Genomic DNA, 144,179 nt, shown 5'->3' with positions numbered 1-144,179 from the left:
TATACAGAAAATTGAAAGACCTGAATCCATTTTTACATAAGCATTTTGAAATTGCATCATTTTCATGAAAATAAAGATGTGACTAACTCTTTTCAGGAAACTGGGTTTGAGGACAAACCTATCTGGCCTATTTTTATATATTGTCTGCGTTTGCCATTTTTTTTTACTTCAGCTGTTGCTTGGTTGTAGAGAATAAGGTGGATCTAATGTATGCTGTTCTAGTGGAGTTGGTAAAAATACATCAATACTTATTTATTGAAATGCTCAGAGCCATACTATGATTTAACATACAGCTGTATTGATTCTTGAGAAGGTTTCCAAGGAATAATTTGGATCCTCACTCACTAACAACAAAGTTTAAACAATCAGAGAAAAGCACCAAGAGGTATACTGTAGAGTGTTAAATATCCTATCTCTGTAAAGGAATGAACTCCATGGCTTCTTGGGTTCTAAATATCTGGGTGATGATGTATGAAGTTTTTGTAATGGAATAACTAAATTATTGTTGGCTAGGATATCAAGTGATTGTCCATTCTTTTTTTAAAAATCCTTAGTGTTTTTTTAAACATAAAGTAGAATATATTTTACTCTTTTACATGTGTAACAAGCATAAGTTTTAAACATTTAAATAAATGCAATTTACTCTGCCAGTATTGTTGAGAATTTTCCATTTCTGAGCAGATGATCTTATTTGAAAGAATGTTTTTCTCCTAGGCATAATTTCTTTTCTCTCCTGAATTCTACCAGTCTGCCAATGATTCTTTGTTTAAAACGTCACAGCTCATGACTATAGCCATGGCTGTCACAGATAGAGGTCTGTGACCAATTAGATTTCACTAAACCATGCCTTTAGATATATGACTCAATTCTGTTTTTTGAGGCAATGGTTCTTTTGACTATATTGATAATGTCATCTTCATCTTTGAATTGTAAAGCCAGAGATGTTATGCAAGTTAATTTTCCTCCTCCTGCTCTTAGGCAGGTAAAATTCTAAGTGCTTCATCTGGAAAATGTTCTATTCTCCTTTTAAATATTTTAAAGAAACAGGCCTCACAACTTTAACTTATATGTGATTTAAGTATTTTTCACTAGTGGTGATCAATAGATTCTTTCATATATCTTACCAAAATCTCTTCCATGACTGTTTCTTTTTTTTGACATTTTGGAAATAAAACATAATAAAAAGGTTTTGCTTCAAGTGACCATTCAGAACTTTATATTTTAGGTGAAATTATGTTTCTTGTTTTCATTTTCTGGGTATAAAGCTATATTTTCTAATGCTTATAAATGTGTCATATTGATTTTATAAAAGTTTAACATAAAAAAAAAAGTTTAACATAGACGTGTCAGCGGAAAATAAGTTTGAGTATTTGGTTTCTGTCTATAAGGAATACAATTATTATCATAAATAAGACTCTATCACTTTTATTGTAGTGCCTCAAAGTCTAAAATGGGATTTCTTTTCAAATGAGCTCACCTTGATCTTTCCTACTATTCTCTCACAGTTATTATTATTACATTTTTTAATAAGGAAAGGATAGTGAGGAATATAATAGCAGAAGTAATAGCTGAATTAAGAAAGATTTTATATCCTTAGGAGTAAATTTAAGATTTAATCCAATCTAACCATTCATTCATCCAAGGGATTAGTAGAGAAGGGGCAAAAGTAAACATTTATTTTAATCTGATCAAAAGAAAATGGATAGTTAAAAGGGGGTTGGGCTGAATAGAGACATCTTGCTTTATTTTAATTTTAAACATTTAAAATTGAGAGAGAGCCATCTTCCCATTAATGACTGGAGTTGATGAAGTAGGTCTGATTGCAGAGGTCTTTTTTTCCCTACCTTTGTTTGCCTCAGTTACATTTGCCTCTTTCTAGAACCTGTGAACAGATGAAGGAAGGGAAGATGACTCTACAGAGAGAATAGAATCCTTTAAAGCTTTCAAGATTAATTTATGGAAGTACACAAATTTAATATTTTGCTGAGTAATGTTTAACAGAAAATGCAATAAGGAGCTTTTTTCAATTGAATAATATAAATTCTGTTCCAGTATTTGCTCTTACAACTTATGCATTTATTTTGTAGCCAGTGTGTCTTCTCTTTCTTCCATAGTTTCTCCCAGTTGCTATATTTGGCAAGATTTTCCTTATCTCTTTTAAAACTTACTTACTTACTTTCTTTCTTTCTTTCTTTCTTTCTTTCTTTCTTTCTCTCCTTTCTTTCTCTTTCTCCCTTTCATTCTTTGTAATTCAGAAGGTTACTGCCTTCAACTTTCCTGTTTAAATCTCAATCTGTTTTGTTTTCCAGTTTGTCAGGACTATCTAGTGCTAGGTGTGTGACATAATAGATCAAGAGGTGAACCTTAGGAGAAAAAAGAACTAGAAGACTCTTGCTAGGAGACTAGACTTAGTCCATTCAGGCTACTATGACAAAAATATCAGAGACTTGGTGGCTTAAATAATGAACATTTATTTCTCCCAGTCCTGGAGTCTAGGAAGTCCAAGATCAAAATGCCAGTAAATTCAATGTCTAGGGAGGACCACTTTCCTGGTTCATAAATGGCTGTCTTCTTGTTGTGACTTCACATGGTGGAAAGGGAAAGGGAGTTCTCTGGAGTCCCTTAATAAAGGCACTAATCCCATATATGAGGGCTCCATTCTCATGACCTAATTGGCTTCCAAAGGCCCTACCTCCAAATACCATCACATTGATGGTTGGATTTCAAAATATAAATTTTGGGGTAAACAAACATTCAACCTACTGCATAAGGATAGAAATTTATCCTAGTAGGACAAACCCAGAAATATACTTTGTACTGACAGTTTTAGCACGAAAAAAGCCATCATTATTATTATTGTTGTTGTTGTTGTTGTTGTCATTGGCATTGCTGTGATCATGGTATTTATTATTTTAATGGACAAAAATTACTTACATAATGTTGCTCATTGAATTTTAACAACTCAGGACAGTCAAGGGGAAGGAGGCCATAATTATTTTCCTACAGCTGAGAAAACCATAGTTCAGAGGGTTTAAAAAATGGTCATTTCAGAAATGAATGTTATGTAGATACAAATAAGTCAGATCCAGGAAGTATACTATATGTAGGCACATCTTAGGAATCTGGAGAAAGCCAGCCTCTTTTAAGGTATATCATTAAGCATGGGGTACAAAAATCTCCCAGAAAAAAGATAAGATTTTGAATCAGGGACAAAGCAGAGAGTAAAGGGGAATAAGGTTATGGCCCTGAAAGCAAAATTCTAAGATAGATGTATATTTAGGACAAAGGTCAATTCTAGCTAGTCCAGGATTTTAGCATAGAGTTGGTGCTATATATTTATTTCAGGCATTTAGTTAAGTATCCTGTAACTCCATAGAAGGGAGTAATGTGGGTAAGGAATTTGGGTAGATCCTAACTATGTCCTTGAAAGCAGATCTTTATCCATCTAACTTCTGTGGAGTAATTATCTTATTTTCCTGTGTTGCTGATGTGACTGTAATTTGAAAAAGTACCTTCCTGAAATTGAGATGGATTACAACTCTCACTGTTTTCTGTCTGTCATTAATTTATTTTCTCATAAGATGTCAACATGAATTACTGCTCTTCAGCTGAGTCAACACTGTTGACTTTACAGAGTGTTGTCAAATTTTCCTGTACCTCTTAATCACCTTGAGGGGGGGCTGTAAAAATACATTATGAGAGGCCCGTCTCCAAGAGTTTTAGATTTAGCAAATGGAGGCTAAAACTTGCATTTCTAACAGTTCCAGAGTGACACTGATGCTGCTGATCTTAGGCTACATTTTGAGAACTACCACTCAAAGAAACTAGCGTCAAGTCAGTTGCATTTATATTATATGAAATTAGTACTTCAATGCAAAAGTAATGGTATTTCTAGTCATTCTGTGGCTTTGAATACAGTAGTATGCAAGGCAAGTGGAAAATTTCTGTACTTTTTTCCGAAACTAGCTTTACTAGAAAGGATCTTCTAGATAGGTACTAAATATATTCACTTGGAAATATATGAAAAAAATTAAGCTTTAATGAATGAAAACTACATTTTTCCAAGCATTTCGTGGCTCAGCTGTTGACAACTTATTTGTTAATGCTTAATAATTCAATCTCTGAAATATTCATGAGATCCATAGTTTCCTAAAGAGATATGGTGATTATTATTCAAAGGCATCATAGTAATGAATAATATCTTGTAAAAGCCAATTACATAATAAGTCAAAGAATGTTGGCCATTTATATTAGGGCATATATTTCATGTCCCTTAAACTATCTTAATTATCATTTTTCTCAGCTGGACATTTGATAAGAACTGAGGAGTACATAATTGGAGATTAAATTCTATCTGGTATCCGAAGAACAGATTTTCTGTTACCGCTGATTAAAGATGAAACACTCTATCTTAAAAACTGGTAGCAGAGTTGATAGTCTGTTGTTAAACCCTACAAAGCATATCTAGTATTCTTACTATACTAACATAATTCAGAAATATTATGTGATAATATAATTTTAAAAATTGATCTGTGTTTTGTTGTGTCTTAAAGATGGGGCAGAGGAATAATATTATTTGCTAGACTGGTAGCAACTTGCATCTGTAATTCTTTTTTTTTTTAAACTTTTTTTTTTTAAGAATCAATTTTATTTATTTATGGTTTAATGGGTTATTGGTTCATTACATCTCTGAGTTTGTACTGCCACCAAGGCGATCCATTACCATACGGCAGTCATATCACTTTGTAGTCATCCACATTGATGTCTCAGTCAGATTCCTCAGTCCTGACTCTGCAGAGCTTTTCCTATGAAAATACATTGGTTAGGGACTTCCCTGGTGGCGCAGTGGTTAAGAATCCACCTGCCAATTCAGGGGACATGGGTTCCAGCCCTGGTCCAGGAAGATCCCACGTGCCGCGGAGCAACTAAGCCCATGAGCCACAACTACTCTGAGCCTGCATACCGCAACTACTGAAGGCCACACACCTAGAGCCGGTGCTCCACAACAAGAGAAGCCACCGCAATGAGAAACCCGCGCACTGCAACGAAGAGTAGCCCCCGCTCTCCGCAACTAGGGAAAAGCCCTCGCGCAACAATGAGGACCCAACGCAGCCAAAAAATAAATAAATAAATAGATAGATAGATAGATAAATAAATAAATAAAATACATTGGTTAAATACAGCCTTTCATCCAGACTAGGTGTATGATTTCAGGTTATATGACAAATTTGGAAAGCATTAATTATACTTTTCTAATCGCTGAGGATTAATATCTAGGTAGTTCACTTTAGACACAGAGTGCTGAATGAGGGGCAACCGCCTGAAATAAGAATGTGTAGCTCTCAGTGGGGACTGCCTGACACGTCTCACAGCAACAACATCACCAGCCATAATCACATCACCCAGATCATTTTAATGATACCAAACTTTAAGTCAGGAAAAGGAGCCATGCACAGCATGATTCTGGAAATTGCTGTCTTTTTAATCAAAAGAAATTATAACTCCATAGAGACTTTTATCTCTAGAATTAAATGTGCTGCTGAAGTTTTATGTCTCTGTAATACTACAAAGGAATATTCTTGCCATCTTACTGATGGATTTGCAGTAGCTAAGTCAGATTCACAAGTAGCTGTCATTAACTCCAAGAAGACGATTTGGCCTCAAATATATGTGTATCCTCTTTAATTTATATAGCTTAAACCCTCACTAGTCCAACCCCTCATAAAAGGCCAAAGTAATTCGCATGAAAGATATCTGCTTATCTTACCAAAGAGGTTTTTTTATTAATCTTCTTCTTGATTATGTTTCTAAAGCCACACTGGCCTTCCCTTTTCTATAAGGAACTATCTCTAGTGCTTCCTTAGTGCCTTGGTGCTTTCTGTAGCTTATGCCTGGACAGATCCCAAATGCCTTCATGGCTGACACCTTTTTGTCATTTTTTCTCAGTTCAAATGTCCCTTTGATGTCCCTTCTTTGGTTTATGTATCTAACATCCATATTCTCTCCCAGTCATTTCCATCTGTATCAGTTATCTATTGATGTGTGATAGACCACTTTAAAATTTAGAAAATTAAACCAGCAGCTATTCATTATTTCCCACAAATCTATGGACAAGTCTATGGATTTGGGGATGAGTAAATCTAATCTAAGGCCAGGCAGATTCAGCTGATCTCAGCTAGGTTCTTTCCTGCATCAAGTGGTGAATTGGTTGGGGACTGACTATTCTAGGATGACTTCACTCACATATCTGGTGGTTCGCTGGCTGATGCATGGGTTAATGCTGGTGTCAGGCTCATATATTCCTCAATTATCCAGCAGGCTATTCCAGGCTTGTTTTAAAAGAGCTAGTGGAAGCACATGAGAGGTTCTGAGACCCATTCACAGAAGTGGCACACTGTCACTTCCACCACAGTCTCCTGCCAAAACAAGTCACAAAGCCAACCCAGAGTCAAAAGGTGACAAAACGACCATACTTGTTGATGGGAGGAACTATAAAGTCATATCACAAAGAGCGTTGATATATGGAGAGCTAGAGAATTGGGACAATTTTGTATAAAATCTATCACATTACCTTGTGGTATTTTCCTCATAACTTTTGACATCTCTGAAGTTATGGCTTTTGTCTTTTAATTTGTTAATTATTTTCTTCTTCACATGAATTTGAGCTCCATGAGGAGATGAACTTTAATTGACTTTTTTATTATCCTTGTATATACAGGGTCTAAAATATTGTTTACTAAGTGATTATTCAAATTTGTAATGATAAAATAGATGAATGAGCTCACTGGCATTATATATCTCAAATTCTTCTCAATGTCTATTGTTCTGTGATCAATAAGTTAAAGGATACTCATCCTTGCCTCAAAAAAAGAAATTCTCCACACACTAGATTTTTATAGAAACTGATGAAATATACTCAGAAAGGAAATGCAAATATATATGTTTCTCATTACCTTCCTAAGAAGATTGCCGTTGGCATCTTACCTTATTTTCATTATGTGTCTGAGCAAAAGTTTCTTTTTTGCCTCATATAACTGCCACCTTTCAGAATTCAAGAAAACTAGGGGAAAATCTCAGCGGATGAAGAGGTCCCCAGGTCATGAACAGCAATATGTAACCTAGACATGGCAGCCAGGAAAAAGTTTCAAAGCTTTGTCTGCCAAGGAGGCAGCAGTTCAGGATGAGCCAGCAATGTGAGAAACTTAGACATTTTCTTTCTTTTTCTGCATCTGTGTGGGAAAAGAGAAAAGGCACTGCCATATTTGAGAGCCAACCGTGTGCAAAGTATTTTTTTTTAGGTGCTTTACATAGTTCATTTCCCCCTCACAATAAAAATCTGTTCCTATACCAACTTTGAAGATATGGCACTAAGAAAAGCTAAGTAATTTGCCAAATCCTATTTAGCTTGAAAGGAGTCGAAGGGGAATTGAATCCCAAGACCTCCCCTTCCACCATGTTCCAGGAACTATTAAAAAATAGAAATAGCAAGCTATATAAATATTAATTTGTTTCTTGTCAGATAAGAATAATCTTTTAATGGAATTAACTAAAAAGGCTATACACAGATAGATAACAGCCTGTCCTAAGAGACACAGAGTCAAATGATTTTTGAAAGTATAGATATCTGAAACAATAGGATCAAGATGAAACATTATTGTTACTGAAAGTGGGGTCCAGCTTCTCACCACTCAAAAGCCAATAAAGAAGCAAGTTGGGGCTTCCCTGGTGGCGCAGCGGTTGAGAATCTGCCTGCCAATGCAGGGGACACGGGTTCGAGCCCTGGTCTGGGAAGATCCCACATACCGTGGAGCAACTAGGCCCGTGAGCCACAACTACTGAGCCTGCGTATCTGGAGCTTGTGCTCCGCAACAAGAGAGGCCACGACAGTGAGAGGCCCGCGCACCGCGATGAAGAGTGGCCCCCGCTTGCGGCAACTAGAGAAAGCCCTTGCACAGAAACGAAGACCCAACACAGCCAAAAATAAATATAAATAAATAAAAATTAAAAAAAAAAAAAAGAGGCAAGTTGGTGGAAAGGAAAGTTTGCTTTATTTTGGAGTCCGGCATCCTGGGGATGGGCGGCAGATGGCAGACTCCTGTCCAAAGGCCGACTTCCTGCAACTGACAGTCAGTGGGCAAGAGCTTTTATAGGTGGCAGGAGGAGGTTACATGTAGAAACAGCACAGTCAGCTCTGATAGTCATCTTGAAATTGGTCATTGGTGGTTTGATCAGCATCATCTTGATTGTTTTAATTACAGTGAATCTTCATTTCCAGGGTCGGTTTGTTCCCATTTACTTGAGGCCAATTCTCGGAATTGTGGCAGCTTATGTCATGGCTATAGTCTGGTCATCATGTAGTTAACTTCTTCCACCTGGTGGGGCTTTCAGTATCTATGAGACAGCTCACAGGATATGGCTCAGAATATTATCTGTAGCCCTTGAGGAGGAACTAAAAGTCCCCGACTTAGTTTAATGACTAAACTATTATTATTTAGTCTTTCCTTTTCTTTGCTTCTGCATTTTCTCACTTCTCTGATTCAACTTATTCTTTTGCTAAAGATTTTCCACAGACAAAAGGCAGGATGAGAACATGGGAGGGAGGGGGACAAGAGCCATAGGGTCCTGCTCTGTTTCGTGATTAGTGATAGAATTAACCAAAATACCTGGTAATCATAATACAGGGTATTCAAAATCTGAAACCCCATGTTATAAGGTAAAGTGTCCAAGAAATAATACTGTTTTTGACAGTGATAATGAAAACAAGATAAATAAGGAATAAAGGGGTCACTGAGAACTTAGGCATCACAGTCTAAAGGAAACACAGACATGACAATATATTATGATGTTGTTCAAAATGAAAGAGAAAGATAATGAAAACAATGAGTATCACCCAGGATAGAGTAGTAGGAACAATGCTCCACAACTGTACTTCTCAAAATGTAATGTGCACACAAATTACCTGCTGAGGATCAGGTTAAAATGCAGATTCTCATTCCATTCATTTGGGTTAGACACCAAAATCCTACATTTCTAACAAGTTCCTTATGAAGTGAAGGCTGCTGGTCTAAGAACCACACTTTGAGAATCAAAGGTCTGCTTGTTTAACAAAAGCATTTCAGTACAATTATAGGGTACCTAATAAATGAAAAAGAAATATTTATGGCTGAAAATCTCTCACACTCACACTCTCATACACACTTTCTCACTTTTTCTTTCATACATACATCTACATGTATGTACTCCATCAAAATATATGACAAAATATGCAATAGGATTAGGAAAATAACTAAAATACTGTTTCCAACCACTCAGAGAATTTAAATTGGTAATTTAAATCAAAATAAAAACTGAACTGTTTGGAAAACCTACAAGTTAAACGGTTAATTTCATGGTTGGTAAGCAGAATGTATTGCTGTTTACTTACATGTTTTGGTCATTCATATAAATACACCTATGTTTCTGGAATTCTTTAATTTGGATGGTAGATTCACTATACTGGGCTTTGGTCAGAGGTGAACACACACTTATTGACCTGTTACATAAATGCCTTCCTGACTAAGGGCTTTTATATATATAGTTCCAGACCAAGCATGGGTTGCATGGCTGATGCCTACAGAGAATTCTGCCTTCTTTACCAGTTAGAAATAAATATTTAAAACTTAAGTTTCCTCCTGTGTTTTAAGATCTAAAAGAAAAAGAATCAGGCTGAGAGTAATGGAGAAATTAAAGGTGGTTTAAAGAAACTAAGGTAATCTAAAAGGTTGGAAAATGAGTTATACAAAACTAAAAGAACACCTTCTGATTGAGCCTTGAGACAAAAAGCATTAGTAGTTAAAAAAAAAAAAAAAGCATTAGTAGTTCTATTAAAGTACTTAAAGAATTGTGTTAAAAAGCACCAAAGGTGCATTTTCTACCTCTACGCAAAGTGCAAAAGTAAGTGACGTAAGTTTGATAGTTAGATTTCACTTAGCATTGAAGAGCTGCCTACTTATGCATGGGCGTTCTTCAGTGGAGAAACAGGCTATGCCAAGGAGACTATGCAGGTTAGTTGGGTTCTTTCAGGTTGTAAAGAATTAAACATTCTCAGGTTATCTCAGGCAGAGGATTTTACTGTCAAGTTTCATGGGAACAGAAGGAAAGGAAAGTTGAAAAGCTAGGATTCCTGGAAGAAAAGTTCCTACAATCCAGTCATAGATTATGACTGGGAAGTACCTCTAACAGTCAAATAGCAGGGACCCTAGAAGCTGCCATCGCAGAAGAAAGACTCCATGGAAACTTATTGTCCCTTGTAACATTATAGCAATTTAACTATTCTGTACCCCTGATACTGTTTTTGCTGCAGCCTTTGATAATCTGAACCATCATATGCATATTATATTTCAAAAGGTTTTGAGCTGAGGGGAGTTGTGGTGTATCTCATAGGTTTAGATGGTCACTGATACCATTTTGGTCAAGCATAGCTCTCCTGCCTGGTTACCAATGGGCCGCTGGCCAGCCTATAAATCACTAGTCCTTGAGACAGATACCAGCATTAGTCAAACAAGCCAAGTCAAGTTAAGAAGCCCACATGGTCAACTTTCCTCAGAAGGAATGTAGACACAAAAGACATTCAAAGCATAATAGGCTGCTCTACAGTACACTTTTAGAAGACTATCCTTTGAGACCTTCAAAAATAGGACTTCCAACAAATTTCCTGGGGTAAATTAGATGGATTTCAAAGGAATAAAAACCCAAGTGTATCACTGTTTAAATCCCTCTCAACTCCAACTCAATTATTATGAGAATGAAGTAGAAGAAAATCTGTCAAAAGGATCCCACTGAAAGTTGTCTTTTCAATATCGATATGCATTTATTTCTGTGTTGTAAAGAGATACATGCTCTGCAGGGAGTAGAATCAAGCATTTTATAACTGAAAATAACTTTTGAAGTTATTGAAGATAATCTGTTACTTTTTAGATTAACAAGTTAAAGCCCAGGACGTCTACTAAATTTGCCTATTGATAAATAAGAATTCATGGTAAAATCAAGTGTTTTTTATTTATTCTTGAAAAAAAAAGACTCTTCAGAACTTACTGTATAAAAGGGACTATGGGTAATATGCAACCTCTATTTTCAGGGAGGCACATAAAAATATGGGTTTTGTAGATATATGTGGGTTAGAATCTTGCCTCTTCCACTCATTAGCACTGTCCTGGGAAAGTTATTTGTCCTCTCTAATTCTTGCTTTCTTCATCCATACAATAAAGACAATGGTATATACTTCATGGTTATTGAAAAGTTAAGTTAAACATCAGTGAAAGGGCTTAGTACAGAGCCTGTGATAGAGTAGGTGTTCAGTCAATGGAAGTTATCATTACTCTAGTTCACTGTGTATTCTCCTATACTTGCCTTCCATGTTAAAAGTTTATCTAAAAAAACTAACAAAATCAGCAGAGGTAATAATAATGATAATAGTATTAATAATAACAATAATGGTGATAAAGTATATATGTTGATCCCTTAGTGAAAAGAAGAGGTAGGGAGATTGAATAAAAACTACTTTCTGGGGTTTTGGTGATATAAATGATATACACAGTTCTCAAAATGTAGAGCTTATAAAGCAAACTACCTGAAGAGACTTAAGGATTATGAGGTACAGTCAGACAGGTCTCACTCACACACAAAGAGTGGGAAATGCCTAATACAGTAAGGGAAAGGAAGTTATCTACATTCATAAGAAACATAATTTGTTTGTAAAGCAAAGAACAGTCCTTGAGCTGACAGGCAGTCCATAGTCCTGGGTTAAAATCACACTTATTAGCTCTTTGAATCTCTGCAAGTTATTTAACTCTTTAAGCCTTGGCTGCCTTATCTATAAAATGAGACTACTAAAAGTAAGTAACCTTTTTAGATTTCTTGATAACTTAAAAAAATGCATGTTAAAATGCCTGGTACAATATCTATCACAAAAGAGGTATTCAACATATATTAATCAACTAAGCCCTGCGCTGCCCTAGGGATGGAAGACACATAGCTTATGAGGAATGTTCCTCTGAGTTCATGACAGCTGTGGCCAGCTGGGTCAAGTGTTAAAGATCTGGCTGTGCCTTTATCTACAGACAATACAAAGATGTCCTGACTGGGCCAGATGACACGTCCTCCCTCTTGGCTGGACTTTCTTACATAAGAAAGTGTGCACGATTTAACCAGCTAGAAAAAGCATTTCCCCCCAACAGGAAAATGAGTTATCCTCATTGTCTGCTTGGCTTCTTGCATGACAACTTTCAATGACAATTTTTATCCTCTTAAGTGTCAGTAAAATCATAGAAAGAAAAACATAAAACCTGGGGAAAGCCTAAAATCTTAAAGGAAGAATTCTGGTCAAACGAAATTGCTACAAATTTAAAGAGGACAATTATAAATGTGGAGAGTATACTGAGGTAAAAGCCATATTAATTGTGCCATTCTGTCTGAGGGTTTTCAAAAATGCCAAGTACTGTCTTAGGTTTATCACCTACTGAAGGGATGTTAACTAGTATATCCTATCCTGAGTGGAGGTTTTAAACTACTCTTATAAGGTGACTTTTTTAAAAAACTTCACATTCTCAATCAAAAAAATAAAAATTAGATAATTATTAAGGTTCAAGGGTTTACTTCAATTTATAAATATAAGATTTTTAAGAATTTTTAGCTTCCCAGATTCTCTATTAAAACCATTCATTGTTTCCTCCCAAGTGATTATCAATAAAACCTTTGAAATTAGTAAATAAATAAATTAGAAAAAAGCATACTGTGCTTACTTTAGAGATAGCAAGAAATGGGAATTAAGTAATCCATCCTGATTCCTGAGATGTTAAAATGTAGGTAAAACATTAGAATTAGTGAAATAGGGCATATGAAAATCACCAGACTCCTTGTTTGGTGCACAGTACACTCTGTATTCCTTGATAAAACTGAATTATACTTCATAGGTTTTTGGAGGAAGTAGAAGTCTTCAGCTGCAGTTTTCAAGGAGAAAAATGAAAGCAGACTGAGTTACTAGCATTAGAATCAAGGAAACTGACACCTTGACTCTAGGAGTATACCTAAAGCTTGACTGCTTAACTACAGAGAGAGCAGAGTAATACAATTTCTCTCAACCTGTTACCAATCCCTCACAAACATCTATGAAAAAAAATATACGTGTGTGTGTGTATACATATATTCTCTTTCACATATATATATGTATACACACAAACACATATACACATATTTCAAGGGCAGACTCACTACAATTCCAAAGACCTAGTATAAGGCTCAATAAGGATTCATTGTTTGAAAGCATAAGGGTCACATTCAAAGATAGAGTTAGGACTAGATTTTGGGTGGAGCTTGATAGAGATTTTGGTAGGCCATGACAAGTTTTAAAGCAATGAAACCTTGGTGGCATGCATGATTTTATTTTACTTAGTTTTGCTTTGATAGGGTAGCTATGGACGTGACTTACCTGGAAAACCCTAAGAGTGGACAGCTGAGGATAGTAGCTCTAGATTAGATCTCACTCTATTTCTTAAGGCTGAGATCAATACAAGAAGAGTCTTTGAGATTCATCACATGTCTTGAGTAGGAATGTAAGTTCCACTTGAACAACAAGTGAAAGCAGCCTGCATTAAAAGAGACACACTGTTGTTTTATCCTCCCAGGAGCTCATTTTTAACTGATAGAAAGACTGCTGCCATCAGAAATTTACTGAAATATACAAAATGTTTAATATAAAATTTAGAAAACCCAGGGATTCCTGGAAGCATATGTTAATTGCTAATGCAAGAGGAGAAAGATATATTGCATTATCTGGAAAAAGAATGTACAGTACACTCAAGTATCAAAAATTGTCTTGTATTGGCAAAAGTCCTCAAATGTTTTACATATACCGCCAGACAAGGGAGAGAGAGAGAGAGAGAGAGAGAGAGAGAGAGATCGATCCTTGGTGCTGAACAATTAGGCAGGAAGATGAATGAGTGCCGGACATCAACACATTTCTGTCCTGACACTTGAGACTTGTACAATGTACTAGGACTTTATTTTAAAAATGTGTTGATACAATTCCTGTTGTCTTAAATCTTGGTTAAGCTGGATACTTACGAATATCTTCTGGAAGAAATTTAAGCAGAGGAGATAGGTTTCACTTCTATGTTTTTACAGAAGAGGGAAAGAAAATAACCATGCATTAGTGGTTGAGATTTAACCAGAACAAGAACTCTAAACAACAACATGAACATGGAAGTATAAGCTTCTTGAAATTTTGGAAATCTTGCCGAGAGATTTTCACTTTCCACCAGAATTGAGATAGGCAATTCAGATGATTTATATAAATTACAAAACACAAGATGATACCAGTACCATCTAGATTTACACAGGATGAATTTTTGGCTCTCTTTCTACAAATAACTAAAGATAGATGACAGATAGATAGCTAGCTAACTAGCTAGATAGCTAGATAGATATAGATAGATGATAGATAACTGTTGCTTTACAGCTACACTGGATCTTAGATACAGGGTTCTTAAATACTGATAAAGTTTTAATGATAATACTTGGATGGCTTCAATTTTCTTTTATAAATATGTAGCCTTCCTCATGTAATTTAGAGACAGAAGGGCTAGATAGTCGACTTTTACATTCTACCAGTTTTGATATAGCTAAATAAGAGAAATCATCAATAATGTAAATTAAATCATTCAACATGAAGGAAACAAACACATATTAAACCCCTACATTATGCCAGGCCATTTACTAATCCTAGACATAGCATGGTGAACCAAACAAACAGTGTTCTTGACTTCATGGAGCTTGCAGTGTAGTGAGGAAGAAATAATTAACTACATTCATCTTTTTTTAAGTTGTAAGAAAAAAAAATGCAGTGTATATTTATACAGTGTATATTTAGCTTATATGATATTGAAATCTAATCTGGGATGGGCTGATGTGTATTTTGCCTAAGGAATGCTGAGATAAGTAGAAAAAATTGAGGTATGGTGGGTGCCCAGCAGCCCTGCCCAGATTCCCCTTAAAAATGAAGAACTTATTTCCCAAGCTGTTGGAAGTGCTGCCAGAAGTCAGATCTCATGTCTCATCCTTCTCTGGAAATTATATCAGCTGAAGAACACTGCTTCACTCAAGTTCACATCTCCTCCCAGGGGCAGCCCACTCTGATGAATGATCAGCTCAGGACTATAAAGACCCAGCAGCTCACCCCAACATGGCACAAATCTGAAGGGCCATTCCAGCTCCAAATATTCCCTTGGGGTTGGCTGAGGCCTTTTCCTATCTATAAAAGGTGGAACCAATGGTAACATTTACATATATTATTCATAAAATTATTGGTATTGCAACTAAGGACGGAAGTGTCCAGCTTCTATAATGAAGAAAAAACTAAAATTATATTATCATAACTCTTGCTATTAATCTATCTAAATCTTCTAAAACTTATTTACATACGTTGAGTTTCCCTGCCCTAATATGACAGCCACATCTGAACACTTGATTGTGATTAGTCCAAATTGAAATGAACTTGTCCACTAGGTTTCTCAAGGGAAATAGCTCAATAATTTTTATATTGTTTATATGTTGAAATTATAATATTTTTGAAAAACTTAGTTAAATATATAACTAATTTCATCCTTTTTCTTTTAATTTTTAAAATAATGAATACTAGAAAATTTAAAATTATGTATGTTTTAGCATTATATTTCTATTGGAGAGCACAGGTCTATACAAAGACTCGATTTTAATGTCTTGAACTCAGCAAGTCTAGAGAATTTGAGGAACAACAATCAAAAGTAGGTGGTAAGCTGTTTGAAATTGAGTTTTATAAGAGGTTTGTGAGATAAAACTTGTGAACATTAGAGTAAGTTTTTGAGATAGATTAAGAAAAATGATAATTCTATATAAGGCGGTCCGTGAACGAGGATGTTGGATGATTTAACTATTTAAAATCTGAAGTCTTGAAAAATTATGATTTACATAGAAAAGAAATGTCAGGTTGTAAAATGTGTCATTAATATGGAGAGAGAGACAACATCAGCAAATGACAGCAACAAATAGGACTTGTGGGTTGTCACATGCACACACACACACACACACACACACACACACACACACACCCCATGTCTATAAGGAGCGAGAGGGATGTCCTTCTTCAGTTTTGGAATAGACTCTAGAGGTGAAGTTTTTATACGAGGGGGAATAACGTTTTGAAAGTGACACAAACCCAATCTTCTATCTCTGAGGTACAGAGTTGAAGAAATACAAACAAGCCTCATCTTGAGGGAGAATAGGAAAAGGAGTGTCTTTACAGACCAGCCATATTTCAGTAAAGAACAAGGAGTAAAAGGCACAAATTCTCTGAAACTATTAACACAATTGCTATCCTGAGTAGATGATCACAAAGTCCTGGTAGAAAGATTTGAGATGGTAGGGAATTGGATCTGAGTAGGAGACGTATAGAGTAGCATGAGGATAAGCAACTGAGTTTGATAATGGAGAGACTCTGGCTTCTGACAATGACTGATATAAACAAGAATGTGAGAATGGAATTGATCCAGGGAGTCTCTAAGTAGAAAGTGAGCCACAAGACCTCATGCTGTGGTTCAATCAACTTTCCTTAGTGGTATGATATACTGTGAGACAGTATATCTCAAATTGTAGGTTTTAAGAAGGCAGCTCCTGGGGTTTTAGTATCATATAAGAACACTAACTGACATGTAGTACAGCTATACATTTACTAGTCAGCATTTTGATTTCTCAGGAGGAAATAACTCTTAGTGCTTATAAGTTTAAGGTGTAGACTCAGACATAATTGGTTTCAGATCATGATTTCTTGTACTATTTCTGTTTTAGTTACCAGCTATGTGGCCTTGAGCAAGTTGCTTGAACTCTCCAAGTCTTGTTTTTTCCTTAATAAAATGGTGATACGAATAGTATGTCTTTCATCAATTCTTGTGAAGATTAAATAAGCTAATTTATAAAAAGCAGCACTTAACAAAGTGTCTGGCACAGTGCAAGAAAACAATAGTACTAGGACTATTATAACTGTCTCTTTAAACTCAAAAGAGCAAATTCTAACTTATCTTATCCATTTTCGACCTTGTCATTCCAGACTTGAAAAATGCATTTTTTTTTTTTTCCTATTAGGAAGGAATGTTATGGAGAAAGTAATTTAGTCTCTCCATTGGCCCCCAGGAGGCCTAACCTTAATATAAGTATTTGTGCAACAGAAAAATTATTCATTCTGAACCTATCTCTTATCATCTTTCCCACAGTTTCCCTGACTACATCTTCCTATTACTTTCAAAACTGTATGAAGACTTGTGAATTTTTCATTATCACATGTTTTAGCTAAATGTAAATTCTGGATAATCTGTATACCAGAAATGACTTAAGAGTTTTATAAATGAACAAAATCCATTGGACTCAATCATAAGTCAGATATTTAGAAAGAGAAAAATATGTTTAATGGGACCCAATGGTCTGTTGTTTTAAATGGACAGACATTGAAAATAGTTGATCAGTTATAAGTTTCTCTGTAAAAAAATCAGTGACTCCAAGTCAATTTCCCATAAATTTGATATTACTGCACATGGTGAATATTATTTAAATAGGTGATTTCTCTCTAGATTATGATTGACTTTATTTTAATGTAGAATATTGTAGTAAGACACCTTTCATTACAGCTCGGGTTTTTATTGTTTTTACAATTTGAATTCAAGTTTGAGTGATTTAACACTATCATTAACACTAGTCTTTACTTTTTGTTTTGCTGTGTGGTTTTCTTTCTTAACATGCCCTATTCCCACATCACAAAATACTTAAAACTTTTACTCTGGCTTTTATGTCCCTTAAAAACCTGATAACAATGTTAGCAGTCTATTGTATATTAATTATTGTGTACTTGCTTAAATATAAAGCAACATCTTTTTTAAGTTTCAAGCAGTGAACCTTCTAATACCAAAATGCAAAATGTATTTGAATAGCAATTTTAGATCCAAAATTATTCCTGAAAACACTGATAGAAGTGAAGCACAGGCACATCTCATTTTATTGCACTTTGCAGATACTGTGAGGGTTTTTTTTTTTTTTTTTGCAGAATGAAGGTGTATGGCAACCCTACATTAAGCAAATCTATCAGGGCCATTTTTCCACTAGCATTTGCTCTCTTCTTATTTCTGTGCCACATTTTGGTAATTCTCACAATAGTTCAAAATTTTTCATTATTATTATATTTGTTATGGTGATCTGTGATCAGTGATCTTTTTTTTTTTTTTTTTAGACTTACTTTTAACTTTTTTTTTTTAATTTATTTATTTATAATTTATTTATTTTTGGCTGTGTTGGGTCTTCGTTTCTGTGCGAGGGCTTTCTCTAGTTGCGGCGAGTGGGGGCCACTCTTCATCGCGGTGCGCGGGCCTCTCACGGTCACGGCCTCTCTTGTTGCGGAGCACAGGCTCCAGACGCTCAGGCTCAGTAGTTGTGGCTCACAGGCCCAGTTGCCCCGCAGCATGTGGGATCTTCCCAGACCAGGGCTCAAACCCGTGTCCCCTGCATTGGCAGGCAGATTCTCAACCACTGCACCACCAGGGAAGCCCGATCAGTGATCTTTGACGCTACTATTGTAATTGTTTTGGGGCATCACAAACCTGGCCCATACAAGATGGCAAAGTTAACCAATAAATGTGTGTATTCTGACTGCTACACTGGCTGGCCATTCCCCCATCTCTCTCCTTCTCCTCAGGCCTCCCTATTCCCTGAGACACAACAATATTGAAATCACGCCAATTAATAACTCTACAATAGCCTCTAAGTTTTCCAGGGAAAGGACGAGCCACACATCTGTCACTTTAAACCAAAAGCTAGAAATAATTGAACTTAGTGAGGAAGTCATGTCAAAAGCCAAGATAGCTGAAAGCTGGGCCTCTTGCACCAAACAGTTAGCCAAGTAGTGAATGCAGAGGAAACATTCTCAAATGAAATGGAAAGTGCTACTCCAGTGACCACATGAATGATAAGAAAGGGAAACAGCCTTATTGCTGATATGGAGAAAGTTTTAGTGGTCTGGATAGAAGATCAAACCAGCCACAATATTTGCTTAAGCCAAAGACTAGTCCAGAGCTAAGGCCCTAACCCTCTTAAATTCTATGAAAGCTGAAAGAGGTGAAGAAGCTGCAGAAGAAAAGTTTCAAGCTAGCAGAGATTGGTTTACATGAGGTTGAAGGAAAGAAGCCATCTCCGTAACATAAAAGTGCAAGGTGCAGCAGCAAGTGCTGATGCAGAAGCTGTAGCAAGTTATCCAGAAGACCTAGCTCAGATAATTCATGGAAGTGGCTACACTGAACAACAGATTTTCAATGTTGATGAAATCACTTTCTATTGGAAGAAGATGCCATCGGGGCTTTCATAGCTGGAGAGAAGTCAATGCTTGATTTCAAACTTTCAAAGGTCAGATAGGCTGACTCCTATTACAGGCTCATGGAGCTGGTGACTTGAAGTTGAAGCCAATACTCATTTACCATTCCCAAAATCCTAAGGCCTTAAGAATTATACTAAATCTACTCTACCTGTGTTCTATAAATTGAACATCAAAGCCTAGAAGACAACACATTTGTTTACAACATTGTTTACTGAATATTTTAAGCCCATTGTTGAGACATACTGCTCAGAAGAAAAGATTCAAAGTATTACTGCTCATTGTCACTGCACCTGGTCAGTCAAGAGCTCTGATGGAGATGTACAATGAGATTAATATTGTTTTCATGCCTGCTAACACAACATCCATTCTGCAGCCCGTCAATCGAGGAGGAATTTCAATTTTCAAGTCTTATTATTTAAGAAATACATTTCAGAAGGCTTTAGCTGCCATAGATAGAGATTCCTCTGATGGATCTGGGCAAAGTAAATTGAAAACCTTCAAATAATGACTTATTATTCCAGATGCCTTTAAGAACACTAGTGATTCACAGGAAGATATCCAAATTTCAACATTAACAGGAATTTGGACGAAATGGATTCCAACCTTTATAAATGACTCTAAGGGGTTCAAAACTTCAGTGGGAAGTCACTGCAGATATAGTGGAAATAACAAGAGAACTGGAACCCGAAGATGTGTCTGAATTGCTGCACTCTCATGATAAAACTTTAATGAATGTGGACTTGTTTCTATGGATGAGCGTTTCTTGAGATAGCGTTTACTCCTGGTAAAGAGGCCGTGAAGATTTGAAATGACAACAAAGAATTTAGAATATTACATAAACTTAGTTGATAAAGTAGCCACAAGGTTTGAGAGCATTAACTTTAATTTTTAAAGAAGTCCTATCGTGGGTAAAATGCTATCAAACAGCATTGCAAGTGCCAGAGAAATCGTCCATGAAAGGAAGAGTCAATCAATGTGGCAAACTTCATTTTTTTGTCTATTTTAAGAAATTCCCACAGCCACCCCACCCTTCAGCAACCACCACCTTGATCAGTCAGCAGCCATCAACACCGAGACAAGACTCTCCACCAGCAAAGGATTATGACTTGTTGAAGGGTCAGAAGACGGTTAGCATTTTTTAGCACTAAACTGTTTTTTAAATTAAGGTGTGTACATTGTTTTTTTGGATATTATGCTACTGCACACTTAATAGACTACAGTACAGTGTAAACACAATTTTATATACACTGGGAAACTGGCTTTATTGCAATATTTGCTTTATTGTAGTGGTCTGGAAACCAAACCTGCAATGTCTCCAAGATATGCTTGTAAATGGTCTAAAACTACAATGGTTCAGTTCTAGTTTAAATTTTTATTTCAGTTTCAGATGATACTCTTTTTGTCATTCTGTTGGAGGTTAAGAGCCTTTGAATTCTTTGAATTTCTTTATTCTCAAAAGTATAGTGTTTTCCATAAAGCTATTCACTGAATTAATTCAAATAACTTAATAGATATAAGCTTGGCAGCTAAGATAGTGCGATAAGTATAGGATCTACAGCTGAAAACACATTGTTTTCTGCTTTTTAGCAGCAAGGTAATCTTGAGTAATGTACATAACTTAATTTGAGTCCAGATTTTTGTCCATTTGTTTATTAATATACCAGGTGGGGTAATGGATCCTACTTCAAAGAGTTCTTGTGAGAGAAAAAAAAGTCAAATATGAAACTGGTTAGAAATAGATGTCCAATAAACGGCACTACCTTTTTCTTTACCTCCTTTGACCTATAAAGTGCCTATTTTAGATTCTGTCTCTTTGACCTATGGAGTACCTATTGTAAATTTTGTTGTTTTGATACATGTAATAGTACTAAATCATATTGATTACAATGATCACATTTTTTAACATCTACTGTGAGCTGTTGAAAACAATCCAACAGATTCATTTTGTCACCATACTAGAGAACTACGTGAGATCACCTGGTCTTTGAAAATTTTAATACTAATTTGTCTGGAGTGGCTCAGGAAGTGTTTTTGCCTAAAATCTAGCTGTGGATTTTGGGAGATAAATCTGGGGTTTCTGAACATTTTCTGAACAAAGGGCACTGATCAGTCATAGTGTTTACATCTGGGTCAGAGAGCACATTATTTTATTCCATAATGGTAAAGTCCCCTTCCTTTCTCTAGAGGGGATTTGCTTACATTCCAGGGTAATGAAGGTAATGTCTTCCTCCCAGACACAAGTAAGGCAGGTTTGCTAGTAGCCTTTTCCAAGCTCAGTGCTCCTCACCCGTGAAGCAGATACACCTCGAGAGCAGCATCCACCTGCGTCATCTATCACCTCTCAGTGGAAGTTGGGAGGAAAGGGAAAACAATGAAGCTTTTGCTCTGTGTTGTGCTGTGAGCAATAAGTTGTCAAAATCAACTTCGGCTTATTGTATCTTTACCAGCCAAATTTATGGAAGCATGACACACCAGTATGGTGACTTACAGATTACGTGACTACTTGATTTCACACGGGTTATATGACTTAGCTGCTTTTTGAATATTCTCAGCTATTCACATTTCCTCTGAAGGTTGGGGCTGAACATCAAATTCTATTTTTAGAATTTGTGTTCCAAACAACCCTTGGTGTAATGCTTTCAATTTATTGGAACCCTGGAACTATGGGTAGTTTACCCTAAAGACAAAATTCACAAAAGTATAGGGAAAATGTTACAGTCCAATGGGGGAGAGCAAGGAAACAGTTTAAATGACAGTTCCAGTGCTAAGGTTTATAAATTATTTCATCCTGGCCTGGTTTACATCATAAAATTTGGAGACTTATATAAGATTAAAGTTTTCAAAGTGCTTTATAAATAAAATCCCATTGGAATAAAAAGTAGTTTTGTTGTTGTCATTACTATTATTACATTATCATCATTATTATTACATAGGTTCATGAATTTGGGGTGGTACTGAGACTTTAGTAAAGTTAGCAAAATTTAAAGTTGGAGATAATGGGCTTGCAAAATCAGGTATTTCTTATTAAGCCAATAACATTATTTGTTTAAATAAAAGTAGAATTTATGATGCATGATAACCATAATCAAGGACCTGTACTGATACCCCAAATATTTAGTGATTGCCTAGTCTGTATTGGGTATTACTTATCATTCTCATACACTTTAATAGATAAAATCCAACCAGATTAATAATTATTGAGCATTAACCACCAGTAATCTCCTGGGTTAGACTATGTGAGGGAATTGGCGATAAGTAACTCATAGCTCCTCAAGGAGCTTATTGTATAAGCACCAAATGTATCAAGCACAAAACATATATATCACCAAAAATATCAATCACCAAAAGATAAGATAGTGTAAGAAAATAAAAACACTGAAGAGCAGTGGAGCTTTTGTAAAGTTTTATTTGCTAATAAAAACTGAGCACCTGGGCTTCCCTGGTGGCGCAGTGGTTGTGAGTCTGCCTGCCAATGCAGGGGACACGGGTTCGAGCCCTGGTCTGGGAGGATCCCACATGCCGCGGAGCAACTAAGCCCATGAGCCACAACTACTGAGCCTGCGTGTCTGGAGCCTGTGCTCCGCGACAGTGAGAGGCCCGCGCACCACGATGAAGAGTGGCCCCTGCTCTCCACAACTGGAGAAAGCCCTCGCACAGAAACGAAGACCCAACACAGCCATAAATAAATTAATTAATTAATTAAAAAAAAAAAAAACAACTGAGCACCTACTGTAAACCAGATTCTGTGGTAAGTTCTTTTAACATATTAATTCTAATTTTTACATCATTAATAAAACATAATTATTACTATCTATATTTCATAAATAAGGAAACTGAGATTCAGACAGGTAAGTCAACAAGAAGTAGTCTGCATTTTAATGCATGTTCATCTGGTTCAGATCCACTCTAGTGTATATCTGCACTGCAATCTATTTAGAGTTGTGAGTAGGTTCATGAGAAATGTTGGTTCTGCATGGATGAACTATGGCGATTAAGCATGCCTGTGCAAGAAATCCTAAAAGAGTTGAGTATACAATAACATTTTAGGTATGAACCAGCAAAGAAAATAAAACTGATATGTAAAAAGCCATAAAACCAAAGGTAGCAGCTTTCCTTGTTCACCATCGAAGCCCTGGAGAGAGTATATCTATATCTATAGCTACATCTATATGTACATCTACATCTACAACTATAACTGTATCTATATCTATCTATATCTACATCTGCAACTATATCTACAACTATATCTACATGTACACCTATGTCTAATTTATGAAAAATTCAATTAAAAAGGCCAACATCAGGTGATGATAGTTTTACTAGAAAAACTTTGTTTTTATTTATGTTTGTCAATGTTTGTTTCTTTTGTCTCTTCATGTTAGATAAGCACATAGCTTTCATTTCACTCACTGTTTTTGTATACCCATAGAATTTTAGTGATCATTTTGTAATGCTAAAATATTGATAGATGTTGAATAAAAACGTATAGTCTTAAAACTAATCATTAGAATTTATTTTGAAAATGAACAAAATAAGCAAATGACTAAATATTATCAAAAGTTGCATGTTGATAAAAGCTACTTTATTTTCCTTCTTTTAGTAAACGTATAAGTAGAACTATTCTTATTAAAAGCAAGAGAGACATTGTTTCCTTCTTTTATTTCTTGTTCTGAGTGATGATAAAGAAATCATTTAATATCTTTTATCTCCACCATTCTTATCTATAAAATGACCTGTGCTATTTCACTAGATAATTACATGAGTCAGTTTGGAGAGTAGATGAACGTACTTTGTAAATCATAAAGCACTAAAAAAAAGTATGGATTCTTACTGTTTTTTCTTTTAAGTCCAATTTATGGCTGTAAGGTTACATTTATAGGTATGTAGTAGCTCTAAGCAAGATTAAATTATGATTTCTGATAATTAAATGTAACTGCTCCAGAATAGAATGAGATGAAAGAAATCTATCAGAACAATCAAGAGAGGTCTGTCTTTCTAAATATGTCATGCTTGATTTTATATGATGATTATTTTACAAACTTCAAAAAATATCATTGACAGTATGTCCCAAGGCCAACTTAACAAAGAAAATATGAACATAAATCAGGTAGTAGGAAAAGTAATTTCTGTTGCAGAGCATAGAATTGGTCAATATAAGACAGGAAATAGGAACTTGTCCAGATCCGGTATAGTTTTGACAAGATATAAAATTTTATATCTTCTTAAATTAATGTCAATATTATCTCTGGAAAGTATAAGCCCTGGAAGCAACTTATATCTTGTAATGTATGTACTCAGTGGAGTACTGTGTATAGTGAGGAGAGTCCAAAAATTGTGTGTAATTCAATATAGTATGTGATATAATCAAATTTATATCTATACGAGATTTTTTGTTGCTGTTGCTAAGCATTTGCCAGACTTTTTACTAGCAAAAAACAGTCCTGTGGATAAAAGAAATTCAAAATTTTATTTTTTCTGCTAACCATGGTTTTCTCTTTATTTGGGGAATCTTTAGTTGTTTTGCTGCGCTCTTCTAGTACAGCTTATATTTTCTCTAGATTTAATCTAATTGCATTAAAAAAAAGATTCAGTCAGCATTCCCATCATGTCAAATTTGAAATGTGTTTCATCGATACGTTCCATCTTTAGAGAGATCCAGAAAAATCTCATACATAATCTCTGAATTGTTCCAAAGGATGTCAACATTACTGGCACATTTGATGTTCTGTCTCCAGTAAAATATTCAAGTTGCGGGCGATTCATAACCAAAGAGTTCTTTTGGATTTTAGCCAAAAGTCTTCCTTGTATACCTTTTTCATTACCAATCATGTTATCACCATTATCATATGTTTGCCCCCAATAATCTGTTAAATTATTTAAAGAAGACTGAAATGTTTTTATTTTTGAAAGTGTAATTAAATAATGTTAAATATTTTTATACCAAATAATGACAATGCTAGTGTTCAGTGACCAGCTAGCTGCTGATGTAGAGAAAGAACTAGAATCACACTTCTCCCATGTTATGTCTAGACATACTTACACACACACAGACTTTTAAGGGCAGTATGAATTGTTTAATATGGCAAAATATTCTTCAGGCACCATGTGAAGATGGTGTTAATTGTTATGTAACTTCATAACCATGAGTTAGAACCCAAATAGAAGCAACAGTATGGGTGCTCAGCCATGTTAGGAAATGTTACATTATTGGAAATAACCTGTTGTATCCATCGATCTGTGCTGACAGGTTAATCAATTTGGTTTTGACTTAAAAGCTTCTGCTTTTCAAATCCTCACCACATTCTGAAGCATCGCTTTTGGACGTGAATAATCTGTAATTTGTGAGACTTTTGAAAGCACAGGGCTTTCCTGTTCAATATCTGTTTCAATATCTACCATGTTCAAAACCCTAAGTGAGATGGACAGATGAAAAATGTGGATCTGTGTATGACTAGTAGTTTTTCTGCAGAGTGACGATTGAACTGAGATTCAGGCTGTATCCAACTTCATTAGTGGTCACACAGCAAATGGTTAGAACATTCCAGCCAGACTAGGATTCCATCTGGTTTTCAATTTCAAGCCTTTTACTACTTAGCCTTTTACTACTTAGCCAAGATGATAACATTAATGTTACTTCAATGTAGTATCACACAATTACTCCACTTGTTCCTCACAACAATTCTTTAAATTGGCTAGAGTAGAAATTAACATTCACGTTAAACAGAAGGGGAAAGTGTGGTTTAGAAAATTAAGAAATTTGTTCAAGGCAACATAACTAGTAAGTGGCAAAACTGGAATTAAAACTGAGGACATTTAAAATTGAGGCATAGCAGCACTATTTACAGTAGCCAAGACATAGAAGCAACATAAAGGTCCATCGACAGATAAATGGATAAAGATGTGGTATATATATACACAATGGAATATTACTCAGCCATAAAAAAAGAATGAGATAATGTCATTTGCAGTAACATAGATGGACTTAGAGATTATCATACTAAGTGAAGTCAGACAGAGAAAGACAAATATCTTATGATATCACTTATATGTGGAATCTAAAAAGAGGATACAAATGAACTTACTTACAAAAAGAAATAGACTCACAGATATAGAAAACAAACTTATGGTTACCAAAGGGGAAAGGGGGGTATAAATTAGGAGTTGGAATTAAAATATACAGACTACTATATATAAAATAGATAAACAACAAGGATCTACTATATAGCACAGGGAACTATACTCAATATCTTGTAATAACCTATAATGGTTATTACAAGAAGATATATATATATATATATATATATATATATATAACTGAATCACTTTGCTGTAAACCTGAAATTAACACATTGTAAATCAACTATATTTCAATAAAAATAAGTAAATAAATAAAATTTTAAAATAAAAATAGATAAAATGGAAGCATAGCAACATTTACTACATAATGTTGTATCCATAACTTACGGCAAAAAAAAACTCAGTTGGGGAAATCAGGAAATGATGAAGACATCTAGGATTTATTTTGAGTCTTGAAAAATAGATAGTATTTCTTCAATGGAGATATACTTGAGATATATGTTAAAAATACAACAAATAATGCAAGCAAAGCCACTCTAAAAGTAAGTAGGACCTGTGGCAGGCAGGGAGAAGTCTATGTGTGTAGGGAGAAAAAGGTAGAATATGAGGGTTTATGAGATAAGCTGGGGTAAATTAAAATAGAAAATAAATTCTAAAAATCAAAATAATTGACAAAACTCTCAACTAGAATATTTCACTCTGCAAGAGTGAAAAAAGGCCAAATGGCTCAGAAATTCCTTGTGGACGTGTGGGTTGATAAGAAGTCTGTTGTGGTAGTTAACATTTGTGTAAATTTATGAAAATTTCAATACTATGTGAAGCTTACTCAGTATCATTCTTATAAATATGATTTTAAAAACTCAGTAATTTAAGTGTAGCAAAGTCAAATATATACTCTGACTGAAGACCATGAGCCTTTATGCCCTCATTAGGTGCATAGCTAGTGTCCATCAACAGCTTCACAGAAGTATTCTGATCTGGTAAAAAGAACATTAACTTCGGTTTTTAAGTCACAGCTTTTATAATTATCACATGGAATCGTGAATAAAATATTTAACCTTCTTTGGCCTCAATTGCTTCTTCTGTAAAACAGGGATTAATATGCCTTCACTGCAAGGTCGGTGGTCAGGATAGAATGAAGTAATATACTTTGCTTGGCCAGTCCTTACTTGTGATGCATGATCTTCAGATGTATACCATGCTTACCTGTGGTTTGTTTCCATATTACACATTCTCTTAGGTGCTGTAGCATGCAACTGAGGATGAATCGACAAAGCTCACAGTATGAATTCCTATTAATAGATGACATTATTTCTTTGATTTTTATTTTCAGACTTCTAAAATGGAAAGATTGTATACATTAAAGTGAGAAAAATGTAGTCTTTCCAGACAAGAAAGCTTAAGAATTTGAGAAAATCTTCATACTTTCCACTAAGAAACAAGGTATTCATGTAGATCATCTTTCATAAGATTTAACTTCCAAGAAATAGTGATGAATAGCTGTACCTTGGAGAATATAGCCATAAGATAGAATATATGTATATATATTCACTAGAGAACTACTCAAATATTTATGCACCAAGAGTATAAAATCTTCAAAGAATCTGTCTCTCTTGTAGGCAATCTTGTCTACTGTCTTTTTCTTCATTTTTTATTCCTTACTACAATGATACCTATCTTAATACTGCAAATTTGTTTAATGTTGAAAGTCTATTTTTTCCCTGTTAATATGGCAAGCTAATGGATTTTGTGAGAAAGATACATATAAAATGTCAACAATAGATAAATATTGTACATATTCAAAGAGACTGTCTCACCAGAGTTCTGATATATATCTGTTAATATCGTACTTTAAATATGAAAAACTGTTTCTTTTAGAAAATCAGGTTATATGTGAGTTCAGATGACAATGTCACTAGCAGTTTTGTGTTGCTATGCATGGAAGTCAATGTTTTCTATTACAATAGTAAAATGTGCATCTATATTATGAATAAAATACATTTAGCTCCAGGCAGGGCTAATATAACTGGAACAATTTCCATCCATTGGCATATGAAATTCCTTTCTTCAAAGCAAATATAAATTAACTCAGTCATTCAGTAGGCATATATTTGGTGTCTGTTCTATCCTAGGCACTGAAATGGCAATATGAAGGAAACAATCTCTGTCAGTCTTTGAAATGATTCTACCTGTTGCACAGGTATTATGATAATGTACTTGCATGATTAATCCAAGTATATGTTTCATAGCCTGTCAATTTCTAGAAAAAAATGTGAGCACAGCCAACCTGGATATTATGAGCATGGATTCCTACTTCTAAAACTAACACCATCTTGTAAAGAGCAGGGTTGGGAGAGGAAACAGTTTCCTTGTTTAGTCCACTCTTTCTGAAATTCCTGAGGCTTCCTAATATTTTCAGTTATCTGAGTTCTTGGAGAGACTAGTTTTATGCCCCCATCTTGTTTCCTTTTCCTTGTTTTTACTGCACAGTAATAAAGGCTCCTAGAGAAGATGACAGTATGCATTTTAGCATCTCTCTTCCCACTCCAGAACCTATGCTCCAGAGAAGAGCTCAAGAATTGGGATTTTAGCCATGGAGAGAATTGGATTTGCTACCCATTGAAGGCACTGCCTCAGTTGACCTCTGTTATAACAGATCTCACTGTCTTTCTCCTCTGCATCATCCCTGCTTGTTGCCAATCTACCTCAAAGCTATTATATTTATATTAATCTATCAAAAATGTTGAGGCCATTGTTAAGATTTAACCTATTTTGAGAAGGATACAAGATAACCAATATTTTATCTTGTAGAAGCACAAAATACTGTAAAGACTTATTTATTGATGTCCAGGAAATCTTCATTAAAAAAGTGACCTTGGGCTTTAAGTCAATAGGTGTGTCTCAATAACTAGGCCTTATATCCCATTAGGCATTGATCTAAAAAGAGCGCGTTTTGACATTGCTGTGTAATTTTGGCCAAGGTAAGCATAAAGAACTCTGAAGCTGTCAGTCAAGCTAACGAGATAGCTTGCCATAGTTTCATGGATATGGGTAGAAGACTCTTGATTCCTGAGTTGAAGATTATTAGCAATTTATTGCTCACAGCAATACTGAGCACAGGATGATTATTTTCACATTAGTTCCCTGAAGCCCATTTCCAACAGAACTGCATTAGAGAAGGGGATCCTGAATTGAGGGAGCCTGAATCCTTTATAACAGATAGTGAGCATGTTTGATTTTGCCTGCAGAAGAATATTATCTTTCTTATACTGGACAGTTGAGCATGTCTGCCCATTTCTCTGGAGGAAAATATTAACTTTACTTCTTAAAGATGTGTTGCTATGCAAATATATTTGAAAAGATAGTCTCAAACAAAGGAGAAGAGTACCTTTTTTGCAAGACATACAGAAATGCAAAAGATTGTAGGGTTCAGAACCACTCCAAAATGTGCCACTTTTGCATGAGAAATAGTTTGAGCTAAAGACAATCGAGACCCTGTTGGTTCAAGAGAAACTCACCTTAACTACCTAGAAGAATTTAAATTGGGGATTTTTCTTCTCAAAAAAGTTATTACTAAGATAACTTTTATCTAAGTAGCCCCATCAATATAGCATGGCAAATATCTAATTACTTAACATCTTCTCTTCTCCCTTTCATCCTGTGTATGACCTTCCTGTCCTTGGAAGCCCCAAGCCCCTATTCCATTCCTTAGCTCAGGGTAGCATATGTATCTCATTTTACCTCCTTATCTCTGACCCTCTCACATTTGTGGGGTTCCCGTACACACAAAATTAAATTTTTATTTCTCCTGTTAATCTGTCTCATGTCAATTTAATTCTTAGACCAGCAAGAAGAATTTAGAAGGATAGAGGAAAGTTTTCTTTCTCCCCAACAAGACCAAACAGTAGTATATCAAATCTTAAAATATTAGAATAAAACTACTTTAAAAATTAAAACAAGATTTCTTCATGTATTATTCCTATAAGATTAACATAAAGTATCCTCTAGAATTCTTTAGGGGGAGGTGACTCATTATTTCATGAGATAGATGATTGCATTGTTGCAGTATTTATCAAAATCTAGTTTGCAAAGATTCAATCTTCTGTTGATAACAACAATTACATTTTTTTTTTTTTTTTAAGAGAATGGTACTTTTTTTTTTTTTTTAAATTTATTTATTTTTGCTGTGTTGGGTCTTCGTTTCTGTGCGAGGGCTTTCTCTAGTTGTGGCAAGCGGGGGCCTCTCTTCATCGCGGTGCGCGGGCCTCTCACTATCGCGGCCTCTCTTGCTGTGGAGCACATGCTCCAGACGCGCAGGCTCAGTAATCGTGGCTCACGGGCCCAGTTGCTCCGTGGCATGTGGGATCTTCCCAGACCAGGGCTCGAATCCGTGTCCCCTGCATTGGCAGGCAGATTCTCAACCGCTGCGCCACCAGGGAAGCCCCAACAATTACATTTTTAAAGCAGTTATGCTATCATTTTGATTCATATTAAGTTTATAGTCCCCTATATTCTTAAATGATTTTTTTCTTAACATCCACTGCAATTAAACAGCATCTCCTCCATTCTTTTTATATGAAATTTATTTTTTGAGTCGAAGCACAGAATTTGATATTAATTCTTGTTTATTTCATCTCAGAAGGTTAATTTGCTGATCACTAACTTTAGTTCTATGAAGGAAAAAAAGTGTCTTTCCTCCTGGATTCAAGAGATTTTGCTAGTTACTGCAATAATGAAAATTTCACCAAGTGTTCATGGGAAGTCATAGGTAGAATTTTCCAGTTCATTTCATTGTCAAAGATGATTCTTGGCTACAACAAAAATTTTTTTAAACTAAAAAGACCTTTCTTTGATGGGAGGTATTATCTTACTTGATAAAAATGAAAACTTGACTTGGAAAATATCTGCTTTATTTTAAAACTCTGTAGTCAAATAATTGCATTTAGAATATGTTAATATCAGCCATGTCCCATTTACATTCACAAGAATTGTTTCATGCAGAAAAAAATGTTATGTCCTAAATAAAATTCAAGTTGGACAAGACAATCCTTGCTTAAACTAAAAAAACAAAAAAAAAAACAAAGGGACTATTTGAAACTTTCCCACCAGATTTACAGTTAAATTATTTTATTTGGACAAATTTTGGTTAAGTAGTTTTCAGAATATGTCACTGAAAATCGTTCGCTTCATTTTTTGTTTTTAATCTGAGTGATGATATTTAAATCCTTATTAATAACTTGGAAATATTTTTCCTCCTCTCTTCCTGCTTTACTGGTTAGCAATTAGAGACTGAGAAGAAAGATAATTATGATTTTAATTTTCAAAATTGTTTTAGAATTCAAACATTTTTATTTTGATATTTACCTCACATGATCATGATGATCATGATGATGATGATGAAGATTTGCTATGAATCCACACTTAAAACATGAAAGAGGATCGAATCCACACTATCTTCAGAAAGTCAATGATACTAGGATATGTATATGTGCAAAGCAAAGTCATTCTTTAGTGTTCTTGATGGCTAATTTTATGTGTCAACTTGACTAAGCCACAGGGTGTCCAGATGGTCAAACATTATTCTGAGTGTTCTATGAGGGTATTTTTACATAAGATTAACATTTGAATTGGCAGAATGAATAAAGCAAATTGCCCTCCCTAATGTGTGTGTCCCTCAACCAACCAGCTGAAGGTCTGAATTTTGACTACCTTCAGTAGGACATTGGCTTTTTCTTGTCTTCATACTCTCTGAAACCTTGGCTCTTCCTGGCTCTAGTGCCTGCAGTTTTCAGACTAGAGCTATAGTATAGTTCTCCTGGGTCTACAGTTCACTGCTTCACTCTGCAGATCTTGGGACTGTCATCCTCCTCCTTATGAGCCAATTTCTTAAAATAAATATCCTCTCTGGAAAACCCTAATACCATGTTTTTTTAGATTCCCAGATAAAATGTTATTGAATGTTATCTATAAATATATTCTAGAATTTTATTTAAGGATCTATCTGGTCTTATTTCTTTTTCTCCTTCCTACGAGTCCTTAAATTACATGTGAATATACTATAATAGAGTATCATAATACTGATTGTATAAGTGATACATAGAATAGAATAGAAAGCATTATAGCATCAATTGATTGTAATAAATAATTTCTATAAATTCCTAAAACACGTTTAGCCAGTCCCCCAAAATGTTCCTTTCCTCCTGAGCATACAAACAGATTACATTTCCTACCTCTCTTGGAGTTACGTGTAGCCATATAATTGAGTTCTAATCAAGGAATTATGAATGGAGAAAAGATTTCCCACTTTCAGGCCCAGCTCATACAAACTTCCCACTTGAGCTCCACATTGTTTTCATTGAAGTACAGTTGGTTTACAATGTTAGTTTCTGGTGTACAGCAAAGTGATTCAGTTATACATATGTATATTCTTTTTCATATTCTTTTCCATTATGGTTTATCACAGTATATTGAATATAGTTTCCTGTGCTATACAATAGGACCTTGTTGTTTATCCATTCTATATGTAACAGTTTGCATCTGCTAGTCCCAAACTCCCCCTCCATCCCTCCCTCAGCCCCCTCCCCTTGGCAACCACAAGTCTGTTCTCTATGCCTGTGAGTCTGTTTCTGTTCCATAGATAGATAAGTTCATTTGTGTCAAATTTTAAATTCCACAGATAAGTGATACCATATGGTATTCATCTTTCTCTTTCTGACTTGCTTCACTTAGTATGATAATCTCTAGGTCCATCCATGTAGCTGCAAATGGCATGATTTCATTCTTTTTTATGGCTGAGAATGCCACAATTTTTTCTCCCCTTCTAGCTAACTAAGACAGAGCCTACCACTAAGGTAGGCGTGTGATGAAATGACAGACCCTCAATCAGACTAAGTCCCTAGATGTACACATGGAGGAGCAACGTTCATACTACCCCTTATCCTGTACTCCTGCTGACCAGGAATATCTAACCTGGAATGTTACATGAGTGCAGAATAAACTTTAATTGAGTTTGAACTATAATATATTTGGAGTTTGTTATTGTTGTTGCCTTCACAGCATAGCATCCCATAGTATGTTGGTTAGGAATAGATTAAAATTGGCCTGTGTGTGAACTTGTAGAATCCATTATGCAATGTCAGTTTGCAAGATTTAACACATTCTAATTTCAATATAGAATATACATACAATGAAAAGGAAAAATAGGGCTCTTAAATTTTAACATAATAAACATTTGCTGTTTAATGTGAACACGGTTTTGTGCTAAATACTACATCAAGTATCTACTATATAAAACAATTACTACCATCAAGATACTGCCCTCAAGAATAAAAGCACGGTTCATACATGTTCCACTTATATATTAAAAGAACCTGTCACTTATGGGAGTTAAATTACTGTTATTATTTTTGAACCATTGAATAAAGGCCTCTAGGCAGGAATCAATAGAAAACCAACAATAAATGCTATGGTAGTTCAGAGAGAAGAGATTACCTTCAAGTGGGCAGTAAAAAAGGATTCAAAGAGGAGATGAGATTTTATTGAGTATATCAGTTAGTTGATAGATAGATAGATAGATAGATAGATAGATAGATAGATAGATGATAGATAGATAGATAGATAGATCGGGATAGGAGATAGATACATAGATGTCACAAAAGCCCACACATTTAGAGAGGTATAGAGAAATACCAGTTTGGATAGTAGGAGAGAAATAGAAATAAGAATAAACTTAGTAAGGCAGCAAAAACACCATCCTGACCAGACTTGTGGGTTCACACAGATAAGCCACCAGAAACTGGGATGAACTGATGCTTAGTGCTAGTCAGATGCTGGTGAAGTTGCTTATGCAGTTTGCTATGGATTTTTGCATTTATTTTGTAGGTAATAAGGAAGGCATTAAGATAATCCAAATATATTTAAAAATCGAGGTAAATTATTCCGAAGTGCCTATTTTGAATTAAAAGTTTAGAAATAAATTGAGATTTTCTTCCTTGAGTCTTCTGAATTTTCAGTGGCTATTGTGTTTTGGTAAATCATCATCAAAGGGTATTCCATAGACAATCTTTGAGATTTAATAGAATAAAAACCTCAGAATCAAATGTTCAAGTGCTTTCATAAAGAAGTAGAATAAGGCCCTAATCATTTCCAAACTCTTGGAAGCACACTCTACCGATGGTTTCCTTTTATGCTTTCTGAAAAGTGCACAACAATTTTGCTTTCCTTTAAAAGAGGCGTTAAGAAGAGCATTAAGTTTCTTTGTATCTGTCAGTCATGTCCTTTTGTTTAGGTGACTGCTTTCAGACTGCCCAGCGGAAATCTGTTCACAATAGTGACAAATTGATAAGAGCTTTGTTTTGGTTTTCCCCCTCGTTACATTTCTCCTGTATGTGTTCATCCATCAGAATGTCTAATCTCATTCAAAAACTACCAGCTTCACTATCCCTTAATAATTAGTACCACCACCCCTATAATAATGACAATAATATCATTAATAATAATATTAATAATGGCAGCTTAATTTTCTTTCATAAGTATTTTCAAGCGAATATTATTTTACAAAGCTAATTTTCAACTTGAATTCTGGGGGCAAAAAAATGGCAATCTATGAAAAGTAGAGTGAAATACTGATAGAATGACAACTGAAATCATGTTAGGTAACATACAATGGTCATGACAGTGATGGAAGAAAAGGAGATAGTAATATCTGAGGTTTCTGATTATAGTAAAAAAATTCCCTCTGTCCTTCTCTTAGAAAAAGAATCAAGGTACTACAAAAATTTTCTTACTTCCAAACTGAGTTATGAGAACAGGCTCAAAATGACTTTGCAAGGATATCAAGCATAAGTGAACTCGACAAGAAAAGAGTAATGTCTCAGGCATGTTTCAAAGTTCACTTACAAAGTGAGCAGGCACTTTAAAAAACACTCACCATTTTTGTGAACAGGATTTTTGTGCCACTGTCAAAAGAAGAAAAAAGGAAATCAAGCAAGATCTACTTTAAAAAGATATACAACAGTTTCTATGGATGTGAAACCTTATGGAGGTTTTTCAACTGTGTTATACTTGTCATTATTAAGTGAGAGTTTGAAAAACAGCCACATAAATATGGCCCATGAAGAATGGCATAAGCAAAGCACACTTTGGTTAACAAAATTCTAGCCTTGTTAAGCTTGTGGAATATTGGGAAGGTCAGACTACAGGCACAGTGAAAGATTCAGACAGGTTGTAGCAAGTAGAAGCAGAGATTCAATAGATGGCACTCTTCCCCTGCTTTGAGTTCATTTGCTCAGATTTCCGGATCTCCAGGCCAGGTAAGCTTGATCCTTTTCCTTCCCTCTTCAGCTTCTATCTCCAATCACTCAACTGTATTTGACTTGGTGACTCAGCCACAGAAAACTAACAAACTTAAGAATGCCTTAATATGCCATTCTCTCTGTGATTTCTACTCCTTTTTAAAATGTGTTGTCTCAGACTGGGAAATGCCCTCCCTTCTCTGTCTAACCATTTTCTCATCACCTGGAGCAGCATCTCTACTGCTGAGCCTTCTTCTACACTCCCCCCACATCATCAAGTGCCCTGCCTTTGCATTTTCTCACCACTCCCATAATATCATGCATGTACCAGAGCTCTCACCTGTGAATATTATGCATACTATTCATTGTGTCTTTCTCCTCCATGGGAAGAGGAACTCCTTAAGGAGGGACCATTGCCACATAATAAACATTTTAAATATTTGCTGAATGAATGAATGAACCTAAACATTAGTATCTTTTCTAACTTCTTTTTATATATTAATCATACTATATAAGAAAACAGTTCTTGATGCTTTATCTGCATGTCCAATACCCAGCTCTATTTTACTTTCTGGTTTGTTACCTTTAAGGTTTATTTTTACTGCCCCCTTAATTTTGTTTTGTGGAGATTTTTTGTTCCTTCTGCTTGTTCTTTTGTTGCCATTTTAATTTGAAATTTTTGTAAGTCTGAGTATGTATGATGTTTGTTAGAAATTGTTTTTTTTAACCATTCTTTTAGATTAATTTTTACTCTTAAGGTCAAAATAGAAAGTATAATAAATATTTAGATGTTATACTAAGTTTTACAGGCTATAAAGTTTAACTTTTAGACTCAAACACCTAAGGTTGAATTCTGGCTCCATTCAAACCCTATTATATGACTTGAACATGTGTTATTCAATTCAATTCAACTCAATTCAACAAACATTTATTGAATGATTATGTTATCACAGGGCCCAACAGTAAGGCCAAGTAAGAAACACGGGATTGGCAATAGCATAGCAGATATTAAATTTACACTTGGTTTATTGCACACAATTAGCACACCCCGCAGATTAAAGTAGGGAAAATAGAAAAGGAGCTAACCAACCAACCACCCCAAAGAGATGTCCGAGAAGAGGTGTCTCAGCACAAGCGCAATCTCTCGGCTGGCAATGGGTCTGTGATGAGTGTATGGTGGGAAGTCGCCTTCTGTTCTAAGAGGGCCTCTGGCATCATCCATCTGGAATAGCTCTCAGCTGCGGAAAGTCAGGTCCTCCAGCAAAGAGCCTTCAAGCTTCTTGACTAAGTTGTCTCACTTTAAGGAGTGCATCAGTAGGGCATAACGCTAATCCCCGGGGGGTGTCTAGTTCCTATCATTTGCTCCTTCTGTTCCAGTGAAGTCTTTCTACAAATGTTGCCAAACAAATTTCTTATCTAAAGTAACACTCCTAATTTATCACTCTAAAACACTCCCAATTCTATATCAGACACTTCAAAACAACTAATGTGTATGTTAGTATTGGCCACTGTCACTCCATTTTGAAATATTTAACATAGCTGAAGTCCTATGAGTTTCGCACAAGATGAGTAGGACTCAAAACCCCAAAGAATCACATCATAACAGATTATTGTGAACAAAACTGTTTGCTGAGTAAGTGGGGTAAAACTCTGAACAGACGCAGGCTTTGTCCTCATAGCAATAACAACCTTGCAGGAAACATTCTTTAACCACATACTGCAGGGGATCTATTCTCTCATCTAAAAGAATGGGGGCCACAAAACTTACCTTACTGAAAAAGATAAGTAGGATGATGTGTATGAAATTTCTCCTCATAGTGCGTGGCAAACTCAAGGTGTTTCGTGAATGATAGGTTCTTTGTCTGATTTCAACTAAAGATAATATAAGGTAGTAGGGTAACCCTATCCTGTGAAGTTGCACCAAACCAGTTTGGTTCTTCAGTGATGCTTTAGAAAATATGTGTACATAAATCAACTAAAATTTAAGTGAAAGTCCTCTGGGCAAATAATTCAAAGCCTGATTTCAGAATCTAATTTTTTTGTTCGATTTCTGGTCACCTTAGATACCTTAGCTATCCTATTTATTATTCAAGTTTTTATACTAATATTTCAGAGGAAGAAGTTTTTCCCTACTCTTCTTCTAAGTTCTGGCTGGTCTAAGAATTAAATTGACATGAGGCAGATTAGTAGGAGAAAATCAAACAAAAGTTTAATAACATGTATACATGAGAGCGACCCAGGAAAACTGAGTAGCTCACCCAAATGGCCAAAGCCCTGACCCTGTATACCACCTTCAGCTAAAGACAAAGGAGGATGTTGCTGCAGGTAGTGTTGTGGGACTTCAAAGGTAAGGAAGGTAATTCACATGGAGATGGAAAAACAAATGTTTGCTAAACAGTGTTTGCTGGGACACTGGTCTCTAGGGACAATGGGACACTGATCTCTAAGCCCTGTTGAGTTTCCTCCACCCCTCCTAGCCCATATTCTTTGCAGATATCTCTGGTGACAACTCGAAATCTTTATCTAAATTCCTTAGGCAGCTATGGGGGAGATAAAAAGAAAGATTTCCTGAGTCTTCTATTTCTTAAAAATAATCAGCTTTAATTAATCCTCATGTCAAAGAGACACATTTTGGGGTGACAAATTTCACTCTGTGACAGTCCTGACTTTGAAACTTCTCCAACAAGTTTTACTATCAGAAGCTGAATTCCTAATCTAGAAAAATGGTACAGATGAACCAGTTTGCAGGGCAGAAATAGAGACACAGATGTAGAGAACAAACATATGGACACTAAGGAGGGAAAGCTGGGGGTGGTGGTGGTGGTGTGATGAACTGGGAGATTGGGATTGACATGTGTACACTAATATGTATAACATAGATAACGAATAAGAACCTGCTGTATAAAAAATAAGTAAAATAAAATTCAAAAAAGGAAGCTGAATTCCTAGATTGTTCCATCTCATTGAACTAGTCTCTTAGTCCTGACAATACAGCAGTCCAGCTAAATTCATTTTAGGAGGTAGTGATACAGGGTTCTCGAAGTTAGGCTTATAAGGTGCAAGCAATCAGGTGATTAATAAGAGGCATTTCTATGGAGACAAAATAAAAACAAAGGTTAAAGTTTAGAACAAATTATAAACTCAGTATCTGAGTCCTGAGAGCCACTATTAGAGACGATTTCTAGATATCAGGCTCGAAACATTTTCAGATAGAGTGAGGACGGGCAGTGACAATCTGACAGATTTTCCTGGTTTGTAGTTTGAATGACTCTGATGATGTCTTTGGGTATTCAGGTAAACTTTCTGAGTGGCTTACACAGCAGCGGGCATGAAGTTTGTCTAAATACGAGCTGTTTGTGATGATCTGTCTTAAGTTTATAACAAGTTGTTCAGATACGTTCCATAAGTTTTCCTGAACCATTTTTTTTAATTACGGCAGTTCTTAAAGTTAGTCATTGTATTTCTTTGCATCTACCTTTTAATTTTGTCTTTCCATAGGTACCAATAAATCAGCTGTTTGTTTATGATGAGAGTTCTTTAAAAATTTACCAATTTAGAAGTTTTTCCAATTCAAAGGATCCATCCTCTTGGCCATTGACAAGTAGAGTCTTAATAGTGACTCAAACCAATAAGCTCTTTTATGGCTTAACCATGGACAAAAGAGGCATCCCACAAAAGACTGCAAAGGATGTAGCCCTCACAAGATCCAGAAAGTTTACTCCAAAAATGGTCTCAGAAAGCAAAGACCTTTGTTGCACGGGCAGTAAGGATGGCATAGTTCCAGCACTAACAAAGCAATGAGGATTGAGATGACAAAAGCCCCTTTTGGACTGAGACCCCTTAGGACAAACTCCCCTAAGAGCTGGCACAGCTGGACCAAGAGATGCCAGTCACAAGTGCAGGTTGTTCTGTATGCTTCTGACCAACCAGCTACAGCTGCTTGGAATCCTAGTCTATTTGACTAGCTGCCAAATGCACACCAGTAGGTACACCTTCAGGATGGCAGAGCCCAGAGAGAATTTTCTCACTGGTTAAGAAACCAAGCTCTCAGGACATATAAAAATATAGAAGGAAAAACCTCATCTTTTTTTTTTTTTTTTTTCTTATATGCTGTTGGGCTACACCCCACAGGCCTATAAGGCCTGTGCTTGCCCAGCTTCAAGGCCAAAGAAAGAGCCTGAAGTCAGCAACAGAGACGTCAATGGTTTAATGACCAGTTGAAGGGCACTGCCCTCACCACCCCTTTGATAAGAACAATCATTAGCTGGGGCCTGGGGCAAGTATGTAGGAAGGTCAGTCATGTGTGTAAGATACAGGTGAATCAGGCAGGGGATGTACAGAGAGCAAGAGAACAACCATCTTGAGTGGCCTGACCATACATATGCACTTTAACAGATTTAGCCAAAGTAAATTTTCTTGCAGCCAAATTAATTCCTAAGAGGGATGTGCTGCAGGGCTGGAGACTGTATGATGTTTTACAGAGTACCTCATTGCATGAAAATTTTCTTGAGGTTGGTGGGTGACCTAGTGTCAATCTAACCCATTCCGTGACTAACTTATCCTTTCATGGGTGCCGCCTTGAGGTGGCAATCACCCTAATGTCTTAAATGCTTGAGAGGTGCCCACCAATTTTGCGGCTTTGGCTTCCAAGACATCTCGTAACAATAGTTTTACTTGTGGGTATTAAACCACAGAAAAGTTGGTCTAAACAGATGTCAATGTGATGAGACCTGCAAACTCACCAGTCTGCAGAGCTGGCCCAGACAATAGGAATATAGGACCCATGCCTGTGTCTGACCCAATGAAATTTCCTTCTTGTGACAAAAAATACAATAAATAGAGACAAAGAAAAACAGCAACCTTCTCTGGGAAGAAATGGATCAATTGCCAAGAGGACACTAGCAAATTTCCCAAGAGTGGCTAAGTCCAAGGAACTAGCTCTGAAGCTGAGCAAGACCCTGTGGGGCTCCAGGGCATGGAAGTCTTTCTGTGTCTCCTGGTTCCTGTTTGTAGGAAATAGGCTTCAGCCTGCATGACCTTCCTTGAATTCCAAAGGGCAGGTTCAAACAATTGCTAATCAGGAAAGGGAGGGGTTGTGGAGATGAGGGAGGAACAGTCAAGAAACAATAGTGCAGCCTTGGGACAGGGTCCTGGTTCCACCTCAAGGGATACACAAAACAATATCTTTGAGCTCTTCTGCAGAACTAAACCCCCCAACAAATGGAAGATGTTAACTACTTGATGAGGCATTCTTCATTCCAGAGAGAAGGTCACAGTTTGATAACCTCAGGAACCACAAAAGCTCATCAGGAGATCACCTGAGGCCAGATTAGAGGAGTGCAGGCCCTGCACACACGCTGATCCTTATCAGCAACCTCACCCTTGAACCATTGCTATAAAACTCCTCACCAAATACCCCCGGGTTGGGACACAATGTTTTTGAGGGCACAAGCCCACTGTGTCCCCCTTTGCCTGGCAAAGCAATAAAGCTATTCTTTTCCACTTCACCCAAAACTCTGTCTCGAGATTCGATTCAGCACTGGTGAACAGAGGCCAAGTTTTCTGCATCAGCTTTACAAATATTTCTTGCTACTTGAATTTTTAAAAAGAGAAAAAGGACTGTTGTTTCCAACAGACCCTGCAGGCAGAAATCGAAGAGACTGACTAACATGGTACAAATTCTTACCTTCTGCCTGCTTTTGTCAGTTGTCCCAGGATCACTTAAGCTGCAGCAGCCTTGGGGTGAATAGTATCCAGCCAGTAAATTTGAATCCTGTCAGCTACACCAACTGTCAGGGAGGGAGACATTTTCCTCTACCCTCTTAAGTTCTTCTGGTTGACCTAAGAATTAAATTGACATGAGATAGATCAAAATCAAACAAAAATTTAATAGCGTATATATATATATATATATATATATATATATATATATATATATATATGGGAGAGACTCAGGAAAACTAAGTAACTCACCAAAATCGCCAAAGCCCTCACCTTAAATACCATCTTCAGTTTAAGACAAAAAAAGATGTTGGGGGTAGTGGTGTGGGACTTTAAAGGGGGGGAAGGTAATTCACATGGAGATAGAAAAGCGAATGCTTGGTATACAAGTGTTTGCTGGGCCATGCAGAGACAATGGAACACAGAGTAGACTCTGACCTGTAGGCCCTGCTGAGTTTCCCTCACCAACTTAATTCATATTCTTTTCAGATATCTCTGTTGATAGCTCCATTATGGAAATAGGCCTTCTTATTTAGGTAGCCAATGGAGAAGTTAAAAAAAAAAATTCCCTTGGTCTTCTAGTTCTTAAAAGATAATCAAACTAAATTAATACTCATTTCAAAGAGACACATTTTGGGATGGAAAATTTTGCTCCCCTACACTGTCTACAAGTCAGATAATTAATTACACGCAATGGCATTAAAGTGAGAGACTTGAGTAGATTACATGATTCTTCCATGGACTCTTAAATGACTTTGGTTAAAATATTTTCTCATCTTTGATTTCTTTATCTGTAAAATAGAAATAGCAATACTTACCTAATAGTGTTGGTAAGTATGCATAGTATATGAATAATGTTTCCACATACACAGTGTTTAAGAATAAGTGCTCTTATTATTATTAATACTCTTATTCTTCCCTGTCGTCATAACAATAAATGTGAATTCACATTGAAATATCTAAATTTAAAAAAACAAAATACAGGAGGGTTGATTTCAAACATGAGAGCGTAAGGAGATCCTTGGACCCTCTGTCCAGCAGAACTGGTAAAACATGAATATACATATTTATCTCACTGTCTATAAATGGTCCCAAGGGCATACAGGAAATGAATAAGCATTTGCTCAAGAAAATCTGCTAAATCTTCATAAGGACTGTGAGAATATGTGGTGTTTGAACAAACACCCAAACCCTCACTCCTCCCTCCCAGTTCAATGAGGTAAAGTCTCCAATCCAGACTGGTATAACCATGAACAAAGAATTCCCTCTTTCAGGGGGAGGACTGTCCTACATGGAGGGGCAGGATATCAACCTTTCTTACCCTGCCTCTAACTACCTGTTTCTGAGGCTAAGCTCCAGGTAAATGCAACCAACAAGGATGCTTCACAGCATGTCTGTGGAGATAAGTGGACGGCAGATTGCACCAAAATAATCCATCCAGTCACTAAACATTTAACAAGCAAATACTATTAATAAGCACTTGAAGGTGGGAGGAGAATCAGAGTTGCTAAAATATATGTTCTAAAATGTCCAGTTTCCAATAATCAAATGGGCCAAAGAAGAAATAAAAAGAAAAATTATAAAATAGTTTGAAATAAATAAAAATAAAATCATGACATACCAAACTTATGGGACACAGCTAAGGCAGGGCTTAGAGAGAAATTTATAGCTAAATGTCTATGTTTTTTGGGGTTTTTAAAATAATTTTATTTTATTTATTTATTTTTGGCTGCGTTGGGTCTTCGTTGCTGCATGCGGGCTTTCTCTGGTTATGGGGAGCAGGGGCTACTCTTCGTTGCGGTGCGTGGGCTTCTCATTGCAGTGGCTTCTCTTGTTGTGGAGCATGGGCTCTAGGCACGCAGGCTTCAGTAATCGTGGCTTGTGGGCTCTAGAGTGCAGGCTCAGTAGTTGTAGCGCACAAGATTAGTTGCTCCACGGCATGTGGGATCTTCCCGGACCATGGCTCGAACCCATGTCCCCTACATTGGCAGGCGGATTCTTAACCACTGTGCCACCAGGGAAGCCCCCAGCATCTTAAGAAAAGAATAATAAATCCTTGGAGAAGTGAGAAGACAAAGGAAAAGGGATTTAAGCTTTCAAGAGTAGCAAACTGTGGGAAGGTAAATATACACGGAAACTAATGGAGTAATGTTGGTTTGTGCAGGTCCACCTCGGCCCAGAGCTTCCATCTTCTTTGTGGCCTTAAAGCTCTCCTGGGAGAGGGGATACACGGCAGTACCCATTTTTCAGACGTTTCTGCTTTAAGTCAGGTGAGGGAGGTTCCAGGAAGGCATCCTTTTGCATTTGTTGATTCTCATCTGCCTCCAGCTCAAAATCTTCCTTATGCCAAAGTGGCATAGTTTGGTCCCATATATAAGTCAGAGGGAAGTTGGAGATGGCCTAATGCCTGCTGAACAGGGCTGCGTTCCTCTCTGCAGGATCTGGGGGTGAATCTGATTCCAGGTTCATTCAGGTTGTTGGTGGAATTGGCTTCCTTGCAGTTATGGACTGAATCTCTGCTTTCTTGCTGGCTGTCAGCTGGGGCTGCCCTGAGCAACCTGAGGGCTCCCCGTCCTTACGCAGGGAGCCTCCATCAGAGCCAACTGCAGTGCGTCAAGTCCTTCTCACGCTTGGAATCTCTGTCACATTTCCTGCCTCCAGTCAAAGAAAGTACTCAGCTATTTTTTTTTTTTGAAATTTTTTAAAAAATTTATTTATTTTACTTATTTATTTTTTTAATTTAATTTTATTTTTTTTTATACAGAAGATTCTTATTAGACATCCATTTTATACACATCAGTGTATACATGTCAATCCCAATCTCCCAATTCATCCCACCACCACCACCACCCCCACCACTTTCCCCCCTTACTGTCCATACATTTTTTTCTCTACTTCTGTGTCTCAGTTTCCGCTCTGCAAACTGGTTCATCTGTACCATTTTCTAGGTTCCACATATATACGTTAATATACGATATTTGTTTTTCTCTTTCTGACTTACTTCACTCTGTATGATAGTCTCTAGATGCATCCACATCTCTACAAATGACCCAATTTCCTTCCTATTTATGGCTGAGTAATATTCCATTGTGTATATGTACCACATCTTCTTTATCTATTTGTCTGTAGATGGACATTTAGGTTGCCTCCATGACCTGGCTATTGTAAATAGTGCTGCAATGAACATTGGGGTGCATGTGTCTTTTTGAATTATGGTTTCCTTTGGGTATATGCCCAGTAGTGGGATTGCTGGATCATATGGAAATTCTATTTTTAGTTTTTTAAGGAACCTCCATACTGTTCTCCAGAGTGGCTGTATCAATTTATATTTCCACCAACAGTGCAAAAGGGTTCCCTTTTCTCCACACCCTCTCCAGCATTAGTTGTTTGTACATTTTCTGGTGATGCCCATCTAACTGGTGAGAGGTGATCCTTCATTGCAGTTTTGATTTGCGTTTATCTAATAATTAGTGATGTTGAGCAGCTTTTCATGTACTTCTTGGCCATCTGTATGTCTTCTTTGGAGAAATGTCTATTTAGGTCTTCTGCCCATTTTTTGATTGGGTTGTTTGTTTTTTTGATATTGAGCTGCATGTGCCATTTATATATTTTGGAGATTAATCCTTTGTCCGATGATTCCTTTGCAAATATTTTCTCCCATTCTGAGGGTTGTCTTTTCGTCTTGTTTATGGTTTCCTTTGCTGTGCAAAGGCTTTTAAGTTTCATTAGGTCCCATTTGTTTATTTTTGTTTTTATTTCCATTACTCTAGGAGGTGGATCAAAAAAATCTTCCTGTGATTTATGCCAAAGAGTGTTCTTCCCATATTTTCCTCTAAGAGTTTTATAGTGCCCGGTCTTAATTTAGGTCTCTAATCCATTTTGAGTTTCTGTTTGTATATGGTGTTAGGGAGTGTTCTAATTTCATTCTTTTTTATGTAGCTGTCCAGTTTTCCCAGCACCACTTATTGAAGAGACTGTCTTTTCTCCATTGTACATCCTTGCCTCCTTTGTCATAGATTACTTGACCATAGGTGCTTGGGTTTATCTCTGGGCTTTCTATCCTGTTCCATTGATCTATGTTTCTGTTTTTGTGCCAGTACCATATTGTCTTGATTACTGTAGCTTTGTAGTATAGTATGAAGTCAGGGAGTCTGATTCCTCCAGCTCCATTTTTTTCCCTCAAGACTGCTTTGGTTATTTGGGTCTTTTGTATTTCCATAAATATTTTAAGATTTTTTGTTCTAGTTCTTTAAAAAATGCCATTGGTAAATTGATAGGGATTGCATTGAATCTGTAGATTGCTTTGGGTAGTATACTCATTTTCACAATATTGATTCTTCCAATCCAAGAACATGGTATATCTCTCCATCTGTCAGTATCATCTTTAATTTCTTTCATCAGTGTCTTATAGTTTTCTGAATACAGGTCTTTTGTCTCCCTAGGTAGGTTTATTCCTAGGTACTTTATTCTTTTTATTACAATGGTAAATGGGTGTTTCTTTAATTTCCGTTTCAGATTTTTCATCATTAGTGTATAGGAATGCAAGAGATTTCTGTGCATTAGTTTTGTATCCTGCAACTTTACCAAATTCATTCATTAGCTCTAGTAATTTTCTGGTGGCATCTTTAGGATTCTCTATGTATACTATCATGTCATCTGCCAACAGTGACAGTTTTACTTCTTCTTTTCCAATTTGTATTCCTTTTATTTCTTTTTCTTCTCTGATTGCCATGGCTAGGACTTCCAAAATTATATTGAATAATAGTGGCAAGAGTGGGCATCCTTGCCTTGTTCCTGATCTTAGAGGAAATGCTTTCAGTTTTCACCATTGAAAATGATGTTTGCTGTGGGTTTGTCATATATGGCCTTTATTATGTTGAGGTAGGTTCCCGCTATGCTCACTTTCTGGAGAGTTTTTATCATAAATGGGTGTTGAATTTTATCAAAAGCTTTTTCTGCATCTACTGAGATGATCATATGGTTTTTATTCTTCAGTTTGTTAATATGGTTTATCACATTGATTGATTTACGTATATTGAAGAATCCTTGCATCCCTGGGATAAATCCCACTTGATCGTGGTGTATGATCCTTTAAATGTGTTGTGGGATTCTGTTTGCTAGTACTTTGTTGAAGGTTTTTCTATCTATATTCATCAGTGATATTGGTCTGTAATTTTCTTTTTTCGTAGTATCTTTGTCTACTTTTGGTATCAGAGTAACTAACGGTTGCCTCATAGAATGAGTTTGGGAGTGTTCCTTCCTCCGCAATTTTTTGGAAGAGTTTGAGAAGGATGGGTGTTAGCTCTTCTCTAAATGTTTGATAGAATACACCTGTGAAGCCATCTGGTCCTGGACTTTTGTTTGTTGGAAGATTTTTAATCACAGTTTCAATTTCATTACTTGTGATTGGTCTGTTCATATTTTCTGTTTCTTCCTGGTTCAGTCTTGGAAGGTTATACCTTTCTAAGAATTTGTCCATTTCTTCCAGGTTGTCCATTTTATTGGCATAGAATTGCTTGTAGTAGTCTCTTAGGCTGCTTTGTATTTCAGTGGTGTCTGTTGTAACGTCTCCTTCTTCATTTCTAATTTTATTGATTTGAGTCCTCTCCCTCCTTTTCTTGATGAGTCTGGCTAATGGTTTATCAATTTTGTTTATCTTCTCAAAGAACCAGCTTTTAGTTTTATTGATCTTTGCTATTGTTTTCTTTGTTTCTATTCCATTTATTTCTGCTCTGATCTTTATGTTTTCATTCCTTCTGCTAACTTTGAGTTTTGTTTGTTCTTTTTTCTCTAGTTACTTTAGGTGTAAGGTTAGATTTTTTATTTGAGATTTTTCTTGTTTCTTGAGGTAGGTTTGTATAGCTATAAACTTCCCTCTTAGAACTGCTTTTGCTGCATCCCATGGGTTTTGGATCATCGTGTTTTCTTTGTCATTTGTCTCTAGGTATTTTTTGATTTCCTCTTTGACTTATTCGGTGAGCTCTTCGTTATTTAGTAACGTATTGTTTAGCCTCCATGTGTTTGAGTTTTTTACATTTTTTTCCCTGTAATTGATGTCTAATCTCATAGCGTTGTGGTCAGAAAAGACGCATGATATGATTTCAATTTTCTTAAATTTACTGTGGCTTGATTTGTGACCCAAGATGTGATCTATCCTGTAGAATGTTCCATGCACAGTTGAGAAGAAAGTGTAATTGTTGTTTTTGGATGGATTGTCCTATAAATATCAATTAAATCTATCTGGTCTCTTGTGTCATTTAAAGCTACTGTTTCCTTATTTATTTTCATTTTGGATGATCTGTCCATTGGTGTAAGTGAGGTTTTAAAGTCCTCCACTATTGTGTTACTGTCGATTTCCTCTTTTATAGCTGTTAGCTGTTGCCTTATATATTGAGGTGCTCCTATGTTGGGTACATATCTATTTATAATTGTTATATCTTCTTCTTGGATTGATCCCTGGATCATTATGTAGTGTCCTTCCTTGTCTCTTGTAACATTCTTTATTTTAAAGTCTATTTTATCTGATATGAGTATTGCTACTCCAGCTTTCTTTTGATTTCCATTTGCATGGAATATCTTTTTCCATCCCCTCACTTTCAGTCTGTATGTGTTCCTAGGTCTAAGTGGGTCTCTTGTAGATAGCATATAGATGGGTCTTGTTTTTTTATACTTTCAGCAAGCCTGTGTATTTTGGTTGGAGCATTTAATCAATTCACGTTTAATGTAGTTATCGATATATATGTTCCTATGACCATTTTCTTAATTGTTTTGTAGGTCCTTTTCTTCTCTTGTGTTTCCCACTTAGAGAAGTTCCTTTAGCATTTGTTTTAGAACTGGTTTGGTGGTGCTGAATTCTCTTAGCTTTTGCTTGTCTGTAAAGCTTTTGATTTCTCCATCGAATCTGAATGAGATCCTTGCTGGGTAGAGTAACCTTGGTTGTAGGTTCTTCCCTTTCATCACTTTAAGTATATCATGCCTCTCCCTTCTGGCTTGTAGAGTTTCTGCTGAGAAATCAGCTGTTAACCTTATGGAGTTCCCTTGTATGTTATTTGTCATTTTTCCCTTGCTGCTTTCAATAATTTTTCTTTGTCTTTAATTTTTGCCAGTTTGATTACTGTGTGTCTTGGCGTGTTTCTCCTTGGTTTTATCCTGTATGGCACTCTCTGTGCTTCCTGGACTTGGGTGGCTATTTCCTTTCCCATGTTAGGGAAGTTTTCGACTATAGTCTCTTCAAATATTTTCTCAGGTCGTTTCTCTCTCTCTTCTCCTTCTGGGACCCCTATAATGTGAATGTTGTTGCGTTTAATGTTGTCCCAGAGGTGTCTTAGGCTGTCTTCATTTCTTTTCATTTTTTTTTCTTTTCTGTTCCACAGCAGTGAATGCCACCATTCTGTCTTCCAGTTCACTTATCCGTTCTTCTGCCTCAGTTATGCTGCTATTGATTCCTTCTAGTGTAGTTTTCATTTCAGTTAGTGTATTGTTCACCTCTCTTTGTTTGTTCTTTAATTCTTGTAGGTCTTTGTTAAACATTTCTTGCATCTTCTTGATCTTTGCCTTCATTCTTTTTCTGAGGTCCTGGATCATCTTCACTATCATTATTCTGAAGTCTTTTTTGGAAGGTTGTCTATCTCCACTTCATTTAGTTGGTTTTCTGGGGTTTTATCTTGTTCCTTTTTCTGGTACATAGTCCCCTGTCTTTTCATCTTTTCTATTTTTCTGTGAATGTGGTTTTCGTTCCACAGGCTGCAGGATTTTAGTTCTTCTTGCTTCTGGTCTCTGCCCTCTGGTGGATGAGGCTATCTAAGAGGCTTGTGCAAGTTTCCTGATGGGAGGGACTGGTGGTGGGTAGAGCTGACTGTTGCTCTGGTGGGCAGAGCTCAGTAAAACTTTAATCTGCTTGACTGCTGATCGGTGGGGCTGGGTTCCCTCCCTGTTGGTTGTTTGTCCTGAAGCCACCCAACACTGGAGGCTACCCGGGCTCTTTGGTGGGGCTAATGGCGGACTCTGGGATGGCTCATGCCAAGGAATACTTCCCAGAACTTCTGCTGCCAGTGTCCTTGTCCCCAAGGTGAGCCACAGCCACCACGCCCCTCTGCAGGAGACCCTCCAACACTAACAGGTAGGTCTGGTTCAGTCTCCCCTGGGGTAACTGCTCCTTCCCCTGGGTCCCGATGCACACACTACTTTGTGTGTGCCCTCCAAGAGTGGAGTCTCTGTTTCCCCTAGTCCTGTAGAAGTCCTGAAATCAAATCCCACTAGCCTTCAAAGTCTGATTCTCTAGGAATTCCTCCCCCGTTGCCAGACCTGTAGGTTGGGACCCTGACTTGGGGCTCATAACCTTCACTCCAGTAGGTTGACTTCTGTGGTATAAGTGTTCTCCAGTCTGTGAGTCACCCACCCAGCAGTTATGGGATTTTATTTTACTGTGATTGCACCCCTCCTACCGTCTCATTGTGGCTTCTCCTTTGTCTTTGGATATGGGGTATCATTTTTGGTGAGTCCCAGTGTCTTCCTGTTGATGATTGTCCAGCAGCTAGTTGTGATTCTGGTGTTCTTGCAAGAGGGAATGAGAGCACGTCCTTTTACTCCACCATCTTGGTTCCTCAATGTCTCTTTTAATAAAGAAGAAATATCTCAATCTAACCTTCCACCTTAGGAAAAAGGAGAGAAAACTAAAATTAAAGAACCTGAAAGGAGGAAATAATAAAGATTAGAGCAGAAATTGATGGAATAGATATTATAAAAACAATAAAGAGCATCAATAAAACCAAAAGCTTGTTCTTTGTAAGTTCAATACAACTGAAAAAACTTTATCTAGAGTGTCCAAGAAAAAAGAAAGACAACTCAAACTACTGGAACCAGAAATGAAAGAGGAGACTTACTATCAACATTACAGAAATACAAAGGATTAAAAGAATATTATGAAAGATTGTATATCAAGATATTAGACAACCTAGATGACAAGAGTTCCTGGAAAGCACAAATTATCAAAACTAATACAATAAGAAATAAACAACCTGAATACACCTATAACAAGTTAAGGGACTGAATTACGAACCAAAAGCTATCCAAAAAGTAAAGTCCAGGCCCAGATTGTTTCACAGTTGAATTTCATCAGTTTCAAAAATGATTAATGTCATTTCTTCTCAAATGGAATAAGAGGGAGCACTGCCCATATCGTCTTATGAGGTCAGTATTACCCTGATAAAAATTTGAATAAAAACATCACAAGAAAAGAAAACTACAGGGACTTCCCTGGTGGTCCAGTGCTTAAGACTTCACCTTCCAGTGAAGGGAGTATGGGATCGATCCCTGGTGGGGAACTAGGATCCCACATACCTCACAGCCAAAAAAAAGCCAGAAACATAAAACAAAAAGCAATATTATAACAAATTTAACAAAGACTTTAAAAAAATATTTTAAAAAAGCCCTACAAACTAATAATTATTATTAATATGGACACCAAATCCTAAACAAAATACTAGCTAACTGAATCCAGCAATGTATTAAAAATATTATACACCATGACCAAGTGGCCTATCCCAGGAGTGCAAGGTTTGCCTAATATCAGAAAATCAATTAGTGTAATATACTTTATCAACAGAAAATACACACAAACACACCACATAATCAACTCTATAAATGCAGAAGAAAAAAAAATAAAAAATCAGTACCATCTCTTGATTAGAACTCAAAAAAATATGTATACAAAGGAACTTCAATTTGATAAGGGACATCTATGAAAAACGCACAACTAACATCACACACAATGGTGAAAGACTGGAAAGATCAAAAGAAACACAAAAGAATAGAATCTCACCAATTCTATTCCTCATTATACTGGAGCCTTCATGTAGGGCAATTAGACAAGAAAAAGAAATAAAAGGAATCCAGATTGGAAAGAATATGACTATATTTGGATATAGGGCCTTTAAAGAGTGGTTAAGTAAACATGAGGCCTTTAGGATGGGCCCTAACCCAATCTGACTGCCTGGTGTCCTTAGAAGAGAAAATTTGGACACACAAAGAGACACTGTAGACACATGTAGAATTATCACCATGACATAAACAACCAGAAGTCTCCCCTACCCCACCTTATAAATGTAGATGGTCTTGATGAAATTGGGGTGGGGAGAGGCAGTTTTTTGTGAAACAACCATGTCTCTTTTTCAGTTATCTAGTATGATTGGCAAACCTGGCTTTGAATAGGATTTTGTGCAAAGTGAATTCAGCTGCTGCTCAAAATTGATTTCATCTGTATCTTTCCAGTGTAGTGCAGCTCTTTTTTTTAAAAGAAGCTTGCTTTATATTTTTCTCTCTCTTTATTATGATTGCTGTCTGCCCCAGTTCCTTTTTTTAAAGTAAGAGTGTAGCTGGCCAAAGCTTTAGAGCCAAACGCTCTCTCATTTCTTCCTCTGATGTCCCCATTCTGTGTTTGCTGCAGTGGAGTTTCTTATAAAAGGAAAGAGCAATGGGAAGCAGATGCAATGCCATCCTGTGCCTCCCATGTTTAAATGGCTGTTTTATATTCCTTTGAAAACAAATTTCACTTTATGCATTATTTCTTAGTAGTGCAGATGAATCCTTCTCTCATTTCCCTGGACAGTCAATGTCTTGGTTGAACCTAAACCCTAAAAAGTGATATTTACATAGTTGAACATGTATATTTATCTCTTTGAATAACTTTAGGCAAATGGTACTTAACCTGGTCGATTATCAGAAGCTTTTGAGAAAAACAAATTGAGTAGATGCATGACATAATTTCTGAACAAAACTCAAAGAACAAGAAAATTCTCTGATAAATCCAGTATGTCTTCATGATTTCATATTGCATTTATTACAGCATTTATACACAAATTAAAACATATATGTAACACATAATCTCTACCCTATTTGTAGACTAGTGCGCACAGGAATTCACAATATTCTCAAACCAATTCTGCCACTCTTATTTCCACTGTTTAGGAACCACTGCTCTGGGCCATTTGATAATGGGGCATAGCTAAGATGAGGTCAGTGCCCTCTAATGGATATATTTCCCTGGGTTTTTGTTTTTGTTTTCTTCCTGGATTAGAGATCTATATGCTCTATGCTATGCTGAGTTTCTAAAGACTTTTATTTGCTTAAGGTACAAAAAATCTGTGAAATTTGGACTGACTCATTCTATTCATCCTTTGGTCCACTTAGGTGTAATTATGGGGGCACAGAAGGAGAGCTAAGTTTCTTGGGATCAAATCTAAGTTGATATTCATATTTGTTAGTGTTGAATCTCCCATAACACCAAGTTCCATATAGGTAGAGTTGTCAGATTTAGCTAACAAAGAGGGTATCCGGCTAAATTTGAATTTCTTGATAAATAATAAAACATTACTTTTTTATTTTTTTAGTATAGGTAATGTGTCATACAGTATTTGGAATACATTTATATCTAACTTAAGAATCCTTTCTAGGATTGGCAACAGAGGTTGCTGAGAACTTAGGGACATAAGTCACAGTCCAAAGATAAAGGGGAAATTCACATACCAAGTAGATCAGTTTCCAAAACACCATGTTCAAAAGGAACAGGTTCAAAGTCAAAGTTGAAGGTCAATTAGTCTAGAATTGAATATAGATATAGATCAGAATGAGGACAGGAAGAAAATAAAAGTATAGAATTGCTAGATTTCCCTCTTTTTCCTTTTATTTATTTATTTATATTTTGATGTGATCATATTGGGTTCCTGTGTGAATCAAGCTGCAAAAATGGCCAGATGTAGGTTTATTATTAGGGGAGAATTTTATATTATAATAAATTTAGTACAAAGCCAGAGAGTAAAGTATTTCTCATTTTCTGACTCCAAGTACCAGCAGAAATTGGAATAATAGTAAAAATTCTTGGCCATACAATCTTTAATTTGTTTATAAGCATCCCATTAGATTGATATATTAATCTAACAGTTCCTAGGTGTTCCAACTGATGTCAGAAAAAGTTAAGTACTTTTCAAAGGGGCACCCTGAAAGAGAGTGTGGGAGCATGGACCAAGGTAAAGAAATCTGCCATCTGTTTAGTTCTCCAACTACTGCTATGGTGGATATCATATAGAACACATCTTAGTTGAAGGGAAATTTGAGGTGACACAAAGCAGAGGAGAAATGTGAATCTAAACTTCAAGCTCATAGGTTCCAGAACTTTGTTGCAGCTGCCATATCTTGGAAATGACATCTTATCCTTTTTGCTGTATTCTATTCTTTGGAAGCAAGACACCAAGTCCAGTCTACACTGAAGGTGAGGGATTACACAAGGGCATGAAACTCAAGGTGATGGAGATCACTGGGAATTATCTTAGAGGCTGCCAACCATGATAGGGCACTGCACAACAGCTTTCAAAAACATCTGAATTATTTTACACTCTAACCAACAGCGTATGAGGGTTCTAGTTGCTCCGCATATTTGTCAATACAGGTCTTTGCTAATATTCGGTAACAATTTTTTTTTAATGTTAGTCATTCCAGTAATTGTGAAATGTCATCTTATTATGGTTTTCCTTTTCATTTTGCTAATGATCTTGAGGACTTTTTTTTTGGGTGCTTAATGGCAATTTATATCTCTTGTTTTGGAAAGTTTTTTTTAATTTAATTTGCCCCTTTAAAAGCAATGTTATTCATTTTTTACATTGATTTCTAAAAGTATTAGAGTATTTATATATTCTGGACACAAGTCTTTTGTCAGAAATATATATCATGATTGATTCACTTCTCTCAGGCTCTGCCTTTTTCATATTCTTAGTGGTTTCCTAGAAGGAATAAATGTTTTATTTTAATGAAAGGTATTTTAAAAGATGTTTTTCTTTTATTACTAGTTTAGTGATTTTTGTATCATAGGAATTATTTGCCTCACCCAAGTTTGCAAGGTCCCCTTTATTTTATTCTAGAAACTTTGCAGTTTTAGCTTTTATGTGTACATCCCATCTGCTTCAAACAAATTTCTATATATGATATGAATAGTGGATCCAAATTTATTTTATGAATAAATTTATCTAATTGATTCAGCAGCATTTGTTGAAAACCCTTTCTTTTTCCCTTTGTAACTTCATCAAAAATCATTTGTCTTTGTAAGTGTGGTTTTATTTCTGGAGTTTCTATTCTGTTCCATTGACCTATATATCTATATTTAATGACAATACCACATGGTCTTAATTAGTGAAACGATATCAGGAAGTGTAAATCCTCAACTTTGCTCTGCTCTTTAAAAATTGCATTTAGTATTTTAGGCCCTTTGATTTTGCAATACCAATTTAGAATCAGCTTTACAATTTCTACCAAAAACAAGTTGAGATATTGATTAGTATTGCATAGATTCCATTCATCAATTCAGTAATGATTAATATCTGGAAAATATTGAATTTTCCAATCAATAAACATTCTATATCTCTCCATTTACTTAGATGTTCTTTAATTCTTATCAACAATATTTTGTAGTTTCTAGTGTGCAGGTCTTACACAATTTTTTGTTAAAATTATTCCTAAGATTTTATGATTTTTGATGATATTTTACATGTCACTTTTAGAAATATTATTTTCTAATTGATAGCATATAAATACACAATAGATCTTTGTATATTGACTGTATTCTGACTGTAAATTGACAGATATTTTGCTGAATTTTTTATTAGTTCTAATAATTCTTGGATAGGTTATTTTTTTATCTCCACAATTATATCAACTGAAAATAAAACAAATTTGTTTCTTCTTTTCCAACTAGTATATTTATTTCCTGCTTTATTGAACTGGATAAGACATACTATATAGTGTTAACTGGAAGTGTTCAGAGCTGACATGCTTACTTTGCTCCAAATCTTAATAGGAAATTTTTTAATATTTCACCATTAAGTATGATGTTAACTGTAGATTTTTCTGTAGATGCCCTTTGTCAAAAAGAGGATATTTCCTTTTATTTTTAGTTTGTTGACTTTTTATCATTAATGTTGAATTTTGTCAAATGCTTTTTTTTTAACCTATTGACATGATCATGTGGATATTTTCTTTTATTCTGTTAGTGTGGTGAATTGCATTGGTTGGTTTTCAAATGTTAAGGATATTGGGATTCTGTCTTAATAAAATAAGTTTTGAATATTTCCTCCTTTCTATTTTCTGAAAAAATTTATCTGTGACTAGTATTATTTATTCCATAAACGTGTGATAGAATTCACTAGTTAAATCATGCAGGTCTACAACTTTTATCATGGGAGTGTTTTTAATTATACATTCAATTTCTTCAGCCACTATGGGATACTTAGTTTTTCTATGTTTTCTTGCTTAATTTTCAGTAATTTTGTTTTCAAGAAATTTTCCAATTTTTTAATAACTTGAATTTATTGCCATAAAATATTTTACATTGTTTGTTATTTTTGTAACATCCATAGGATTTCTAGGAATATACTCTTTTATTACCATTGTTTTAAGAGCACAGCTAGAGCTCTAAATAAACCTAACCTAAGTTCAAATACTGACTTTACTGGCTGCTAACTGAGTAAATATAACACTGAAGCTCTGTGTCCTCATCTGTTAAATGAGATAGTAATACCTAGATATCAGGGTAATTGAGATTATTAAATAGGTTGGATATGAAACTATATTGTAATAGTCCACTTATCTTTATAAACGTCTATGGATCTTATACTCTGGTGGCCAAATTCCAAAATGCTCCTCAACTTTTTACATCTCCTGGTATTTCCACCTTGTATAATCCTCCCCTGTTGAGTGTGGGCAAGACTTGTGGCTCGCTTCTTCCCAACAGAACATGGCAACAGTGATTGGTGTCACTTTCGTGATTAGGCTATATAAAATTGTGACTTTTGTCTTGCCAGTAGTATCTCTCTCTCACTGGATTTGAGGAAATAAGCAGCTATATTGTGAGTTTCCTTATGAAGAGATCTTTGTGACAATGAACTGTGTGTTGTCACTGTCAACAACCAACAAGAAACTGAAACCCTCAGTTCCACAGTCTGTGAGGAAGTGAATTTTGTCAATAGCCAAGTCATCTTTTAAGTGGATCCTTTGCCACTGAAGCTTTGAGGGGAGACTCACCACACCTTGGCATCAGCTTTCAGATCAGACCCTGAAGCAGAGCACCAAGAAATGCCATGTCTAGACTCCTTACCCACACCAACTAAAATAATAAAACTGTGTTATTTTAGGGAGCTAAGTTTGTAGAATTAATGTGACATAAATAATAGAGAAGTAATACCTACATTAGGAGATTAGATATCTCGATGTATTGCTCATTGTTATATCTCTTATGTACAGTTCAATCTTGGATAAATGTTGATTCTCAATATTTATTGAATGAATGGAGGAACCAGGTACACAATTTCTTCCCTCCTATCTATGTGAAGAACATTTGAGAATCACGTGAAGAGATGCCTGTATAAAGAAAACATACTTAAAGAGCCCCATGCTTTTCAACTTCCTGAATAAGCAGATGGATTCATTACTCCAAATGAGTAATATAAAATGTCAAGTTCATGGGGTCAAGTGATATGTTAAAGGATATGTCAGGATTTCATTCTACTGTTTAAAAAGAAAATTGTTAGCAAGCGAATAGCAATGGCATAAAGGAGAGGACATGATGCTGTTATTGGGAGTTGGCATTTTGTGGTAATCAGAGCAAAGTCTTTGGGAAGCTTATACTCCAGTGCTTTGCAAAACTGATAAATATTAATTTAAGAAGAGCTGAAAATGGCATCAGAGAATTATCATGGCCAGGAGAGGTCAGAAATTAGTCAGTTCTTACACCTTGAGCAACAGAGAGAGAAATTTAAGTTTTAAAATTAAACTTGTTATAGGCATGTGGGTAATTAGCAGTCAGCTAGAGGGCAAGCAAAGAGAGAAAAGGTGACAATTAAAATCACCCTTATGGTAGCTTCCTAATAGGTTTTTTATGGTAACAGATTTAAAATATTATTTTCTTTGGATTTTAATAAGAATATTATCAATACCTATAACTTCTATTCACTGAGTGCCAACCAGGTGCCAGCCCTTTGCATAACTCACTAATCCTCACAAGTTTATGAGTTAAATACTACATTTCTATATATTAAATAAGGAAACTAAGAATTAAAGAAGTTTATTGATTTGCCAAAGATTAGAGTGCCTACATGGCACAGCTGGGGTTTACACTATTCACTCCCAGTGTAGTGCCCCTGTCTCTTTACTTTGTGCCCTTCAAAAACTAAACATTTATTGAAATTGAGTTTATGCAGAACTTCAGTGTATACCATCCTATCCTTCTTGACTCTATCTGTTCTTTGGAGACACATATCAAAGCCATATGTTTTCAATCTCGGGAAATTTTACTGTTCAATCTGCTAATGCTCTTCTACCATGACACAACTGTTGTTTCATATTTTTCTACATAGATTAGTTGTGTCAAAGGAAACCATTTACACATCATGGTTCTAGTTTATTCCTGACCTACTGGATATTTCCAAGAAAAATTAAGAAAGAGTAAGGGGAAAATTATCACTTAGTCACAATCAGGAATGTTTCTCTGATTAGAATATTCATGTTTCAAAGAATTAGCTTATTTTATGTTTCCTCTTTTAAAGAGGGGTTTACTAACATCCTTTGCAATTTTTAAATGTGGAGGCACCTGTTCAAAACAGCTTATAATACTCTGACTCTATTGAAAGCAATCTATTCTTATTTCTTAACTGTATCTGTATGCAAGCAATTTTAGACTTTGATAGGTTAAAAAAATCATCTAGAAGATTCATAATTTTCCACTTTACACGTCTATGATATGAATTAAATTTGTATTAAGTGTGAAGTTTAGGTCAAGGTCGTGTGTGTGTGTGTGTGTGTGAATGGATGTCTAATTGCTCTAGCACCATTTATTGAAAAGGCTATCCTTATCCCTTGTCCATTAAAATGCCTTTGCATCTTTGTCAAAAATTAATTGATCATATTTGTGTGGATCTATCTCTGGGTTCTCTATTCTGTTCTATTAATCTCTGTATCTATCCAACCACCAGTACCCACCATCTTGATTACTACAGCTATATTGTAAATCTTAACATTGGGAAGAATGATTCTTAACACCTGGCTCTTCTTTTTCAAAAATTTTTGGCTATTCTTAGACTTTTCACTTTCCATATAAATTTTAGAATAATAGTTCCTAAGTTTTTATATGTTGACCCTCATGTCATCTGCAAATAGAGGCAATTTTATTTTCTCCTTTCTAAATTGTATTCATTTTTTTCTTTTTCTTGACTTATTGCAGTGGCTAGAACTTCTAGTACTATATTGAACAAGAGTTGCATGAGCAGAATCCTTCTCTTTTCCCTGATCTTAGAGAGAAAACATTTAGTCTTTCACCATTACATAGGATGTTATCAGTAGGTATCCCTTGGATACTCCTTATGAGGTTGAGGAATATGGAGAAAATCTCCAGAGTTTTTGCCTAGACAAAGAATTATTATACTCAACATCAAAGCATAATCCATAATCCATAAAGTAAATATTGATAAATTTGAACTCATCAAAAATAAAAATTTTTCATCTGTGAATCACCTTATATTAAAAGGATAAAAAAACAAGCTACAGACTTGGAGAAATATATTGCAAAGAAAATATTCAACAAAAGTCTTGTATTTAGTATATATAAAGAACTCTCAAAACTCACCAGTAAAAGAACAACAATCGAATTATAATATGGGCAAAAGACATGCATAGACATTTCATCAAAGAGGACAGACAGATGGAAAATAAACACAGGAAAAGATGTTTAACATCATTATTCATTAGGAAAATATAAATTAAAGCCACAATTAGATATCATTATACACATATCAGAATGGATAGAATGAAAAATTGTGATAACACCAAATGTTGTGTCATTCATATATTGCTGGTGAAAATGTAAAATGATATAGCCACTTGGAAATAGTTTGGAAGTTAGTTTTAGAACTAAAAATAATGTTACAGTATGACACAGAAATTTCACTTTTAGGCACATATTCCAGAGAAATGAAGATTATTATTTTCATACGGGTACACATGGATGTATTAGCAGCTTTATTCATAATACCCCCAAACTGGAAAATACTCAGAGGTACTTCAATGGATGAATGGTTAAACAAATTTTTGTACATCTATACCATGGAATACTACTCAACTATATTTAGGACCAAATTATTGATATAACAACTTATACAATCCTAAGAAAATTATGCTGAATAAAAAAGCATATTTCAAAATGATACATACTACATGATTCCAATTTCATAAAACTCATAAATAACAATTATAATGATGGAGAAGATATTATTGGTTGCTAGGAATTAGGCATAGGGGCTAAGGATGAGTGTGACTGAAAGGGGTAACAAGAGGGAATTCTGTGATGACAGTACCGTTGAATATCTTGATTGTGGTGGTGGTTATACAAGGCTACTCCCATGTTAAAATTTCAAAGAGTTATACAAATACATAAACAAACACAAACGAGTACATGTAAATATGATGGATCTTGAGCAAAGTCTGGATCTTATCAATGTCAATTTTTTGTTTTTAATATTGTACTATAGTGGTGTGAGATGTTAGCATTGGGGAAGGCTGGGAGAAAGGCACACCAGTCTTCCTTGTATATGTTTTTGCAACCTCCCATGAATCTATAATTTTTTTTTTTAAAGTTGGAAAAAAAGTAATTCTTTTCTCTTTCATCTTCACCAGGGGGAAAATTTAAAAAAAGAAAAAAACCTAAAATGAAGAGTTTGTAAGTTTTTTAAAGGAAATACATTCTAAGAGTAAATACGAATTCCGGGCAACTGTCTTGGCTCCTTATTAGTGTCTGTTCTCCTGCCCAGTGGAGGCAGAAATGTGACTTTCAACCCCATGATCGGCCTTGTAAGAAGCGAGGTTGAGACCATGATCTTGCGAGACTTGGTCCAGAACCATGCGAATCAGGTTGGTGCCATTCTGGGGAGGAGACTGGTTGTGGGGGAGGGAAAAGCAGAAAAAAAAAATTTAGGTTGAGTTCTTGCCTCAAATCACATCAATTTAATACTCTTGGGAATTTGAAATCATGTCACAGAGACTCTAGTTGACCCATGTTAAGCAAATCTGTGATCATGGAGCTCTGGGTGGTGGATGATCATAGCACATCAAAGTAGGAACAGTGGCTCTTCAGAAAGGGAGGGTCAGTAAGGAGAGGTAATAAACTGTTGAAGACCTGCAATAAAGAACGTAATTAATATTATTGATTCCTCATAAATTTTAGGTATATTTCCTGCCTAATATTAGGTTCTGTGAGATATGAGATGCTTCATCATTTTAGTGACCCACACTTCCTTTTTTTTTTTTTTTAATATAGTAAACTTTAGAAGTTTCTATTTCTCTCATGTAAACCATTTCTTACTAAGACATATTAGATTCCATTTTTTGTGCAAGCTATGCTAATCTGGTTTTAATTAGGCGGTTCATTATGTTTTTCTTTAATTCAATCTGACAATTCTCCCTTGACCTTCCCTCTTCTTAGTTGCATTCCACCAGTAAGAGACAGACAAAACCAAGGAAAAATAGGTGTTAGAAAAACCTGTTAGAGGTGATTCAAATTTCTTACAGGCATAGAGATTAGAATTTTTGTTCTGACAGAATTTTCAGATTGTCTACAAATTTTGTTTTTGTCTGTGGTTACATTCCAGCAATTAGGAAAGGTCATTAATGGGCTGCCACACTTTACTCTGGGATTGGTACATGTCCTTTAGGAGGCTAAGGGATAGGTTTTTGGTTTTCCACTACCTGTCACAAAAAGGTTTTAAAGTACGTTTTTGTGCAGAGTTAATTATGGTTATATTTTCCTGATTCCTGTAAAATTATTTTCTTACAAATACAGATTTTTCAATTACAGTTTTGATATAATATACATTTTAGTACCTAGCATATTCTAGAAAGTAATTGAACTCAGTCCCAGTGGGGTTGTCAGTCATACCAATATTAGGAATAGGGTAAACGGTTTTAAAATACACATGCTTTTTCATTTAGTCTTTCTACTTGGGAGAAATGGATTCTACAGAATTTGCTAAGAAAATGAAAGAGAAGATTAGTTCTAAGTATACTTTTTTTAGGAGTTTTAGTCCTAAGCTGTGGAATAAAACTCAGCAAATAATATTTATGTGGTAATTTAAGAAATATACATTATATCGATCTAAATGAAAGCCTATAGTATAACCATGAAGCACACTTGCTTTGACATTAGTCAGAACTGGATTCAAGAGATGGTTCTGTTTCTTATTCATACTGAGATACTTAGTTATACTTTCACCTTCCTGTATTACAGACTTCCTGTTTTACAGACTGCTTGCTGTGTTTCATAAACTTAATGGCTTAAAACACCAAACATTTTTTATCTTTCAGTTTCTGTGGGTCAGGAGTTCAAGCACAGCTTAGCTGAGTCTTTTGTATTGTGTCTCAAAAGACTGTGATCTCATCTGAGGCTTGAGGTCCTCTTTCAAACTCATTCAAGATAGTTGGCAGAATTCAGTTTCTTGTGGTTGTAGGACTGAAGCCCTCCTCAGCTAGAGGCTGTTCATCATTCCCTGCCAGGTGACCTTCTCTACAACATGGCATTTTGTTTCTCTAAAACCAACAAGAGGGCTTCCCTGGTGGTGCAGTGGTTAAAAATCCATCTGCCAATGCAGAGGACATGGGTCCAAGCCCTGGTCCGGGAAGATCCCACATGCCATGGAGCAACTAAGCCCATGTGCCACAACTACTGAGCCTGTGCTCTAGAGCCTGTGAGCCACAACTACTGAAGCCTGCAAGTGCAAAGCCCATGCTCCGCAACAAGAGAAGCCACCGCAATGAGAAGACTGTGCACTGCAATGAAGAGTAGCCCCTGCTCACTGGAGAAATCCCTCATACAACAATGAAGACCCAACACAGCCAAAAATAAATAAATAAAATAAATAAATTTATTAAAAAAAATTTTTTTTAAATCAAGAGAGTGTCTTAGCTATATATATTAGGACCACCCAGGATAATCTACTTTTTGATTAACTCTAAATCAATGTATTTGGAATACTAGTTATATCTGTAAAATTCCTTCACCTTTGCCATATAAAGTAGCCTAATCACAGGCATGAAACTGCATCATATTTTTGCCCACTGTCAAGGTGAAGGGGTTATAAACAGGGTGTGAGTTATTGGGAATCATCTTAAAATTCTGCCTAGCAAACACAGTAATGCTTAATGTGTTTATCTGTAAAACTGAGCTAATAATTTACCAACTTAATCAGAATTATATAACAAATAAGATAAAGAATTTGAAACATAGTGTCAAAAATATGATGTTTGAGCACGGTTGGGTTCTGGCGGGGAGTCAAAGGAGAGAGCAAGAGCCTGGACTGTCTGCAGCGACCACTCGCTCTCTCATCTCCCACCTCCCGCCTCCCGCTATGGTCTTGCTAAGCCCCCTCAGTCCTTCCAACCACCTCCCCCACCGGCCCTCAGCCGTGTGGCTGACAGGGTCTTGGTGTTCCAGCCGGGTGTCAGGACGGAGGCTCTGAGGTGGGAGAGCTGAGTTCAGGACACTGGGCCACCAGAGACCTCCAGCCCCACGTAATATCAATCAGCGAGAGCTCTCCCAAAGTTATATGTCTCAAAGCTAAGACCCAGCTCCACTAAACGACCAGAAAGCTCCAGTGCTGGACACCCCATGACAAACAACTAGCAAGACAGGAACACAACCCCACCCATTAGAAGAGAGGCTACTTAAAATCATAATAAGGTCACAGACACCCCAAAACATACCACCAGACGCAGTCCTGCCCACCAAAAAGACAAGAGCCAGCCTCATCCACCAGAACACAGGCACCAGTCTCTGCCACCAGGAAGCCTACACAACTCACTGAACCAACCTTACCCACTGGGGGCAGACACAAAAACAAAGGGAACTACAAACTTGCAGCCTGCACAAAGGAGACCCCAAACACAGTGAGTTAAGCAAAATGAGAAAACAGAGAAATATGAAGCAGATGAAGGAGCAAAGTAAAAACCATCCACACCAAACAAAGAAGAAATAGGCAGTATACCCGAAAAAGAATTCAGAGTAATGATAGTAAAGGTGATCCAAAATCTTGGAAACAAAATGGACAAAATATAAGAAATGTTTAACAAGGACCTAGAAGAACTAAAGAGCAAAAAACAATGATGAACAACATGATAACTGAAATTAAAAATTCTCTAGAAGGAATAAATAGAGAATAACTGAGGCAGAAGAATGGATGGATAAGTGACCTGGAAGATAAAATAGTGGAAATAACTACTGCAGAGCAGAATAAAGAAAAAAGAATGAAAAGAATTGAGGACAGTCTCAGAGACCTCTGGGACAACATTAAAAGCACCAACATCCGAATTATAGGGGTCCCAGAAGAAGAAGAAAAAAAGAAAGGGACTGAGAAAACATTTGAAGAGATTATAGTTGAAAACTTCTGTAATATGGGAAAGAAAATAGTTAATCAAGTCCAGGAAGCACAGAGAGTCCCATAGAGGATAAATCCAAGGAGAAACATGGCAAGACACATATTAATCAAACTATCAAAAATTAAATACAAAGAAAAAATATTAAAAGCAGCAAGGGAAAAGCAACAAATAACATACAAGGGAATCCCCATAAGGTCAACAGCTGATCTTTCAGCAGAAACTCTGCAAGCCAGAAGGGAGTGGCAGAACATATTTAAAGAGATGAAAGGGAAAAACCTACAACCAAGATTACTCTATCCAGCAAGGATCTCATTCAGATTCGACGGAGAAATTAAAACATTTACAGACAAGCAAAAGCTAAGAGAATACAGCACCACCAAACTAGTTTTACAACAAATGCTAAAGGAACTTCTCTAGGCAGGAAGCATAGAAGGAAATGACGTACAATAACAAACTCAAAACAATTTAAAAAATGGTAAGAAGAACGTACATATCGATAATTACCTTAAATGTAAATGGATTAAATGCTCCAACCAAAAGACATAGACTGGCTGAATGGATACAAAAACAAGACCCCTACATACGCTGTCTACAAGAGACCCACTTCAGACCTAGGGACACATACAGAATGAAAATGAGGGGATGGAAAAAGATATTCCATGAAAATGGAAATCAAAAGAAAGCTGGAGTAGCAATTCACCTATCAGACAAAATAGACTTTAAATTAAAAACTATTACAAGAGACAAAGAAGGACACTACATAATGATCAAGGGATCAATCCAAGAAGAAGATATAACAATTGTAAATATTTATGCACCCAACATAGGAGCACCTCCATACATAAGGCAAATGCTAACAGCCATAAAAGGGGAAATCGACAGTAACAAAATAATAGTAGGGGACTTGAACACCCCATTTTCACCAATGGACAGATCATCCAAAATAAAAATAAATAAGGAAACACAAACTTTAAATGATACATTAAACAAGATGGACTTAATTGATATTTATAGGACTTTCCATCCAAAAACAACAGAATACACTTTATTCTCAAGTGCTCATGGAACATTCTACAGGATAGATCATATCTTGGGTCACAAATCAGGCCTTGGTAAATTTAAGAAAATTGAAACCCTATCAAGTATCTTTTCCAAAAACAACACTATGAGACTAGATATCAATTACAGGGAAAAAAAGGAAAAAATACAAACACATGGAGGCTAAACAATACATTACTACATAACCAAGAGATCACTGAAGAAATCAAAGAGGAAATCAAAAAATATCTAGAGACAAATGACAATGAAAACACAATGAACCAAGACCTATGGGATGCAGCAAAATCAGTTCTAAGAGGGGCTATTATAGCAATACAAACCTACCTCAAGAAACAAGAAAAATCTAAAATAAACAACCTAACCTTACACCTAAAGCAATTAGAGAAAGAAGAACAAAAAACTCCAAGGTTAGCAGAAGGAAAGGAATCATAAAAACCAGATCAGAAATAAATGAAAAAGAAATGAAGGACACAATAGCAAAGATCAATAAAACTAAAAGCTGGTTCTTTGAGAAGATTAAAAAAATTGATAAGCCATTAGCCAGACTCATCAAGAAAAAAAGGGAGAAGACTCAAATCAACAGAATTAGAAATAAAAAAGGAGAAGTAATAACTGACACTGCAAAAATACAAAGGATCAGGAGAGATTACTACAAGCAACTATATGCCAATAAAATGAACAACCTGGAAGAAATGGACAAATTCTTAGAAAAGCAAAACCTTCCGAGACTAAACCAGGAAGAAATAGAAAATATAAACAGACGAATCACAAGCACTGAAATTGAATCTATGATTAGAAATCTTCCAACAAACAAAAGCCCAGGACCAGATGGCTTCACAAGTGAATTCTATCAAACGTTTAGAGAAGAGCTAACACGTAACTTTATCAAACTCTTCCAAAACATTGCAGAGGGAGGAACACTCCCAAACTCATTCTATGAGGCCACCATCAACCTAATACCAAAACCAGACAAAGATGTCACAAAAAAGAAAACTACAGGCCAATATCACTGATGAACATAGATAGAAAAATCCTCAATAAAATACTAGCAAACAGAATCCAACAGCACATTAAAATGATCATGCACCATGATCAAGTTGGGTTTATCCCAGGAATGCAAGGATTCTTCAATATACAAAATCAATCAATTTGATACACCGTACTTACAAATTGAAGGATAAAACCATATAATAATCTCAATAGATGCAGAAAAAGCTTTCAACAAAATTCAACACCCATTTATGATAGAAACCCTCCAGAAGGTAGGCATAGAGGGAATTTACCTCAACATTATAAAGGATATATATGACAAACCCACAGCCAACATCGTTCTCAATGGTGAAAAACTGAAACCATTTCCACTAACATCAGGAAGAAGACAAGGTTGCCCACTCTCATCACTATCATTCAACATAGTTTTGGAAGTTTTAGCCACAGCAATCAGAGAAGAAAAAGAAATAAAAGGAATCCAAATTGGAAAAGAAGTAAAACTGTCACTGTTTGCAGATGACATGACACTATACGTAGATAATCCTAAAGATGCTACCGGAAAACTACTAGAGCTAATCAATGAATTTGGTAAAGTAGCAGGATACAAAATTAGTGCACAGAAATCTCTTGCATTCCTATACACTAATGATGAAAAATCTGAAAGAGAAATTAAGGAAACACTCCCATTTACCATTGCAACAAAATGAATAAAATACCTAGGAATAAACCTACCTAAGGAGACAAAAGACCTCTATGCAGAAAACTATAAGACACTGATGAAAGAAATTAAAGATGATACAAACAGATGTAGAGTTATACCATATTCTTGGATGGGAAGAATGAACATTGTGAAAATGACTATACTACCCAAAGCAATCTACAGATTCAATGCAATCCCTATCAAACTACCACTGGCATTTTTTACAGAACTAGAACAAAAAATTTCACAATTTGTATGGAAACACAAAAGACCCTGAATAGCCAAAGCAATCTTGAGAAAGAAAAACGGAGCTGGAAGAATCAGGCTCCTGGACTTCATACTATACTACAAAGCTACAGTAATCAAGACAGTACGGTACTGGCACAAAAACAGAAATGTAGATCAATGGAACAGGATTAAAAGCCCAGAGATAAACCCACACACATGTGTTCCCCTTATCTTTGATAAAGGAGGCAAGAATATACAATGGAGAAAAGACAGCCTCTTCAATAAGTGGTGCTGGGAAAACTGGACAGCTACATGTAAAAGAATGAAATTAGAATCCTCCCTAACACCATACACAGAAATAAACTCCAAATGGATTAAAGGCCTAAATGTAAGGCCAGACACTATCAAACTCTTAGAGGAAAACATAGGCAGAACACTCTATGACATAAATCACAGCAAGATCCTTTTTGACCCACCTCCTAGGGAAATGGAAATAAAAATAAACAAATGGGACCTAATGAAACTTCAAAGCTTTTGCACAGCAAAGGAAACCATAAACAAGATGAAAAGACCACCCTCAGAATGGGAGAAAATATTTGCAAACGAAGCAACTGACAGAGGATTAATCTCCAAAATATACAAGCAGCTCATGCAGCTCAATATCAAAAAACCAAACAACTCAATCCAAAAATGCACAGAAGACTTAAATAGACATGTCTCCAAAGAAAATATACACATTGCCATCAAACACATGAAAGGATGCTCAACATCACTAATCATTAGAGAAATGCAAATGAAAACTACAATGAGGTATCACCTCACACCAGTTAGAATGGCCATCATCAAAAACTCTACAAACAATAAATGCTAGAGAGGGTGTGGAGAAAAGGGAACCCTGTTGCACTGTTGGTGGGAATATAAATTGATACAGCCACTATGGAGAACAGTATGGAGGTTCCTTAAAAAACTAAAAATAGAACTACCATATGACTCAGCAATCCTACTACTGGGCATATACCCTGAGAAAACCATAATTCAAAAAAGAGTAATATGTCACAATGTTCATTGCAGCACTATTTACAATAGCCAGGAAATGGAGGCAACCTAAGTGTCCATCGACAGATGAATAGATAAAGAAGATGTGGCACATATATACAATGGAATATTACTCAGCCATAAAAAGAAATGAAATTGAGTTATTTGTAGTGAAGTCGGTGGACCTAGAGTCTGTCAAAGAGCATGAAGTAAGTCAGAAAGAAAAACAAATACCGTATGCTAATGCATATAATGGAAACTTAAAAAAAAAAAAATGGTTCTAAAGAACCTAGGGCCAGTACCGGAATAAAGATGCAGACACAGAGAATGGACTTGAGGACACAGGGAAGGGGAGTTGTGGACTGGGACGAGGTGAGAGTGGTATGGACATATATACACTACCAAATATAGAATGGATGGCTGGTGAGAAGCAGCCACAAAGCACAGGGAGATCAACTTGGTGCTTTGTGACCACCTAGAGGGGTGGCATAGGGAGGGTGGGAGGGAGATGCAAGAGAGAGGGAATATGGTGATATATGTATACATATAGCTGATTCACTTTGTTATACGGCAGAAACTAACACAACATTGTAAAGTAATTATACTCCAATAAACATGTTAAAAATATATATATGATGTTTGTATTACGGTTATTATAATAAGATTAGTAATATCAGTATCAGAAAAAAGAACTTTCAGAATATATAAGGTAGCAAAATATGAGTAAAGCAACATACTGAAATTTTACAATGGCTGTCTCTGGTTGGAATGAGACCAGGGATAATTTTTGTTTTCTGCTTATCTCTATTATTGTTTTAATATTATTACCATCTTTTGTGTTTTATGCAATAACTACTACCACTTACAAAGCATTTAATATATTCCAGGGCTCTGTTATAAATTCTTTTCATAAATTAACTCATTTAGTCCTCATGTAATCCTGAGTTAGGTACTATTAATATTCTTAATTTACAGCTGAAGAAACTGAGGCCATGTGAGGTTAAATGATATGCTCAAGGTCACCTAGATATTAATGATCACAATCAAAGTAGTAATTTAAGCAGACTGGATTTTGGCACTACTCCATTTTGCCTTTTATGAATATTCATTGTTTTAGTAATCATAACAGTGTAAGTAATATTATTTAAATAAAGCTATGGCAAAAGAAGGGCACCTAGAGATTATTAAAATTGGAAAGAGAAAGTGAGCTTGGAGTTCCCTGACTCTTCCTCCAACTCCACTTTTTTTTTTTTTTTAATATCGTCTTTTATAGTAGAGCTTCAAACAGTTGGTGAGCTACTGCAGTGGACTGGGTGCCTGCTGGAGATGGAGAGAGAGAGGCGGACTATTCCTGGGAGAAAATCTGCACTTTCCCAGCAGCTCAGTTCTTGAAAAGGCCTTATCTTTGTTCTGAAGCAGTTTGCCTCCTCTCCAAAGGCTGTGCTTTTCTTTTCTTTTTTTCTCTCTTGTGCAAGATCATTTTGCACCGAACTCCCACATACATGTGTTTCAGCTAAAAAACCTTTTCCCCTAGCGAATGGTTCCCACCCCATCAGACACAGGCAACATCCAACTTCTTTGACTTCTTGCCGCATTTTTGAGGTGGTGTTTGGAGTATGTCTGACTCAGGCAGCACCTGCTGGCACATGTTACAGCTCTTGCAATGAGGCGTGATTTATTCTCATCGCTTTCTGTGCGTATTTAATGTGTTAAACCACAAAACAGCTTTGGAACTCTCCTCCAAATTGTGGTTCAGATGAATCCCCTTGACAACAGCTGCTCAGCGTTTGTTCATCTTTAGTCACTACTGTCTGAGAGAACCCTATTTTCCCCTACAATTATTATTTTTCTCCAACTGCTTTCTGCATTGTTTGTTTTCTGACCTTTCTTTTGTCCTTTGCAAGTACACATATTAAAATAAAAATACCAAGGCCAAATGCCTCATTCTTGTTCCCGCACGGCATGCTCTAATTTAGAAATTTTTTGGATTGGGCTTGAACTATGTGTGGGTATTGGAGTGGGTGGAGACAGAGAAAGAGAAAAGACAGAGATGGCTTTCTCCTTTTTCCTTTTATCTTCTTGTCTTTCTTCGGTTTGGACCATAGCATATTCACAAAAGCAGAGAAGGATATTCATTAATTTGTTCACTGTTCATTCATTCACCAGATATTTAGTATGCTAAGCAGTGGAGCTAAAACAATGTGTGAAGGATGGGAAAAAAAAAAAGCACCAGAGTTATAATCAGAAAAGTTTAGTTCTCTTTGGCATTTAAACTTAGTATTGTGAAAACTGGAAATTTATTGAACATTCATCGGCTATTTTTTGATGTCCTGTGCTAATTGCCGGGGATATAGTAATGAACAACACAGAGATAATCTCAGTCTTTGGGAAGATTTTTGTCTAGGGAGTTATTTCATCTCTCTGATCCTTACTCAGATCAGGACACTTTGAGGTTATACATTATTTTTCTCCGAAACCCTTCATTATAGTTCTTTTTTACTTAATAGTCTATATTCAAGTGCAAATCTACTCAACCCAGCCCCTCCCTTGGACACAGCTCCATTCATTCTCACTCATCAGTCCTCCTCCTGATTACCTCTTTTTATTTCATAACACCAAAGCTCATAGACCAAGTAGGGATCAGAATAAAGCAATCTGATGCCCACCACACTGTAGAATATACAACCCTTGACTACTCCTGCATTACCTTTATTTCTAATCAAGGGCACAAGAAATCTCAAATTGTTAGAATTTGAAGCACTATAAAAATTCAAGTAGAAAATGTGCAAGCAGCCAGAGGGAAAATACTTTAGCATAGACTGCTAACATATACATCATATATATCTGCCTGGGGTCAGAGAATTTTGATTTGTGAGGAAGCATTAGAAGTCATCTGTTTCCACCTTTCATTCACCTGAAGCACCTTTCATTCCACCTGAATCAGTCACCTGAAGCACAGACTATAGTTAACTAATGGAAGAGAGTGTACTGATGTTAGTGAGAACAAAAGTGGCTTCAATTTATTGAGCACTTACTATCTGGGTGGATTAAAATGGTCTGTGCAGAATTAGGTCATTGAATTATCACACAATTCTGTGAGGTAATAACATAATCTTCACTTTACAGGTGAGAAAACTAAGAATCAGAACGGTCATGTGCATGTCTAAGAGAGAGAGAATGGCTAAGTGGTCCAGCAAGCTTTCAAACCTAGGTGTCATTATTTTTTCCTCAAAAAATGAAAAATAAAAACACATCCCAATTGTGACCTATGTCTCTGCCTTTCTCCTTTGTCAGTGTGTCTATCCACCATTCCATTTAGTCCATAAACTGTTCCTCATTTGCCCAGGGTTTTTTATTCCTCTTATGTGAGCCCAGCAGTTTTCTCTGAGTCATTTTTTTAAAGTCATGAGGCTCTTTCAGCAGTAGTATTTCAATTTTTTTTTAAAAAAGGTAGAAGTAGTCAGTGCAATTCTATACGTCTCTATATTTGGTCTAGAAAACATTAGTATCGGGAGTAAGTAGGCTGGATCTTAATATCAGTGGCTTAAACAAGATAAATTTTCGTAAGAGAGGTCTAGAGGTAGGCAGTCTGATACTGATGTGAGGTTTGCCTGCTTCACCTTCAGTGGGCTCTGGTCCCCTCCTATCTTCTCTCCCTTCCTTAGTGTATGACTTCCATCTGTAAGATCACTCCTTGTTTTCAAGAAGGCCCCAATCCTCTGGCCATTGCTTCCACTTCATGTCAGCAGGGGCAGGACTTTGAGTTGAGTTAGGACTATTTAAAGCGCTTTCTCAGGGTCAATCATGAGTTCTGGTTCCATCTCATTGCTAGCTATATCTAAAAGGCTGGGAAGAAAATGTAGAATTGAGTTAACACGGTCCAGATGCCTCCCCTTTCCCAATGTAGGGGTTCCGTTAATAAGAAAGAAAGGGTGTGTGTGTGTGTGTGTGTAATAACATATGAATCCAAACTATGCTGTATAAATAAAGTTATCCAGATAAAATATCAGACAGAAAAATATTTTAGCTCAAATATTCCAAAACCCAACAAAATTAGATATGAACAGTGTTTTAGACATTAACAGTGGTTTTCAAAAAATAATGTGTAGGATCCCACTGATCTGCCTCAGATGTTTCTTTCATTGGGTGGTGAGGCTTTATGGAAGAATAGGAGGAGGAGTAAAAGGGACACAGCAGGTAGCACTTCCCTGGATCCTAGCCTAAATAAAGGTATGGTCCTGCATTTTCTGACTCTTACAGCTGAAATGAGTTTGATTTCCTTTGGAAAACAAGAACTACTGTTCCATAACAATCCGTGTAAACTATTTGCATATAGCTGCTTTTTCATATTTCTGTTGAAAATGACTTGCCCAAGAAATCCATGACAGGTGTTAATCTAAGGAACCCAAGTCTCTTGATACCCAATTTAGTGCTCTTTTTACTACATTTCCTTAGAATTAACCGGAAGAATTCACATACACCTCCCTAAGCTTTGGAATTTGTGCTATTTTGCTAGCTCATGCTCTGTGGTCCTAATTGATTTATTGATTTGTTCAATAAAGCAGATGCTGCTCATAATGAACAGTAACTATAAACTCAAATGAAATCAGCAGAGCTAAAGGAGAAACTTGCTCTAATTTAAAGCGTTATACATATGCCCACATATTTAAACTTATTCTTGTGTTAATAAACCTTGTGAAGCATATTGAAAGGGATAAGAGAGTATTACTTAGCCTGTGACTTTTAAAGATTTTTTGCATAAGACTATTTTTATAGAAAACTTTTTAGGACAATTCCATTTTGGTGGTGATTCCAGTGTTTAGACATCCAGATAAATTGTCTCTTGTTTATTATTACCTTCATTTTTACAATAAGAAAAATCATGCTTAGAACAATTTGCGAATGACCACATACTTCATTGCTAGAGAAGTAGTGGAATCAGGATAAGATGACCTCTGATGTCTGTAAACTCATCCTCACTCTGGAAACACACATGCTTCACGAAGAACTGGTAGTGTTTTTTGTGTATTTTTGGTTTTATTTTGGTGTCACATACGGTCCTCTCTGCTTGCATCCTCCGATCTGCCATGCCATTTTCAGAAATCCACACACACATTTGTACCTACACAGAAAAACACCGGGGGTTTCAGTCCTTCCCTTCTTGAGATAATGGAATCCTTGTCTTAGGGCACATGGCTATCCGTCCCAGATCAGCGTCTGCAGTGGGATAGTGCCTTAGCCCCATGGCTCTCATATTCTCATATCCGTCCAATGCAGCTCATGGTTTAAAACTTTTCGCAGATGAGCTCAATCTAGTCTATAATAGACAGGCATCATGGCGATGCAACAAGCACACATGGTTTTCCTTGAAGGAAATTGAAGACATCTTAGGGTGTTTTAAACACAGTAGGGGAGAAAAAACCCTTAGAGATTAAGATTATGCTTGTTACCTTGGGTAAGAGTTATCTGGTAAACTTTTCTTATAGAAAAATGATCTACCTCACTCAACTGCTTTTTTTTTTTTTTTTTTTCCCCAGGTGAGTCTACTCACTTGGTTTTGTTTAGTTTGTTTTTGGTTTTGGCATCAAAGTGTGGTCCCCTGACAACCTGTATTGGAAACATCATATTCTGAAGCTGGAGACCCAGGAATCTGCATATTCTATATATTTCATATGATGGTTAGGCACATTCAAGTTGGAGAGCCATTGCCTAGCCCTACTTGAAATATCTTTTTAAAATTTTGCACAAGAATGTTTTGTTTGGGTTATTAAGGCAAGCATATTGTTATCGTGTGCCCTACATTCTACCTCCACATCAGACAGGTGTGAAGATGCTTCACAGTCGATGTAGGTTGGCTTTATCTCCCAGGAATAAAGGTACTAAATGAATTCAGTGTAGCTAAAGTAATATTGTATTTGAGGTTTCAAGAAAAATTTTTGTCTCTGAAAATGTGGTTTCTACTTCCGTTACCTTGAGAAGTCAGTCAACGATGTATCGAGTGTTTATTGTGTAGGGGAACAAAACAGAAAGAAAATGTTCCTTTCCATTAAGAATTAGTTTAGCATTGGATGAAGGAGTTAAGAAAGAAAGAAAATAATGCAATGACATAAACCAAGTTTATCTAATACTGGAAGCAGGCAAACCAAATACACTTATACGTGGGACAGGCAAGTGATGTATGTAAATGCCTGCATGGATATTTAGGCATGTTTTGTGAAGTGCAATTATTTACACTATTTCTCCTAAGGCTTCTACTTCCTCTAAAGGCCAGAAATTTTCAGTTCAGAGATGTAATCATCCCTACTTAAGTCATCTTTGATTCAAACTAAACTAGCTAAACTGTCAATACTTGGTCATTATCCCTCTTACAAAAGAATCAACTATTTTAATAATGTTTAAATGTTTTTACCACGTTGTGGTTCCCTCTAATACAAAGATTATAAAAACAATTAGAATATTTTGCAAAATGTTTGTTCTTTCACTATGTAAAATACTTGAGTTAAAGAAAAATTATTAAGACCACTGACTGGGGTTTCTATTTTTTTTAATTTATTCTTTTTCTTTAGAAATTATTTTTCCAAAGATAAAGAAATAATAAAGACAGATTAAACTCTATTCCTTTAAGAACTTGCTCTTGATCATTTTCAAAAATAGGCTCTTTTTCTTTCTGATTGTTTGCAGCCAGAAGGACTCTGTTTTTAAGAACTTACGGAATTAAATTGAGCCCATCTGAATAATACAGGATAATCTCTTCATGTCAAGGTTTTAAACGTTGATTATATCTGTAGAGTCTCTTTTACCTTGGAAGGCAACATATTCACAGGTCCTGAAGATTAGACTATGGACATTTTGGGGGGTAGGACTGCCAAACCACTGGGGGTAAGTATTAAGATCCCTCCTAAGCACTTTTGATTTGGGATTGCCCAATTCAAACCAGGCTTGTTTAAATAGACTCTTGAAAATTTTAACGTGCTTCAGTTTATCTTTTAACAATTCTGTTGTTAAAAGGAGCCTCTCTATGGTACCTCCGGAGCTGATTGCACCATGCCTGAGGGTTGCAGGTAAGTTTGTCTCAGATCTGAGCTCCACTGATTTTGTGTTATGAGCTCTCTATCTTTATTTGAGCATTTCTTTTTCCGAATTGATTCTGAAGTTAGACTGCATCTGACTTAAATTGAACTGGGTCCAGTATGATGTCTCAGGTTGGTAAAATTTTGTTTTAGAGAAAGGAAAAAGATAATGGATTCCTCCAAGTCCAGAGAGTCTGAGACTCCTCCATCTGGGACTCTAGCTAAATATATGGATAAAAACCATAGGTACAGAACGTGTGTTTGTCTGAACAAGTGGGTTAACATTACCAAAGATAATCTTGAATTACTGTGATCATTTTGGGGAACTTAAATCTAGATGAGCTTATCCGTTTATGAGGTACACAGAGAAATAGGGGTTCCAAACTTCCCCAAAATAATGGGATGTGTTTTTGATTGGTATGCAGAAGCTTCTAAGACTAAATGAATCAAAAATTGCCTCGATTCTTTAAAAAAGCAAATGAAAACATCTTGAAAGTCTTCTCCACAAATATTAGTGAAAAGCTTTAGTCATGTTAGTGGGAAATTTTAATTTTTATTACCACCACCAGAAACACAATTTGGATTCAAATGTTCTTTTTATAAACCAGTGAGTTTTATATTATGGTACCTGTCTCATAGCTAAAAATTTTAAACAAATCTATAAGATTTCTGTTTGTATCTGTCTGTATGTTTCTGTATGGCAATATACACACGTTACAGATGTGTGAATTTTTTTTTTACCTCCAGATGGTATTGCCAAAATTAATTTGTAAAAGAGCTGTATTTAATTGCCTTAAAGAAAAATAAACACTTACATAAATTACAGATTCTCTCAGAAATACAAAAAGTAACCCCCAAGTTTTTCAAGTTCACATTAAAATTTAGTTCTTTCATCTGTTAAAAGGACAGTTTTCTTAGACTATTTTTAAGTTGTTTTTTTTTTTTGTCATTTACAGAGTTATTTTACTCTGATGCTTTTGCAAAACTGCTTTGTCTTCAAAGAGATTCAAGGAAAGGATTCTGACAAATATAGGTTTCTGATAACTTTACAATCATACCACTGAACTCAGTAAGAATTTCTAAAACTCTAATGGAATAACTGAATTCATAAACTGCTAACCTAAGATTAAGCAGAATAAGAATTAATTATCTGGGACTGAATGAACTGTTGGGGATAATTATAATTTTATGCCTTTTTTTAAAAAAATATTGCTGGTTCTTTAAAGTTTTGCTTTCCAGACTTAAGGGAAATTTTTTTTTAAAGTTATCTATAACTTACAGCAATTTGGTAAGTTATACCTTTGTGAACAAAATTGAAACATTTATTTCTTTCTCCCTACCTAACCCCTCCAGAATTCAGAAAATTCTTAGTGAGAATTTTTATTTTCATGGCCATACAGATAGTTATTCACATAATTTCAGTAAGAATCAGCTTGCCTGTGACAGGACACAATTGGGAACATTGGTTGTATTACCAAGGCTTTGACTGGAATGCCATATTTGAGAGAGATGTGTGCAGAATCAGATATGACTAGACAGTCATAAGGAACTAAGGTTGAATTTATGGAGCCAAAAAAGACCCTGTAAAAACCATCTGGTACCCTGCTTACAGGATTCCTGGCAGCCTTAAGAGATGAGTAAGGAAGGTTACTTCCTGGTGTGCACAGAAAACTCAGGATATTTTGGGAACATCAGGAAGTGAGCAATTCATTCAAATCTATAGGCATTTTAGGTGAAGTCTAATGGTGAGTTCTTTGCTGGCTTCTTAACCTCAAAAGACTTTTAAAAATCTATTCTGAGATTCCTTATGAAAAGTTCCAGCAAACCAAACTTAAAAAAAGCCTATATAGTCAATCATTATTCTTGCTGTACTTGCTGCCAGGATATGATTTTTGTCTGTGATGGTAACGGTTATAAATTTGCATGATTCAGCCTGTCTCAATGGTTGGCCAATGCAGGCTAATGTGAATTAGGAATTGTAGCAGCACCACTGTCACTACAAAACAACTGAGAAACCCAGCAGTGGTCCATTCCTCTAAACTGGTATTACTAATCCAAAAGAAGTTTACCAGCAGATGTTAATCCCCTCTGGATGAACATCACCTGTAGACTACCACTTTCCTTGGCTTGAAGTAAGTGCAAATGAAAACATGATTAGAAACGTGTTCTTAACTCTGGCAACTATTGCTGATTTTACCTGTAAGGCCATAACTGCACAACAAAAGTCCCTGTGCTTTCTTTCTAAGGTGGTTTTTAGATAATAGAATTGCTTTGGATTACTTGTTAACAACAAGGAATCTGTGCCATAGCAAATATCTTCTGCCGCACTGGGATCAACACCTCCGGTATGGTAGAAACTCAAATACAAGAAATTAACAAACAAGCCACTTGGCTAAAACAGGTTGATGCCTCTTTAGGTACATCCTTTGATTTTGTTTTGTTTTGTTTTGTTTTGACACCAACTGGTTTGGTTAACGGGGGCCCTGGGTAAGGAGGATACTTCAGTCTCTTCATCTTGTCCTCCTGCTGGTCATCACTGTAGTCGCCCAGGTGCACTGTGTTTTCTCAGGTGTCTTAAATATGTGTTCAAGGCCATGAGCAGTACATCAGATGTTCTCACTGCACTTGAAGAAACAGAAACAAGATGCACAATGAGATGAACAACAACAAAAAGTCTTTCCATGAATTTGACATCATAACCTATGAGTTTCATAATGAGATAAGACTAACTTAATCCAGATGATGACTGGAGAATGACACTAATGCCAACTTTTTGGTCCGTCCCTCATGTATGAGAGGATCATCAAAAAGAGGAATTGTTAAAGTAATTGAACAAGGATGTCATTAGATTGAGGTGGCTCTAATGCCTTGGTAGCCTACGTTAGCAAACTTGAAACTTAAGCCAAGTTGATTATAAATGCACTTGTATCCAAGAAAATAAAATTTAAGGACAATCAATCACAAACAACCAACGAGTCTTTCCCAAATAAGGCAACTGCTTAAGCTATAGCCAATCGAATAATGTCTTTGTTTTGTTTCTGTGTCTGCTGTATAAAAGCCTTTCCCTAAGCTTCTGTCCACAGAGCACTCCTAACCACTTTCAGCTTGGCGCTGCCCAATTGGAATCGATGTCTGTTTAAACAAACTCTTAAAGTGTTTAATGTGCCTCAGTTTATCTAATATAGGTCAGTTCAAAATTATTCTTTTTTCTTTCCAAGAAATACTTAAAGGCTAAAATTTCAAACTGAAATATTTAGAATAACAGTGTAGGGAAATAGTTACACCATTAATCTTCCCACATGCCTGGGTAATTAATAATACTTCAAGCTCTAGTGTTTAGTATAGTATATTCAAAGGGGATCTTTATTTACATTCTTATTCCTTTTCATTTATGAAGTCAGCTTTCACCTCCTTCCAATAATGCCTCTTGGAAAGTCACAAGGAAATTTTAGGGTATTAGGATGTACTCATATCCTCAGCTTTATTTTTGTATAGGTTGCATGATAAATTGTAGAAAGACATAGAATTTGAATATTTAAGTAATTTCTATGCCTAGTTCTTAAATCTTTTCTTGTGTTAAAGGCCTTTTTTTTCTTCTTCTCATTTTCTTTACTCCAGATCTTCTTCCCAAGAATAGTTTTACATAAACCAAGGAAATCTGTTAGAAGATAATTCAGGTTTATGATCTTCTGGGCAACTGGTATAAAGTTTTCAAAAGAAAAAAATTCAATACCAGAATTACACATTGATAGAGAAACTAAAACTAGTCTTGGGAAAACAGATAAGGTGGGAATCTATTTCTAGTACATCTACCATAAATCACAAGATTTTATGCAAAAGCTCTAGAGAGCCCCTCCCTGGAGCCTCTCAGCTTTCATTAGTATATCCAAATTACTTCCTTTCCTCTGCCCTCCCTCCCTTTCTCCTTCCCTATGTCTTTCCTTCTTTCTTTTAACTTCCTTCTGTCTTTACTAATAAAAAAAAGCAGATGCTGTTTTACTTAAAATACACCAGCATATTTGAAATTACCTTGGAAATAGTAAGGTATATGCTTCTGAAAGTTAAGATTGAAAATGACTATTTACATCAGTAGTGGGTCCCAAATATTTAGTTAATCTATGCAGGCCAAGCTTTTGAAGAATTTTAAGCTCTATGGGGGTCTCTTGTTCTTTCTAGCTGCTGAAATAATAAATAAGGAAAACTTGGAAAAAAACTAAGAAAAAATTGTTTAATAATTTCTGTTATTTCTTCTGATCCACATTTCTCTTTTCAATAAAAAATATTTTCTTACTAAAATCTCAGGTGTTCAAATACCATGTAAATTGTTTGACTTTTTTAAAATCAGGTTTTTATAAAATTTGACAATTACCTTATATTGACTGATTGAGCTGGGATCTTTTTCCCAGAAGTAGACTATCATACATTTGAAGATTCTCTAGTTGTATTGAACAAGTGGCTTACTTAATCCAGGAATCCTAGGTTGCTAATAAAAATCTTGACCCAGACATCCCCAGACATCGGTAGATAGACAAAGCATGATACAACAAGAGAGAGTAATAATAAAAACTGCATGAAATTTTTCCTGTTCCACTGAATTATTTCATCCCTTTCCATTCAGTCTAGCAATGGAAATTTGTATAACATTTTTCTTTAATTTTTTTCTGAAAATACTTAGTCAAAAATTATTTGGAGAAAAAATATTTTAACATATTTTAATATTCTAAACTCTATAAGCATTCTTGCTTATATTAGGTGTGTACAAAAATTAGCATATTGTATGGAGTAATCAGAAAGAAAATCCTGCAAAGACAAAGAAAAGGAATTTTCAAAATAAGTTATTCATTTAAAAATTTTTTTCTGCCTCATTTTTTTACACTTACTTATAAGGAAAACTTATATAGTTTTCCTGTGCCACATCAAGAAAAATGTATATATTTTTATTGAAAAAATAAAGACAGTACATGGTTAAGGGAGAAAACTAGGACTCATCCTTAAAATTCAGCGATTAGCCTTAAATAAAAAATTTAAAAATCATTTTATTGCACATAAGGTTATTATCAAGGAACCTCTAATATGTATAATGAATAACTACACTATTTTGATAAGGCAATTCCAACTTTCTACATCCCTTAAACCTGTTCCAATGTGGAAATTAAGCTGGTTACCAACCCTCCAACTGTGGAAAGCCACATGACCACACTTGAGTAAACTCTTTTATTGAAAGTAGTTTATGTTTATAATTTTTCCTCTGTAAGATTGGTTGCAATAATCATAAACCAATACACAGTTTAGGTCAGCTTCTCTGAAATGTGAGGATACTTTAGAAGCACATGGAGATGCTTGATAAAAAAGCAGTGTGTGGCCTTAGATAATATCGAGTGTCTATAACAATACTCTAGTTGAACAGTATACTTGGGAGTTGGGAAACTAGACCAGCTAGTAAAGATTACTTTGAACAAGATACAGTAATGGAACAAATGACAGGGTTTTTTCTTCTTTAAAACATTTATTCATGGAATGAAAACTATTAAAAAAACATTTCCAAGAGGAGCTTTTCCCTTGAGGAACTTGTAAATTTGGTGGCATGTTTAAAATTGTATCTTTCACACATCATTGCTAATAACAATATGATAAGACTCATTTGTGGGTATTTGGTCGATATCCATGGTAGATTTTGAAGACTGGAAAAATTCTGCCTTGAAAGGAGAATGATTAGAAATATTTTAATTTCTTGGAAAGGTGACTTTATCAGGTATCCTAAGCTAACAATTTAAAAAAAACTAGAATTAGAGCTTGATAGAATGAAAAGAGAATTTTCTAACATGAGATGTAGAAGGTAAAATTTTGTGGAACATCCTGCTGTAATACATTGCTAAAAGTATTAGCAGAATCAAGAGTGTGTTCATGTAGTCTCAATTCCCAAGACATCAATGTGGTTAAAGTTCGTAACATTTAATAGATCCTACACTTCCTTTTAAAATCATAAGGGTAAGAAATGAAAAGTTGTTATGGACCTTTGTATCATTCTAGGAAATTATTTTTACATCCTGCTCCCAGGAGCCCCAGTGTGGACAATTACAAGTCATCACAATTACAACAAGTACATGTGAATTTGCTGAGGGTCTGCCACTGAAGAGAGGAGGTGAGGAACATGAAACATGGCAGGAAAAGGCCCATTGGGGAAGCAACCTGGCCTCCAAATATGTATTCAATCAGAATTTTTCTGTTACTACATTTTGGTAGCATTTGTTTTCCGTGTGAAATTCCATTTGAAGAAAATTTCCTGTAGTTGAATGTGTGTGTGTGTTTGTGTGTACACTTAAATTTTTGCTGAAAGGAGTAGAAAGGATTCTTTCAATGTGGATGGTAAAACAACATTGTTTCTTTTTGTATTTTCCTTGGGAATACATGCATAATGATCAGTATGTACCAAAATCAAGTATAAGAAGATTCTGAAATATGAACCCTTCAGTAAAGCCTGTGCTAATGGGATTAATATCTAGAATGTAATAAATTATCCTAAAGATTTTATCAAAATGCATTCAAGGTGCATTCCTCCAGAAAGTGTGACATATCTATGAAATGAAATTAGCAGAAAGCTGAGCTTTGCACATAGAAACCAGGAATAGAGCAATCATAACTGAGAACTGCTTCTGGCTGATCTCTAAACCAAGAAGCAAAAGAGACCTGATAATCCATTTCTTAAAAAGTGTCTCTGGCTTAAAATCTACCTTTTTCACCCATAAAAAACTGTAATCGGTATTCACTGGTTTGCACAGCTGTCTCTTTCCTGTCTTTCGGAGAGTACCACGATCACTGTCTTAGAAAAAGGCTTTCTCAGGCATATTATCCAAATTGGCTTCTTCCCAGAATTTTATCTGATCTTATGTATTTCCTCTGGAGTTTTATCACAATCTGTAACTATCTGGTTGGTAAATTGGTTGAATGGCTTGTTTATTTATCGACATTGTTAATTGTCTGCAGTATTTCCATAAAATACAAGCACCATGAGGGCAACTTTAGTAACTGTCTTGTTTGCCAGCCTCATCCACAGAATGGACCCATAACAAATATGCAATATGTAATTGTTGACTAACTGAAGAAATGAGTATCTTTTAAGTCACACGCAATAATCTAATACATGAAGGAGATAAACTGTATCTCGTCCAAAATAACAATATGGCCTTCTGTTTAGTTGCTTGAAAGGATACTTTCTTTGGCCTGTGTTTCTTAAACTGGGAAGTGAGTTGGCAGCCCAGCAGGATGCATGTTACTAAATGATAAACAATGATAATTTTTTGAACAGCTATTTTTTTTTCTCAAAGATTGGAGGGAAAATTAAGCTAAATTATTTAAAACATAATTTTAAAATTATATGTGGATAGAACAGAATGCAAATTCACTTGAATCTTTAAGATACATTTTAAAACATTTCTCGCTAACTGGCCAGATCCCAGGAGGGTTATATATTCCCTTTCTTCTCACGAGAATAGTAGTGGGTAAAACGTTTTGAGAAGTATTTTTAGGGCATTTTTTTTTCTCTATATATCAATTAGAACTTCTTGTAAGAAATAAAACTTCATTCCCTTGGAAAAGCAACCAAGTCAATTTTTAAGACAACTTACTATAATGCACAGGAATTTCAAATGGCACAAGTTATACTGTTTCTGCTTTTCAAAATAGAAAAATCTAAAAACCAACTGATGAATGCAAACCAACATGTTATTCACGCATGCTGTCTTAAAAGGGCTAGATTTCGCGTTGTTAACCTGTACTTTAAATAGCCTTCACTAGAAATGCAGGAATTGCCCTCAGAGTATTATCAATATAAAAGCATCATTGTGTTTACTGCTGCAGGAAATCTTTTTGTTCCTGTCAGTTTCTAGTTCTCATTTATGAAGGTGCTTGGCCAATTTGAAATGTTTTGCTCAGAGACGACTAGGGTAAGACTTTGAATGCCTTTTTCTCAGGAGACATCATCAAACACCACTGAAGGCAAATTTTTCTGAATAGAAAATCCTTATTAAGTCATTTTCACTCATATTTCAGTCCTGTTTGTGAAGCTTGGTAATCACAGAGGAGAAGAAGAGCAAAGACAGTTAATAGTAAAAGAAATGAGAAGAATATATTCATCCTACATAAAGAAGGGAGATAGGGATATGGAGAAAGGGAAGCAGATGAGAAGCAATGAGAAAGGAAAATCAGGTGATTGAAGTAGATGCTTTGAATGAAGACAGGCAAATGAATGCCAAAGCCTTTTTTTTTTAACTCATTTTTGTAAAAGATTGATTATTTTTGAGAGACATTTTTTAACATTAACATTCTGATAAATGCACTTATCACCATATGATGAAAGCACACTTTTGAAATTCTTTTAAAAGCCCTTTGACATTTCAGACTTTCACAACAAGTACAATATAAATAGTTTCATAAAAGTTATTTTAAAGGAATAAGAAACTGGTGTTACATTCTGAATTAAGCCCCTTGGCTGTAATTTGAAATTTGGCCAAGCAGAGAGCCTGCCTGCACTCTTAAAATGAATTCTCCCCATAGTTGAGGGTTGAAAAGGACTCTGCTTTACACACCTTATCAGGACTTTAATGCTATGTGCAGGCACTATTGGTTGACTCAACCTCTGAGCTTACAGGAATATCCATGAATACCCTCTTCCCACCCCTAGCACTAAAACTCTACTTGCAAAAAAGCATTCTCCATGTCATATGCAATTATAAGAATGGATTGGATCATTTCAATTGGTCTTTAACAGACCAACTTGTCTGTTAAAGCTCTTAGAATAAAGCATGGAATGAATGGTCTTTTCTCCCTGAATTATTTCCAGGCGTGCATAGGTAGGAACAACCACTCTCCACAGGTATAGCATGTGAGTGACCACTACTACTGTTGGAGTCCATATACTTCTTCATAGATATTAACATTACTTAAGATAAAAATTCTCAGGGTAGGATTTGATTGGTTTCTCTGGATCATAGGCTGACAACATCACTAGGGCAGTGCAGGAAGCTTCAATGTTGGGCTCACCTAGGTTTTCCACAGAGGTACAGCTGGAATTCCCCAAAGAAACTCATAGAGCCCTTTCAAGCAGATGGAGAAATAGGCTCTGGGCCCCCAAAATCAATGTAATAAGAAAATAATATGCTTCAGTTTAGAGAAAGAGTGGAATCTTAACCATGGAAATCCTCTGGTTTAGAACCAGAGAACCCAAGTTTCAAATTCAGACTCTGACACATAGTTGCTATATGACCTGGGGCAAACAAACATGCATTCCTGTGTCAGTCTTCTTTCTTATTAAATTCATTTGAAAATAACTTGCAACATTGATCTGAAGAACAAATAAGAAAATTTTGCTTCCATTCATTCTAGAAATATTCAGTGAGAAACATTCATATTTTCAAGACTCGTTTTCATAAGCCAATGGACAGCTTTTATGTATCACTAAGTTTTGTAATAAAAGTTTTCCTTCACTATAAGGATTAAAGAAGGTTTTCTCTCTTATTTTAGTTACTATCATGCACAGATGGAATTAAGCACACTCACAAATCACAGTAACTCTTCTTTGGTGTCACACTGTGACACAGCCCAGTGCCAAATTTTAGAATAAAATTCTCTGGGGTTTTTGAACTTTTTGAATATCATTTTGTGATAAGAACTTATTTGTACCTAAATATTACATAAAATACAGGTTAATTTATATCTCAATATTTGTCAATAAAAATGAGAGGTAACATGTATGGAGGGTTAATTATGTGCTAGGCAAGAATTACTTTAGGTATATTAACTAATTTAAACTTCTTGAGAACCCTATGATCTAGATACTTTTATTTCCCTTATTTTCAAATGAGAAAACTATGGTCAATTAACTTTCTCAAGGTTACATGTCTAATACACAGACACTTTATTTATTTATTTATTTTTCTGCTTTACAAATGAGGAAAGAAGGCACTGAGAAGCCAGTTTAACTTTTACAAAGTCACAAGACTAATATTAAGCAGAAATGGGATTTGAACCCAGGATGCAAGATGTTAAAAAAAAAATCTATGCTTGGCCGTTAGGCTATCCTGTCAATGTTAGAGGAGGAGCCACCCACAGAGGCAGATTAAATAAATAAATAAATTTAAGAAACATATAATTTATGCTTATTACCAGGGATTTGGAAAACTTAAACAAGCAGATAGAATTAAGAGTTATACGTAATTCCAGAGATGCCACTGTTAATACTTTGTTGTATTTACTCCCTATTGTTGTTATGCTTTTGTTAAATATTTCTTAAAGTAATTAGTAGTAAATATATAAATGTGTATCTTGCTATATATATAGTTATAAATACATATAGTTATAAAATATATATGTATATATGTAAACATACATGTATATATGTTTTACTATAGCAGATATTCTTTAAGGTAAGAGTGGTATTGGCCACATAGGGTTCCATCATCATAATTATCTAGCCCTTCACTACTTCAGTGACCAGATATGTTTGTTATATGGCTGGAGCTAAATGAATGCACTAAATAAGTTGAATATTTCTAATTTATTTTCAAAGGCAATCTTCTTTTTCCAGTTTCTAGTTTTGTGAAAATTGTAGCCAACCTCTCTCTATTTCTCTTACATCTATCTCTACCTAATTATTTAAGATCAATTTCAGAAGAACAATTGTTGGGTGAAATAGGCCTCCTAATTTTGAATAGTTTTGTGTGATGCAGCATTTGTATCATGCTCCCTTTAATCTTCTTTGCCATGAGTCCCTATTAAAGAGACCAATGCACAGACAGCCCCAGAATTTGGACTGATCAGAATCATTTCAAGGGTGAAACCAGGACATTACTTGGTATAGGCTGGGCTCAGAGGCAGAAGAGTCAATGTGATATAGTGTTTTCTCTTCTCTTGGTAACTCATGGAAAGGCCTGCTTAGGCCTGGAAAGAGTTGACTGTATCATGGGCATGGGCTTCAGTGGAAGGATGCTGCTCTACCTCCCACTTTTCCCCCTTTTTCATAGGTTATGACTGAGAGAAGACTTGCGTGGTATGGGGACACAGAAACAATTTGAGTTGAGTAGTAGGCAGTCTGATCTTCGGTTCAAAAGGTTTAGAGGATTGCTTATAGAAGCCCTCTGTATAACTTGATGGCTGCTGAACCAATAGGACATTGAGTTTGGATGAGGCTCCTCCTGTTTAGGGGAAGGAAAGCCGGAGGCAATGTGGGATGTTTTAGGCTCTCCTGCTGGAAGAGAGAGAACCATCTTTCCCTGCCACCTTCTGGCAATCCAGAGAGAATTCCCAGTGTCAATCCTGATGGTTGTCTTCAAAGTAGGTTTCTGGATCTAAAATGACATCTTCCTCCAAAGTTCTTCTACTATCTCCAGGAACCACCAAGAGATGTCTTAAGCTATTCAAAACTTCTTTTTTCTCCAGGCCCAAGCAATGCATTAAGAAGAAAGGAATTTATAGGAAACTCTAAATAAACAGGTAGGAGAGAGGGAAAGGAGCTTTGAACTGAGCTCCCAAAAGCCAAGACTATAAGAATTTCAGGGAACAGCACTGGCCTAAGAAACAAAGTTACAAATTCCAGTTCCTCCTTACATTGAATATCCTTAAGAAATTAAAAAATCATTCTGAGCCCCACATGCCAGCGCCTGATAATTTTATGCCAGCGCTGCATAAAATTGTGTGGAGGTTACTTTTCTTTGGGCCCTCTCTCATTCTGATTGATTCGTGTGTTGTTTAAGGCCTATTGATTCTTCATTCTATTGTTTCTTCCAGGAGTTAATTTTGTGCTTCTCTTCCTCCTCACTTCAAGAGTGTCTATCACCACTTGGAATTCCAGTAAACCTTAGGCAAAACAACTCACATTGGCAAACTAGAAAGTGGACTTCTGCTGGTCAGACTCATGCGTGGCAAGACCTACCCTAAGATCCTTATGGGTGGAGGATGATGGAATCCTCTACCATTTATCTTCAGAGAAGGTTGGGTCATCTGGCCTTGCTTGTTTCTATGAGGCTACTTGCTTTCTGTCATTTTCCAGAAGATGCAACTGTGGACCAGAGAGCAATAGGAACCTTGGGAGGATTTAGTGTGGAGAATGTTCCATAGATGTTCTGATCATTAAATTCTAGCCAAGCAGCATATCCTTGAAAAACCAGGAAGTTACTTCATTTATGGTCAATATCCTTAGAAGCTATCTAGGATACTGTGTATATATCTACATCTATATCTATATCTATATCTATATCTATATCTATATCTGTATCTATATGTAATCTATTCTTGTTAGTATTTGATCTGAGTATTGTATTAACACACTAATATTAACTTCAGTTCCAACATCATCTGTTTTATCTTATATACCACTAGGTCTTTGTATAACATCAGAATTGACTTGTGATATAAAGCTGAGTCCTATTTATATCCAAAGATTAGGCATTTAGTTCTAATTTTGAAGGTGAGAATCCTTTAAAAGGAAATTCTCAAGTTGTTAAAGGAGTGAAACCACTACGGCTTTTTCATTCTGTTTTGGAGTACTTTGGGAAAGTAGCCAAAATTCTTATTTTCCCAGTTTTCACTGTTCTACAGAATATAATAATTATCACCATGACAATACCTCATGTCTTTTACAAAAGATCCAAAATGACTTGACAATTAAATACATTTTTATGTTTAATCTGGGCTACTAGTTGAGTTTAGACACTAGTTGAATATGAGATACTAGTTGAATTTAGAATCTTACTTCCCCAGCTTGGTTTTTAAATTTAAGAACTAATATAATCCCTCATTAATTCAGGAGGATTTAGCATTTTGGCTTCATTGATCTAAACTTGGATTTATTTTAGTAGATTAGAAACATGGTCATCTTATGAAGGTTATTGTATTCCACGTAAAAGTTTGAAATATAAAAGAGAGGCTAGCCTGGTGAAACACAACTAAAAGGAATATGGGGAAGGTGTTAATGAAAGAGACATCATTCACTTAGAAATTAGCATGTTAGGAATAATCAATACACAAATTGCTATAAATTGTGCAATCTAACATGTTTCCCTTGGCAAACTGTCTGCTCTCCAACTGTTAAGTGTTCACTGCTCAAATGTGCTAGATAAATATTAATTATAAGATGTAATTGGTGCTAAGGCTTAAGGAATACTGCTCGTGCTGCATGACTTATGCTCATTAAGTCATGGATAAGTTGAAAAGACAAGTCTTCTGAGAGGCTACACAGCACCCCTCCCTCCCACCCCGGACCCCCAGGATCTTCTAGGCCAAAGGTGAACAAAGCTGACCTCGTACGCTTTTCACACACCTAGATCTCTACACTCCACTGGGGATTCCATGGAATTGACATTTATCTGAGGATGACCAATACTTCTAAGTGCCAAATATTGGCATCAATCCAGGGCTACTATTAAAGTTCTGAATCTGATTAGTGGGCAAAGGTGAGAAGCTAGGGGTTATAACTCAGCATGGCCAAGTCATTCATTTGAGCAAAGTGATGAATGTGTTGTAAAAATAGACTCATAAAAAAGAGGAAGAAATGTATCCAAAAACTGCTGTTTCCCTTTTTTATTAGTTGTCTTTATTATCTTTTCCTGTCCTGTATCAGTGAAATAAATCTTTATTTTTTCTGCATCATTACTGTGCTTTTGAAAGACATAAAATTGACAAAGAGAAAAGAAAAATTCTCTTTATTCATGGAGAAAAGAGTTGTACAAGCAGCAGCATTTTCTGTTTTGCCTTGACAAGGCCCAGCCAATATTGCTTAAACCTGCCCAAGGAAAGCTCTATGGGCATTAAAGGAGGAATTAGACAGGAACCTTATTTCATTTCCTATTCACCATGAAGTCCTGCAACCCCAGGGTAGCAGGGGCTTTAGAGACCTTGGATGAATGATTCATGCCACATCAGTGACCTAATGTCCACTGAGAAGTGGTACTTTTTGATTGCTATTTACCAAGGCGGTCTCCCACAATGAGACCTTGACTAGGGTGACTCCTCTCTCATCAAAAATCTCTCACTAAATCCCCTCTGACATTAAAAATGCTGTGTCCTACCTTTGGTGAGTTTTCAAAACTGCAGACCTGGCACCTCCTAGTGAATAGCTATTCCCCTATTTGCAGTAAAGAAAAAAATAATCCAACTGTATTTTACCAAGTGTGAAGTTTAGATTTTTTTTCTGGGCTTGGTGTATAAATCGTATTTTATAAATACAGTTTACATAGTCTTGCTGAGCTCTTCCTTGTCACTGAGTACCTGAACCTACCGTAATAGCGCTCGAAATGTTTTGCTCTTAGCAGAAAATGATTTATTCAGTAATGTCACAGCCACCCCCATTTAAGTGAGGATGGTATTAAAGTGACTTATGCCAGAGTCTCAGTTTTGCATCACCAGTGTCCTTATTAGAGTTCTTCATGGGCGAATCAAAAATCTAAAACTATTTTGCTTTATTCTGTTAAAGATTTTTCTCTCCAGATTCACACCTCTGTGATGATGGCAAAACTTTTTTTCCCCAACCAAAGGAATGGATTTGGCTAATACGGCTGCCATCTAAGCTGTGCAGTGTTCATCCAGAAGATGATACAAAGTCTGAAGAGTATCCTGAACACTCAGAGAAAAGCCCAGCTTACTGATTCTCCTCCCTCCTTTCAAGCCACTGCTGTACACAACCTTACTGGGATATCAGCAGTCTTGTATTTTAGTTGTTAGCGTTGCTCTTATTTTCTTTGCACCCAGGCAATCCATCTCTATTCCTAACTTGCCTCCTCGAAGGCTTATCTCAAGTAAATAGGACACAGAAGAACACTGTGTCAAGCAATTTTTCTAAAAGTCCTATATCAGTTCAAAGGCTTTCTCTGTTTTCACTAAGGTTTTAATTGGTATACACATTTAGATATTCAAATTATTGATTTTCAGCAATCCTCACTTAATAATGACTGCCCATTTAGCCACGCTCAAAATTCACATTCAAAAGGAAGAGTTTTCATTTATTTGACAAATACAGCCCATCACATATCACTGATACTATTTGTTTGTTAAGTATGACTGTAACTGCATATTTCCAATGGGTAAGCTGATAAAGCTGAGATAGTTGCTTGCTAACCGCAGAAACTCTGCAAATACAATCTTTCTGGAACAACTGTTCTGTGTAAAATTAGCTTTGTTTAAAATTCACATCCAAATACAATGTGAGTCTGTTTATTACATTATCTTGCTTTTCCATATCCAAAAATCATAAAACACTGTAGAGCAGTCATTCTCTTTATCTTCATTTTATAGGCAACTGCTTAATTTGCATTAGCAAACTAAACAATCACCACTTTATAGAAATGGAAGCATTTACAGTGAAAATATCTGCAGTCCAACTATTCACAACTGGAGTATTTTTTAAGATAGCTATAGAGGAAAAAAAGCAAACATCTACAAGTGATGAAAATTTCCCTCCCTGAAATACTCCTAGTTTTCTAATTATTTTGTTATCTATAGCAATGTAAGTAAGAACCCCAGTTCTTAGTAGATCAAAACAACCACTTTATTTTCCTCATAAATTTGAGGGTAAGGGATTTCAGAAAAACTCACCTAGATCATTTGTCTCTGATGTACATAGTGTCAGCTGGAGTGATTAGGGATGGAGGTGCCACGTCGAAGGTGACTTCTTCATCACGTGATGGGATATTTAGCTTCTTTGGCCTTTCTCTCTCTCTTTGAAGCATCTCATCATCCAGGGTATCTCTTTATGGCTTGAGCATCTCTTCTCACAATGTAGAGGAAGATAAGGAGATTTGAAAGGAGACCAGCTGTGTCCATAGTTATAAGAAAACATTCAAGAGAGTGTGGCATCACAGAAACTAACAGTTGGGGTTCTCAATTGAAGGTAAATAAATTTCCTCTAACTTGTTTGAGCCAAAAGGGATTTATCAAAAATACTATGTGGTTTACAGTATCTTTGGGAAAATAACAGAATTGAGCATGGATGTGTAACAGCCCTAAAGGGATTAACCAGAGAAAATACCCAAACTCATCTTCACACTCTACAACTGGCATCTCACTCATATGGCATCTATGGCATTAGGGTGAGAAAACCAAGAACTCTACTGCACTTACCCAGAAGAATCAGATGTATCTACTACTGTACTTGTCTCTGTACCTACTATTTCTGCCTTAACATCTGACCTTGAAATCCTAGAGGTCATCAGTAAAATGAGGAGCCGTTTCATTTTATTGGCTGGAACAGAAGCTACTCTGTAGTTTGTCAAGAGGTAAATAGGATATAAGAATGTGGATAAAGTTTATGTATAAAATCTTGAAAGCTTTGAAACTGAGAGTGGAAAAATGAGATTGTAACTGGAAGCAACATTTACTAAATAAAGATTTTTTCATTTGTTTTTCTTTAGGATAATAGACATTAGCATACATCTGTGTACTGATTAAAGAAAACTTAAGGTTAGTGAGATTAATAAGGTATAGATTAAGATTCAAAATCCTTAAAATGGCAAGAGGTAATGGGATAAAGATTATATATTGAGCAACTGACCTTTTACTGAAAAAAAGTCTTTCTTGAAAATGAAATGATGGATAAAGGTGAAAATATGCACAGCTAAATTTTTAGTTGGAGACAGAAAAATAGAGGTGTGCCTGTTATATATTTTAATTTCCTTAAATTATTAATTTTGTCATCAGCAGATATACTGACAGGAAGTTGAAAGTGGAGTAGTTTGGGAAGTCTGGAAGGAAATATGATGTTTCTTACAATAAATGATACTAAGATTACCAAGCTGTGTTTAGAGTCCATCTGACACATGGAATTATGATTTTAATGTGAATCCAGTCTGATAGGTTATATGATTTGGGTGTTAAAAAAAATGATGGCTCATAGACTAACCTGGATAAAATGGAAAGTGAAGACAGGAGGTTGTTGATAGTAAGAAATTCATGACATGTATAAAGTGGAGGTGGTTATATGTTCAAAAATATTTAAGCAGAGATACTTGAGTAAGTAAGGAGGAAGGATAGGGAAGTGTGGTGATAGAATAGAATGCATGCTTTTAGGATTTTGCCATTATTTAGAATTTGGTGGTGATAAATTCTGTGACCTTTTGTGTGTCTGAAAGAGAATGTGTTGGGCAGAGGGAATGTCCATGACGACTGATGATAGGGAAGTAAGTACAATGAGACCAGAATATTGGCCGGATCATTCACAACGATGCTTATGGCTCCAGGAAGAATTACTGGAGTTGATAGGGAAAGACAAACTGGGGACTAAAATTTTCATTGAATGAGTGGGGATACTTGTTGAAATCAAGGGGCAAGACCAAGAAGTCCATAGATGAAGAGGAGAAGAGCCTGGTGTCTCTGATTGTTGTGGATATCAGGTAAGCAGGATTTTTTGTGAGAAGGTAGAAGGTTACCATTTTGAACTATAAATGGTGAACAAGGGATATTTATCCTACCAGTTTGTGTAAAAGAAATAACATAGCACTTGAGGAGGTGGTCGAGAAGGCAGTGCTCCCTGGCTGCAGCCACATTTCTGCCAAAGTAAAGAGCTGATGGGAATATTATGAGGTATGGTTGAGATGCAGGAGAATGGGATAATCATGTTTAAGGCATCCAGAGGGCACACTGAAAAGATTTCCAAGAAAGGGAGTATATGGGTGAATTATTTAGTCACCTTAAGAGAACAGAATGAGAGTGAACGTTTAGAAGACAATTGAATAAAGAAGAAACTTACTTTTCCTGCAGTGATTAGAGTAAGCAGATCTGGGAGACGCTGTAAACTAAATCCTGATAGTCTTTTAGAAATATTTTCATCTGTCTGAATCCTCTAAGAAGCACACATTAGGACAGAATTAGATGTGAAAGAGAATTTTTTGAGGTAATGCCTGTTCATGATAAAGAGGAAAGCAGGCAATTATAGGTAAAGAGAATCTTCTCTTTGGACCTTGATGTGGACCTGACCTGTGAAATAAATGATGGAAAGAGAGAGGTTGTTGTTAAAAGAGCCACAGGCAGTAGCACAGCTCTGAGAAAATTTTGGACATAATGATTGGGGGTCCCCAAGCAAGGATTGCCCAATAGAGTGGTCCTATGTTGAAGAGTTCTATACCCTGACATGCTCGGTGAATGGCTGGGAACATGGTCTCATTTTATGGAAGGTACCAAGAAATCTCAGCCTCCAATTAAGTCCTTGCAGAAGCATCTCTTGATACCTCCATGACTGTCACAAGTAAACAAGTAAAGTTCTAGTGCCGTCAGACTGAATAACTCAATTTCAGGGCAATTTCTTTTGAAGATATTCACTAACATTTTTTCCCCTAGAATGAATCATAAACTTTTAAAAGTTTCTCTTAGATTCACATTTTAGTAGAAAGGACAGGGGAAGAAAAACGATTCAAAAACTAAATAATATAATTATGCAATATGATAAGTTCTATAAACTTTCCTTATGATGTCTTTGAAGAAAAGATGAAGATAAATGACTTTATTATAGTGTAAATTGATTAATTTGCAATTTTTGGAACAGTCTTGCCCCCAAAATATTGAATTACTGATCAATGTTAGCACGCAGGAAATGTTTTAGTAACCTTGTAAGACCTGGTCCTTAACTGTGTCCCATCTGACTTTTTTTTTTAATCAATGATTTAAACATATGAAAAGACATCAGCGGGTGGTAGGACGGTGATGGGGGACACTAACTGTTTGGGCTGTGAAGGATAAAAGACTCGGAATCCAAAAAAATCTCAAGTGTCTGGGATGGCAAATCAGAAGAAATTAAATACAAGAAGATTGAGCTCACAGTTCTAACATTTTAAGTGCAAGGTAGTGAAAATCACCGTCTGCTCTGCTCTGAACAGAAAGAGCCCTGGCAGGACGGCACGCAGAGTCAGATGTCACGTTCTTAAAAGATCACTGATATTGGAAGAAGTTTCAGGGGATATAAACAGGGCAGGCAGGTGACTTAAAGCTATGCCACATACTGAATGCCAGTCAATAGAGGCTGGCATCGCATTCAATGAATTACATTTATCTTAGTCTTACAATTAAATCTTAAACTTGTGAGGATCTTCCACAAAGCCTTCTGTCTGATTTCTAAGGGCACCAAACACCTTCCTGCATCATGGCCTCTAAACTCACTCCCTCTCTCTCCCTGAACACTCCACTTCCTTTACCCCTAGCATCAGTATGACCAGTCACCTCAGTGCTCCTGAGAATGTGTAAAGGTGCCTGTAAGCAGTTAGATGGGTGTAGACACACACGCACACCCACACACACAGGTGTCAAAGCTTGCTTCCCCAGTGTCTAACAGGATACCTGCTGTGTATGACTCATCCAGTAAGCACTTATTTAATCATTGATATGAGGAATATTTTTTAAGAAATGAATGTGGTTAGCCTGAGAGAAGATTCTTGGGGGAGGAAGGTAGATAATGAGTAATCTTTTAAAATAAATTAAGGGTTTTCTTTTAGAAGATCTATTAAGCTGTTTCAACAGAACTTCTATTAGAAGATCTATTAAGACGTACTAAGTTGTTTTGGTAACATAGTAAGAGGCAGACCTGAAAGAAACAGTTTAAAGCTCCGGGGTTAGATTTTGCTCAATAATTGGGAAAGCTTTCTAAGCGGGATAATTATCTAAAGCATAGACTATTTGTTAAAATTCTGAATATTCTGTCATTAAGATGTGCAGAAATCTTGTTTATTTCTTAGGAACATTTTCTTTTCACACTATAACATCTCTGAAATTAGCATGTCTCTTTCATGTCATATTGTCTTAAAATTACTATTATAATTATTATTTTCCATGCATTCCTGATCATCAGAAAGTGTTAGCATTAAACGTAAAGAATAGTTGTTACTGGATTAAAAGTTAATCATGTCCCCTCCCAGGAATCAAATGGCTGTGGGAAGAAGGGCGTTCACGGTGAATGTTTAGAAACATTCCTGAAGTAGGTGAGTGATGTTCTCTCGCCAATGCTGTGGATAAACAGAGGATGATTTTGTGTGAAAAAAATAAGCATCTTTGACTTGTAAGTTGGTTGATTCAAAAGGATAACGTTCTAGTGTTAGTGCAAGTTCATGTGTCCAATGCACAGTGAGCCCAAACAAACTGAAACAGCGGGTTTGGAGCAGAGAAAGGTTTATTTCAGTTCCACGCAAGGTGACAGGTGGCTTATGCTCTAAAACCCCTTGAGCTCCCGGAAGGGTTTCGGCAAAGCATTTGTAAAAGCCAGTTTAGGGAGAGGGGTCGCAGGGTATGCGATCAGCTCATGCACAATTCTGATTGGCTGAAGGTGAAGTAACAGGGCAGAGTCACGGGGGTTAACCTTATCAGTCCTTATCCGTCCTCAGCTCCAGGAGGCCCGTGGCTATGTACCCATGGTCATCAAGTTGTTAACGTCATCCATTTGGTGGGGGGTTTTCACATTTCACAACTCAGGAAATGTGCATCAAATACTGTTATCTAGCTACTTCAGAGAGAAGCTAAAGCAGAGGATATGGGGGGAAGGCCTGTTCCCGGAAGGTCCCATAGGGTCCTGCTCAGCTACACTAGGAGTGTAGAAATTTTAGAATTCATTAACCAAATGATGTGCTTTTGTTTTTCTTTTGATGTATGCACAAAAGTAATGCATGAAAAAAAATCCATGCCCAAGTAAGTTTAAAAGAAGGCTTTAATAAGCATATAACTTAAATGCTGAGAAAGCAGTCTGTAATAGTTTAATTGACAGTGTTTTTCCTCCTTTCAAAGGGTACATAAAGTAACATGTGACTGGCAATCAATTTTATCTTATAGTCTATGAAGTATGATTTAGATTCTAGATTATGCTACCTTTAAAAGAGGGTGTTGGAGAGCATACATTAGAAATGCATGGACAGTTGGAACCTAACATATTGCAATTGCATTTTAACTTTAAATTTGTATGCTTAATGTTATGGGCTGAATTGCAGCATACCAAAAGATGTGTTGAAGTCCCACCCTAGTGCCTGTTAATGTGACCTTATATAGAAATAGAAAATTTGCAAATGTAATCAAGCTAAGATGAGGTTATACTGAACTAGAGTAGCTCCTATTCCAACAGGACTAGTGCCTTCATATGAAAAGAAAAGAGAGACACAGGGAGAAGAACGCCATGTGAAGACACAGAGATACAGAAGGAAGAGGGCCAGGTGAAGATGGAAACAGAGATTGGAGTTATGTTGCCAAAAGCCAAGAGACCGCCGGGGCTACCAGAAGCTGGAAGAAGCAATGAAACATTCCTCCCCTGGAGGTTTCTGAGAAAGCATGACCCTGACAAAGCCTTGATCTTGAACTGCTAGCCTCCAGAAGTGTGAAACAGTACATTTATATTGCTTTAAAATCTGCCTTGTTTCCTAGAGTTGCCATAATAAAGTATGACATAATGGGTAGCTTAAAACAACAGAAATGTATTCTTTCAGAGTCCTGGAGGCTAGCAGTCCAAATCAAAGTGTTTGCAGGACCATAGTCTCTCAAAAGCTCTAGGGGAGAATCTATTCCATGTCTTTCTCTTAGTTTTGGTGTCGCTACTGGCAATCCTTGGTTTTCCTTAGTTTGCAACAGTGTAATTCCAATCTCTGACTCCATCACCCAATTCTCCCCCTGTGTTTTCTTATCTTCTTCTTATAAGGACACCCATCATATCAGATTAAGGGTCCACCCTCTACCAGTATGACCTCATCTTAGCTAATTACCTCTGCAGCCACCCATTATCTCCAAATAAGATAATTTTTTGAGGTACTGGGGGTTAGGACTTTGATATATTTTTTTGGAGGACATAATTCAACTCATAACATTTCACAAAATAATGTCATTTTCCATATTTGTTAGCTAAAAAGCCTCAAGAACATATCTTTAGTTTTATGATAGTTCAGACATGGTTTCTTGTACATGCCTTTTAATCCATGTTATTAGACAAAATGCAAATTTGTGGTTACAAGGTGTCTAAATGATTTATTTTAGGTCTTATATAAACACTTATAAATGTAAAGAATGGTATTTCATCAGGAAGTCTGACATGTTAATTTTATTATTATATATATTTCACTGTCTCTGTTAGGAGGAAATAAGAGAGACCATGTCTAAGAATCTGAAATTTTAATATTTGTGTTAATTATTAATTATTAATGAGATAAGACTATCATATCGTCTTATCTATTCTTTTAAAAACTAAGCTTTTAAAATAGATAATTCAAAAGACGTATGAAAGATACACAAATTTTTAAATAATCTTCCTTTAACCTAATAGCAATAAGCTGCCAACTTAAAATGTGGTTATCAGTATATTCTGGATTAAACCAACTGTCTTCAAAGATTAAGTTGTCCCGCTGGTGTCCACTTTCCATTTATGACAGTTTAAACACCTAGAACTCATATTTATAATATGTCTTCCTTCTCTAATAAATTGTTAAGTGATTTAATTTTTCAATGTTGTTCGCAGTAAGTGCCATGCCTAATATAATGAAATATGTGAATCTTTCCTACAATAATTTGGTAATTTAATTGAAAGTATGTGGTATGTGTGTGTGTGTGTCTGTGTGTGTATGCAAGACCATTTTGATCACTGATTCTACCCGCAGTAGGAATAAAAAAGAGCATTTCGTTCAAAACGAATGTAGAATATTATTTTCATGGTTGAGGCACCACAAATTTCCCTTCCAGTAGACCTATCACAATTCAAAATGTACTAGCATCTAATGGGAACACACCATCTGTTAACAAAAATAAAATAAAATGGCTTGTGTCACATCTATCAATTCATCTGTCAGGTTTGGGATGAAGAAAAACATGAGTGTAAAATTCTAAATATTCTTCCATGGTTAGTATCCAGTGTAATTCATAACAACACTCTAAGAAGCCTCCTAGGTTTTAGGCTTGTTTCTTGCCTTCTTTAAGGTAAAAATCCCCTCCTACTACAGAAAAATAAGAGAGTTTCTTTCCATGAAAAATGAGACAAGAGCTGGTGTGGGAAAGGCACAACCCTTTTAAAAGAATGGTTGAACTAAGATAAGGGAATCTTAAAAGATTTATCCAAAAGGAATGCCATTTTGGGGTCCGGGGGAGAGGCAAATATCTAGTTATATCCCTAAGCTCCTGCAGAGTGGGAATGCCTTTCAGTAAACTAAAAAGAGAACTGGCCACACTTTCTCTGACTTCCTGTTGTGAAGAACTAAGGGCCTAAAAGCATCCTGTTCATGGTCCAAGGACTTCAGCTGCTCCAATGTGCCTCTATTAACCTGGCATTAAAGAAGTTAAACAAAGTGTACTTTTTCCCATCCAGAAATAAAGAGGCTAGTCACCTTCATCAATAATCTATCCTATACACTACAGAATACTTAATGCATTTTGATTAATACTTATATGAGAAATAACTTTTTTCTATGAACTGTCGAGGTAGGCCCTCATAAATCATTGGGTTTCCTTGGAAAATCAGCAGAAAAATTGAATATTAATACACCCTTTGTTTAGTTTCTTGAGATACCCTTATTTAGGTGCATCAAAAATATCAGAAGCTAAACTTTTACTATTCATAGGAATAACTAAGAGACTAAGATATCTTATTGCTAAATATCAGCCCTAGAAAGCATATGGCAAATATAGTCTGTTCTGTGGATCTGCAAGGGAAGAACGTGAATTGATGGATAGACTCTATGGGCAAACATTAGGCTTAATACAAGAAAGGATGTTCTATCTGGCCATTCAAAAGGGGAAGAATTGTTTTCAGAGAGAGTGCATTCTTAAAAGTGGACTTTTCAGGTTATATTCTCTGCATTAGTTTCCTTTTCCCCTTTCCAACAGCTTCTGATGTTTTTGGTGTGTGGTGGGGAAGGGGTTTTTGTGGTTTCTGGGAAGCCAACTTTATCCTCCAGGTATAAACCATGTGACCAAGGCTAAGCCAATCAATGCATTCTAGTCTAGGCCATAGTGGTTGGTTCATGTTTGCCTGTGGCATAAACTGATACCAGCAGTGTGAGTCTCAGGATCTTTTCTGGGAGTTTGGGGTTCGAATGTGCGTGGTCTTTGATCAATGTGTATGAAAATGAATGTGGTGTGTGAAACTGTGCAAATATTTTTGCTACATAGTGTGAGGATGGGAAAATCTGAGGATGAAGTGGGCACAGGGAAGAGTAAAGTCAGAAAAGCCCAGCACACAAAAGAAGCCAGAGCCCTGATGCCATGATGCACCTCTGGATCAAATCATACCTGAAGGAAGCCATGTCTCTGGACTTGGTGACTATATGAAAAAGTCAATTTTCAATTTTTATTTATGTTACTTTGAGTTAAGTTTTATGTCACTCAGAACCAAAAGCAAACTTATATAACCCATCACTTGAGTTGCAGAATTGCAGGGTGGAAGAGAATTTTAAGATCAGCATCATGACAGGCTGTTGTGTTGGAGGAATTTGCTAGTATTATAGTTTGAGTTATTAAAATTTAGAAGGGTTTCCATTTAAAGTAAGGACAAATATAGGTTTTTTGTATAATGGCATCACTATCATTTAGCTGGGAATAAGAGGAGTATTTTAATAACCACCATGGCTAGAATAACACATAACTCATGCATTTTTTTCCATTGTCTCAGCTCTTAGGTCCATGTGTGTTTACTGTGACTGTGAATATCATTCATCATGTTTTGCAGAGAGAAAGAGAACAGCTGAAGATGAGCGATCTAGAAGTTTATTTCTAGAGAATGTTTCTAAGGGGATGAGACAATGAGCTAAAAACAGTAGCACTGAACCAGCCACCTAAAGACCTGCAAACCTTGAGATTCGTGATTCGATGACACCTGCATATGCAAATTAAATCCTAGAAACTGGCATCCTCTTTTTGTTGTCTTTGTTTTTATGCTTTTATATCAAAGCATTTAATTTATTTTCATTCCTCTTTTGTCTTTCTACACTGCCAATATGTGTGATTTTTTTTAATTTTTGAAGATAGTCATTGTTGCTCTGAAAGATTCACTTCATTTCCTGGCCTGTCAAAAGAATTCACTGTCTTCACCTGTAACCATAAAAAAAGGTTCAATTCATTTTAATATGACAGTTCCAACATTTGGGCGAATTACTTAAGCTTATTGTGACTCAGCTTCCTCAAGGTAAGTGGGGATCATAGTACTTTTCTTTGAGGTTTTTAATGAGTTTTGAATAAGATCATGCAAGTAAAGTTCTTCTCACAAAGTCTGGCACATTTTAAGCACTAAATGATTCCTTCCGTTTGTATGAAATGAATCTGACATATAACTTAGATGGCCTGTGGTATATCCTCAAATTTTCAAAGTTACATTGAGACTGGAGAAGAAAAAACATGTAATATTTATATATTACAGACTCCAAAACATTTTGCTACATATCTTTCTTATTCTGAAGACAAATGAGTTTAGTATCATTATTTCCAATTTTCAGATGAGGGAACTGAGGCTCAGAGAAGTGAAGTGATTGCACACAAACAGAAAACGGAAAATTTAGAATCCAAATCCGGGGGTTCTGGTCCTTGACCCATATTCTTCCTGTTATGACCTTACTTCATTCAGCCATCATGACTCTTAGGTGAAAGAGCTCAGAAAACCTCTGCCCAAGATCACATGTGTACAGATAAAGAGAGGAAGCTTGAATAGAGTGGAAATTAGTAGAAAACCTGTCTAATAAATCATCAAAGGTCAATAAGAATATGTATAAGCAAGTCCAATGAATGTAATGTACTTACTTTCATCATGTCTTAAAAATAAGGAGCTTTGAAAAACTGGGGCAGTTTTAGCCTATTCATAGACCTGGATTAAAGCATATCTAGAGATTATAATTATAAATAGTAATTATATTTATAACTATACATATAATTATAATTATAAAACATAATTATAATTGTAAGGATCATATTTTGCATTAGAATAATACTTTAATTCTTCATGGTCATTTTATATGTTTTCTCATTTTTTACTTGTAGCATCACTCTATGATATGCTCAGAAAAAAAAATCTTTAAATATAAAAAGGTAAACATTGTAGATTAAGCAATATGAACAATCTCATTTAACATTTCTTATAAATGATCTGGATAAAACTATTTTACTTAGAAATTTCCAGACTTACATTAGAATGGAGTTTGGTGTGAGGAAGCATCAAGTAACTAAGAATAAGCCTTCGAGCTGTATTTGGAGCTATGTAGATTTGGTTTGTAGGAATGTGTATGTTCTAGTGAGAACAAGCACAGTGTACAGCAAAACGTTTGAAAAAGATAGTCCAAACACTATCACAATGATAAACTTTTCTCTTTTACTTATAAGGTCAAGGCAATAGTCTAGAAGTCACTGGAAGCAGGCTAATATAGTACTTCAAAAATATAATCAATTCAATACTTGGTATCACTGTTAAAGGAAGTAGAGATGATTTGTGTGAGAAGCTTTTTTTCATTTTGGGGAAGCAATAGTGCATGAGACTTGGAGTATTTTTTGCAATTGTGAATGCCAAGCTTTAAGAGAACGTTGATGGTATTATTACTCACCTGCTCATTTGCTTATTCACTTATTTACTCATTTAGTGACATAGTATAGTGTAGACATCTAATCTGACCAGCTGGTCAGCAGTAGCCTCTCTTTGCCTGTCGGCACCGTGCACAGGTTTCCACGCAATCGGACTTGACGACGGAGAAATCAATATAAGCAGTTTCTAGGGAGCTAGGGCTCCAGCTAGAAAGAGGAGAAAGTTTACAGATCTGGAGCAGGTGGTGAATAAACTGAGGGTAGAGCCAATCTAATCACTGAGTGTTATGTATATCATGCTAAAGAGTTTAAGATTTTTCTGAAGTGATATAGGGAGTAATTGAGATACTCATGCTGTAAAAATGTTGTCAATAGAGACTTGTATTGCCACAGCCAAGTTAAGACTGAGTGAGTTGTTCCACTGGTCTGACTTAATGCTAGTATATTTTGTAGTGTCCTTGTGAATCAGTAACCAAACCTATAGGATATAATACATAATAGAAAGATTTTTTATATTTCTAATACCATTTATTAAACCTAATTTAGGAGCTGTAAACTGCTGTTAAAATTTATTGGACAATAAATGCAATAAATGTCTCTTTATGTTCTTAAATTTCCATTTGTTCTGTTACACACACCCAGACTCTCTCCTGAGCTTCCCTAAGGACTACTTGAGGAGACATCAGTAGCCACCTTTCATTTAATCCCTCAGATATTGAAAGTATATGAAAGCTCTTTTCTTCACTTACCAAGAAAGCTGCTGCTGTTCAGCCCTGGCAGTGCAGATGTTTCCCTCTCCATGTTGTCATAATTAGGAAACTCCAGCTCTGCTGTAAGGACATGGGCGTGATAAGGAATCCTTTCGTCAGCAAATTGCTTTATGAGGTATAAGTATGTCTGTATGAGGTATAAGTATAATAGGGAATTATGCCAGTGAGGATGCTATTAAAAACAAAGGGTTTGGGATAAAAAAAGAAAAAGAAAATACAAAGTTGATAGTTAAATAGTACACTCTGGTGTTTTATACCCTAGAAACAAAATTGCACTTGGATTTCTTTCCAAGTCCAAAAGAATTTTTAGTGTCCATTTCTACTTCTGTATATATTCAAAGCATCTTATAGGTCATTGCACAGACTGTTGTTAACTGTCCTAGGGTAATTTGACCTTGTCCCTCTCTTTTGTTCTTTTTTTGAGAGATAAATAGTAGCCACTAAAAATCTTTGAGAAGAATGAGGTTGAGCTATACCCTAACCCCACACCTCCAACTAAAATGCAAGCCTTATGAACACATTTTCTCTCTTAAACAGATGCTTATGAAACAAATATTTATTAGCAAGATGTTGGGTAAGATCCCTGCACTTTGTGCTTTTAGGAACCCAAATCCCACCTTACATAAAAGTTTACCTGCGGCAGATACAACAAACATGTACGGCAAGGTTCTATGCCTTGTTGACATCTGGCATTGAGCTAGTCACCAGGACTATTTAGGGTTCAAACTTTGTTATGAGAGAAAGCCTAGAGGTTTCACTGGATTCCTATACCAGCTTAGTACAAAACTGGGGGATGCCTCCAAAATATTTTCAGCAGATCCAAAATACATCACCTGAATACCTCTACTTTTACCAGGGATATCCCATCCGTAACATTCCTCATACTATATGACAGAATAGCATCTTTACTGATAAAGACCCATTTTTGAGCATTCATTATGCTCATTAGTGAAACATTGGATTTTAATGGAGAAATGGATAACAGATTGCCTATGTATTGTGTTTTTTTTAGAGCACATTAGCTGACCTGGATTATCCCCAACCTAAATCACACACACATAACATTTCAGTAAGAAGTGAGTTATATTTTGAAAAAATAAATTATAGACACGGCAAGATACTTCCCCAATATTAAATAGAATGTGATTTATGGTGATAAGGCCAAGATAAAAAGGTTTATTGGCTAATTGCAGTATAGCAAAGACTAAGAAGCTTGAATTATAAAACTCTGTGCTAATTCACGATATTTTCTGCTGCTTATGAAGTAATGGAATATAGCTGTCTTTTGGTATCTGAGGGGGATTTGTTCGAGGACCCTCAGAGGATACCAAAATCTACAAATGCTCTAGTCCCTTATATAAAATTGTGTAGTATTTGCACATAACCTATGCATACTCTCCTGTACACTTTAAATCATCTCTAGGTTACGTATAATATCTAATATAATGTAAATGCTATGAAAATAGTTGTACATACAATGCAAATGCTATGTAAATTTGCCAGTGCATGGCAAATTCAAGTTTTGCTTGTTGAAACTTTCTGGAATTTTTTTTTCCAAATATTTTCAATCTGTGATTGGTCGAATCCCTGGTTGGTTGAATCGTGAATGTGGAAGTCATGGATACAGAGGGTAAACGGTATTGTTAAAAGTATCAGAACTCTGGAATCAACAAGACCATGGAATAACCTTGGGAAAGTCACTTTCCCCTAGTCTCAGTTTCCTCACTCATTAAAAGGGTCAAAACTCTCACCTTGTAAGATTGTTGTGAGACAAATATCAGCAGGACAACATTTAATGCATTGCTTGGTAGTGCAGAGTGCCCAATAAATGTGTTTCCCTTTCTTTTGAATTGACAAAACTGAAACAAGACCTGATAATTCAGAACACAAAAAAGCATTGCTAACTACCTACAGAGTAAGATGTGGTTCCAAGAAACTTTATAAGTAAACATAAGAAAATATCAATTTAGAAATTCTGTTTAGCTGAGTGAGACTCAACTTTTATACGTTGGGGCTGTCACAAGAAATAGAGCAAGCTAGACCTGAGAGCTTCATGTTTCCATGAATTCTAGTGGGAGAAGTAATACACTGCCTTTAAGTCTGAAGGGCTTTGAACCATAGTGAATAAGTGTGGTTCTCCATTATAAAATGGCTTAAACTTTCCTTGCTGACAATTTTATTTTTGATAATTGTATTTTGTTATATATTTTATCATCCTAAAATTACTTGTGTAACAAAAGAAAATTATTTCCCTTTAGTTCCTTCTTTCCTCTTCCATTTTTAAAATTTAATGGGGTTTGAAGAACCCTCTCACTGATTGTTAATAATGACAATCAAATGTTTGCACCTGTCTTTGAATTGATACATATAAAATGTGAATGATACTGCTGAAAATAACAGTCATTAGAATAAGTGCATAATTCTTAACTCTAAAGACATTCCTTCAACCACGTGGAAAAACAACTCAAACATCAGTACTAATAAATACTTTCTTAAAATAAAAATCATCCATTTCCTTGAAGAAATCTTTAAAATCCAAGGAATAACTTCTGTTAAAGATATGTAGGGAGCCACTTGGACCTGCCCAGAGATTTTGATGACCTCTTTTGAGAAGTTATGATGAAAATTACTCTGGAAGTGCAGGTTTGTTTAAAAGATGATAGCATATTACTTTTACATAAAGTAACTTTAATATGATATCTTGCTTGATTTTCCCTGCACACTCTATTCTAGATTTTTTTTTTTTTAGACTATTGCCTTGGACTTAGGCCACTCATCCTACTCTACTCTTCCGTATCCTACTTTATCTTCCTTCACTCTGGCCTGATCTTATAATAACCTTGTTCTCTGAACATTCCCTAACTGTGGTATGCTTGCCTCCCTCTAACTTTAAGCATATAGATTTGCTACCTTCTGTCCTACTGAACTACTTCTAGAACATTAGTTTGGACCCATTCTGCTTTTATTCTTAAGCATGGGGTTGAATTGATAGCTAGATAAATTGAACAAATGAACCACAATGACAACCTACTAATTATTTCCTTCGAATGCTGGGTCTTATCTACTTGTTCCTTCAATCTAAACCCAAGGTTATCCACTCCCTTGAAACTGGTAGAAATAAAATAATAGTAATTACTTCATGTCATATTAAGAAAAGCAGATACATCACTATTAAAATTAACTTTTGACTCTGATCCTTTAACACACTGAATCAACTTCCATTTATGTTATTATACTCCTCATAATTATAAAAATAATTTTCTTTCCTGTTCTCTACCTCTTTGCTAGTTGTCTTTCAGAAAGGAAAATTTAATACCAGTGCTATTGAAATTTACCATGGTAGTTTAGGACTTTGTAATGAACACAGAGGCCATAAGGTATGGCCCCTCCGTTCAGGCTGTGCAGCCTACTAGCAGAGCTGTAGGATGATGACCTTGTTAAAAACTAGAGGCAAGTAGCTATCAGTCAGGTTTTCCCATGAGCATCTGAGCCATGTCATCTTTGGGTCAAGAACAGGAACTATCTGAGTCAGATTTAAAATATGTTAAATAGCTCATTTTCATAGAATTTTCAGTAAGTTTAATATATTTAAGTGACTTAAATTCCCTTTAGGTAGAACCAGCAATGTCAGCGCACAAGAATCTCAAGAAGATTTACAACAACAAAACAAGATTTCTTCTTTAGCTGACATCTACCAGTTGAGTCCTGTGTAATGTGCTAAGTGCTTTACATGACTTCTCTTCTTTAATTTAACTCCAAAAGTTTAGGAGGCAATTTTTCCTATCTGCATTTACAGAGTAGAAATTTGACATTTGAAGTTAAATAATTGTTCCTAGATGTCTTAGATAAAAAAGATAAAGCCAGAATTTAAACTCATGTGTTCCTGACATCAAAACATCTACTCTTAGCTGCAATGTTAGACTGCCTATCAAAACACTCTTCACCTCCAGGAATCACTATCCATAACCTCACACAGATCAAGAAGCTCATTTCATAAGTATATTTTTAGAGTACATTCCTTGTAAATTACTTTTTCTCTGTAGTAAAGGAAGTAGAGCCTGAAACTGTTTAGAATCTAAGGTGAATTTGTAGGGTTAGTAAGGAAATGGCTGGAGAATGAATGAGCCACCCTTGTTATCCTGCAGAGTCTGAACAGTCTGGAGTATAAACATAGTGTTATATAATTTTAAAGGATATCACTTCGTATAACTTATCAGCAGACTAAATGTTCTAGTACTTCTGTGGTTTGCAGGTGTATATACACAGATGTAGCTTCGACGCTTTGCCAGTCGTTGCATGGCAGCCAATCTTGTTTGTGGAACATGGAATTAAAGCCATCAATAAATGTTAATAATGTGCTAAACTTTATGAATAGGAAATGTTAGTAACCCTTAATCACTGACTTGGTACATTACTAGCAAAGAGCCTGCAGTTCAAGATTCAAAATTAAAATCTATGCAATAGTTTAACAACAGTAAGAGCCACTGAGGGGGCTCAGTTTACAGCCCACTTTGATGTCCCTTTACCTCCATGGGACTTCATGTCATATTTGAGATTCAATTCTAGGATAATAATTAGACACAGTTTCAAAACTATTAAAAAGAACAGTCAATTTCCTCAAAGCTTACTTTTGAATGGCTCATTATTTCATTCCTGTTTGTGCAAGCGTATTTATCACTTCTCACTATTCTGCCACCACCTGATCCTTAACCAAATGGATAAAACTTATCTTTTTGACTCACCTCTCAGGGCTATTGTGGCTAAAGATACACAGAGTAACTGTAGTTTATCTATGTTAGAAGGCAATTTTCCATACTAGTTCAAATGTATTCAAGCTCTCTGCAACACTCTGAGTTATATAGCCATTATCAGTTAAACTGTTTTAAGTCAGAACTAAGTAGATTCAAACAGCACACCCTGGCTTGCTTCTCTTAACACTCTGTAGTTCCACTTTCTCCACTAGGTATCTGGGGCCAGGTCCTGGGGCATTTTGTTTGGCTTCCTCTGCTTACCCCATGAAATCATGTGCACCTATATTGCCAATCCCTTCTTTTTCGTGAGTTCAAACACTGAAAAGGACTGACGAGAGTTTGAACCCGGCTATGTGACCTTGAACAACCACTCAAATTCTTCAGTACTTGATTTTCTCATTTGTATAAATAAGAATAATACTCTCAGGTTTGTTGTTATAGTTTTTCACAAAATGTTCCTTTCCAAATAGTAGACCCAAAAATTTTCCTGGAAAAGAAAGATTCTAGAGAGAACAAATTTGGAAAATTTTAAATATCGTATCTTAATTTTTAAGTATCAAAATTACATTATTACATTAGTGATTCTGAGTACTGAAGTAAGAAAACTTGTTTACATGAACTCAACATTTCCCAGAAATTTTGACTACAGAAGCTGTGTGTTTAGTACTTGTTAACCTGGTAAGAGAACTAGAGGCTCATAGAATGCACTTTAGAAAATACTCTTTTAAAGATTAAAAAATCTCTAGCCTAGATCACCTTGCTAAATTCTTGTCTCTAATTGTATGTTTGATATCCTCACTTAGATGTCAAGGCCACAAACTGTTCGAACCTGAAATCCTGATCTTTTCCCTAAACCTACATTTGAAGAAATCATTCTTGGCTCAGTAGACTTCAGATCCATCCTTCGGCTCTGGTCAAAGATATTAAGGGTATTCTTGGTTCCTCTCTTTGTCTCCTACCCCACACAATGTTCATTAAAAATCTTCTTGAAAATGAACATGAAGTTTGGCTAGCTGCCATCTCCGCCATTATCACCCTAGCCCAAGCCACTGTCTTTCACACAGATTCAACAATGACCTTTGCATTGGTTTTCACGCTCCTCTCTTACTCTTCTACAGTTTTTTCTTAACATGTAAGTTACATAATGTCCCTCTCCTGCTCAAAATTGCCTCATACTTTTTTATCTTACCCAGAGGAAAAGCCAAAATCTGTATCAGTTCCCCTAAAAGTTCTTTAAGACCTGCCACTTTCCCTTAATTCTCAGACATCATTTCCTGCTACTATCTCCTTTGCTCACTCTCTTTGAACTACAGTGGATTTTTAGTGATTTTTCAAATATATGAGCCATATTCCTGCCTCAAGATCTTTGCACCTGCTGTTACTTCTGACTCAAATTCTCTTCCTCCAGCAATCTACACAGACCTCACCCTTGGCCTTTCTCACATATGAAAAAATTGCCTTCTGCAGTGCATTTGGAAAAATGCTTTTCAGAGGAGTAAATATTAATCTGGATACCTTTCATGAACTTATAGGCCTTTCCACTTCATAGAAGAAAAACAAGCTAGTATTTTAGAGCTTTTATGAACACCCTACTTAATAATACAGTTAAAAACAACTCCTTACACCTCTGCAATGTCTTGCTATTTTTCAACTTTTTGTTATAAAGTACTATCATCTCATGTATTATACATTTTACTTATTTATTATTTTCCATCTCTCTCCATTGGAATGTAAGCAATACAAGGACCCAATATTTGACCTATTCAATAAATAGTGTATTATTTAATAAATATTTTATGCAGAAAAAACATAACTGTATTGCTGATAATATTGATGTTATTATTTTCACTACTCTCCCAAGTGTCTTCTAATTGCTAAAACAATGTTTCAAAAGAAAACCTAAAATTTGAATTTGAGAGAAGTATATATAATATTTTCTTAATCTTACAGAAGAGATATCTGGAAATCTGTGTGTGTGTGTGTGTGTGTGTAAGTGCGTATATGTCCCTCTAATGAGGAATGTTGTGATTGTATTAAGCTCATCCAGATAATCCAGATAGAAAATTAGTTTTCTATTGCCACTGTAATAAATTACCACAAATTTAGAACAACTTAAACAAATCAACATTATATTATTCTCTGAAAAGAGTCATATGGGGATAAAATACAAATAAAGGTTTTAGCAGGGCTGGATTCTTCAGGAGTTTCACTGGGGAGGTCTGCTTTTTTCCTGTTTAAACTTCTAGGTACTGTTAGCATTCCTTAGCTCATGGTTGCATCACTCTGATCTCCTGTGCATTATCCTATCTCCTACTAATCTGTCTCTGATTCCTCCAGCATCTCTTTTACAAGAAGCACTTTTGACACATTGGGGCCACCAGGGTAATCCAGGATAATCTTCCCATCTCAAAATCCTTGACTTAATTGTGCCTACATACTCTCTTTCACAATGCAAAGTACAATAAACAGATTCAGGGTATTATGACATGGGTGTTCTTGGTGTGCATAATTTAGCTGACCACATTCTGCCTTCTGGGTCTCAAAGATTCATGTCCATCTCACATGCAAAATGCATTTGCTTCATCCCAAATTCCCCAAAGTCTCAATCCATTACAGCTTCAATTCAAGTTCAAAATCTTACCTATATTAAGTGTAGGTGAGGCTCTGTGTATGATCAATTCTGGGACAAAATTCCTCTCTTTGAGTCTGTGAAACTGAAGAAAGTTATCTGCTTCTAAATAAAATGGTGGAGCAGGCATAGGATAACCATTATAGGCATTCTTATTCAAAGAGGAAGTTACCAGTCTCAAGCAATTTTAAAATTTGGCAGGGTAAACTTAAGTTTCAAGGCATGGCAATAATTCTCTGTGGCTCAGGCTCTTGCACTGTGGACCTGAGGCTCTGCCATCCAAGTCATCATTGCTTTTCCATGAAGGGTACCACGTTTTTATAGATAAGTGGTTTTATCAGTCTATTTTCTGCCTGTAGAATTTTGAAAGTTCAACAACTTTCTTTTATTTTACTGTCTTTCTTTGTTTCACTTAGTCTAATCTGGCAGTATTTCTACAGGTATAACATTCCCACAAACCTTGTGAATTTCCTGCACATGTCACTGGGATTTACTCCTTTAAACAAGAAGCCTCTCCACTGATCTTTCCTGATAAGTGGTTTCACTGATTCACTAAGTCCATCTCTATTTCTTATTTAGGCTGAGATGGTGGAGGAGAGCCCTGAGTCACACTCTTCATTTCTTCAAATAGCCCTCTATATGAATAAATATTCTGATCTTTTGATCCTTCCTAAACACTAGCAAAAGATTGTCCAGCCACATCCTTGGCTTTCTGTTTAGAGAGAGTGAATCTCTTAATTTCAGCATCTTTTGCAATCTGGAAAGACAGATTTTCCCCAAATCATGGAGTCTGGTTCTTTTTGTTTAATAGTTTTTCCCTCCATTTATCTCTTAACTCTTACATTTTACTGTAAGCAGCAAAAAGAAGCCAAACAATGCCTCCAAAACTTTGTTTGAAAATCTCCTCAGCTAAATATCCAAGTGCAATTCAATCTAAGATTTCTGCCACTCTATAGCCAGTATCCACTTTCCTCCAGTATCCACTTTCCTCCAGTTTCCAATAACATGTTCCTCATTTTCTTTTGAGCCCTCACCATCAGCATTTTAATGTCTACCAACATTCTGTTTATGAAGATGTGGGTATTTTCTAAGAAAGTACAGGTGTTTTTTGTTTGTTTTTTTGTTTTTTACTGTGTTTCTCAGTTCCATCTGAGTCATGGGTTTTATCTACTATGATCATTATTTCCTTCTGAGCCCTCACCAACAATCTTTAGCATCTATATTTCTAATAAGAATCTATTTAAGGCGTCTAGGTTTTTTTCTTTTCTTTTCTTTTCTTTTCTTTTTTTTTTATGCTCAGAGTTATTCCAGGCCCTATGTACTAACCAATCCCAAAGCTACTACTGAATTTTTAGGTATTTGTTACATCAGGACCCCACTTTCAGTGCCAAAATTTATATTGGTTTCCTACTGTTGCTGTAAACAATTGCCACAACTTTATGGCTTTAAATTTTTTAAAAAATTTTCTTGTAATTCTGGAGGTCAGAAATCCAAAATAAGCTTCATGGAGCTAAAATAAAGGTGTTGGCAGGCTGGTTCCTTCTGGAGATTCCAGGGGATGATCTATTTCTCACTTCTTCCAACTGCTATAGATTTCTGGCGTTACTTGGTTTGTGGACACATCACTTCATTCTTTTGCTTCTGCTGTCACATCTTATACTACTCTAACTTTGACTCCTTCTATGCCCCTCTAATACTGAATGTTGTGATTATATTGGGCCCACCCAGATAATTCAGAATAAACTCTCTGATCCATTTGATCACATCTTCAAAGTCCCTCTGTCATGTAAGATAACATAACCACAGGTTTCAGGGATGAAACTTTTGGAGGCATTATTTATGTGTATGTTTGTGAGTGTGTGTTTGTGTATACATATCATACATTTTTGTTTTCTTCTGGAGAAACTCTGCCATTCACTTTGATATCTCTCCTCCATTCTATGTATATATTTGCAATTCATTTAAAGACTTAGAAAACGTAAACAAGTTTCCAGAAAAAATGAAAATTATCAATCCCATTTAAAGAAGTATTAAACCTGAATAGTCTTATAACTTAAAAAATGTAATCAGTAAAATAATGTATCCAGAAAAATATACCAGGTCAATATTTTCATGAAAGATTTTTAAAAATTCAAGAAAAAATAACTTCAAACTTATACAAAAAGTCCTAGAAAACAAACACACAAATAAAAAAGCCCTCCCCCATATACCTGGCAGTACAGATAGGGAAATTATAGATGAATCCTATTCATAAATATATTCACCTATTCTAAATAAATATAAGAAATGCTATGCAGTAATGTCTATAAAACTAATGTATCATGATTATGTTGTGTTTACATGAGAATACTTATTATAATGTTTCATCAAAATAATTGAGAAAAGGAATTAAAGATTCAAAATATGTTTATAATAAATTTTTTAAAAAATTAATACTATAGCAAACTAAAAATAAAAATGAATACTCTTATTCTGGGAAAGGATATCTTCAAAATCTACATGATATATTATATATAGGAAGCTTTTCACTTAAACTCAGGAACATTTCAAAGATGCCCTCTGTTTTAACTTCTATTCAGAAATTTCTTGGAGATTTAGTCAGCACAATAGGGGAAGTAAAATAAGTAAAAGATAGGAAGATTAGAAAGTAAGAAAGTTGTCTTTTTTTCATAGATGATGACTTTCAAAGTAGGAAACTCCAGAAAATATGCAATTTATTAAAATTAATAAGATAATTTAACATTTGCTGGATATAAAATTAATACTAATACTAAAAATGCATTCTTCTACACTAGCAGCAAATATTTGGAAAATGTAATTTTAAAATATGTCATTTAGAATAACAAAAAACTATAAAGTACAAGGTAATAAATCTAAAAAATTCACGTATCTGTAGAAAGTACATAATTTTAATGACAATATTAGCAGAAATTAAGTAACTAAGAAATATAGGTAAATGGAAGAGATTTGCTGTGCTTGTGGATAGAACTCAATAATATATTTTTAAAAAGCATTTATTCTCTCCAAATTAATCTCTAAATTAAATCAATTTTCTAGCTCTTTCTAATACTGATCTGTATGGGTAAAGGTCTAATTATAACCCAGGCAATTTTGAAGAAGTACAAGGTGAGGAATCTTGTTTCACAACATAAGAAAAAGTACTATAAAATCAGATTAATTATTGTATTATCATAACGCTGGAGAACTGTAAAAGTATTTCAACAGAACAGAACAGAAAGCCCCCCTGCCCCGCAAAAAAAATACCCACATATCCATGGAAACTTCATATATGGGTAAAATAGTTTGTAGATCACAAGGAACAGAAGGAAGAAATTAATAATTAGTGCTGGGAATGTTGATTATCTCTTTGAGAGCATATTGGATCTATACATCTCTTCAGTCGCTAACATCAATTTCAGGTAGTTTAAAGATAAAAATGTAAAAAGCAGAACTATGAAAGTTGCTCAAGAATATATAGGATAATAGTTTATAACATCAGTGTAGGGAACTGTTCTTAAGAAATACAAGCAAAGTAAAAATGTAAAAGAATAAGAATTTCTAATGTATAAAAAGTATGGAGAGCTAAAAATAGTTACTTTAAAGAAAACTTGATAGAAAAGTTTCTCTTTAGAAAAACCTAGAAAATCCCGCCTTAACGAAATGATCAAACTTAAGTAAGTCATATTGATACCATTTACCCCTGATACGATGCAATAATAAGGACACTTCTCCCAAAATCCATATAACCATATACCATGAGAAAACTTCAAGCCAATCCAAATTGAGAGATATTCTACAAAATCTTGACTATTACTCTTCCAAAGAGTCAAGGTAACAAAAAACAAGGAAACACTGACAACTATCACAGATTAGAGACGAAGACATGATGACTTAATACAGCATGGTATCATGGCAGAGAAAAATGGAATTAGTGAAAAATGTACTGAAATCGGAACAAACTCTATAGTTTAGTTAATAGTATTTGGCCAATATTAATTTCTTAGTTTTGATAAGTATATATGGATTAGTTAATATATTAACGTTGGGGAAAGCTGAGTGAAGGTACATAGGAGCTCTCTGCAATATCTTTACAAATCTTGTGAAAATCTAAAAATTATTTTAGAATAAAAAGCTTTTTAAAAAAACATAAGATTTCTGATTTGACTCTATTCACATAATATTAAGAGAAAAATCAAATTTTATGTTACATGACTTTATGATTTACTCTTAAAGTAAATTTTAGGAAAAATATTTGCAATACCTATAATTAGTCATAGATTAATATTAAGAACAAATAAAAAGTACTATAAAAAAGGAATAACAGCATGTAAGTAAAAGACAAACAACACATTTAGAAAATGTCACTGGACATGAAGAACAAATCAAATCAACTCATACAGTCATTGTGGCTAGGTAAATTAGCTTAACTAGGTTGGAGAGAAATATAACAATATCTAACCAATATGTATATTAATATATTCTTCAATTCAACAATTCCACTTCTTTATTTACTCACTACAGTTCCACATATATGAATGTGCATTTGCATTACCAAAAAAATTTCAATCCTCATCAAGAAAAGAACAGCTCAGTAATATCAGGAATATTCTTGTAATGATATAGTATACATCAATTAGAATAAGTAAATTAAAGCTATATGCTTCAATATGGACAAATACTAAAATTTCATTGCTTAAAAAATGGGAAATTTACAAAATTTTATGTATCTATATAAGAATATATGTATGTATAAAATGCTGTGTCATTTAAAATAACATTAAAACATTCAAAACCATATAGATAAGAAAATTATAAAGATATTCACGTAACAACAAGCACCGAATTCAAGATTGTGGCTTTCTCTTGGAGGAAGAAGTAATGAAGAGAGAACACCTAGTGAGGTGTCAATGATATTGGGGAAGAAATAAGATGCACATTACCTAAATTATTTTAAAAATTCATAATGTTAGATATTAAAGGGAAGTGTGATTTTATAAAAGAGGATTTTATAGGTTTTTACACTTTGGAAAAAAATGAAGGCTCTAACTGGAGCAGAGCATACTAAAAAATATTAGAGATATCATGATTTTAAATATCCCCCAGATTCAAGGATGCAGACAGAGATGGCTAGTTGCCATCAGGCTGCTCTTTACCAACTGCTTTGTAAATAGTTATAAAAATTCTTAAAATACTTCTTTAATTATATTGGCATTGATCCTTTCTTTTTGGTATTTTGTAAAACACTTATTTACATGTTGCACTTATTCTCTAGGGCTTAATTTTGTGAGCCTCAGAACAAAGTTAAATATGCTCTAAGATTATATAAGCTCAAATGTTATATTTAAATGATCGAGAGTCACTAAGGCAAAATGTCAGCAGGATTAACAATACTCTGCTAGGAAACTAGTTCCATATAATAGAAAATATAGCCCTGGACCTATATTCCATTAAAATGTAAATAGACAGACATCCCAACATGTTTCCTCCAAACGTTTTTTCATAAGTCGAGCTGTATTTTATGCAAGAGGCCGTAGCTAAAATTGTCTTGTTTCACATCTGCATTGTGATTACTAGAGGTTTTAGCATTTGATGTCAAAAGAGATGAAACTCACATCCAGAAATCCAGCTGGAGAAAAGTGAGGGTAAGTTTCATTCCTTGTATTGTGTATTATGCATTAGTGGATCAGATCCAGAAAGTTTACATTAGTTTGAACCAACTTGGAAAAGCTACTTTTTTTGAAAAAAGGGCAGATTATTTAGTTAATGTGAGATGCTTTAGATGGAGTAGACAACACTCACATATTTCAAAGTTTCTTTATACCTGAAAGACACTTCATTATAATGAAGCATCTGCATATGTTTACCGAAGTTTTTCTCTCGTCAGATATCACTATACTTTCTGAGAGCTAAGAATGTGATGGTTTAGAACAGCAGATTGGGAGTAATATAGCCTGGCATTAAATCTGTGCTCATCATTCATAAACTACATGCATGACCAAGAAATAAGTTTCCTCACCTCTCAGGGTTCATTTCCATCATCTGAAGTGTGAATAATAAGCACATCTACCTTGTGATGCTTTTAAACGGATCGAATAACATAACGTACCTAAGATGGTATCTTGGACAGACTAGGGTGATTTCAGAAAGGAACACACACACACACACACAAAGAGAAAAATTAAAGTTGTCCTGAGTTTATTCCTGCAGGACATATTTAAAAGGTAAATGGAGGGTACTTTTGAGGGTAAATCAACTAGGACAATTTTCTAGAAGCTGTGTATTTTCTTCTCAGAATTCGTTGTTTAAAAAATTATTAAATAAAGACCACTTCAAGTATAATGGAATCTACTTGCAAAAACTTTCAAGTTTTTGTTCTACAACAGCAAAGAAAGTTAAAATCATGTACCATGAATTATGTAATTGATACTATTACAGTGGAGTTATTTAGGAGTTGAGTACAAAAAAGGGAAAAAAGTAACAAAAATAACCTTAGATTAAGCTCTTTTTTGCCCCTAGAGTCTCTATTTGTTTAAATTTTATACAGGTCAGTTCATATTTGCTAAAGATAAGAGATTGCTTTGAATTTCACTTAGCTTCTAAACATCTGGACAAAGTTGTGACACATAAGGGATGATATTTAATGAAAGATGAGCTATGGATTTTATATTAATTTGGGTCTCACCAGTGTCAAGGTCAGCTTCTCAGGGTAACAGTGCCAGACATCATGGTTTGTCTTCATGGGTGGCCTTGTTCTCTGATGAGAATCTGCAGTTCAGTGGACATTGCTCATGACTGAAGGGCTCAAAGTGAATCAAATAACAGGGATCAGTTGACTTCATGTCTATGTACAAAAAATATTCCCAGCAGAGATACAAGATCAAAGAAGTGAAAAAACTCTTACACATTCCTCTTAGAAAATTTTTCTTAATTCCAGTTAGGTACAAACATGACATGATAGTAACATATGAAATTTGCTCTCAGTAGAATGAGCTTTGAAAATATATTCTTGGAAACTTCTTTTTGAATTACTGACCCATTACCCCCAGTATTTCTAAACTAGAATTCATCTAGGAAAAATTTGCTTGATATGGTACCCTGGGAAGAACGTTTTGGACCACTCTACACACTATATTCCAATGGAGAATACCCTATGATAATAGATGCCATGCTAAAAATTATGTCCTGACTACAGCAGGAAGAAAACTAGAAAATGTCCTAAAATGTATATTATTTAAGCAATTTTTTATCTTAAGAAGATAGGGAGATTTGAATACGTGAAATTTTAATTGGATTTTTACAAAAGTATTTACATTTCTCACACTAATATTTTACAGCAAAACCTAGAATGAGCTAAAATTTCATGTTTTAATGTCCATAATTACAATGGCAAGAGATAGCTATGATAAAATTTGAAATAAAATGATATTGTTTCAAAGCTAAAACTGATTTTCTCACAGCTGTTTAACTTCAAATATGTCATTTAAGTTTTGGGGACCTCTGTTTACTAATCTTTAAAATGAATATAATGTCTCACTTGCAAAGTGATGTCAGTCTCCATTTTTTCCACCTCCCCCTTAGCCTATAGCGATAATAGATGCCCACCTCAGTGTACTACTGCCCAATCAATGAGGCAATGGGGTCCAAGGCTGGTGGATGCATATTCTGAACCAATTTCTCAGTAGCAGACAGGGTCTGGAATTAGTTTGGGACAGAGGTTTCTTATATCATAGAGCACAGCCAATATTCTCTTTTTCATTATAGCATATGAGTTATATTCATTTAAAAGTCTTTTTCACAAATCAACTCAAATTATTTAATAGAAACAACTACATATAATGATTGCTAAAATCTTTCAATATAGCTATCTTCCAAGACCCGGAAGCTCATATCCTACTCTATAATGCCAAGCACAATTTAAAATGACATTGAATATATTATTATAGTAGATAAATCAAGTAGAATTGAATTTCAAATACTCACCCCGAAAAATATATGATCAAACTGATGGGATCTGAATCTATGAAAATTTCTACCCTTATTTCATACTCCTTCCCATGAATGGTGTTTTTGCATATTTCCAGGAGTTGTATAAATGAAATAGAGGATATGCTCTATTGACTCTCTGATGCAAGCCCTCCATATATAAGAATTTATACAGTAATGTTACTAACTTTTACTTTAGGACCAGATTTATCTATGTAATTTCAGTCTTGCGTTACTCTAACGTGGTTGCAGGATTATAGACATGTAAAACATTCACTCTAAAGAGTGATAGGTAATGAAAAGTCTTCTCTCTGTTACTCTCTTTTATTTTCTCTTTGGTTTTTAGGCGATAGCATTCTGTATTGTCAAGTGGATAATATAAAACTCTGCTTAAAATCTTTAAAACTTAAAATCTTCTTTCAAATCATAATTAACATCCAGACTGAGTTTCATGACTAAATAGCTTTTGAATTGAATTCTTATCTATGTGTTGTAGAAGTCTTAGCTTTAACCTTCATATTCCATTTTTATACAATGCCTGTAAGTGATGGTTCAACCCTGAACTGTGTTATATTGCCCCAGTAGTCTTCTTGTGTTTTTAAATTCCCTTATGTCCTACTCTCTGATTTATTAGATTTTGCATTTAAGAAATCTATTGCAATTTTAAGCCTGCTCAGACCTTGCAGTCTAGGTTAATCTTTGGATCTTTGAGTTATAAAAGGTGTTTACCAGTCCTTTCCTGTCTACTATATTTCTAATCTCTTCTGGCAAATTTAGAATTAATTTGCCAATAAGATGACTGTGTACATTCTGCTGCTGAAGGAACAACATTTCTACTTTAAAAGCAGAGTGGGGGTAGGCATTAATTTTACACCCAAACAGCCTGAATGTTGTGTTCTATAACTGTCCTTACTTGTTACTGATTGGGAAAATTTGGCGATCTCTTTGTGTTGCAAATTCCTTCCAGATAAAAAGAAAATGATACCTACCTGGTTGTGCTGGAAGAGTAAATTATTCACATTCAGCACTCACTAAGGAATGGGCACTGACAACTGTCTAAGCATTGTTTGGGAGATATATCTACATATAGATATACATATATGGATTGATCTGCTTAAAAATCTTTGTCCTTATGTAAAGTCTTCCTTCTGAAAGCCCTTTTCTTGTGGTAATCATGGGCCATGGGGATTACATCTTATAATTGCTCATGTATATACCTTTATTGTTTTGGGATGTTTTTTGTTTTTGTTTTGTTTTGTTTTGTTTTGGGGGGATTGTTGTTTCTACGCTGTCAGACTGAGGTGTAAACTTAACGTCTTCTTAGATCTTTCCCTAGGAATTCGCTTTCTAATTTTCCCTGTATATGCAGTTGTTTTTGAATATCTTAGTCTGTAATGGCTGGCTCCGAAAAGAGGAAAAAGCAAAAAATGAAGGGGAAATAAAAGGATGCTGATCCTTTAAATCCCCTGGAAGTTAATTCATCCAGAGGGTGAGGAGCTTGCAGCAACAATGGTTACCTACCTATCCTTCTACACCTCTGTGATCAAAAGCAGCAATTAGGAATCTGAAAACAGATCATAATATTTGGAGAACCCACCCCAAGTCCTACACTACGTGCAAGGTGCTCCAGGAACTCATACTAATCTGCTTACCAGATGGCTGGGGCTGGTGGATAGGTACCTTATTGTGTTAAAAGCTGAAATTGACCAAAATTAACCATAATTCACTGTCCAAGTCTTTCCCTGTAAGTTGCAAGCTGTCTACAGATTCTAGAGTTCCGAAATAATTATATCAGATTGATTCTGCCAGAACAGTTTTTGTCTAGATGGGGAGACAGATTCCTGGTGCTTCCTACCTCTCCGCCTTCCCAGAAACCTCTCTCGAGTTTCTTTTAACAAATGTGTTTTGAAGTGATTATAGCACAACATTAGAACTAAATTTCAGTCAGGAAGTTGGTTGTAGAACATGGACTAATTATTTCTCTGATGTTCACTATTTTTAAGATTGCATAATCTTGAGGTCAAGGAATTAATTTCTTTAAAAAAATTTAGCGAAGATAAAAGACCCTGCTGAAACAATAAAATCAGCTCCTTGATTATTTAGATATGGCTTCTCACGAAAGCAATGTGAGGCACAACTGTAATATTGATGCGGCTTTAGACTGTAAACACAGAAATTAAAATGAGCAGCATACAGTTAAAGACATGATAGGTGTATTAACCGAAATAGGAGAAAACAATCACAGTCTTCGGGGACTCATCAGCATTTAGAGTTCCTTGTTTTGTCTCCACACTCAGGTTACCAATATGCAGTTAAGTCACTGTGTTATATCTTCCCTAAGTCCTCTAGGAGAGCTGCCAGCCACTGGTTTCTCTTTGATAAATAGAAAGCAGCTACTGTCTCAAAGATGGCTATTAATCTCCTCACAAGATGAAAGTACTGTAAGTGGAGAAAACTGAGCAATGCATTGTAGTTAGGGATTCATACACTCCCTACCTAGAAATAAAAGATCTTTGAAGCAGTTTTTCCCTGGAAGATGGATGTTTTAATTGCTACATAGTTATTTTAAGAAATCAGGATACACCAGAAAGAGTAAATTTAATCAAAGCTTCTTATTTGGGGGTAACTATTGCCTTAACATACATATTTGATCGAATTTCTTGTATTGGATTATACAAAAGAAAAACCAACCTGGTCTATTCTAGGAGGTGCCAACTAACTAGAGTTTTTCTTCTTGGTAATTGTTTAGCTTAGTTATGTCATCTACTTAGCTATATTTTGAAGCTAAAAAACTGCAATACAGTGATTTAGGTTTTAGAAAATGAATTTCTTTAAAAGATTAGTACATCTACCTCAAATTCTATAGTGAGCATTGGAAAATCTTAGTACTCTTCAATATTTTGTATATGAGAATCCCTTTTTATTGTTATGCACATTATTTAATATCTTTTATATTATCTCAATATCCATCAATAGAAAAAATAAAGATCCAAAAGTTCTGTAAAATTACAGTTAAAAGACTATGTTTTATTAATCAAAATAGTCATCTCATCTAAAATAAATTAAATGAGTTATTATGTAACATGTAATAATTCATATCACATACTAAGGATTCAATAAATATGTTTTCATCATTTTATCCTTAAAATAGTAATATGAGTAAAATCATATTCAGTCCACAGCTTCTGCATATGAATTCAATAATACTTTGCAATAATTCAGTAGCTTTCTCACCGAATCCGTAATTAGAAACCCAGGTCCTTATATAACAAAACACGTAAAGACCAAGTATATAAATGTATAAATCAAGAAAATGTTTCCTCTGAGAATTCCAAAGCATTTTGTTAATCTGTGTAGATGGGAATCACACAAAGGAATTTGGAATGCCTTTGTTTCCTTGTGCTTATATCATCTGTTTCTTTAGGTTAGCCAACCTAGATTAAAACAAAACGATTGATTAATCAAATCCCAGAAATGTTTAATAAGCAACTACTTCGTATAAAGCTCAAAGGTAAATACTATTATTCATGGAGTCTCCAATCCCATGGAAGTAGATGGAGGCTAAAATAATTAGTTATGATAAAATGAATTTAAAGTAAGCCAATGGGCATACAAGAAAGGGGAGGTTAATTGGTATAGTTGATCAATAAATAAATAATTGTTAATTTCATGGATTTTGATGACTAGATAACATCTTAGCGCATTAACTTCCAACAAGTTTTAAACAAAAAAGTGGGACCAGAAAATTAAAAAAAAAAAAATCACTAGAAAGTACAACAGAAACCTCAGAAATCTGAGTTTTTGCCATTCTTAAAAAAAAAAAAGTTTAATAAAGTACTTTGGCATCAAACCTAAAAACAAATGCTTTTATTATTTTTTTAAAAGGAAAGATTATCTCATCATTTCAGCACACTATTCCACTTAGAATTATTTGTTTCTAAACCAAGAATTAATGGAAAATTGGCAATAATTTGTGGAAAATGTATTCAGTTATTGTTCTTAAGTGATTTTTTGTCTTTTTAGCCCAAAACAATTTTCTACCCAACATTTTTGACAGTTTTTACAATATATCTGATTAAAAAAAAGTCCCAAAGTATATTAAGAACTTCCACCTAAAATTTCCTTATATAAGCCAAAGGATAATGTTGTTAAAACTTTTGAGTATAAGAATATCTTTTTCTCCTAATGTAACACGGAATTCTATATTTTGTCTTATAAAATGATGTATTTTTACAGATTGCATGTGTATGTGTGTATATATACTGTTAGCTCATAGATTATATAACTCACTTTTTTTCCCTCCCATTTTTTGACTGGTTGATAAACTGTTATAATATTCATGAACGCAATACTGATATATAAGGAGGAAATAGTGCTTCTGCACTGACATTTATGATTTTGCTACAGAACCACTTACATTTACTCTAGTTACAAAAGTTGGCAGGGATTTTGATTTAATACTTTGGAGTTCTTAGTATAAATATATTGATCAAGAATTTTTTAGAGTCAATAAACGTATGTCTCTCATATAAATGCTCTAATACTTCATACATCTAATTGATATCATGAGTATTAAAGTAGAATTTCACTTGAAAGTAATCCTAAATATATAGTGGTTTTGGTCATTTTACATTTTCTAAACTAAAAAATATTGAACTGTCTGTGTACACACATAGAAAGCTGTAAATGTTTTACAGTAAACAATTCTTAACTATGAAAAGCATGGGATAACCATCCAAGTTTCTTTCTCCTAGTGCCATTCCCCAAAGCTTTCGTGCAGTGTTTGTTTATGAGGGAAAAGGAGGAGAGACAGCCTCATTTTCATTTTCTAGGATAGCCTGATCAGCTCTTAAACTGCTAAGATTGACACACAAATTAATTTTTTTCTACAGGAAGTGGACAATGATTCCACACAGAGCTACAGAACTCTAATTACAGCCTTGTCAGCAAGCCATGTCTTACTACAAATAAAATAATAGACAGCTGTGTTGTCATATGCTTTTGAAAGTCATGGGAAAATGCATTCTAGATCTTCTAATCAGGGCTACTCTTAATCATTTTTATGCAATTTTACAACAGATATAAAATACTAGATGTCCTATGTGATGGTTAGTATTGCAGTAGTTAAACCCCAAAGCCCTGCCTGCTGCAGTTAGGAGGTTGGATTAGGGTATTAGAAGACAACTGTCATCCAATTCTTCTTACTTTTTGTCTTGAAGCTTAGTTACACAGAGTGGATTAATAAACACATTATTGTTATTGAAACATACATGACATTCTTGTAAAATTCATGTATTAATTCATTTATATAAAGATAATTTTTTAATCCACCATGCAAACCAAGAGCTAGAATATTTCAAATAACATATTTGTTTATTGGAACAATTCCTGTCCCATCCTACTGTCTCCCATAGAATGATTTACTGCTGTGACTTTGGTTTTTTGTCTAGTTTTTCTTGTTCCAAATTTTATAAATTAGGTAGTGCTCTGGGACTATCTCCAGCTTTATTTGTTAAACGTTCCTTTATTTTGCCAGTGACTAATGCCATCTCCACCGTATATCAACATTCTATATGTGCATTAGTTTGTTGGAGGCACAAACTCCATTGTGTTCCATTAGTCAATTAGTTTATCCCTCTACAAATACACACTGTTTTTTTTTTTAAACTTTGGGTTTATTTATTTATTTATTTATGGCTGTGTTGGGTCTTCGTTTCTGTGCGAGGGCTTTCTCTAGTTGCGGCAAGCGGGAGCCACTCTTCATTGTGGTGCCCGGGGCCTCTCACCATCGCGGCCTCTCTTGTTGCGGAGCACAGGCTCCAGACGCGCAGGCTCAGTAATTGTGGCTCACGGGCCTATTTGCTCTGCGGCATGTGGGATCCTCCCAGACCAGGGCTCGAACCCGCATCCCCTGCATTGGCAGGCAGACTCTCATCCACTGCGCCACCAGGGAAGCCCCAGACACTGTTTTAATAAATTAAAAATTGACTTTTTGCTTAGACTCATTCTAGAAAATTCTCCTAATCCCTCATTTAACTCTATTCAAGAAAAAAATTAAAGTTTCAGATAATGTGCCCCACAAAAAGGAAACTATTATTTTTAAGTCACTTTCAGATACTATATAACTGGTTAGCATTTGATATAAAATCAGAGGAAATTTATTTCCTTTATACAACAATGCTGAAATTTCAGTACTTAAATTATTTTTTCGTAGAATTGTATCTAGAGAAATTTCTTCAAGTCAATGTAGAGATTCTCAGGATTTCTTCTCTTAGCTACATTTGTATCACTTTCATCTGGACAATGTTTTTGTTGTAAAGTAAGAAAAACTGGGAAAACACAAAACAAAAGAAAAAGAAACATGCGTACATATGAAGACAGCAAGGCCTCCTGAGGCATCCAAGAAAAGAAGTGCAATAACCCTTGAAAGAGGGAAAATGTATTTAGGTGAGCCCAACAATCCACCTCATTTTTCTTTGTGGAGCCCTTTCCAAGCCTTAAGCGGCACAGAGAGAGAAGCTAAAAAGCTTGCTAGAGGACAACAAATGTGATGCAGAGAAGCTCTAGAGATTTCAGCAATTTCATAGAAACAGGGAGAAAAGAAATGAGATTTGGGCTTGGCAACCACAGCAGACAAAGCCAGTGTAGCCAAGATCCTGGGGAGAAGAGATGTGCATAGAAGGTTGAACGTGACACACTGACTGGCTTTCTCCTCACATTATTATACAAATTGTAACATACTCTGGGACAGATGCTAAGGATTCTTGTGGAAAATAGCTGAAATGTTTAGTGGAGTTTTTGACAGTCTTACAATGCTGAATATTTAGCTTTCCTAAAAATAAAGTTGGAGTTCAGGACCTGGCAAGTTGGAAGGGAGTGCACCTGAAATAGATCAAGCAATAAATGCATGAAAAACAGCCTTCAGGCAGCTTAGTTGCTTATGGATTGAGGTGGTCTTCCTCTACTCTAGAAGTTTGAGTCAGGATTGGGACTTCCTTCCTTCTCTGGAGGAAGATAACATCATCCAAAGCCTCTATCATGTTTCATAACACAATGGCCTGACACACAGTGAAATATTATCAGGCATTCTAAAAGGAAGGACTAAGAAAAAAAATTGATAATAGAAACAGTTTTGAGGTGGCCCATATACTGAATTTTTGGATATGAACTTTAATGTAAGTGTGATTAGTATGTCAAGAAAAATGAATAACACAATGGAGAATCGAGCTAGATTGCTGGAATATATATTTAAAAAATCAGATGGTAATTTTAGAACTGAATAGGTGAATACTGTGAAATGTAAACATTATGGATGGGTTTAGGAGCATACTGGAAAAGTGAAGAGCTGACTGTTGAACTGGAATGGAATAGGTTAATGACACTATCCAGACTGAAACACAAAGAAGAAGAGGAAGAAGAAGAAGCAGGAGGAGGAGGAAGAGGAGGAGGAGGAAAGGGGAGGAGGAGGAGGAGAAGGAAGAGGAGGAGTGGAGGAGAAGGGGAAGGAGAAGAAGAAAGAAAATGCAAGAGACATGGGATATTGTAAAAAATATATAACTTAAAAGAATTATCAGAAGCAGAGAAGAGAAAGATGGGAATAACTGATATTCAAAAATGTAATAGCTAGAGTCTCTTCAATAAGTGGTGCTGGGAAAACTGAACAGCTCCATGTAAAAGAATGAAATTAGAACACTCCCTAACACCATACACAAAAATAAACTCAAAATGGATTAAAGACCTAAATGTAAGACCAGATACTATAAAACTCTTAGAGGAAAACATAGGAAGAGCACTGTTGACATAAATCACAGCAAGATCTTTTTTGACCCTCCTCCTAGAGTAATGGAAATAAAAACAAAAATAAACAAATGGGACCTAATGAAACCTAAAAGCTTTTGCACAGCAAAGGAAACCATAAGCAAGATGAAAAGACAACCCTCAGAATGGGAGAAAATATTTGCAAATGAAGCAACTGACAAAGGATTAATCTCCAAAATATATAGGCAGCTCATGCAGCTCAATATTAAAAAAACAAACAACCCAATCCAAAAATGGGCAGAAGACCTAAATAGACACTTCTCTAAAGAAGATATACAGATGGCCAAGAGCACATGAAAAGCTGCTCAACATCACTAATTATTAGAGAAATGCAAATCAAAACTACAATGAGTTACCACCTCACTCCAGTTAGAATGGGCATCATCAGAAAATCTACAAACAGCAAATGCTGGAGAGGGTGTGGAGAAAAGGGAATCCTCCTGCACTGTTGGTGGGAATGTAAATTGATACAGCCACTATGGAGAACAGTATGGAGGTTCCTTAAAAAACTAAAAATAGAACTACCATATGACCCAGTAATCCCACTACTGGGCATATACCCAGAGAAAACCATAATTCAAAAAGACACATTCACCCCAATGTTCATAGCAGCAATATTTACAATAGCCAGGTCATGGAAGCAACCTAAATAAATGCCCATCGACAGATTAATGGATAAAGAAGATGTGGTCTCTGTATTAAATGGTATATTACTCAACCATAAAAAGAATGAAATAATGCCATTTACAGCAACATGGATGGACCTAGAGATTATCATATTAAATGAAGTAAGTCAGAAAGAGAAAGACAAATATCATATGACATCACTTATATGTGGAATCTAAAATATGACACAAATGAACTTATCTATGAAACAAAACAGACCCACAGATGTAGAGAACAGACTTGTGGTTGCCAAGGAGGAAGGGAGGTGGGGGAGGGATGGATTGGGAGTTTGAGATTAACAGATGCACACTATTATATATGGAATGGATAAACAACAAGGTCCTACTGTATAGCACAGGGAACTATATTCAGTATCCTGTGAAAAACCATAATGGAAAAGAATAAGAAAAAGAATGTATATCTATATATGTATAACTGAATCACTTTGCTATACAGTAGAAATTAACACAACATTATAAATCAACTATACTTTGATAAAATAAATTTTTTAAAAAAGATTGCTTGTAGTACATTCCTAGGATTACCATTAAACAAATAGTAAAGTATTTCTTAGTAAACAACTAATAGATGAGAAAATGGAAAAGAAATGATACTTTAATTTTAAAAAAGGAGAAAAAAGAGAACATAGAACATGTGGAAAAATAAAATAAAAAGATGTTAATTATAAATCTAACAATCAATAAATAAGTTACATCAAATGTAAATAAACTAAATACTCTATTATAAATTTACAGATAAGAAAAATAATATTCTCTGTGGAAGAAAGACATTTTATATCAATGGAAATAGGAATGTTGAAAATAAAATTATAGAACATGATTTGTCATGCAAAGACTTAAAAAAAAAAAATCTAGTGGAGCCATACAAATATCAAGTAAAATAGACCATTAGCATGAATTATTTCTAGAGATAAAGAGAAATACTTCAAAATAGTATAAGGGTCAGTAAACCAGGAAGATGTAACAATCATAAATTTGTTTGCAATTAATAATGTAGTATCATAATTAAAGCAACTACTAACAGAAGTAGCAAATACATAACCAAAATAGAGGACTTGAGCACACCTCTCTCAGCAACTGATTGAATCAGCAGACAATTAGAAAGGACAAAAAAAGATCTAAACAACCCAATTTGCTAAGTTAACTTCAGTAGCATATATAGAACACACCACACACCTGCAGAATGTACATTTATTTTAACCGCATAAGAAACATTTAATAAAATTGCACATTAAATCTGAGGTATGTGGTAATAATATGCCATGATACTTTGCCTGAAATGCATATGACTTAGTTAGCTATTGCTGCAAAATAGACCACATCAAAACTTCATGGCTTTAAACAAGAAATATTTTATTTAGCCTCTACAGTGTCTGGGTTGTCTAGAATCACCTACCCAGTTTTCTCTTGGTTTCTTAGGAAGGTATAGTCACTGCTGGCTGAGGTTGCAGTTCTATCTGGGCTCTAAGTGGAGAGCAGTGGGCATGGATTGTTGGCTGGGAATTCTGTTCTGTAGAACAAAACATTTTAGTTCTCCTCCATGTGATCTCTCCCCGGGGCTTGAAGTTCTCACAGTACAGGAGCTCAATTTTCAAAACAAGAATTCTGAGACTAATTGTGGTGCCAGATCTTAAGGTAATTTTTTCAACCTATCATATCAATAATAATGCAGGTCTCATTTATGAGTTCAATAATTCACAACAAATCCATTTTTTTACTTTACAAAATTCTGAAATCAAGAACTATAGTGATATACATAAATATTGGAACTACTGTAATTAATGACATAATGCAAAGAAAACAAAACCAGATAATCTGTTGATACATGGTGTTTAGGTTCAGATGTGACATTAGAACTAAACCTCTTCGTAAGAGAGAAAAGCATCCTTGTTAGAATAGGCTTCCTTGGGTTTCAGAATAAGTAGTACATATAAATCTATATAATTAATCTACTTTGCCCTAATGCATTGAAATTCTTCACTTTGCCTCTATAGCCACAGCCAGATTTTAGGGACATTCGGAGAACGAAATTAGTTTGAGTAACTTAAAGCTTGATGCACCTTAAAAGCGTAATGCATTTTACTTTGTGGATTTTGAATGGTATGAGGCAGGTTGTGATGAACTATATTTTTTAAAAAAGCAGTATAGGAATGGGGATATTTATTTATTTGTTTGTTTATAAACAAGGCAAAATTTTCTTTGAATGTGTTCAAGAACTTAGTATCTTTATTTGCCCACCTTCTAGTATTTCAGATAAATAACAAGGAGTCTATTTTCTCTTTTACTCTCCTCTATTTTAGTATGTTCTCTTTTAAGTTCTATATTAATTTATTGTTTCCCTTATCTAAATATTTTTTGTCTCCCTGGCCATCTTCCTATACTTTCTTTCTGTATTTTTTACCTTTTAATTTATTTTCCCTTCTTGCACAAAATCACTTTCCTATGACAAATTCATGCTTAACTTGTTATAGAGTGTTCCTCACATTCTCATAAAATATCAATATTCTCCTAAGTTGTCAAATTTGTTGGTGTATAGTTGTTCAGAGTAGTCTCGTATGATTCTTTGTATTTCTGTGGTATCAGTTTAATATCTCCTCTTTCATTACTGATTTCAGAAATCGGAATTTTATTTCTGAAATCAGAAATCAAAGAAGAGGGACTTCCCTGGTAGCGCAGTGGTTAAGACTCTGAGCTCCCAATGCAGGGGGCCGGGGTTCGATCCCTGGTTAGGGAACTAGATCCCACATGCATGCCACAACTAAGAGTTTGCATGCCACAACTAAGGAGTCCAGGTTCCGCAACTAAGGAGCCCACATGCCGCAACTAAGACCTAGTGCAACAAAATAAATAAATAAATAAATAAATAAATAAATATTTTTTAAAAAAAGAAAGGAAAGAAGAGATTTTTATTTATTTTTTAATGTGGGTACTACAAACAAACAAACAAACAAACAAAAAACTCTGACATTCCATCTGTTCCAGATATTTAGATAAAGAAGAGAGTTAAGTAGTAGCATTGGTGGGAAAGGGAAAAAGATTTTCTCTTAATAAATATACCTACTGTAGTGCTCAAAGCTATAAAGTCTCCGATTGCTCTATTATGAGTTCCTTTTCCATCCTTATCATTAATTATCTGCCTCAATTTATTTTTCCTAGAATAAAACTGAAGAGCGGTTAATTATACTAAGGTAATAGCACAATTGTTAGAAGGTTGTGTTTTTAGCTCAAAGTAAAGACAAAACCTGGTGTTTATCTGACTTTGGCTATCCTAACTTACAATGTGAAGGTCTAACCTTTAGGTTTTCTTCAATTACTGTCTAGCATATATTTAAAGTCATTGTAAACTATCACCAGAAACATTTAACTTCTAGAGGTGACCTGTGTTTCATTTTATGCAATATGATGTCTATTCTAAGCAAAATATAAGAGTAAAGTAACAGTGTTTCCTTTCCTTGAAATCAGATTTTCATTACAAAGTTGACCTTTAAATGTCCCATCTTGTTAGGCAAACAAGATTATTTGAAATTAGTCACAGGTTTCCTGTTTTGTGCAAGCAAAGCTTGATTACAAGCCTTTCTACAAAGCTTCTATTTAGTTTAATAATTCATACTTCTCTCTTATCAGATTTAGAATTCTAAAGGAGGCATTTGCCTATAAATCCTTCCCACTGCTGCATTTTATTTTAATTCACAGCAACAGAACACTAACATAATTGGTGCAATCTGTTATTTACAGATATGCAGTGAGGCACAGGTGGCACACTCTCTTTCAGCGTTGTAAAGAAAAGTAAGACCTTCCTCTCATCTTGAGTTATGGGAATAACAATTGTGGCTGGGTTAGGATAGCAGCCATTGTCACTATGGGCGTTCTCAAATTTCTGCAGTAAATCTTTTCCATATGGAATCCTTTTTGATTCCACTCTCCACCAGAATGCTTATTTTCTGTTGTGAATATTTATTCTCTAAAAAGTGGCTTCATAAAGGAATATTGTTGGGTTTTACATGTATAATCCTAAACAAATTTCAGAATAAACTGGCTTATGATTTTGTTCGAAAACTTTTTTCTATAAATCCTTTCTGAAATCTAAAATATATACCATGTTTTTGTGCCATAACCATAATTTTAAAATTTAAAAGTGTCAAAACTAAAGCTCAGGCAGTTACCTCATTTGCCAGAAAAATTTTGATATGTTTGAATAGGATGGGAATTTTTTAATGAACATTGTAATAACCATCTTTTGAAAAACAACTGTCTAATAAGTGGACTCAGTTGAAGGCTAGATAGTACAAGCCCACACTGAATTAACTACAATCTTTGGGGCCAGACATAATTTGGAATTCAGAATTTCTTAAATTTTCTAAGGTAATACAGTCATATATTGCACATTATATACAACTCTAGCACCCTTTATTTCTGGGATAAATAATTACACAAACAGACTTATTTTAGTTCTATAGCACTTTGTATCAATTTTCAATTTTTTGAAATTTGCGGTTTGGAAATTGTAGATAAGTGAGTCTTTAGTATGTATAAAGTTGCTGATACCCCAGCAAAGCCATTTTGGGGGGCATTTTGTTGCTGTTTCTGTTCTTTATTGACCTATAAGCAAGTGTCCACAACAATGAATGGAAGATATAAATACTCAAAATATACTAGTTGAATAAAAGAGTTAAATGAACATTTGGGAAAATTTGATTTATTCATTTAACTATCATTTGTTCTGTTAAAAGCATTATCCAGAGATCTGGGGATCTAAGGTTATATAACCATATAATACAGTAAAACTGTACAATAATAAAAGTTAGCATTTACTGAAATTTACATTGTACTGATGCTTCTGTCTTGTGGAATTCTCTAAAGAAGTTTGGAATATGCTTACTATTATTTTTATGGTTGTAGATATATGAAACCTGAGGCTTAGAAAGCTAAGACACTTGCCAAAGTTGTCATAAGTAATAATATCAGAACTAGAGGTTAAACCCAGGCAATCTACCTTGGAGCCCATAGAATTAATGGTCTAGATATGGTGAACATGTCAGCAAGTAGATAATAATAAAATGCCATATTTAACAAGGATAAGAAAACTACTGAAAAAAGTGTTTTCACTTAATAGAGAGATTATAATGTCTGGAATATTGAAAGAGGGCTTCCCTAAGGTGGCAGGGAAATATAATTCTTAGTGTATATAGGTAGGATTTAGAGAACATGTGATATTGAGAGAAATTACCAGGTAGATGCAAAGTTCAAAATGAGCTATTTCTAAGAATGCTAACATATGTATAGCAGCAAGAATGCCCTGTATTCATGGTGCCGATGACAGAAAATTCAATTTCCAGCAGATCCCAATTTTAGAAAAAACAGAATCACAGAAAACAAAACACAACAAAACACCTTTCTTGACTCCATATCCCCTATATAGTTTGACTCATATATTTCCTAGTGATAAACCTGTCGATGGAATATTCAGTAATTTCTATATCTATTTCATCAACTCATACTTGGTTCTGCTCCATGAATCTTGTCATCATCACTCACTATTTTCAAGATCATCAGTAATAACCCTTTCTCATTCAGTGATCAATTCTCAGTCCTTATCTTCTTGTATCTCTCAGTAGTATTCAATAAATTTGATGGCATTCTTAGAATTCTTTTTCACTGAGCTTATTATATGCATCTCTCTGATGTGTTTTTCTCCTCCTTGCCTTGCTACTCCTTCTCCATCCTTTTTGTTGGAGTCTCTCTTTTTATTCCTGAATGCTGGGGTGATCCAACTCAGTTCTCCAACCACCTTCCTTCCCTATTTATATCTTACTTCTTTATGATTTCATTCAGTCTTGTTATACAGAGTTCATTCTCAAATTTATAGCCTGATGTGCTATAGAACCTTACAACTAAGAAGCTTACAGCTAAGTATCTGTTAAAGCTTCTACTAAATGAGCTTAACATATCCAATACATAGCTCTACTTTCCAGTGTTAATGAACTCAAGGCTTCCCCATCTCGGCATTCATCATGTATCTAATTGCTCAGATCTAGAAGTCATCCTCGATTCTTTTTATTTTCACTATCATCCTGAACCCTGCTCATATGTCTTGAAAAATCAACTTTCAGGATGTATTAAGTTGTACCACTTGTCTTCATTGTTACCACTAGCTCACAAGCCCAAGCCGCCATCATCTCTGGGATCTACTTCAGTGACAACCTTAGTGGTTTGTTTACTTTTAATCTTGTCTAGTCTACATGTAGCCATCAGAGTCATCTTTTAAAATTGTAGATAAGATCATATCACTCTCATACCACTCAAAATCTTCTGGCGGTTTGCATCACACTTAGAACAGAATCCAACTTCCTGACTCAGGTTCAAAGCCTCATGTGATTTAATTTTCAACCTAGAGTCCTTCCTGCTTCAGCTGTGCTGACTCTGCCTTGATCACAGTGACTTTCCTGCAGTTCCTTAAGACATATCTAATTATTTCCTATCTCAAAGACTTTCACTTGTGTTTCCTACACCAGAATGTTCTTCATCCTTACAGGATTCCCTTCCCTCCCTCTCTTCATCAAGGGATCTCCTTAAATATCTCCTCCTCATAGAGGGCTTCCCTGACCACTGTATGCAAAATAGAAAACCCACCACAGTTCTACCACTCTTTATTCCCTGACTTCGCTTTGGTCTTTCTTCACATTACTTATCACTTCTTTAATTTAACTGCATATGCCTCTTGATGTATTGATTCATGCAGAAGTGCCTCCTGTTCATAACAGAGGCTATCTATACCTTAAGAGATAAAAATGTTTTGAAAAATGCTTTGTAATAGTTATTAGTAAAAGTATCATATCAGTGATAGGAAGGGCCAGCTGTGCTGTGACCAAGATATAGGATGGCATAAGCTTCCAGAACTTATCTGCTTTTAGTAATAATATGTTGCCTATATACATATATATATATATATATATATATGAGGTCATATAAAAATGTTTAGTATTTTAAATAAATTTACCATTGGGCATAAATTAACTAATTATGACATTACTGATTTAACTTTAAGAGCTATTGTACACCTCAAATGTGTCAAACAAGGGACTAGCTCTTAGAAGAAAAAGACAGGTCCCCTTCCCTGAGGTGCTCTTAGACTAATAGAAATAAAATATTTGAATGCATCTGACAACTAATGATATGAAAAGAGTACTAAGAAAACATATTTATAAAAAAACTTAAAAAGACTGATTACAGCGATCTCGAAGATTAGGTATAATGAGAACTCTTAATTGCGGGCTTAAAAAGGACTTGCAGTATTTAAAAAATTGGTCTCAATTTATGACTTAGAATTTAAATTAGAACATCCATTTATATAAAAGTCTATTAGTTAAGTATATGTGACTTATATTTAGAAAAAAAATCAATTATAGTACAATTTTAAAATAGTAGCTGAGGAATAATTATTACGATCTATCTGCCATGAAAGAGGTGCTGATTTTTGCGGGCCACATTCAGAAAATCTTGGAACAATTGCTTTACTTCTCCAAACCAGAAAGCAACTTCAACTATTTGTTGCAAGTTGGCATCTTTGCTACTGTCTGTACTGTAAAGAAAAATGATCAAAATACTAACAACAGATAATAAATATTCTCTTGTTCTGTATAATTCCCAGAAGAAAATATATTATTTCTCTTTTAACCAATTTTTGTAAAATGTGTTACTTCACTTAAGGTGCCATTGGAGGAACAGTCATGACCATAACAGATGACATCTTAGGATTCCGCTATTATTCTCACACAAAGATTTCTCAGAAGAAACTGATTTCTTTTTCTAGCTCTTTCAAAGGCAGATTGTATCCAAGCAGTATGTCTGTATTTCTTCTATTACACTTGCATCCACAAGAATTGAATAGAACCTCCCTTTCTCTAAAATAATTAGATAATGAAAGGTTTCAGTTAACATTCCAAGGAATTGAAGCCTACATTTTTACCCACCAAACTATTTTAGAACTAGTTTGAAAAGGTAACATTTACCATAAATATGTATCATAATTCCAATTTGATTGTTTCACCTTGTCCTTAAGCAAATAAAATATTAAAATAAGAATATAAGTAATAAAATTAAGAGCAAGTAAAACAATGATAATTGTAGCTATTTATTAAGCAGTTACCATGTGCCAAGCACTGGATAAGTGTTTTATATTATTTTCCCATTTAATCCTGCTAACAACTGGTTACGTATATATCATGTTTGTCACTTTTTGATAGGTCAGGAAACTGAGGCACAGAAAAATGAGTTAACTACTCATTTAACTAATAAGGTAACTGGTATTCAAATCCATACAAGTTGACGCAAGTGCTTAAGTCTTAACATCTACAACCCTTGTTAAACTCTCATTCATTCATTTATCTCATTCATTCACCTTTTTCTTCTGTTAAGAATGTAATTAAAACCATGCCCTTAGAATGTAGTCACTTTGCTGTACAGCAGTAACAACACAGCATTGTAAATCAACTATACTTCAATTAAAAAATAAAAGAAATAAAAACATAAAGATTCCTTTAAAAAAAAAAGACCATGCTCTCATGTTCAGATTATCAACATGTGATTCCCCACCCTACTCCATATTAGCTGTGTCATCTTGAACAAATTACTTCCTCTCTGCCTTAGTTTCCTCATCCACAAAATGGGAATAGTGAACAGAACATACAACATAGGACTGTTAAATGGGATAATAGATGCTAGTGTATGGCATGAAAAATTACTCAGTAAGTGTAGGATATTTTTCATTTAAGAAATGTTATGAGGCACTTTGCTTATCCCTAGGCAGGATAAGCTGTCCTGTCTTTCTCCTACTAAAACCACTACTGTGTATTAGTGGCATATTCTCTTTCTGAACATTTCAATGCCTCTATCTGTACTTACCATTTATTCAACAAATATCTCCTGAGCTGCCACTTAATATGTGCTAGCTACTAGGTACTGAAAGATCAGGAATGTATGTGTCCAAACCTACTATGAAGACATATCTGGACTTGTCTGAAAAACTGATGGGGTAAATCTAATTCACATCAATTTGTATGAGGTGAGAACACATCTTAAAGGAAAAATAATAACTAAAACCCATTGATGTTTAATAATGCCAGTTTTATTTAAATGCTACTGATTACACATGCTAGACAATTTAATCCCACTGACTAAATGGCAGGTGATACTATTGTAATATTGATTTTATATATGTGGAATGTGAGGCCCATGGAAATTGAATAATTTGTGAAAGATCACTCAACAATTATGTTGTGGAGTCAGCCTCCAAATACAGTCAATAAGGTTGAGAACCTACACTCTTAACCACAATTAATTTTGGACCATACAATTTTGGACCAGGAACAGGATGTCAGATGTCATAATCCAAGGTTAGAAAAAAATTCTCTGTAGAGCATAATGTTAGACAATTCCTTTTCACTGTCAATACCCCATAAACTTCTGCTAAGCTTTAGTGAGATGGCAGTAGGAATAAAAGCAAGGACTTTTTTTTTTTTTTTTTTTTTGCTGAAAACTTCATAAGACTGGGATTCAAGAAGCAATTCTATATTGCCTGTTTAATGGAATGAATAAACTAAATCAGAGGTGTATTGTATTTCAAAAATGTCACAGAAGATCACTCAAACATGGCACCTAAAAGACTTCTCTGGGTATGGTGTCTGGCTGGAGAAGCCATACCTGGAAAACAGAGCAACAGTATCCAATACAGAAAGTCATGGAGGTTTTCGGCCAGTTTGTGAACTGTGCCCAGGACTGGTGCTGCCCAGACAGAGCTGCATCGGTGTCAGATCCGTCAGTAACCAGCAGAACCTGTAGTGATGCGAGAAAAGTGAGCAGTGTCAACAGACAGGGTGATACATAGGGAAAGAGAGTCAAGTGAACAATCAACTAATGAGGCCTTGCGGCAACCGCAGTGAGCCAGCACTGTTAATGAGCTCACGTGCAACATCGTCAGGATTCTCAGACACACTTGTGGGATGATTTGTAGCAAGCAGAATAAGAGTCATTGAACTATGGATAATGGCTTGGATCATAAGGCTGATTTCACTTCTATCTTGGTGTGGCCTTGCATATATGCAGATTTTACAAGTCAGGTAGGGTCTCTGCTCTTAAGAGGTGAGACAGACATGCAAATACTTACTTAAAACTGGCTCTTTCATTGAGTTCTACACGAAGTTGGGTTGGAACACAATCACTGAGGAGGGGGATGAACTCCCCACTCAGCACTCCACCTTGTTCTTCTCCGTCTCTCCCCAAAGTTTCCTTTCATGATTATGATTGCTGCTAGAGTGTTTCTGTTATATAAATTAAGCCTAAGTCTTAGTTCATGAGGGCAAATTTCGTCTACAAATCACACATTTGTTCCCTCTCTCATTCTATGCCATGTAGGAACATAAAACAGAGCAGGAAAAATAAATACAGTCAAGTTTTTAAAATTTGTGGTAGTAATGTTCTACTGCAAACACTGAGATAGTGAATCCTGAATCATTTATGCTAGGGGGAATACAAGGTTAGGTTCCTGTGAAGCGCTGGTCACAATATTTTCATCAACCAATCAATATATAACCATATTTATAGGTGCTTCTATTTAAAGATGCTTATTTAATATATACTGTTGATTTATTAACATTGGATTCACAGCCAAGTGTATTATAACTCATGCCTGAACAAAATTTATCTAATATGCTTATTTTGTCTATAAGGCATATCACAGCCTTCTTGAACTTAGGAACACTAGACAGCACTTCAGCACTAAGCCTGGGGCCACTTTAAATGACAAAATTACCAAGAAAATGCACAAAAATGCAAAAAAAAAAAAGGTGACAATAAATAAATTGCAAAAAAGATACTTGTTTACAGTATAAGAGCTGTAAAAGGAGGTCAGAGTTGCCTTGTTTGGCCTCAGCTGGAAATGCATGCCCAGGGCAACTCAAAAGTTTCCTCACTCTGTTCATGTTTGTGAATGACTTGAAAGTACCACATGTATTAATTTTGAAGTTCCAAATAAATTTTAGAGAGTGGATGAATTTGCAAATACAGAAACCATGAATAATGAGGATTGACTGAATTAATATAATATAATTAATATAACATCATATGATTGATTTCCACAAAATCTTTTTCACTTAAAAACTGATTCTAATTGAGATCTTAATAATTAATACTTGACTATATTTTAATTAGCTAAATAATGTATCTTTAACCATAGCTGATCATACATAATATATTATAAAACACATAAAATTCTAAAAGATCTCTTGTTTATCATGATATAATAATCACTTAATTTTACCTAATATTTTACAATTCATACATGTAAATATATGAATTTTCATATATGTATGTTTGGTATTTTCATCAGAAGGAAAACATACTCCCTTCTCTTCTAAAGAAATTTCCCCCAAATGCTTTTTTTTTGAGCAAACTGTAATGATATATCATGTTCATCTAGTGAACTTGAAGCTACTACTTTGGCCACTATTGATTATAGCAAGAATTGGTTTGTGAGCTAAAGTGAACCTCATTAGACAGATCATAATAAAATCCAGTTGCCTTTGAGGTGGCTTGGCTCAAAATCGTTTCTAATTGGTGTGATTCACATTGCATGCTGATAAACTTACCTAGTCATATGATATATCCTGACAATGATAATAACAGGTTCATATGGAGAGTGTGAAATACTACACTTACGGTTTTATCTTATATGATGCTTAATTATTTTTCTATTTTTGCCTTAACTACATCATTCCAGTTTTTAAACTCCAGGATCGGGGCTATTACAAAATGCTACCAGTTTCCTGTACCATGTCATTTCACCACAGAGCCTAACAATAAAATCCCATCATCAAAGATCAACTGTGTCTGTCTGTTATTGGCAACAGGAACATAGTTGATTATTGCCAAGGCAATTGAGGCTCAGAGCAATTGAGTGAATTGGCTAAGGTTACACAGTCAGAGGTGACATTAGCCATAAACCCAATAGCCTGACTCCAAGACTTCTGCTCATGTATATCTTATAACAGCTACTCTGTTTTGTTTATATCACTGCTATCAAAGTCACAATATTGGGACATGTTCTCGTGGCTTCAGTGAATGATTAAAATTATGTACATGTTAAAACCCACTCTAGAAGAGAAACTCAATTTTACTCTTAGACATGAACACTGAGTAGAAATTATTTTACCTTCACCTATAATTCGTTGTGTTTATCTTGTTTATCTAATCCTTTTTAATAGACAACTGTTAAATCAAAAGAGATTTAGCATACTGGAACTCACCTGTGGGGGAAAAGGTCCTCCGTCTATAAAATATTCACAGATAAAAGGAAAACTCATCTTTAACCTCAGGCTTACTAAGTAAAACCTTACAAGGACAAAACACTTGACTTGATATTAATCAAGAACCAGCCTCTCTAGGCAGGAGAGACCTGAACAGGTTGGACTCGTGACATGATGCTTGGGAAGTGCCTGGAAATACTGGCACCCTTGCTGAGACTGCTGATGCTGCCACGTCTAATGCCAAACCTGCTGTCTCTCCACGTCCCCTCGTGTTCACGCCACTTTATGCTCATGTCCGATGGGCCAAGGAACACATTCAAAATCTACCTGTTCCAGGAAAATAAGAGCATTTTTAGCAATCAAATTATGAAATGCTGGGGCTAAAGATCAGTAAACATGATTGATTATACTCTAGATCTTGTGTCTGGAAAGGGGAATCCAATAAAAACAGAGAGCCATGAATCTGGAGCTAAAATAAAGTCTTCCTCTAAATCACCAGAAGGAAAAACAGAAAAATTTAAGGTATCTATGTAATACTGAAGACTGGCATAATAACGTAACGGTGGTCATCATTACTATTGCTTAAATAACATATAAGTAGAGATCCATGAACCAGATTAGAATAAGAAATCAAAAAGTACATCCTATTACAGATAGTCAAGTAAATATGTATTTAATTGGTTTTTACAACTTATTTATATGCATAGAGATGTATATATTATACTAACAAAATTGCTGGAAATTTTCTTAACTTTACTAATATTTTTCCATTTTATATTGTTATTGAAAAGCAAACACTGCAAACATTTCATGTGTATATTTGTTATTTCATTTATTCATTTGGCCATCTTAATTCATGAACTGAAACATTATAGTTGTATATTAAGCACCTATCATAGGATGTACACTGCACAAGACATTAACGATACAATGATAAAAAAGACAGACACCACCCTGCTGTCAAAGAAGTTACGATTTAAAGGAAGAAGAAGAGGATTTCTAGAAGAATACATAGGAAATATATGGTATTAAGTGCAATAATATATATGTAAGTATAAGTTGTACAGGAATACATAAAAGGCATAACTTCAGTCTTTTGAGAAATGGAAGTTTTCCTAGGAGAGGAAAAATTTTCACTAAACCCTGGTCAACTAAAAGATTTGCCAAGTAAAAAAATGGGATGAGGAAGTGTCAGAAACAGGGTTACTGGCATGCAAAAATGGCAGCAGCTGAGAGTAGGTGTGTTAGAGGGACTGCAAGTTATTATAATTTGTTGCTGCAAAAAGTAATAAGGTGGGAGGAATGAGGATAGAAGTAGAAGTAGGGGTGTGAGGCTGCTTATCGATGAGGCTAGAGAGGAAATGAGAGTAAATTCTTTAGTACTAAGGTGTTTGCTCTTTACCCGGTAAGTAATGGAAAAGCAACAAGGGTTTTTAAGCAGGGGAGGAAGATACCCAGATTTGATGTTTACGGTTATCATTGTGTTGCAAATATGGAATGGAAGGAAGGAAGGCATATGTATTGGAGAAACCTAAGCCAAGCTACTGGTGGTGGAGAAGAAGGAAAGGAAACATTTAAGAAATATTTAGGATAGAGAATGAACAAGATTTAGTGATTGATTAGATTGGTTTTGTTTGGACCAGACTGGGTTCCTTATTCTTTTTGAACTTCAGTTTTCTTGTTTGTAGAATCAATACAATAAAAGTACCTATATCATGGGTACTATGGAGGTAAAATTTTAAAAATCTGACTTTTCAAATTTTATATTCAGAAAGAATTATAGTAGGATAACACGTAGCTGGCCAGTGTAAGCAAATGGCTGGTATTCTTCTGAAAAGCAGAAAATGCCTAGAGAGAAAGGGATGTAAAGAAAGATGATTAGTTCTGTTTTATGTTTCTGTCTCTGTTGCAATCATTCCTGTCCAATCTCCAATATTTTGATTTCCTAAGTAGTCTTGCCAAGCCTCCACTTGTACCTCCAAAATATTACCCAGATCACAGATAGAGTATTTTTAAACTAAATATCAGATCATGTTTCTGCTCCATTTTAAAATTGGTAAAAGGCCATCCTTAGGATCTTTTATATTTGTTTAGACTACAATACAGCCTTAGGACAAAGGCTAAAATCCTTAGCATGGCTGCAAGATCTTTCCAAACTCTACAGATTTTACCTTCTAACACTTCCTCTGTCTCTGTTTTTCCACCATTTCAGATTTCTTTCAGGCTTTAAAGTATGACATGATTTCTACTGCTTACTATTCCTAGTCCCTTTATTGGAATTTTGATACTCCTTTTTTTAAAACTCTTTTTCCTCCTAGAGATCCCTCAACATTTACATTTTTAAAAATCATTTATTAAATCCTTAATGTACCCTAGACTTTTTCTAAGCTCTTTACATGAATGTTTTAATACTTATAAGAGTCTATGTAAAAGAAATAATTATTATGTCTAGTTTAAATATGTGGAAACTGAGGCAGAGAACTTAAGTAATTTGTTCAAAGTTGTGCATATGTGTAGGGATGAAGTTGTTGAGATTCTGAGGAGAAACAGGACATTTGTGTGGTCTCAAAGTATCTTCCCTCAAGATATTTTTTAATAATAAAGGGAAAATACAAACTTTCAGTAGAGGAACCATAAGATGATACCTTAACCAAATGATCAAGTTTAACAACATAAATAGCAATGTCATATCTGATATGATGTACTGAGAAGGACACAACATCATATCTTTGATATTCTTGTTCAAAAGTGTAATGCCAGTCTAATCATGAGAAAACATCAAAAAGACACAAATTAAGGGACTTTCTACAAAATAACTGACCAGTACTCTTTAAAAGCATCGAAGTCACGAAAGACAAGGAAAACTGAAGAACTGCCACAGACTGAAGTAGACGAAGAAGACATAGAACTAAATGCAATGTGGGATCCTGAAACAACAACAAAAAATGAAAGGGAAAAATAGTGAATTTTGAATAAGGTGTGTAGTTTAGCGGTGAGTAATATTGTACTAACATTACATTCCTCGTTTTGATAATTTTCCTCCAGTTCTTTAAGATGGTAACCTTAGGACAAGCTGAGTCAATTGTCTGCAGGAACTCTCACTACTTTTGCAAAGTTTTCATAACCTAAAATTATTTAAAAAATAAAAGGTGAGAGAGAGAGGGAAAGAGAAGAGGCCAGAGGTCAGAGGATAAGCCCAATTAGAAATTAAATGAAACCTTTTACACTGAACTTATAAATGTAGCAGAAGCACAAGTGTTCACATTGACAAACACTCCCTTTTTAAACCTTAAGAGATTTAAAAAACTCTTGTTATCTTCTTTTATCTGGCAGTGTCAGAGGGAAAGACATTTTATGTAAGTGCATTCTTCTGATAATGACAAATATCAAAGAATTTTCCTCTTCCTTTTAAAGAGCCATAGTGCCAAAAGGACAGATGCTTCAAAATCAGAACGGTTAGATTTTTCATACTAGTTGACCCTCCTTTGTAGATTTGAGACTTTGGGCAAATTATTAACTTCTCTGAAACTTAGTAAATTGGGAAAAATGAAATCTGTGCTACCTAGTAGATTCTAAATAAATGCTACTCCCTGCCTTACACACACACACCTACATTAAGCTAACAACCAGTTGAACACATTTTTACATGAAAGTTTACACTCATTATATATTGACGTGAATACCTTTCTCATCCTCGAACTAAATTCTTTGTTTGTTACATTCTCTGTGTCTTGTTCGCAATTTTAAAATACATATATTTTTTTGTCTCCACTCTTTTGCTAGCGGCTTTCTTTTGTCAGAGTTGTCAATGTGGCTTTCATCAAAGAAATAATATTATTCAGTTTTGTATCAGTCACAGCACATGGTGAACACTCAAGAATTTGGCAAATGTCTGAGTGAATAAAGAAGCAAATAAATGAATTAATTAATGCTTCTAATATTTCATAGATTGTGAAACTAATATGAAGAAAAGTCAAAGTTCAGTGAGGCATTGAAAGATATTTTCAGTTATGTCTTTTAGAGGCCTTTTGTGCTTTCTTGCAGGTCCTTTATTTTATATAAGCAAGCTACTTTTGTTCAATATGAAAAAACTATAATTGGCAAATTTATTAATGAATTTTTTAAATCGAGCTTCAACATTATATTAAAGATACAAAACTTCTGTCATTTAATAATAATTATGTCCTTGCATGTTCTTAACTTCTAAAATACACATACATATATAAATTCTTGATCTAAAATTAACTACATTAATTAAGCTTTACAGATGTATTTTTTATGCTACAAAAAAATATAACGCTATACAAGTATCTCTCTCTCTCAGAGATATAAATTTAGAAAGTAGCAGACCAGAATTAGAACTACAATTCAAGTCTTCTCATTGATTATTTTCCATTGTATTTTGTAATTTCCAAAATATTGAAAGTCAGTAATATGATTGATTTTTTAGTATCGTTTTTGGCTCACAACTGCTTTGACATGAGCCATCAGCTTTTGGTGCCCCCATCCTACACCGGAATTCTTAGTTCATGAGCAGAGTCAGACCAGCATCTTCTGGGAATATGTCCCTTTAAATGGGAGGGGCAGGGAGCAACTGTGACCAAGACTAGGGCCAGGACAGCTTCTCCTCTCTAACTGATACCACTGCCCATGATTTAAGAGTATTTCAGCATTTGTTACAGCTTTACAGCTCAGTTCAGGGCTCAGCTGACCTGAAAATGGATTGCTTGTACAGACTATGGCTCTATGAAGCCTTAACTAACTCTCTCTTGGGCTGAGGACTCACTTGATTCCCAGTGATTTTATTTTTGGAAAGAAACACTGAAATATGATAGGCTGACATTAATATATTTTTATTGTGTTTATTCAACTCCCTCTCTCTTTTGTTCTCACTTCTCCTTTTTTGGCGCTCTGCTTTTCCAGACTGCATACCAGATGTCTACTGCATTATATAGCAATAGTTCATGTTTTGATGAAAAACCACTGCTATAGTTTGGCTACCAAGAGGGCCATTGTTTCTACAATTTAACATTTGGGTTGGCAGATGGGGTGGAAGAGACTTTGCCTAGGGCGGGGTTGTGTAATATATTGATCCTTATAACTCCCAATGCAAGACTGTAAAACAGAAAAATAAAGAGAAAACTATTGTTGACCTAAAAAAAATAGACTGCCAGATATCTCTCCAACAAAGATGGGTTTATTCAGAATCAGCAGAGAGTTGCAGTTCGGGGTCTGTAACCACAGCAAGACAAATGTAATTCCCCACTAGGCAAGGGAAGGATAACACAGTTATAGAGGGGAAAAAGGAAGCTGGGAGGGCCATAGTAAACAAAGAGTCTATGGCTTTTCATTGGCTGAGTCTTTGCCAGGAGAGGAGAAGTGTCTTTCTGCTGGGCTCTGCTATCATCACTGGGCGTGAGAGCTCTACTTTCTGGTCTCCTGACTCTACTTAATTGAAGTTTCTGTTTCTCAATTTTTTTACATTATGATACATATTGTGTTAATCATACCAAACCCCTAGTATTTGTCCTTAATCATATTTTAAAGCATTTTTTATAATTAACTCTGTCCAAGCTGATGTCACGTGATTGATGTCTTATGTAGGCTACCAGAGCCTTGTAAAATGCAAAACAGTCAACCAATACATCTTTTTTCCACGAGCTATTGGACTAAAGTGTAACTAACTACATAAAAGAGTCCCT

At 35.3% G+C, this 144,179-nt stretch overlaps 1 long non-coding RNA gene across 1 annotated transcript; it reads right to left on the bottom strand.

Moving 5' to 3' along the window:
- Positions 1-73,070: 73,070 nt before the first annotated feature.
- Positions 73,071-125,770, bottom strand: LOC309668031. Its single transcript, XR_014268036.1, has 3 exons — positions 116,374-125,770; positions 102,291-102,371; positions 73,071-77,678 (listed from the first exon to the last, which is right to left on the bottom strand). It is a non-coding gene; the product is annotated as an uncharacterized lncRNA (long non-coding RNA).
- Between the last annotated feature and the right edge of the window lie 18,409 nt (positions 125,771-144,179).

Source organism: Balaenoptera physalus, assembly GCF_965194825.1.
Source record: "Balaenoptera physalus genome assembly, chromosome: 10".
Taxonomy (NCBI): domain Eukaryota; kingdom Metazoa; phylum Chordata; class Mammalia; order Artiodactyla; family Balaenopteridae; genus Balaenoptera; species Balaenoptera physalus.
The sequence above is the reverse complement of the archived record's forward strand: the minus strand, read 5'-3'. Positions and strand labels throughout refer to the sequence as shown.